The 144,179-nt window shown below is 42.1% G+C and overlaps 1 non-coding gene across 1 annotated transcript; it reads right to left on the reverse strand.

Moving 5' to 3' along the window:
• Positions 1–106,606: 106,606 nt before the first annotated feature.
• On the reverse strand, positions 106,607–106,716 carry LOC133097114 (U6 spliceosomal RNA). Its single transcript, XR_009701987.1, has one exon. It is a non-coding gene; the product is annotated as a U6 spliceosomal RNA (small nuclear RNA).
• Between the last annotated feature and the right edge of the window lie 37,463 nt (positions 106,717–144,179).

Genomic DNA, 144,179 nt, shown 5'->3' on the forward strand with positions numbered 1-144,179 from the left:
TATATGATCATGTGGTTTTTTGCTTTAGCCAGTTAATATGGTGGATTATATTGATTTATTTTTAAACGTTGAAACAGCCTAGTGTTTCTGCAATAAAACCCATTTTTTGGTGATGTATTGGTTCTTTTATTGATTGCTGGAATTGATTTGATAATGTTTTCTTAAGGACTTTGCTCTCTATTTGTAAGGGTATATGTATGGCCTTAGTTTTCTTTTCTTGTGCTATCTTTGTCTTGTTTGGTATCAGGTTAATGCTGGCTGCATGAGAGGACTTGGAAAGTGCTTTCCCCTCTTCTATCTTCTAGAAGATATTGTGTAGAATTTCTGCTATTATTTATTTAAATGTTTGTTAGAATTTACCAATGAAACCATGTGGACTGGGAGCTTTCTTTTTGGGGAGGGTTTAAACTAAATTTTCAATTTCTTCAAGAGACATAGGACTAGTAAGATTCTCTATTTCTTTGTGGATGAATTTTGGTAGTTTGTGGCTTTTAAGGAATTTGACCATTTCATCTAAGCTGTTGAACTTTTATTCATAGGGTTCTTGTAATATTTCCATATTATTCTTTTAATGTCTGTGGGGTCTGTATTGATATTCCCTCTTTCATTTCTGATGTTAGTAATTACTGTCTTCTGTATTTTTTCCTTTCTGTCAATCTGTTCATAGTTTTACCTTTATAAATATTTTTACAATGAATCAGCTTTTGGTTTTATTAATGTTCTCTATTGCTTTTCTCTTTTCCGTTTTATTAATTTCTGCTCCTGTGTTTATTGTTTCCTTTCCTCTACTTGGACATCTGTATTTTAATTTTTATACTAGCACATCTCAATACTTAATCACTTAATTTTGTCTCAATTCAAATGGTTGTAGTATGTCTTCAACCAATTATCTTCAAAGAAAATAACACATATGTCATAAAACTTTTAAAGCCCTGCCTCCCTGAAAATTTCTCTCTGTTGGTCATACATGAAAGCCAGCTTACCTAGGTATAAAATTCTTAGGTAAACATTTTCTCTTCAAAATCTATAGATGTGGCTTCACTGTCATCTAGAAGTAGAAATATAGAGGTATCTGAGGCTACCCTTGTTTGCGTTCTGTTATAAGAAACGGATTTTCCCTCCTGCTAATGACATTTTAAATTTATTTTTGTAGTTTAAATTTTTCCAAGAAGTGGGCCAATTTCCAATAATTTTTACCTGGAGTTTAGTCAGTTCATTTAATCTCCAGGTCTTTCTTCAGCTCAGAAAAGTTATTAGATGATTATTGCTTTATGTAGCTTTTTTGGTTAAGTAGTAATTCTGGTCTCTCCCTTGTAAATACTATTTGTTATTCAAATGGTGATTTGCCATTCCTTATTCTGTATTTCTGTTGACTTCCAAAAGATTTTGTTTTTTAATTATTTCTCTGCAATGTAATACCTTCTTATTTTGTTACCTCTTATTCTCTTGATTTTAGATTTTTTTGAATAGATTTACTCATATTTATTAAGGTTATTTCCTGTTGTACTCTTCTGTATATACCAATTTGTTTTCTGAAATTTTATTCTGAATCTTACAGTAGACATTTCCTACGTTTATGCTTTTGTTCTGAATCTTTATTACATTATTCTTTTTCCTCAGTTTTGTGGTACTTTAAAAAAAGTAAACTTATGTTGGTTTTCTTCTCTTACTCAGTCACTGTCTAGAACAGGGCCTGGCATACGATAGGGATTCAATGGACATTTGTTTAATGAATTAATCGTGAGGAAAGTGAAATCTTTCTAGACATTGGGTATGTGAATTAACCTTGGCCCTGCTCTTACCCTTTTTATGTGATGGTCTAAGTCCCTTTTCAGATCTACAACTGCAGGCTAATTGATGTGCGTAGTTTCCAGTCTAATTCCTAGCTTACAACTAATGTGTCTCTTTTCCATTCAGATGACATCTTTCCCTGTGTCTGACGTTCACTTGTCTGGTACTGATGGAATGCATGAACAGGCATCACTCCCATGTCTGTCAACTTTCATCCTATGTCTGTGCATATCTTTAATGGTTTCTCATGGTGGTTACCTATCCCACGTACAATGCTCAAATGAAAGCTTTCTACCTGTATTTTCCACCCAATTGACATCTGGCTTTTGCTCTTTGACTGTACGAAGATGTGAAACAGAGCAGAGAGGTTTGTAGGCAGATGTGTTCAGTCATTGAAGGAACAACTTATGCCCAATTTTCTGGGTGGTACATACTGGAGTCTCTGAATCGGTGGTAAAAAATGCAGTATCATTTTATATTTCATCACTTTTTTGGTATTCCTATTTAATTTATTGAGGAGTTGGACACTATTAAACACAGAGCTACCAGCCAATGCCATTTTGAGCTAGAACTCCATTTCTAGTATATTTTTAAAGTATTAGAATTTATTTTAAAATGCAGCCAGAATCTAGGACATTTATTTTGAATGAATACACATTGCTGTTTTTTCTTATCATATTCACCTCCTTCTACACACTCTTATACGTAAATATGTCAAAGCTAAATACTCACACTGTGCACTCACTACAGACAGTTGATAAAGGATTTTGAAACAATTTATAAATATTTATTAAAGTAAAATAATAGCAACTGTTGCCAAAAATAGCATCCCATCTAAGTATATTCACAACAGATGATCTCCAAAATCATTTTATGCTGACTCATTTTTTCATTTTATTCTAATGCTGACATGTTATTCTATCCCAGATCACTTCAGAGTTATCAACTGCTCTCCCTCATGAATTCCCAGTCCAATTAGCAAACCCTTATGTATCCTATTACACTATCTTTCACAGTGCTTGCTGAGCTCCAAGTCCAGCACAATCTATTTCTAGTCTGGTTCTTCCCGTAGGAATTTTTTGCAATTCTTAAATGGCAGAGAATTTATTTTCAAAATAAAAACTGATAAACAAGTTGTAGAAAAATGTGTATTTTCTTCCCAAGAAAGATTACTGCAAAATGTTGGAAAAACTCAGACTTTTGATTTATCATCTACAGTAATCCCGTTTTACACATTGACCTTAACCAGTCCCAAACTTTTCCCCTTCATAACTGAGAATAAATAGTTGGGGAAACTCCATAAGCTACAGAACCAAAGGCAGAGAAATGCTCAATTAAAAAAAAAATCAGGAAGCCATAGGGTAGATAGATAGATAGATACGTTTTTCATTTAAAATGTTTTAGCAGCCAGCTTACCGATCAATTCTCCTCACCCTCTTTTGACCCTTTCTTTAAAGCAGTTAACATGGTCTAAGTCATTGCATTTACTGTTTTTAAGTCTGATGTTTTTCTTTGTTTGAACAATGGCTGTAATCATGTTTTCTCAGGTCTCTTAGAAGTTACACTAATAAGAAGTAGCAGACAGTCCTCTCCCATGCATTCTAAAAGCAGATTTCTCATGTGGCAAGACAAAAAAGGAAAAAAATATCACTTAACATAAAATGAGGCCCTATATCTGAGACCCTGTGAGGTCATGTCTGTACAGCAGATTGGACTCCTGCTTAAGTTTTTCTTATGGAGGCAGGAGTGATTTGGTGATGACATAAAGGGGCACTGATAGGGGACTGTCAACTTTTTCTTAGATGACAAGACTAGTTCAGAAAAACAAAAAAATTATCCAATCAGCTCCTCCCTGGCTTGCTCAGGGCAAAATGGAGTTGAAACTTGTCTAAATCACCTCCATCTGCCTCCTTTAAAAATAGGTGTTGATGTGAAAATTAAGACTCTCTGGTTCTTAACCACCAGCACTGCCTTTACTCTCCTCACTGGCAGAAATACAAAGGTGGCCCAATGTGTCTCTTGAAAGTTTATTTCCAAGCTAAACCCCAGATACAGTTGTGCCTACAATACCATCAATTGGCTCATCAAATAAGCATCAGAAAATATACATAAGCGTGTGTGTGTTTCGGAGGGAAAAAAGGTTAATTTCAAAATTGGCAGAATTTGTCAGGGGGAAATCTGTTTTTGTTTTGTGCAATGCCTTAATGGACCATCTTGTTGTAAAAAGACCCCATAGAGCATGGCCTGAGGTTCAAGTTAGGCAGAGAGAAACAAGCTGCTCTGCCTTCTAAGTCCAGGGTTGGGCTTCCAGAGCAATCTCCAGAAGGAGGATAGCAGGTCCCAGAATAGGGAATGGGGGGTAAGATGACAAAAGACTGGAGGAAGACAGCCTAAGAAAATAGCTGGAGGTTGAAAGCTCAAGAGAAAAGACAGTCACGCAGAAGTTCCCCATGGTAGTTATGATGGAGATACTTTTAATAACTGAATTGTTTAAAAGCTACTCTTAAGTTCTCATACAGTCGATTCTGTCTTAGTCTTGCCGCAAACCTTGAATTAATGACTTCTGAACCATTCATTGTTCCTAGGGAAGGTACAAGGTTAGGTTCCTGTGAGCCTCTGGTCACAACATTTTCATCAACTGTCAGTACATAACCTTATTTCATGTGTTTCTGTTTAAAGGCACCTTTTAATATATTTTTGATTCATTAACATTGAACTCATGGCCAATAGCACTATAACTTGTGGTTGAAAGAAGCTCATCTAATACACATATTGCTTCCGTAAGGCACATCAGAGTCTCTTGCACTTAGGAACACTAGACAGCACTTCAACTATGCTTGAGGGGCATTTTAAACAGTGAAACCACCAACAAAAAGCACAAAAATGTGAAAAAGTGGCAATAAATAGTCTGCACAAAGGACTCTCGTTTACAGTATGAGTTGAAACCAGAAGACAGAGTGTTGCCTTGTTCTCACCTCAGCTGAGACTGTGCATGTCGGGTAAGTCAAATATTTTTCCACTCTGCTCATGTCCATGAATAACCATGAAAGCACTGTGAGTATTGATTTGGGGGGTTACAAAAAAATTTTATCAAGTAAGTGAATTCACGAATGTGGAAACATCAAAAGAGGACCAACTTTATTTTGATATAATCTTTCCTCATGGTGACCCCCAAAGTGTTAGTATCAGTAAATGCTTACTTTATACCACTTCCCATTGTGATCATTTAGGAGAAATCAAGGAACAAAGGCAGTGTTCCATAGCTGGGTTGATGTATGTCAGAGTTCCTGATGCCTAGTTAATAATAATTATTGTTGTTATTATTCTTAGTATTTCATAAAGTGGGATATGAGACAGCAACCCTCTTTTCCACATACACCTTATAATTCATACTTCCTTTTCATGATTACTCTTACTATTTTAAAATAGTTTCAAGAAGATGTGGTACATATATACAATGGAATATTACTCAGCCATAAAAAGAAAGGAAACTGAGTTATTTGTAGTGAGGTGGATGGACCTAGAGTCTGTCATACAGAGTGAAGTAAGTCAGAAAGAGAAAAACAAATACCATATGCTAACACATATATATGGAATCTAAAAATAAAAAAAAGAAAGCTTCTGAAGAACCTAGGGGCAGGACAGGAATAAAGACGTAGACATAGAGAATGGACTTGAGGACACAGGGAGGAGGAAGGGTAAGCTGGGACGAAGTGAGAGAGTGGCATGGACATATATACACTACCAAATGTAAAATAGATGCTAGTGGGAAGCAGCCACATAGCACAGGGAGATCAGCTTGATGCTTTGTGACCACCTAGAGGGGTGGGATAGGGAGGGTGGGAGGGAGACATAAAAGGGAGTGGATATGGAGATATATGTATACATATAGCTGACTCACTTTGTTATTCAGCAGAAACTAACACACAGTTGTAAAGCAATTAAACTCCAATAAAGATGTTAAAAAAATAAAATAGTTTCAACTATATAAGGGTAGGATGTATGTGTGCATCTGTGTGGGAGGGAAGCGTGCAAAGTGACCTGCTCAGCCTCAGCTCCACAAGGAGGGTCTTAGCACCAGAATCCTTATTTTTATTTACCCCTATTCCTTGATCCTTAATTAATTCTCTGTCACCAATTGTGCAGTTGTGATGAGGACAGCAAATCTCACTTCTCTTAAGAGGCTACTATCAAAAAAAGAACCTTACACAGGGATCCCCTGCTATTTGAAAGTTAGCTATATGCCACTTTGCTCTTATGAAAGACCTTCATCAGTACCTGTTTTTGCTACCCGGAAGAAATTTTCTCTTTTATAAAAAAGAAAAGTGCTTCTTCGCTTTATGTCATTTCTGCTTTACGAAAGTTTCTTAGGAACACTCTACTTTTGGATAGCTGGGGAAACCTGTATTTGTTATTTGCATCTTAGTAAATTCAGCTCTTCATCTACTATCCCATTTAGTAACCCACTTTTCCCTTCTTCCCCTCCCCCCTTTCCTTCCTTCCTTATCCTGGAGTCTTATTCTCCTGCAGGTAACCAATGCTAACAGAAATGCAAGGCTTAATCGAAACACTCATGCCTTCAAGAGAGGGCTGCTCTGCCCTCTCACAGTTCCCTTTGGCGACCCTTTGTTAGGACAAGGAGCTTGTGGCCAAACTTCTAGTCTCAGTCAGAGATTCTGGCAGTTGAGGTCCCAAGCAAATATAGTTGATACACATATAAAACCAAAGTTCAAAATCTTTGTCCAACAAACTTACTCTGGATTGCCACACAGATTGCCTATGTGAGAACCATCTCCAAATATGCTATTAAGTCCACTAAACAAATTCTCTGTTGCCAATTGTGCAGTTGTGATGAGGACAGCAAATTTCCAGTTCTGATATCAGCTTTCTCATCAATGCAATGGGGAAAACAAACAAAAAAACATCGCAGGCTAGAGGTCAGGCCTCTTGGACTCTTCCCAGGTTCTGCCACTACAGGATGGGTAACCTTAGCCAAGTTCTATTACCAGCCTTGGGTTGAAGTTTTGCCCTCTGTAAATTGAAGAGACGGAACTAGGTAAACTTTAAGGTAAGACTGACAAATTTAAAAGGGGAAAGAAGTGTACATGTGTTAAATTCCAGTTAAATTTGTATTTCAGAGAAAAAAACAATTTTTTGTGTAAGTACATCCCATTCAATATTTGGAACATACTTATGCTAAAAATGTTTTCTCTGAAATTCAAATGTAGCTGGGTGTCCTGTAGTCTGTCAGGCAACCCTACTACAAGATCCTTCTTAGCACTAAGATTCCAAGATTATTTTTGTGCTGTATCAGTTATGATTCAATCAGGAAAGCAGAACCACTGAGTTATAGAAGAGATTTATTACAAGAATTGCACCTTACACAATTGTGGAAGGAATTGGGGAAGTGAAAGCTCAGGAGGGAAGTTGAAGGATCAAAGAGTCAACAAACCAGTCAATCCAAGAGGCCGAGCACTTCCAGCCACCAAAGTGAAGCACAGGGAGGTCTATGGAAAGCTGTCTCTGTGTAGCTATTACCTCTTAGCACCTGCTGCTAAGTGTCTGTGGGGCTTTGGGGTTCGTGGTGATCCCATATCTGCCTGACACTCACTGTGAACGACCTTCAGAGAATAACAGCTGCTGCTTCACCTCCATGTCCAAACGTTGTCCATATTCCCCTTTTGGCTAACTCTAACTCAGAACAATGCAGAGAAGAGGCTCGTGGACAACACGGTTCCTGCTTAACCAACTTGAGGCAGTATAAATTGTCATACTGAGGAAATCCAGAGGAATCTATTGAAAAGTTATTGGAATTAATAATAGAACTTATCAGGTAACAGGGAGATAAAATAATGGCTTTCCTATATAACAGTGATAATGAGTTGGAAAATATAGTAGGAAAAGTCCCATTTGGCAACTGAAAACATAAAACACTTAGGAATAACATGAACAAGAACTGGGTGGTATCTGTGTGTAACACATTTCACTGCATTACTCAGGAACATAAAAGCAAATTTGGGTAAATGGAAATGTAAGCCAAGTTCTCTCGTGGAAACTCGGTATTGTAGTGATGTCAATTCTTTATTTAATTTGTAAATGAGGTACAATTCCAGTAGAAATTCCAATAGCATTATTTTTTGAGAACACATCAAAATTATTTTAAAATTCATGTGGAGGAATAAACAAGGGAGACTAACATAGAAAATTTAGAAAAAGAAGAATAACGAAGGAGGACTTGCCTTAAGAGATGTGAAGAAATGTTGTAAAGCTACAATAAGTAAGACAATACAATACTGGTACCTAAAGAGACAGTCACACCAATTACTGGAATTAAATACTGAGATTTGATAAAAATGACATTTCAAATCAAGAGATAAAGGATAGATTATTTAATAAATGATATTGGGGCAAATACCTAACTAGTTGGAAAAATGAAGCTGGAGCTCAAAAAAAATCTAACCAAAATAATTTTCAGATGGCTTTGAGCTGTGAAATATCAGAAGATATAGATAATTATCATGATTACAAGTATATTTAATCTTGGAGTGGCGAAGCCTGTTTTTTCTTTTTTAAAAATTTATTTATTTATTTATTTATTTTTGTCTGCATTGGGTCTTCGTTGCTGCGCGTGGGCTTTCTCTAGTTGTAGTTGCGGCGGGCGGGGGCTACTCTTCATTGCGATGCACAGGCTTATTGCGGTGGCTTCTCTTGTTGCAGAGCATGGGCTCTAGGCGCGCGGGCTTCAGTAGTTGCAGCATGTGGGCTCAGTAGTTGTGGCTTGCGGGCTCTAGAGCACAGGCTCATTAGTTGTGGTGCACGGGCTTAGTTGTTCTGCGGCATGTGGGATCTTCCCGGACCAGGGCTCAAACCCTTGTCCCCTGCATTGTCAGGCAGATTCTTAACCACTGCACCACCAGGGAAGCCCAGCAAAGGCTTTTTAAAACATGATGCTATGGGCAGAAATCATAAAGGAAAGATAATGGATTCATTTTATAAGTATTTTAAATGGTACAGCTGAAAACGCACACACACACACAAAATGACAAACTGAAAGCATTTGCAATATTTCCCACAAAGCGTTAATATTCTTAATGTCTATAATTCTTTACAAATAAAGAAGAACTTCGAAGAAGAGTTAAAAGATATGAGCAAGAAATCCCTCCCCCACCCCAAAGTATAACTAAAGGCAAAAAAAGTAAAATAAATTCATAGTCATTAAGTAATCAAAGAAATGGAAAGTTAGGATGGGATAACTTTTCCCCCATCAAATGGGCAAAGATGAAGGGAAAGATAACATCAACGGTCAGACTGCCTGGTTGGGGAAATGAATCTGCATCTACTGCAGACGGGGGCGTGAACTGACATAAGGTGTTTACAGGGTAATTCATTAGGGGATATCCAAAGCCAGCAGTGTATATCAAAAGTCTTGAAAATAAGCACACTCTTTGATCCAGCAAAACTCCTTCTGGTATTTTTTTTTCCTAAGGTATTATGATGAATGTCCATCTTTAACTGTAAGAATGTTCATTGCAGCTTTGTTTAAAATAAGTGCCCAACCATATGAGGTTTGGTGAAGTACAGCGTTATATATATATTGAAGAATATCATGTAGTCATCAACAGATTGTTTTAATACATGGGAAGGTGTTCACAATATACAATGTAATTAATGAAAAATCAGTTTATAAAACAATGTCTTAAGTCATTCATGGTCATTTATTACTTTAATAAATATTGATTAAGTCTCAATATGTGCCATTCTCTAGATAGTGCTAAATAGTACAAGCAATAGTACAGTAATTATATTAGTAATTGTAATGGTAATAGTATATAAACAGTACTATAATGGTCCTCCCCCCCCTCCACACACAGATATAGAAAGTACTGGAAGGTTATCTACCAGAGTAGATATCTCTAGATACATGTGGTTTTCATTTTTCTACTTGAATTGTTTTCTAAACTTTGTTTGTGATAATAAAAATCATAAACAGTTGTTTGTCGTTCTCCATTTTTATTCTTCTTTTCCTTGTATATACTTTGACCTATTTCCCCCCTCTGCCCAGTGTGAAGCTTTGGTGCGGAATCAGAGGCTAGGAAATCAATTTGACCTGGAACAGGAGAGAGAGACCTAACACTGCAGCTGAGCCTGAGGAAGTACACAGGCAAAAAATGCCCATTCAGTAGAGTGACCCCCTACTTATCCAGAAAGGAAGGAGAATGGCACATGTTTGGATTATCAGAGACTCAACACACAGCAAAAGCCTCTTCTGAGCGGCCCCTGCCTTCCCCACAGCTGCCACCCTCCATCTAGCGCCTGTGGTTCTTCCCACCTCCCGTCTGTCCTGTGTCTCCTGCCACAGTCCGCTTCCTCAGCATGACTCTTCTCCTCACATACCTACAGTTGCTCTCCATGCCTGCATAATACAATCGGAGCTCCTCAGCCTGGCGTTGAACACCCCTCCCTACGGCACCTGCCCACCGCCGCCCACCCCAGTATCTTCATTACCCCTCTCAGTGCAGCCCCACCAGCCCGCTTCCTGCTATCACCCTCTCCCAGTGCGTCTGTCCTGTTGTTTGGTTTTTGCTGTTGATTTCTCCTCAACTGCTGTGTCTGGTCAAAGCCATGCCATCATTTGGTTCTGCTCAGATTATACTTTGTCTGAGAGACTTTTTCTGTAATCTTCCTGCCATTACAGTATGTTCACTCTTTTATTATAGCATATGCCTGACATTACAGTTCTTTGTATGAGAGCTGTGTCTTTTCTTCTACCGTGTTATTTTCCACAGTGCAAGGAACTTAGTATGCATTTGATTAACTGAATTCACCATGCTGCATAGGAATTGGCAGTTTTCAAAGGATCCGAGTGTACAAGTGCACTCACCACTGAAAATAGTCTAAGTATTTTATATTTAATGGAGTAATCCTTTATTTATATAGTGTTGTACCATTTATTTATAAATGTCTTTCACATAATGAGAACCAGTCTGAGTAAATATTTGCATTTTCCTGGGGAACCTGATTTATCTAGTGTTACATGGATAGTTAGAGGGCAGAGCTGGGGTATAAAATCTGATTTCTTCCTTTCCAGTGCTGTGCCTTGTTGAACTCAGTGGTTCCATTTGGAAGGGACCTCAAGGTCTTACAAAATGAGAGGGCATCATTTTAATGTTCTTTGTCTTCATATACAGGGTTGCAGAAATTCTAATTATAGGAGCTCTTTGGTTGTTCAGAGTCTGAATAGATTGGAGCTTATTTTGTGATAAATTCATCAGGTATATCAGTGTTGCCAGTGCACGGATGTCCCAGCTGACCACCAAACGTTTGTCCCCTGGCCTGTGGAGTGACCTCTAGGTTTTCTCCTTTCCGAGATGGGGGTAGGGCAACACTGCTTCACGGCTGACATGGCAGGCTTGCCCAGCCTCCTTCACGGGAGGTCATTGGACCCTGTATATTTTCCTACAAACGTCTCTGGCATTTGAGAGGCGAGCGAGCCCCACAGCGCCTGCTCGTTCACAGAGAGCCTTATCAGTTGTTGATGAGACCCTGTCTAGGCTCACAGACAGGCAGTTTCCTCCAGCCCCAGAGCCTGAGCCTGCTGTGGAGCCAGAAGAAGGTGATAAGCCTCCGAGAAGATTTTTTAGGAGCCTTGCCTATCTTTCACACCAAGTCGCCAGGGTACATTTTCCATGGTCGCCATTTCCAGATAGGGTGGCTGCTCTGGATAAGGCTGGGGAGGCCGTGGGGGGAGGGACAGTGAAGGGGGCAAATGGTTTTTCCAATTAGCTACCCTCGGGACTCCCTCAGGACCCTACAGAATTTGTCTTGGACAACTTTTTTTCTTTTTAATTGTAAAAATTCCTCCCTAGCCAGCCAAGCAAACCTTTGAGGCTGGCTCCAAAGCAATCAGACAGGGTAGGCCCAGACCCTGATGGTAAAAGTTGAATCTTGTTGGGCCTTAACTATGGGGAATGTTCTTTCTGCAGCTGCCAGGCAGGAGGGCTGTGGCCATAGGGGAAGCAGGGCTGCCACAGAAAAGCCTGATGTGAAGCCCAGCATTTCAGAGCAGTCAGGTTACTGGAGATATGTTTATAGAATCTATACAAACCAACCCCTTGACAGTCTCCCTGCCAAGTGTTCGGGCAAGGCCAGAGGAAAGCACGAAGAGATTAGCCTGTGCTTGACTGAAAAGCAAGACATGTTCATTTTCCTGGGATCCAGAAAACCTGTCTTCTCTTTGGAGACTTTTTTAGGAGGTAGAAATGAGTGGGTGTACTGCTGATTCACAGCATTCACGAAAAGTTAAATGAGGGCTTCCCATCGTGTTTAGAAAATGCATCATCTTGTTTTCTTGTTTGGACAAGTAGGTATGTGTTGTAGGCTCTACAAAGAAAATGGAAGTACAATCCATTTTTAAAATGGAGTGTTTTAAGTTATTTGTTAAGTGCCTATCCATTGCATTGTCTCATTTAATTTTTCTTATCACTATTTTCCAATGAAGAACTGAGGTTCAGGGAGTTAAGCCACATGCCCAGAGTCACATAACTAGCAGAGGCAGAGAGGGATTTCAATGAGTTATCTCCTTCTTCCGTTTCATGCTGCTTTCTGTTTTTTAATGGTTAGTTTTGTTTTGGTCATTCCTCCAAAGCGCAAACCAAAACAGAATGTAGCCTTCCAGGGTCAACTGAGGAGTAAAACATGAGGTTTAGTGATGATACAGCAGTGTGTGTATTGGCTGATGTGGAGGGGAGCAGGTGGGTGGCCATAACACAAGGTTGGCTACTCTGGAGTAGAGTTATTTTATTTATTTATTTATTTATTTATTTATTTATTTAATTTTGGCTGTGTTGGGTCTTCGTTTCTGTGCGAGGGCTTTTTCTCTAGTTGCGGCGAGCGGGGGCCACTCTTCATCGCGGTGCGTGGGCCTCTCACTGTCGCGGCCTCTCTTGTTGCAGAGCACAGGCTCCAGACGCGCAGGCTCAGTAGGTGTGGCTCACGGGCCCAGTTGCTCCACTGCATGTGGGATCTTCCCGGTCCAGGGCTCGAACCCGTGTCCCCTGCATTGGCAGGCAGATTCTCAACCACTGTGCCACTAGGGAAGCCCTGGAGTAGAGTTATTTTACAGCATGCCATCCAAAGACTGCTCCCTTTTCTTGATTCAGGTTTTCCAAGTGATAACACACAGACCATTATCAGTGCTTTCAAACACACTGTTAAGTTTTTCCCACTGTCAACTCACATCATAATCTCACAAATTTTGTCTCAGATACCACAGTGCAGGGCAGGCAGTTTGGGTCTAGCCTCATGTTCTTGGGTGAGATGATGCCTGTACTGCCTGCAGTACAGTGATGGCCACACAGAAAATGGACAATAAGTGGTAGCCATAATTGTCATTATGGTCATTATTTTTTCCCACGAGCAACAATGGTGTGAGAACAGACTGGGTTCTTCACTGCAAGGAGAAATGCATAAGCACAGTACAAATGGAAAATACAAATGATGGGACTTCATTTAAGGCTCCCAAACAGTCACAGAGGAAAAAGTGCTCGTAGCCTGTGGGACCACTTTTTAAGTAGAGTTGCAGGGCAGCAGTCTTATTCCTCCATGGCTAAAGTTTGGACCCTCTTCTTTCTGGTTTCTGTTTATCCTAAGAAACCTGAGCCTTGGGGAGACAGACAAGTGGAAATGCCTTTGTGATCCCCCGGAAAGAAAGAACTAATTAGTGGTCTGCAGAGGAGATTCCCAAGCCTAATATTGACCTTCCTGCACAGCTTCCTTTTTTTTCTGGAACTTGATAACTCAAGGCAACCAGCAGTGAGACCACCAACTACTCACCCTCTAGGTAAAATTCCACACTTGGATTTGGAGTTTACTTTGAAGGAGTAAAGTAGGTGCCAGCAACCACAGCTCATGGTGTTAGCACTGTTGGCCACTGGATGCTGCCCAAACCAGGCAGCTCTCTTCTAAAGATACAGTTTGGACTCAGCCTGAAATGGTCACAATATTGCTTGGAGACCCCATGAGTCTCTCTACCTTTTGAACTCTGGGGACAGACTCTGCCACTAAAGGTGCTTCAAGAATCATTTCATAACGTCAGTGGTTTTACTTTTCAGTACAGTGCTGGGAGAATGATTAGAAACTTTAGTGTTCTGGATTCATTTGGAATAATAACAAGGCCAGGCCAGGGTGGGTGGTGAGCACATGTATGTCTATTTTATAGATGAGGAAATAGAAGAAGACAGAATGTTACACTGACTCTGAGAATCTAACTCCTGGAAGGTTCTGGATCCCAGAGAGCAAAATGCCTGGGTTTGTCTGGTTGTGCACTTAACACAGCATGACAGACTAGCAGGAGGGGCTGTATTTTCCAGCTTTGTGCTCTAATCTGGGAAGTCTGCCTCATGGGGACACTAAGGAGCTGGTTTTAGTATCCCCAGGGCCCGAAGTCTGTGACTCAATACCCTCTCTTGACCACTAACACTGGCCACGTGGATGTCACACCTCTCTTGCTTATGGTGCAACATTACCCCAGAGGTCTCTGTCTCACCAAGAAGGAATGCGTGAATCGCCCCCTGGGGAATCCCTATTACTTGAGTTACTACATGTCCCAACATTTATGAGTCTTCCTTCTCACATACTTTTACTGGTAAAATAGAAAAAAGAAATTGTCCATTGGAAAAATAAATACAATATGTAATTTTATTTTTTTAAATGAAAGGCATCAGTTGTTCCCTTTCTATATTGAAGTCTCTTTTATCTGTCACAAGAGTTCTGGAGATGGTTGGGGATTGTGGTTGCACAATAATGTGAAAGTACTTAATGCCACTGAACTGTCCCATAAAACACGGTTAAAGTTTATGTTATGTATATGTTACCACAATTTTAAAAAATCATGTCCTGTGGGTATTGCCATCCCTTGGCCATGGTTTGGTGGGAGGTTTTGAATGGAGAGTGAAGATGCAGCTCTCTCTCCACAGCACTGGGGACAGCTCTGAAGCTTTCAGTTCTGTCTAGCAGATGCCAGAGTTCAGTTGCCTGCAGTCAGGATCCCTGATGTCTAGGACACTTAACAGAGGCCTTTTCCTGGGTCCGTGTTTTTTCTTGACAAAGTGATAATGCTCCTAATTAGCGAGGAGACCTGCGGGTCCGGACAGCCTGACAGGCTGGGCCCTTGGCTGCTGGGCTGGGGAGGGAGGGGGGAGTAGGGCTGTCTGCAGGACCTGCTTGGAGGCTGGAGCCGACCCACTTGGGAGTGGATGAGCACCCAGCAGACAAGAGGCAGGGGCTGGAAGGAAGAGGAGGCCCATAGATGGAGAGGGCAAGAGGGGAATGTTTTGCTGACAGAAAAGAGATACATTTTAGACTGACATCTAATGCCAGCGATGCCTAATCTCATTGCCAGAGCACAGTGCTCTCAGGATAACCTGAATTAGTGTCTTCTGTGCTCTTCCTCAAATGAGGACCCAGGGAGACTGCAAAAGAGTGTCTCTCTTCTCTCTTTATGCTTCTCTCTGATAATTATAACCCATGAGGACCCTTGATGAATGATTTAAAACAAATCGGGGGACCCTAAGAGCTGAAGGTCACCTCCAACAATGTGGCATCCTGCCCTTTCTCTTCCCCTGGGACAGGCCCTCGCATCTTGTAGACTGCCCCCCTCACTAACCTCCATAATGCAGTAATGAGTTGAATGGTGACCCCCAAACATATGTCCACCCAGAACCTGTGAATATCATTATATTTGGAAAAAGGGTCTTCAAAGTTGTAATTAGGGATTTGGAGAAAAGACCATCCTGGATTATCCATGTGGGCCCTAAGTCCAATGACAAGTGTCATTACACAAAGGCAGAGGGAGATTTGAGACACAGAGGCGAGGCCATGTGAAGACAGAGACAGAGATTGGAGGGATGCAGCCACAAACCAAGGAATTGCTGGAAGAAGCAAGGAAGGATTCTCCCTGTAGAGCCTTTGGAGGGAGTGCAGCCCTGATGGCACCTTCATTTCAGACTTCTGGTCTCCAGAGCTATAAGAGAATAAATTCCTGTTGTTTTAAGCCGTTAAATTTGTTACAGCATCTCTAGAAAATGAATACAAATGCCAACACTTAAAACCAGCATGGCGGTCTCCTTCATTGCTGAATTGTAGCTGGTGGAATTTGCACTTTGTTTTCCTGAGAAAGAGCCATGTCAGTGGCACGTTGGCAGCACTTCTCACTTCTCGCACTATGTGCACAGGCACCACCTGGAGACCCTGTTGTGAGGCAGGCTGTGAGACAGCCGCGGGGCTGGGGCCCAAAATTCTGCATTTCTAAGATGCTTCCTGTGACACAGATGTTGCTGTCTGCGCATCACACTCTGAACCCACAAAAGTCATTCGTATTTGTCCTAACGTGTTCAGTGCTGTATATAGAATGTCATTATTCATGATCTCTGTCCGGTAAACCTAGAATCAGTCATTTTGCATAAAGGTCTCTGTGGCTCATCTTCCTCACATATTAAAGGAGGGACTTGGGCTAGTGTTGCTCAAGTTTTATCCAGCTCGAACTTTCTGTGAGTATGGGATGCTTTCCCCACACAGCCAGAAGACTCTGTGGGGTCCCAGTGTCTACCTTGACCTTCGTACACCAACCTTTACTTTCAGTGTTTGGCCTTTCTCCTCATTCTGCCCTATACCAGGGCACAAAATGTCCCAATTCTCTGCAACGTAAAGGAAAGTGATAGAACACTCCTTTGCCCATTGCTGCTGTGGTTTTCTCACTGATCAGTTGACGCCTCGCTCCCCCACTTCCATCCCCAGTGAGTTCTGAGCTATGTTCTGAAGAGCTAATTCCCATGAACGAATTGTTGCTGAGCCTCTCTAATATAGCCTCCATTTTCAGGGGAGGGTGTGTGTGTGTGTGTGTGTGTGTGTGAATAGACTTCACTGACCACGTCCCTGTGGTCAGCTCGTGCACATAACTGAGTGTGAAGTCTGACTGTCCAAAGCCTGCAACTGTGATTTATGTTCCCTTATCACAATCTGGAAAATACCCATTTTCTGTGGGTGTTGCTCTGTGGGCATAAATGTCCACTGCCTTTATCAGGATGTCACTCCCTTAATAAGTGGTTTTTACAAAAAGCACTTTACTCCTAGGATTGACACTGTAGAATTTTGCAAAAATGCTATATGTGTCCCATAATCCCAGCAGGACGGCCATTTTCAAAAGTCACATTTCAGTTCTTCTGAGTTCTTATTGCCCAAACACACTTCTAGAAGTAAGCACTTAAGAGTTGGCTTTAAAAAAGCCTGATAAGGCAGGAGCTGCTGTTCACTGGCACAAATTCTCCAGCCTGTCGAAAATGCGTTTACCTTCATCACAGGAGTAGCAGATGTCTCCTTACTGACCTGCACAGGAAAGTTGAGATGGGAGGGTGTCACTGGAAATGGAGTAAGGTAACTGTTAAACATGCCCCCCACCCAATTTATACAGGAAATATTTACACTGAAGAGTGAATGGTAACCACCTTCCTTACTTTCCTTCTATTCCTTTTGCTTGACCTCACTCCCTCACCGCTCCTCTCTTCCCCTCACTGTTTTGGCCAAACTTGTTTGGTGATGAAAGTAAAGACCCTCACAAGATACCTCATAGCTGTGGGAGTTGATGGTAGGTTGGCAGATTCCTGAACAGGAACCTGTTTGTGGAATGTGGACCAGATGCATGTCTAGGCCTGGTGTCCTTTCGTGGTACCTCTGGCTCTGTCTACATAACTGCTCCCTGTGACCTTTTTCTTGCTACATCTTGCTTCACCTTTGACTGCATATTGGAAATTTCTTCCCATGTGTTTGAGTTCAAATTCTTAAGAGAAAGAATCTGATCATAGGAGGATCTTATCTTTTCATGAGGCCACTGCAAGATTGTTGGCCAGCCTGTGATTGGTGCTCCCAGATCATATGGTCCTGGGTCATGTGACTCGAATTGACCAAATTGGCTGTGGCTCAGGTATCACAGAACACAAACCATGGTCCAGGCAGCAGAGGACTGGGTGCCGGGCAGATTTGCTGTGAAGAGGGTTTGGGCAGGGCTAGCGACGACCTGGTTTCCAGGGCACGTGCTTCCCTTATCTTCCTCTGAAAGGGCTTTAGATATAAAAGGCCAGTGTGGAGACTCAGGGGACTGGGGGGTCACAGCTGTATAGTAAGTACCAGCACCTCCTGGTTTCAGTCTTCAAAGTTGAGAAGAGGTGAAGTCAAAGTCACCGAGAATTGACCTTCTTGAAATAAGTGTGTTCAGGAACCAAAAGTGAGCTAGAGCCCTTGTAGAGGTTGAGCCCAACATATCAAAACATTGTCAGGGAGAGCAGGCTGCAGAATTGCTGGGAAGTGATGGGTGTGAGAGGGCAGGAAAGGCAAGCTCTCAGCTGTGAATGTGTGATGTGCACTTGGAGGCGAATCGGGCCGAGCCTACCATGCTGCACATCAGGGGTCGTGGCACTGTGTTAATTCCATTTGCAGGTCCCCTTTTTAAAAGACAGAGCTGACCTCCCCAGCTCTAATGGAGAGAAGCAGCCTCGAGATTACAGCCAGAGAGGAGCAGGTTTCCCTGGCACTCAGGAGACTTTGATTGTCTGGGTCGGGCATCCACTTTGTTTCTACTGGCCTCAGCTCCCTGCTCCATTGCCACCTCCTTCCCACTTTCTGCACTACTCACTGTTACTAAAGATTTCTTATGTTTGAACAGCACAATGTGGCATCAAAAGTGACTTGACTTTTAAAATAATGCAATAAAGCTTCTGGAAGAAAATTAAGAATACCTTCACACCTTCATACCTGGGGATAGGTAAAAGATTTCTTAGTATACAAAAAGCACTAACCATAAAAAAATAAGTAAATTGGGCTTGTCAAAATTAAAAATTTCTGCTCATCAAAAGACACTATCAGGAAAATGAGGGGCTTCCCTTGTAGCACAGTGGTTAAGAATCTGCCTGCCAATGCAGGGGACACGGGTTCGAGCCCTGGTCCAGGAAGATCCCACATGCTGCAGAGCAACTAAGCCCATGCACCACAACTACTGAGCCTGCGCTCTAGAGCCCGCGAGCCACAACTACTGAAGCCCGTGCCACAACTACTGAAGCCCACGCACCTAGAGCCCATGCTCTGCAACAAGAGAAGCCACTGCAATGAGAAGCCCACGCACCGCAACGAAGAGTAGCCCCCGCTCGCCACTAGAGAAAGCCCATGCCCAGCAATGAAAACCCAACGCAGCCAAAAATAAATAAATAAAATAAATAATTTTATTTAAAAAAGAAAATGAAAAGAAAGCCAAAGACTGAGAGAAATATTTACAATATGTATATCTAACTTGCATCTAGAATATATAAAGCACACCTACAAATCAGTAATAAAAAGATAACCCAATAAAAAATAAGCTAAAGACTTGAACAGACCCTTTCTAAATGTACAAATGCTCTTTAAACGCATGCAGAGTGCTCAACATTATTACTCAGCAGGAAAATGCAATTTAGAAACCACAAGGTGTTATCACTTCATAGCCACTCAAATAGTTGTAATTAAAAAGGCTGACAGCACCAACAGTGTATCAACTAGACGTGGAAAAATGGAACTCACAGATGTTACTGATTGTAGGGCAAATGGTATAACCACTTTGGGCAACTGTTTAGCACTTATTCTTTTACTGTTAAGAGTACACCTATCCCATGACCACCATTTCATTTCTAAGTATTTATGGAAAAGAAATGAAAGCAAAAAAAGAATGTTCATTAACGGTTTTATTCTTAATAGCGAGAAACTGAAAACAGCAAAAATGCCCACCAGTAGGTTAATGTATAAACAATCTGTGGTATATTCATATAATGGAATATTAGTAACAATAAAAACATTTCTGATATACACAAAAATGTGATTAAATCTAAAAACTCTTGTGGGTGCTAGACACAACAGACTACTTTCTTTGTGATTCCATTTATATGAATTTGTAAAACTCACAAAAATAATCTATAGTGTTAGAAATCAGAGCAATGGTTTTCTTTTGGGAGTGGGGTAAGGAGGTTGATTGCAAAGGGTACTAGGAGCTTTCTGGGGTGATGGAAATGTTTTAATATCTTAAGTGGGATGTTGATTACATGATGTAGAGGATACTGTGGTACTCTACCCAGGTGCCCTCTTTAGGACACACAGACCCATGCCCTAGCGCTGGGAATATCAGCCAGGATAACCCACATCTGCATTCCTTACTGGGCATTGCCCTTGGCTGCAGAGAACTGCCTTGCCCAGTTATCTTCCTTACTGGGAGTGGATGTGACTAATGACTGTCCAATGCAGGGATTCAAAGGCCTGACCCCCTGCCTCACCTTGGGACACTCTAAAGGCCCACTCCTTCTCCAAGCCTCCCCAAAGGATTAGCCAAGGCTTCAGTTGCAACAACATTGTGGGTCAGCTCCTCTCTCTTCCTAGCTCTGCCTTGCTTACTTTATCATTTGAGAGTATGTACCAGTAAACATTATGTACCAATTTTCCACTTCAGCATCTGTTTCCAGAAAATGGAACCAAAAATGGTCCTAGGAATGGATTCTAAAATAGGATTTGGGGGCTGGATAAGTGGCCAACTGGCTGGCAATGAGAACTCCATGAAGAGTCCTTAGCATGCTGTATGGTATGGTTGTTAAAACGTGGACATGGTTGGGCTATCAATGGAAGGGGAAGTGTTAGGTGGTGCACTTAGATGGAATGAAGGAAGTAGTAACCACAAGGATTGTGGGCTTGAGTGGCTGTTACTGAACACGTAGATTCATTAAACAAAGATAATGACTGTCTCATGGTGATTAGCCACCAATTCAAGGCAAACTATGAAGATCAGAGGACATCCTAGGCAACATTTAAGGAAACACTAATCTATAGTCAAAACAAAAACAGTGTGAAGGATCAGGTAACAGAACTTAATCAAAGAATAGTGGAGCTTCAAGGAAGGTTGATTTCACAGAGTCTGGAACTCTAGTTCAGAAGCAAGGGGACCCTGAGAATTGGGTCTAGGATACCTGAGTAGATGCTACTGAGAATCTTGAACTCTTAAATCACTCTAAACCTGCTGGGCTATAAATGGCCAACCCTTGCTTATTAAAAAAATAGTGCCCTCTCCCTTGCTTGAAGCTTATGCAGAAATCACAAGAGAAATAAGTACCTTACAAGACAATGTTTGTCCCCACTCAGGATCTCCCCCCACCTTACCATACCCCTTACTGTCAACAAAACCAATAATAAGAGTGAAAGCCCAGCACAGCCTGACTGCAAAGGTTCTGGGCCTGCTAAGGTCTGAGAGGGACTATTTGCCAAGTATCTACTACATCAAGGAGCTACAGGATCTAGCTAATAAGTACCACAGATCCCAGAGTACCTGCATGGGTCTGGGCCCTGAGCATGCAGGATCAAGAGAGAGGAACATAAAGTTGGATAAAGGAGCATCTATTGATATGAGAAACTCTCTAGTGATCTAGGATTTAACACCATGACAGGGTTCCTGGAGATGGGGCTAATATGCTGCAAGAATGGCTATTAGAAGCTTGAGAAAAGTGATGGCCCTCCACTAAGTGAAGCAGAAATGGCAGAACTGCCATGGCAAACAAGAAGGAAGGAATCAAAAGGCTCTGAGAAGTGGGCATGCTAGAGCAGACATTTCATAAGGCCAGAAAACCCATCAACTGGCCAAGTTTTGCAGGAGGGCCCAGAGAATGTGCTAGTGAGCGTGCACTAGAATTATTTAGCAGCTCACTGGTGGCTGTCTTCATAAACCAGGGCTGCCGGCAGGAGATGCCACTACAGAACTGGGCTTCTGATAGCAGTAGGTATGATAGAGACCCGAAATAATGGATGCCACGTGGGCACAATTACTGCAACAAGCAGCAAGGTCAGAGCAGAAACCTGACCGAGGAGGATGTACCAACAGAGAGATGGAGATGGTTGATAGAATACATTGTTCCTTAGGCTAAGAAGGTTGGGCAATCAACAGAAGCATTGCTTAATATGCACAACCAAAAGAAATTAAGGATGAATGGTCAGGAGCCTGTGGACAGCAGCCACAGAAAAATTCAGGATTCCTGACTGTTCTCAGACTTCTAACCCACTGACTGAGGTACAAGTCAGCTCCCCAGGAGGAGCAATTTTGCAAGCCCACAGCATGTATACTCAGTAGCAATTTCCCCAGTCCTTCCCTATGGCCATTTATTCAGATAACCGTGCATTGAGCAAAGGGGAATATTTACACACTTTTCAGGAATTGTTGGACACCCTAGAGTCTTGACAAAGGAGTTGACATTGATGCCCAAGGGCTCAAAAGCAACTATAGCTCACCTGTTAGAATTGGGGCATATAGTGGCCAGGTAATAATTGGAGCCCTGAACCTAGTCCAGCTAACACTGGGCTTCTTGGTCCTACAAAACCACCATTATTATTTCCCTAGTCCCTGACTGTGTAATTGGAATTATCATTCTTAGTAGTTGGCATAACTCTTTCCCCTGGGTGTAGCCACCCAAACTTCACTTCCCAACTTGGATCTTTGTTGTTCCATGAAAAGCAGCTTGGATTCAAACCCATTGACTATTCCCAGCCTTAGCTGTTTTGAGTAACTGCTCAGCCCATCTGGCTGTGGACCTGAGACCCTAACCCTGACCCTAGCCCACCCAGCTGGACTCAGCTGCCCCTAGGGGAGACTGTACACTCTTCAGCCCAATAGTCCAACCTTCCTATTCAAAGACAACCCATACCTAGCATACATATCTTTTGTCTTTGCTTAAAGAGATACTAGAATATGAGAAATGATATTGTACCCAAGGGTTTAAGGCTGAAAACATAGAGGAAATAGTTCCTGGGACCCACCAATGCGAGTGGAAACCAAACAAATACATTCTATGTAATACACCAATAAAAAGCAGGAATGCACAGTTATTCGAAGATGGACTAGATAGTAGATTTGCATGTTATTACTACTAGCAATAAATAATAATATTAGCTACAATTCATTGAGCAACTACTATGTACCAAGAATGTTCACCTTTACTCTCTCATTTAATCCTAATGACAACCCTGTGAAGTGAATGGCATGCCCATTTCATAGAGAAGGAAACCAAGGCTCAGAGATCTGAGATGAATGATCCAACGTCATGAATCTTGTGAGAGGGGGAGTCAGAATTCCAGCCTAGTCTGCTGACTGTGGAACCGGTACTGGTTCTGTCACACCAAATCGTATCCTGGTTGCAAAGATTTGTGGCCCAAGCACCTTGGAGAAATCACTTGGCTCCCAGCTAGTGGACTTAAGAAAATATGCTTTTTCTTTCATGTTTTTGAAGACAGAATCAGTCATAAAGGGCATTTTTTTAAGACCTTCTGCTTTGAAGTGATAAAAGCTAGATTGAGGGAAGACTCACAGGCCCGTGATCTGGGCTCACCCCTGCCCTTGGAGCCAGGAAATGTGATTTCTTCTGCCATTCCTTTCACTTACTGCACTTGCTCTGCTTCTTGAGTCTCCAGTGATTTTTTTTTTTTTCTTAAGAAAAGAAGATAGCTTGGGTTAATTTCAAGTTCTCCACAATTTATCTGTACTGAGCTGGAAGAGTGTTGAGTGGGAAAGGGTTTCATTGTCCACGAGGGCCTCACGGCTCTTCAACACCCACCACTTCTGCCTCATGTCAAAGGAAAGCAAATAGGTTTATTAAATAGCTGTCAAACTGAATGAGCAAGCACCGAGAACGCACAGAGGGGAGATTGGATTAGAGGTAGAGGACATGCCACACTAAACAAGGGCACAGATTTATGGCCTTGGCCATGCGGCCGAAGAGTTGATGCCCGAGGTAGATATGTATGAGGGGGCAGGCAGGGCCAAGGAAGTGAATGGTGAGGTACAGAGGGAAAGGCTGAGGCATAAGGTGCTTCCAGAAAGACCATGCTTTTCCTTCCCAGCACTCAGAACACTGGGAAATGCAGCCTTTGATTTTCCAGCCTCTCCAGTATTGGAAAGACCAAGAAGATTGGAATGAGTATTGAGTCGGTCAGTTTGCAGCATCTGCTGTATTACTTGTGCTACTTTCAAGCCAGCTTATATTGGGTTTTATGTTACTTGAAACTTATGCATCAATTAGTGAATATTGATCACTTTTTAGAAATCTTGAAGAGCCTGAATATCAGGTAAAGGAGTTCAGAGTTTAACTGTGGAGAATTAGGACTCTCTTTGAGTAGGAGGATGAATTACTAATGTCTTATATTTGTTTTCTTTATATTTATTTCAGAAAACAATCATCTAATAAAGTGACAAACTAGATGAATATCCAGCTAGGCGATTATTGCAACCATCCACATATGGAGAGGTGATATTCTGGAAGGGGATGAATTAAGATGGAAATAAACTCTCACTTGAGACATGTTCCTAGGGAAGAATTGGTGGAATCCTATGATTAGAATTCTTGTACTTAGAAATACCCAGGTGCTCACTTAAGCAAAATGGGGCTTTATTATAAGGGCACAGTGGTATCTGACAGAACCCAGGGCAAGGGAACTGGGGCTCAGAAGAGATTAGAGTCAGTGCTCTTTGTCTCTCCTCTTCCTTTCCTTCCCCTCAAATTCGTCATCCTCCTTTTGTATCTAAATATTGGCTTCCTCTGCATTCCTGTGTTCCAGGGAAGAAAACAAGGCCACTGACAGCTTCTGAGTTAATATGGCCCTCTCTCTTCCTCTCCCATTTTAAATTCCTGTCGAGAGGACTCTGCATGGCCCAGCTGGGGTGTATGCTCACCCCTGAGCCAATCAGTCATGACCCCAGGGGGAGGGAAATGAGGGGAGTCCACATGTGCCAGGTTCCCCTCTGGATCTGGGAAGGGGAATTGTGAAGTGCATTAGCCTAGTGGGTGTCTGTCCTCTCCAAACTTGGTGCCACTGGACGTGGACTGGCCAGGGGTGAGTTGGAAAGGCAGAGGGACAGTAAGTGATGACAGTGTGGCTCCTGGTCTGAGTGACTGAGAGAATGTAGCACCGTTTCTCTGGATGGGAGGTTAAGGTTCCTACAACTTACTGAACTGTGAACATTTTTAATATAGAGCAATACGAGCTGAGGAGAAGCAGCCAAAGATTGCTATCATTGACCTTGGCATTTATGACTTCACCCATGTTTGAAGTGATCTGGAGATCCTTTCAATCCCAGTGAAGTAGAAGTTTGAATACAGACAAGGACAGTTTGGGAGCAATCAGGCACCTGTGAGATTAAGGAAAACCTGAGGCTTAGGGAACCTCCTAGGATCTTCCTAGAGTAGAGTGACTCTTTGGCCCCAGAACATAGGCTTGATGCCTAGAACAGACTGGAGTGTCTGGGCAGGGCAGGGTCTATCGCTACTCTGGCTACTCACATGCTACCTGTTGGCTTTGTGCTTTGGAGAACGAGAAGGTGTTAGCCATCCCTGGGCTGCCTTCCGTTTATAAAGGCTGAGTGATTATAAGGAAAGTGGAGAGCCAGGCCCCAGGACAGGGAGGGCAAGAGTGGGCTACATGTGCTATTCCACTAACACCCATAGCAGAAATCGCTAATTGACCAAGGAGCTATTTTTCATAGAGCCAAGAGAGTCCTTATCAGTGGAGAGCTCCAGACAGCCTGTCAATTCGTTAGTTCATATGATGAGCAGTGTTGGTCGCCCTGATGTAGGCAATGGCTGGCAGGGGGAAGCAGGTGAGTCTGGGCCAAACATGACTGGTTCATGCATTTTGTGGAAAACTAAAAGGGCTGTGGCAACCATAAGTGTGACTCCAACAGAGTTCTAGCTTCAATGTGAAGGTGCCTTAACCTTCTCACCAGTAGAAGGTAGAAGTGATGGGGGTTTTACAAAGGGGTCTTTCACAAAGTTTCATTTCATCCTCATAGCAACTCTATGGGGCTAGTGCAAACTCGATGAATTTTACAGATGAGAGAATTGAGACCTGAAAATGTAAAATGTCATCTTCAAGTTCAGCCAGCTGGGACCAACTCTCTTGTTTCACTTAGAACTGGACAATTCTGACTGCTGGTCAGTGTATTTTTTACTGTTCCAAAGTATAATTTGATATGAGACCACATTCTTCTGCTGAGGTCCCTAGTAAAGAGAATTTTCCTCAAGTTATATTTCAGGTGATATTCCTTTAGAGTCTTGATTCTCCAAGTCTGTTGTACAGATTTGTGATACCAGTATCTACTGGGAGCTCATTGCAAATGCAGAATCTCTGGCCCCACCCCAGACCTCCTGAGTCAGAATCTGCTTCTTAACAAGACCCCCAGCTTATTCATGTGCACAGTAAAGTTTGAGAAGCACTGCTTTACAAGACACTAGTCCTTTCAAATGCTCTGCCGTGGCAAAAAGGATTCTACAGGCAAAAAACATTTGGGAAACACTGAATCCTATCCTATTCTTTTTATGTATTAGCCTACTAAAGGCTTAGGAAAGTCCTAAAGTAAATTTATTTAACTTTGCTTAGCCCAGTATTTTCCAAATCTGTTTGTTCATGGACTCTTTGTATGAGTAACATGTATTACTATCCCATGGATTTACCGTTTAACAAAACAGTTTGAGACATGCTGCCACAGAATAAGTCTGGATAAAGCCATAACTGCTTGTGTGTGTGTAGTAAAAAATAGTTTAAAGAAATAGCCATCAAAGATTGATCTGGTAACCAACTATTTACATTATCTTCAGGTGATGCTAGCACTACCATTGTAAGGGCACCAATATAGGAAAATGAAAAGAAAAAAAAAGTTATTCAAGGATGGGAAAACAAGAGCAATCTGTGAGGAAAAATGGGTAGCAAGTTGATGTGGGCAGGTATGTTTGACTAAGAGAAAAATGGATGAAAGCATAGATATTTGTTTCGTTAAATTATTGCAGTTGTCTACATCATAGCCTTCCACACAATGGGAAGCATTATGAAATGGGATCAGGGCCTATTTTGTATCACATACCTGATCTCATTTAATGTTTACAACAACACTGTAAGGTACGTATTGGATCCCATTTTACAAGAGAAGAAACTGAGGCTCAGAAAGATTTGAACATTTGCCAAGCGTCACACAGCTGGTGAGCAGGATTTCAACACCACATTTGGTGACTCAGAAGCTCAGGCTCTTTAACCTTTACATAGTTTGGCACAGAAAACACAGTGGGAAGCTTGGGCCTCTGGGGGACTGTGTCTGATCTCAGCCTGGAGTCCTGAGGAAAGGGTGCTGGCGCCAGGAGCCAACTGGGAGCTGTTGTTCCGGGTTGCCAATCCCTCATGATTGACGTGCTCAGCACCAGCTTCAGGTGTCTGCCTGCACTCCTGCAGGGGCTGCTCTGGGGTCTGGTACATCACACCCAACAATCCGTTTCCTATACTTCATCTTCCCCCTGGAGCTCCCCCACCCCTCAGATTAATAGAAAGAAGCTGCCACAGCCAGGCAGCCAGCCACCCCCACCGAACGTGACCAAGTAAAATAGATTATTGAGCAAAGAAATGAATAGAGAGAATTGGGGGGCTGAGGAGGGGGAGGGGCACCAGCTAAGTTGTCTGTTTTTAAACAGCAACTGCAGTTAGAATAATTGATTGCAGGAAAGGCCAGACTCAGTTTGGCCTAGTTTGGTGATCACTAACTCAATTACTTAATTTTCAAGGAAAATGTTTGTCTCCAGTAAATAAAAACAGAATAAACTATGTGACTTAAATGCCTCCTTTCAGGGAACTTCAGTCACAGGTCAGATTTGCAAAAGGGAGACAGCTGGGGAAATCTGGACTTGGGTGAGCACGAGTGACAGCAAGAGTGATAACAGTAACAACCAATATCAAGTTATTGATGCTGATATTGGTCAAGTTATTGTGCATGTTCTAACTCATTTAGTGTTCACATTAACCCTATGGAGATAAGCACCATTATTATCCCCATTTTACAGGTGATAAAACCGAGGCCCAGAAACTTCACATGATTTGTGCTTAAAGTTGCACAGCTAGCAGGTGACAGTTAAACATGTAGAAGACAGATTCTGGACCCAAACTGCCTAAGCTGAAATCCTGCCCTTCCATGGTTTTCTTACTGGGAAAATGAGAGAGTGCTATTAGATTCCTCTTTGCCAAACCTCAGTCATTTTCTTAACACCTTCAAACTTTTTGGCCAGTTCTCATACAATCAGTACTATTATTTTCTTAGAACATTTTGTGAACCAACATTTTGTTTTGGAAGTTTAAATCAGTCTGTCTAAAAAGGAAACATATCAGAAGGTAGGTCAAAAACTAATATCTCTTAACTAGAAGATAATGATAAAAATAAATATAAGGAAAAGATTATTACCTGAGTCTGAGGCATAGACCTGATTTCTCCTTGTTAAAAAGAAAGGTTAACGGGTATTACAGACCTATTAGACTCCGTCCATAATTTTCCTCCTGGACATAATCAGAAGTATTGAAAGAGAACAGAGCAGGAAATGCCTTGCTTATGATTGCACTTCAGGAACCGCTGCATTGCCCATTTCTCAGGTCTTTCTCCTACATCACACAACTGAAACAGCATGGTAGAATGCTGGAGCTCGGAAGCTACAAGAGCCCTAGGTGAGTGGTGAGGCTTCTTTGGCTCTGGTGGTCCTCAGCTTAGGTGATCTATGTGCTGATCTTGCAAAGGGAGATGGCGAGGACATCATCTTTATCCAGTCCAGAGGGATCCCCAGCAAAGTGGTCCAAGCTCCAAAGCATCCAAGTAGTCTTGTGGTAGCAGTTTGTGACCACATATCCAGCCTGCCTCTCCCTTCAGGCACATGGAGGACCATGCTCCACCCCTCACACTTTGACAAAAGCCATGGCCATTTGACTTGCTTTGGCCAATGAAGTGTGGGAGGAAATGGTGTGTGTCAGTTCCTGGTGGAAGCATTTAAGAGCTGGTGCACACTCTCTCTTCCTCTGCTGCAGTGAATCCTGGGACCTCTTGTGGAGATAGCAGAGAGATAAGGTGGTGGAGCCTCCATCAGCCTGGGTCCCTGAGTGACCACTGTAATACAGCAAAGCCCCCCACAATCCTAGTTCTCTACTGACTCACAAGAACATTTGTGTTGTTTTAAGCCACTGTGACTGCAGTCCTTTGAGATTAAAACATAGGCCAGCCTGTTCTGACTGATTAATGGACAAAGATCTTACACTGGCCACCAAGGCTACAGATCCAGGCCCTGATTGTCTGGCAAGCTGTTCCTCCATGCTGGATGTCTCCTCCTTGGCCATTATTGCTGCCTGTTCATCATCAGTGGAGCTGGAAATCTGCTGATGCTTTTGGTATCATCTGTAGCCACAGTCCTGGCAACTCTGTAGATCATGCTCTTACTGAGCCCTGGTATCCTGAGCCCCCAGTGCTATAGTCCCTGGGTACTCATTCTTGGCCTTTCACCTCAGTCAACAGTGTTTCTGTAAAGTGGGACTGATGCTCCCTGTCTCTGTGTTACCTTAGTTACTGCGTTACTTAGTTACCTTAGTTACTGTGTTACTGCGCCCCAGAAGCAAAACTTCTTGAGCACCAAAGGATGACAGCATTTAGAGATAAAACTCTTTGGATTCATGCATGCAACTCCTTCCTCCAGATGCAAACACATCAAGCTGGTGGGTCACTTCTTCCATGCTGTGTTCCATGTTCTCAGCTTCCATCAGGGCCATCGCCACTCTGCAAACATGTTATATGTGTCAAACCACAAAGATCTTTTTCCCTGAAGTCTCCTCAGCTGCCATTAAGAATCAGTAGACACAAATGGCCATGGAGGGAGCATCTGAGTGCCTGTGCTGGCCCATCCAGGGCACCCTGTATGTGGTGGCCTTGCATATAATTTCTATATATCAATACATTGGTCTAATTCTTCCTCATAGACTGTAGGCTCCCTGAAGGAAAGAAATAGGTCTTGATTACGTTTGCATCTGTCTGGTTATCTCTTGCTGCATGACGAGCCCCCTGAAACTAAGTGGTGTAAAACAAAAACCATTTTATCATGCTCATGGATTCTGGAGATCATGAATTCAAATGGCACACTAGGATATTAAGAACCCTACTTACTTGCAAGCTAGCAAGCTAGCCTGCCACAGTTTTGTGATGCAGGTAGAAAGCATGAGACTCCTGGGTCAGAGACAAATGACTTTATTGCTCACAGCAATAACAGTAGTTTGACTATCAGTATTTTCATGCGTCAGTTCCCTGAAACCTAGTTGCCATGGGGTGATGGGACAAGAGCAGGTGATACCTGCACATAGTGGGTAACATTATATGAGAGGAGCCTCAAGCTTAGGGAAGCTGAATCTTTTATAATGGGAAGTAAGCATGCCTGCATTAAACTCCAGAGGAAGACATTACCTTTATAATACAGGCCACTCTGTGTTTTCCAAGGGTGTAAGCAAATCTGCCCTTTGATTCAGAGGGAAGTACAATCTCTTCTTTGGTAAAAGATGGTCTGGAGCAAAGGCAGTCTGTGCTTTTCCTTACAAGACATGCAGAAATGTGAAAGACCCATGGAGAGTTGTCTCCCAATGTGGCAATGGCTTTTTTCTGCTCCAAAGTGTCTAGGGCCTCAGCTGGGAAAACTTGACATGGCTGGAAGGTTGGAATTATCTGGAGGCTTCTTCATGCACATGTCTGGTGGCTGGTCAGAGCTGAAAACTATGCTCAGCCGGGACTGTCAACTGGTATCACACTCCATGTGGGTTGGGATTCTCACATCATGGCAGCTGGATACAGACAGAGAACATTCCAAGAGGGCATGTGGAGAACAACTGAATGAAGAGAACCCAGGGAGAAACTGCATGGCCTTCCCTGACTAGCCTCAAGAGTAATGCAGCTTTACTCTGCCATCTTCTCCTGGTTATAAGCAAGTCACTAAGAGCAGCCCAGATGCAAGGGGAGGGTAATTAACCACTTGCTGTGGGGCACATTGGAGAAGAGACGTGAATGTGGAGAAGGATGGAATGTTGTGGTCATTTTTGGAAAGCAGGCCCATGCAGTGTAGTGCCAACCCAAATGTTGCTGTTCATGCTGCATAGTGTAGTGGAAAGAACCCAGCCTAAATGTCTGCAGGGCTCTTTTCTAGTTTCTGCTGTACCACTAAACTACCTGGCTGTGACCTTGGGCAAGTCACTTACCTAACTGAGCCCCTGAGATCCCAGTGCCCTGGGAGAGCACCCAAAGAATAAAAGGAACCTGCCCTTCTCACTTCACAAGGTTGTTGTGAAAGTTTCTTGAGAGTCCTGTGAGAGTCCTGGAAGTGCCAGGGAAATGGGCAAGGAGTTCTAAAGATTATCTCATGTGTGATTGTCCAGGAGGTAGAATGTCTACAGACCATCTGCATTCGAGGCTCTCTTGGATCCTTACTGGATGAGAGGCACACAGCTTCAAAATAAATAATGTAACCAAAGCCTTTTAATTCTTATAATCAAGTTACGCATGAAGACCAAGGGTAGCACCTGGCTTTCTTGCCCTCTAAGGGTTAGAAAACAACAAAAGGATTAAGGGTACCATGAAATTGCTTCTGGGATGTTCCTAACCAGGGGCCTCCTCTACCTAGTCAAAAGAAAATGAAGAGAGAGAGAGAGAGAGAATGAGAATGGCAGGTAAGATTGTGGAGGGAGATGCAAAGAGCAGAAAGGATAACAAGCCCTGAATAGCAGAGACCTATATCCCACTGCTGAATACAGAACTGTATTCAACTACAGGAGACGCAGGAATGGGTGCATGTTGCTTCCTGGGCACTCAAACGTCCACATCTTAGAACTGAGCGTGGGGAACAGAGAGGGAAATACTTTTAGTTTAGAACATCAGAAGGGCTTGAAGTGTTGCATAGTAAAGTTGTTGAGCATTCACTATGTGGCAGGAATTTCACAAATCTGGCAGCTGAGTAGTAGTATTATAAAGGAAGAAACCAAGGTGCAGAGAGGAGAAGAAAACTGCCCAGATTGCATGGCCTGGAAGGAATAAAAGCATGGCTTAAACTGAAGACTATTTGGCTCCAAAGCCCAGCCTTCTCCACTGTTTCCCTTATTTCTCTGCCTCTTGGCAGGGGTAGGAGTAGAGAGGAGAAGGGGGAGGGGAGTGTGTTGGGGTAGAAACTAGAGTAAGAAGAGGTCATCCTTGCTGTGCCAGCCAAGGACTTGTTGCCATGAGGCAGTCTGCCATGTCCCCAGCCTCAGCCTGATACTCACAGAGTAAGAGCCAAAGGATAGGCAGAGGGAAAGCTGCCTGGCCAAGTGGGTGAGTAGCTGCTGTATTTTCATAGCTTGAGGCTGATGCGTTCTGGGCAAAGTGCTGCCTCTGGAGCACCTCTGGTCTCAGTTTACTCTTCCTGATGTATGCCACACTGCTCTCTTTGCAGCTTGATTCAGAAAGTATTTGTTGAGTGCTTGTTATGTGCAAGGCACTTGCCTGCCTCTGGGGATGCATTGATGAATATGATTTCCTTGCCCTGGATGAGCACTCAATTTAATGGGAGAAACAGATAATTTTTACTCAGACTGATTAATGCTCTTATAGAGAAAAAAGCATAAGAAAACATCCATGCTCACCAGGGGTGGTGAGAGTCAAGGAAGGCTTCTTGGAGGATTTAACAGCTTAGTTGAGTCTTGAAGGACAATAGATGAAAAGCAAAGCGCAGCAGGAACAAAGTCATGTGGATGGAAAATAGTTTTGAGTCAACTGCTGCTGTACCAGTGTACGTTAAGTTTTCCTATTTCTTTCTTTGTGTCACTCAGAATGCCTTTAGTTTCTAGTTGTACAAAACCCAACTCAAACAGGCTTAAACAAGTAATGGACAACTAAACAGCTGTAGGAATGAAAAGGGCGCCATAACTACAGAAAAAGTAAAGACTTTAAAAATCTTTAAAAACCTTAAGAGAAACTTAAATGAAGTCCTTAACTTTCTAGAAAATGTAAATTAAGAACATGGACAAACAAATAGAAAATCTGGATACAGTATGAACTCTTAAAAAAACTAAATCAATAGACAAAAACCTCCTTGGCAAAAAGGACATAAGATGGTGTGGCTGGAAAGTTTTACAAAACTTACAAGGAACAAATAACTCTTATTTTATACAAACTGATATTCTTCCAATTCATGAAGACAAACCATATAATTTCCTCCCTAAATTCAGGAAAATGTATGATAAAATTTAACAGCCACTAATGCTATGAAACCCTTAGCAAACCATGAATTAAAGAGAACTTCTTTAACATGTCAAAAACCAAGGAGAAATATTATACTTGATGGTGAAACATTAGACTTATTCATGTAAAGTCAAGCACAAACAAGGAGGCCTTATTATTACCTCTCCTAGTCCACATTGTACTGGGTGTTCTAGCCAATGCAATAGGACAAGGGGGAAAAATTAAAGATATAAGAAATGAAAGAAAGAGACAAATTACTGTTATTTGTAGATTAAATAGAAAACAAATGGGCAGAAGATCTAAACAGACATTTCTCCAAAGAAGACATACAGATGGCCAATAGGCATATGAAAAGATGCTCATCATCGCTAATTATTAGAGAAATGCAAATCAAAATTACAATGACATACCACCTCACACCAGTCAGAATAGCCATCATTAAAAAGTCTACAAATAATAAATGTTGGAGAGGGTGTGGAGAAAAAGGAACCCTCCTACACTGTTGTTGGGAATTTAAATTGGGGCAGCCACTATGGAAAACAGTATGGAGATACTCAAAAAACTAAAAATAGAGTTGCCATATGATCTAGCAATCCCACTCCTGGGCCTATACCCAAACAAAACTATAATTCAAAAAGATACATGCACCCCTATGTTCATAGCAGCGCTATTTACAATAGCCAAGACATGGAAACAACCTAAATGTCCATCAACAGATGAATGGATAGAGAAAATGTGGTGTATATATATACAATGAGGTATTACTCAGCCATAAGGAAGAATGAACTAAGGCCGTTTGCAGCAACATGAATGGCCCTACAGATTATCATACTAAGCAAAGTAAGTCAGAAAAGGAAAGACAAATACCATATGATATCACTTGTGTGTGGAATCTGAAATGCGACACAAATGAACATATCTATGAAACAGAAACAGACTCACAGACATAGAGAACAGATTTGTGGTTTCCAAGGGGGACGGGGGTGGGGGAGGGAAGGATTGGGAGTTTGGGATTAGCAGATGCAAACTAGTATATATAGGATGGATAAACAACAAGGTCCTACTGTATAGCACAGGGAGCTATATTCAGTATCCTGTGATAAACCATAATGGAAAAGAATATGGAAAAGAATATGTATACCTATAACTGAGTCACTTTGCTGTTCAGCAGAAATTAACACAACATTGTAAATCAACTATACTTCAATAAAATTTAAAAAAAGAAGAATGGGATGAAGTGAGAGAGTGGCATGGACTAATATATACTACGAAATGTAAAATAGATAGATAGTGGGAAGCAGCCGCATAGCACAGGGAGATCAACTTGGTGCTTTGTGACCACCTAGAGGAGTGGGATAGGGAGGGTGGGAGGGAGACGCAAGAGGGAGGAGATATGGGGATATATGTATATGTATAGCTGATTCACTTTGTTATAAAGCAGAAACTAACACACCATTGTAAAGCAATTATACTCCAATAAGATGTTTAAAAAAAAAAGAAGAAGAAAACAGAAGAGGGTTACAAACAAACTATTACAACTAAGCTTTCAACAAAATCACTTGATACAAGATGAACATAAAACAATCAACAATATCCCTATATACTTGAAACAACAAATTAGAACATATACTATAAAATGTAATATTATAGCAACAAAATTATAAGGTGGCCAGAAGTAAATCTAACAAAAGATATGAAAATCTTAAAGAAAATATAAAACATTATTGGATGGCATGAAAAATAACTCAAATAAATGGAGATGTATGCAGTCTTTATGGGCAAGAAGAAACAATATCATAAAAATGTAAATTTTCCCTCAAGTTAATGTATTGATATTACTTCAGTGAAATTCCAAACAGAACACTCAGTGTATATATATTTTCCTATAACATGCCAGTAGAGCCTAAAAGTATTAAAAATAAAGGCCTAGAATATCCAGGCATTTTTGAAGAAGAAGAAAGTGTGGGAATTTTCCCAAAAGAGATATCAAGGCTTATTATAAAGCTATCATAATTAAGACAGCATGGTATTTGTATAGATTATACTAGCAAGCCATAAACAGACACCCACAAATTCCTGTAAACATTGTCTATGAAAGATGTAGCATTATGAGTCACTGGAGAAAAGATATTCCTTTCAATGAATATTGCTGGGCCAGTTAGTTATCCATACAAAAAGAAATTGGATCCTTACCTTAAATAATACACAAAAATAGATTCTAGGTGAATTAAAGAACTAAATGCAAATAGTGAAACATTTAGAAAAATGAAGAAAAAATTTTGACATAGTTATAGAAAAGAATTTCTTAAAATGCAATAAGCAGAAACTATTTTTTAAAGTTTGATAAATTTCACTGATTAAAATATTTCTGTATGGAGAAATATACCATAAATATAACTAAAAGATATTATATTTATACAGGGAAATAGGAATGAGAAATGATACTTGTATGTATGCAACCTTCAGAAGATTAGTATATAAATCATATAAAGAACTCCTAAAATTAATAACTGCAGGACATACAACTCAATAGAAAAATAGGCAAAGAATATTAATTTCCCCTAGTGTCCTTTTCCCCTATTCCATATAATAATAGGATGTCTGGAGTTTAGCTATATAATTGGCTGTGCTGCTAAGGGCTACATTTTCTAGCTTCCTTGCAGCTAGGTATGTCCAGATGACTACATCTGGGCCAATCAGATGTTAATGGAAGCAATGTGTCCATTCTAGTCATATGTTTTAGGAAAACCATTGTTTGCAGTCCACTTCTGCCCCATCTCTGTTTTTTGTAGGCTAGAATGCAAACTTAATTGAAGTCGATGAGTCAGCTGGTGGACTAAGACCATACCCTAGAGGATGGCATGGTAACAAAGCAGAAGGAATTTGGATCCCTGGATTACTTTCTGGAGCAGAGCTGCCTACCCATCCTGGTCTGCCCACCTACCTCTGTGTTATTATGCAAGAGAAGAATGAATTTCTTTGCTATTTGAGCCCCTGAATGTGGAGGTCTTTGTTATACTAGTTTTACTTATATCCCAACTACTGTAGACAGGAATAAGAGATTGAAATGAAACTTGAATGGCAATGCAGTTTTTAATAGCAACAATAACAAAAACAAAAGTCAGAAATAAACCTAAAAGTCTATTTGTATATTATTACTTAAATAAATATTATTTATTTATTAAAACATCCTAAAATAGAATACTATTGTTGGGAAAAAAGTAAAAAGAGCCAAAGTTTCATGTACTTCAGGTGGGATTATAGGTTGGTGTACCACATTGGAGGGCTATTTGGCAGCATCTTGACACATAAATCTTGTTATTAAATCACCCCCCAAATCCATATGTAGAAGTCCTAAGCCCCAGTACCTCAGAATGCAAGCTTGTTTGAAAATAAAGTCATGGCAGAAGTGACTAGTTAAGTTAAAATGAGGTCTTTAGGGTGGGCCCTAATCCAATGTGACTGGTGTCTAATTTCCCCATTAGTCACTTGGCTGGTGTCTAATGGGGAAATTTAGACACAAATATGGACATGAAAAGAGGGAGATGACGTGAAGAGACACAATGAGAAGACAGCCATCTACAAGGCAAGGAGAAGACCTGGGACAGATGCTTCCCTCACAACCCTCAGAAGGAACCAACTCTGCCAACACCTTAATTTTGGAATTCCAGCTTCCAGAACTGTGAGACAATAAATTTCTGTTGTTTAAGCCACCCAGTGTGTAGTACTCACTTATGACAGCCCTAGCAAACTAATCCACCTATGACTCAGCAATTCCCTGTATAGGTATATATCTACAGAAGCTCTCACAGGAGTGTACCAGAAGTTACAATTAAGAATGAAGCACTGTAATAATGAAATATTGGATATTCATCAATATTCATCAATAAGAAAATAAGTACATAAAGTGAATTAACACAATAGAAAACTCTACTTCAGAATAATGATGAACTAGTAACATCTCAACAGGGATTAAAATAAGTAAAATTTTTAAAGTTCACATCCAAAAATATTTTTAAATAAAATTTTAAAACAAAATAAAATACAAGTGACAAACTGAGAAAAAGTATTTGTGAAATAAGACAGCAACGAGTTTTTATTCTTTATATTATAAAGAGGCCTTATAACAATGAGAAAAAGATAAATACTGCCATACAAAAGGGACAAGACACAGCAGTGCTTTCAAGAAAAATGCAAATAACAAATAAATGTAGAAAAAAATATTCATTGTCACTAAGAACAAAGAAATGCAATCTTATGAGAAACCAAAAAGATTTAAATAACTTTGCAAAGATTAGATTTTTTATAAAACTTTATAGAAATTTAATAACTTTTTACTACAAAGGTGTGAAAAGGAAGGTGTTATAGAGCTAAATCCACATCTATCATAATAGGAAGTCCAAGTCAAGTCATTTATCATAACAAGGAGCCAAGAAATATGGTTGTAGTAAATACCAAGAGAAACAACTAATATAGTTGAAACTTCTGTGGGGAAAAAGCCACTAAATTGCAAAGAGGGAGAACAAAGAAGTGCTTCTTTTCTTAGAAGCCTCATTTGTAGTCGCATACTGTTTGACTTCTTGAACTATGTGCATTACTTTGACAAAAACCACTTAAAAAATATTTATTCACTGAATAAAGCAGAAATAGCCCAGAAATAGATCACTGAAATAGCAATGATCTATTAACTTTATTTTTTTGTATTTTTTTAAAAATTAATTTATTTTTTATTGAAGAATAGTTGTTTTACAATGTTGTGTTAGTTTCAGGTGTACAGCAAAGTGATTTAGTTATATATATATATATATATATATACATTTATACACATCAGATTCTTTTCCCATATAGGGTATTACAAAATATTAAGTATTCAAAGATTAGATATTAATCAATGCCAGTGAAATATGAGATCAACTTATTTGAAGGACAGTTTTTCAGTATTAAAAACTATTAAAATGTGGAAACATTTTTGTCTTATAATATGAATATATCTTAAAATAATAAAATAACTCAAAGATGTAATCAACCATGTTCATAATAACCGTGAAGTTGTCAATGCAAACTAATCAGAAACAACTTTAAATGGTTAGTATATTTTTATCTAAATAAATACTGGTGTATTCTAGAATGGAAAACTATTCAGTATTGATATTTATTGCTCTCAATACATTTATTTCTATTTTTTAAAAGGAAGCATACAAGACAGTAATCAGTATATTGCCAGTTTGTGTACTTGTGGTGGGTGCCTGTGTTTGTGTGTGTAGAGTAGGGTCTTCATTGGAGGATAAGAACTTTAGGGTGACAAATGTAACAGCCGGCTCAGCACAGTGAAGGGGGCACCTATGTCCTCCAGACAAGGAAGTGGCAGGGACTGCCCTTCAATCAGTTGCAGAGAGAGAACAACTCCCTTGGTTTGACAGAGGGGTCCTTTTGCCTAGGAGAGGTGCTCTTCATGGAGAAAAGACTGGAGTGAACCAATTTAGTTGGGGCTAAAATGCTGATTTTTAAAGTTTTTCAGTATATTTGAAACATTTCAAAATTGAAAAAGCTTTAAAGGAGCTATAACAGAAAAGCTCCAATTTTAAATAACAACTCAAAACTTCAAAAGCCAGTAATAATCTTTATAAGCTAAGTGTAAGATCTCTATGAGGAAAACCAGAACACCTACTGAGGAGCTTAAAAGAAGATGGGCAAAATGAAATCTCAGGCTGAAGCCTGACATATAAAATAGATGCTAATATTTGTTGCACAAACAGATAACAGACTCCATTTATCAAGCACGTATTTATGCCAGACACCCCGCAAAGCGCTTCATGCACATTGTCCCAGTTAATCCTCTAATAACCCAGCAAAGCAAGGATTACCAGAATTCCTGTTTTACATATGAGAACACCATGGAAGATTGAGGTTCTCTGTTCAGGATCAGAGAACCAGGAAGTCCTGGAGTCAGGTTTGTAGCCCAGGAATGCCTGGCTCCAGAACTAAGATCTCCACCCCACTGTAAAACCTCTCTCATTTAAGTGGGGTGGGGTCCTGGAGCCCTGCCTCTTGACACCCCCTTGCTCCCTAGGAATAAAGAACTGTGTCTGCTAAGATAGGAAAACAGTACAGCTCTGTGAAAACTTGGCTGATTCAATGTTTCTTATATTCTGTTCTGCATCATCTAGTTTTTTTAAGTTGCAGACAGTGGCTTTGGTGCTAACCAGCATAGGGGTGGCAGAAAGAAACAAGTGAAAGGATCTCAAGGGGAATATGAGACAGAGGTAAAAGGTGGGTGCTCCATCCTCCTACAGGGAATGCTTCTGGAGCTAATCCTTGAAGGCTTTGTGATTTGGTTTTGTAACTGATTCCTGCCCCAAACAAGAGGGTAAGAAAGTCTAGAATCCAACACCCTGAGATTCAAGTCTCATCTCTTCCGTTTGGTAGATGTATGAACTCAGGAAAGTCATTCAGCATCTCTGGACCTCAGTTTCTTTATCCCCAAAAAAGGGTTGTCAGGGTTAAATGAGGTAATGCATGAATAGTGCATGACTCAGAATTTGGCATATGGTAAACCCAAATTATGTTTTACCCATCCTCATCATTGTCATCATGGTCACATTACCATCATTCTCAGAACCTAGAGGCCATCCCCAGAACCTCAACTCCCAAGCCTTCTTGCTGCTCTGGCCACACAGCCTCTGCTTAGCCAAGTTCCCCTCAGCACACGGCTCACGATAGACCAGGGCCCTGGGAAATGCCCACTCCATCAGGCCTGTGCTCCCAAGCACAGGGCTGAGAATTGTTTGTGGAAGCCTGAATGAGACTGATGACTTCAGATAAGATAGGCAATCAGCTCGGACTCGCCACTGCAGACTTCTGGTCTACTTGTAAAATGAGTCTTGTCATTTATTTGACAGTCCCCAGGATTTCACACAGAGGGAGGGACAAATAAAGCCAAGCCCCCAACGGAATGTTGCCGATAGCCTCAAGTGTGGAGTTGGATGTTCTGGGGGCCCCCAAGCTTGGGTAACCCTTCAGTATCCTGGCTGTCTCCAGGCTCACCATTCATTTCAGCCAGTGTTTATAGAGTACCTACCATGAGAGGTGGGTCCAGGTGGTTTTCCTCTTTTGAGGCCAGCAAAATATTTTCACTTCAAATGAATTTAATCCAGTTTCAGAAATTCAACTCAAAACGGAAATGTCTCATTGGTATCCCTCTAGCCACCAGCTGCCCTTTAGTCATCTGTTCATTAAGTGGTTGGGAACATAGGCTTAGCCAGCAAAGGTCTGGGTTCAGAGGCTGACTCAGCAGCTCTGAGCCCATTTTTTCCTCATTCTGCTACCAATTTCACAGGCTTGTGATGATTAAATGAGATTGTGCATAAAGCATCCAGGAATGCATGCACCTCATTAAATTAATCCTAACGAAAATAACTGGTAAAGCAGAGGACCCTCCAGCCACTTTATCTGCTTTATATAGAGTGTTTTTATGTATTAGGTCTCTTTAGAATTTAGATAGCACAGTCAGGGGAGGGAGGCCCAGTTCAGTCATGGCATATGGCAGGCCTGCCGTGCCAGCATATGGCCAGGGCCTTTGCAGCCTGCTTGTCCGTGAATGTCTTCCCCACCCGCTTACGCTTCAGGTGTGGTTCACTTCACTTGGTATTCTCAACACCTAAGAACAGGACCTGGCATTACACGGGCACCTCAGTGAATGTCTGCTGAATGAGTGGTCAAAGACTGAATGATAGAAAAACAATGAGGGGAGAAAAAAGTAATCCCATTTTTCAACTATAACCGCTGCTTATTCTTTAAGATCCAGATCAACATCTTCTGTTTGTAACTTTCCTGGCTCCCTCACCTTGTCCCTTCCCTCCCACCATGCCCTTCGTGTCCCTTTCCTCTGCCTCTCTCCCATCTCTCACTTTCCCATGATAGAATGGATATCTCTTTGTCTCTTTTCTCTTAGAAAACCTACAGAGGGAATGTGAAAGGGATGGAATCCACTGGACATGGTTAACACAGCAGGGTAAATGCACTGTTCTCCTATCACTGAGCCATGGCCAATCGGATCCATTTGGCTATGGAATGGATAGCCCTTCCTCATGCCAACAAAACAGAGTAGCAGAGTGGGACAAAAGAACATGCAAGCCTAGAAACGAAGGGTAGAGCCAACTTACAGAGAGCATTTAGGAAAGTTTAAAAAGAGAGAGAAGAGGTATTACAATGGAGGGCCCGCTGTGACCACCCAGCAAGGCAGAGAGCATGAACAGCATTTCTGACAGATAAACCGGTGCTTCTCAATGCAGCGTGCACAGGAGTTAGCTGGGGATTTTGTCAAAATTCAGCTTCTGCTTTGGTAGATCTGGGGTTGGGCCTGAGATGCTGTACTTCTAACAAGCTCCCAGGTGATGCTGGTGCTGCTGGTCCAGGAATCACACTCTGCGTACCAAGAGCTTAGTGCAAAAAGCACTGAAAAGTCTTCCCAGCATGTTCTATCTCATCTTTTAAAAGATGTGAACAGGCCACCCTAACAGAAACTGAAGAGCTCTGAACATCCTAGTGTCCAAAGGGATTCTCTGGTCTCTCCCCACCTCCTCTCATCTACAGCCTTTGCCTGGACACTCCCTGGCATGGGGCAGCCTCCTCCAGGCAGCCTAGGCTGAAGGGGGATTAGAAATTCCAAGAGCTCAATTTTAAACCTCTAGCTTGATCCCCAGAACCACATCAGCTCCCGCAGCATAGATGAGGGCAGCCATAAAACGTCATGCTTGGGCTTCCTTCAAAGAGTGCTTAAGCCATATGGAATTTAATTTCACTGTCTATTCTCCCTTCTAGATAGGTGATATAAGAGCATGTCTGCAGGTATTTCTGCCTCTTTCTACCCTCCTTTACCCCAACACCCACAACCACTAGACATTGAGCACCTGAGGAAACTGCGTTATTTCTTTATTCCCAAAGCTTTTAACATAGTAGGTACTTGGTAAGTGTTGAACTAATTAACAAAAAGCTTGACTATTTTTTTTACTACTTGGACTAATCAAATTAGATTTTCTTAAGGCAGTCAAATTTCTTTTGCATGACAGCACAGGTTTTGTGAGCTCGAGTGGTTTTACTGAAGGTAAGGAGAAGAAAAGAACCAAAACTGTGGTTTCTGGAACAAACCGTAATACTAGTTGCTCACAGTGTGAGGTGAACAGGATTGGATTAGCCTATTTTAAAAATCACAAAATTCTAAAACTAGAAGATATCTTAGACCTTGCCTAATCCTAAAATGACAAATACCTGGCAGGAAAAGAGAGTCATCTCTCTCCAGTCCTGTGCCCATGGCAGACAGCACTAATCAATCATGGTACTGTCCCTGATAAATGTAGATGTGACTTCAGAAACCTAGGGTTTAAATCCAACATTGGGTTTCTTCACCTGCCCACCGGTGAACCCTTATGCTTCTGCGCATGTCCATCTGAGCATGTACTTGCCAAGTTATCACCTGCTTTGTAATTCTCTTGTAAAACTGTAACCCAGTGTCCCTTTGCCCCCTACAAATCACAGCTCAGGCTGAACTGTCTTGAGTTCAAGGTAAGAGAGGCAGCACACACATGGATGAGAGAGGCTCACACTTCATTGTGCAGAGTATCATGAGAAGAGGGATTGCATCTTGTTCATTCATTCATTTACTGACCAAATATTTATAAGACCAGGCATTGGTTTGGCCTGTGTTCACCTCTGTATCATAAGCGCCTAATATATGTGTTTATTCTTGCATGAATGATGGATGGGAGGATAAATGCTTGATTAGTCACCTCTCATAGAGTGATGCCTGGTAGTCCTTAGCAAGGGCACTCTTCTTCTGCCTCTTTCTAAGCCCCAGATAGATCATTTTCTGTTTCTCTTTCTTTCCTTGTTTATACTGAGCACACTCTGCACGCAGCCTCATCTGCAAGGGGTCCCCAAGGGCAGCACTCACTTGGTTGTAAGGCATTTCTAGGCGCGTTTTAATCTGTGCATTCTAGACTCCATTCAGTCAACTAGCTTGTTTCTGTGGATGGAACTGGTCTTTATGGAGAAACTTAACTATTGTCAGTAAAGTTCTGTCTTTTACTATTTATGTAAAATGCTATCTTAGATCTTTTACATAAACTGTCTTGTTTAATCTCAAGCACAGTTGGACAAGGCAGTTATTATGAGTCCATATTATAGTGGAGGAAATGGAGGCTCAGAAAGTTCATTTGATTTGCCCAGGATGACAGGGTTAAGTTGCAGAGTAGGCTGTGAGCTTTGTCTGCCTGACTCACAGTCTGTGCTTTTGCAAAGGGGGCTATGGCTGGTTGGCGTCACAGAAGCCGTGGTAGACCGGGCAGTTGCACCAAGAAGTCAAGGATTTCTGCATTTGTGATAATCTGCTTACAGAAAGAGTAATTTTTCCCCAGGGCTGGTGAGGATGGTGATCACCCAGCTCTTCCCTCTGATGCCAGGAAGTCATGGCTCCCTGGCCTTTGCTATCCCCATTTGCCCATCGCCCCTGGATGTCTCTAAGTCTTCCAGAGAGAAGACTAGCTAGGCCAATCAGGAGTTGTTGGGGTACCCCACCACCTGCTTAAAGGGGTGGGGGATTCCTTTCAGGTATTACCCAATTAAGGATTTCCAGAGGATAAAGAGAGAGGAAGAGCAGGTTGGGGCCCCATCCTCACCCTGGTCCCATCTGCCCCACCCCAGCCATCAGCGCCAGAGGCAGCAGCTGCAGTCTGGGAATGACCCAGGCGGTGCATGTCACCTCATGGCCCTGGAACAACCCCCAGGCCTCGTCCAGCCCGTGGCCACACCGGCTCCCCAGCTAAAGCTTAGGGCAGTGGGCAAGCCCCACTTTGTGTAATTGTTTAATTATCATGTCAATGTGGATTCATTAGCATGGCAGCTGTCATTGTAAATGGGGAAGGAGGGGGCTCCCAGAGCCCCTAGGGTCAGCCTAATTGATGTAGTGAACAGAATACTGTATTTACTCAACAATGGTTTGGGCTTCTCTTCTGACCTGGGAAGGGCATCAGTGCTTACCGGGAATCAATAGCAGCTGAATTTTGATGCACAGAGATTGGACAGCATTCACGGGCTTAACCCCTCCAGGCCCATCCAGAGACCAGGCAGGCATCCTACTGCAGTGGGAGGCTGGAGACCTCTACTTCTCCCGGGTCAGAAGAGATTTGGGGGCCAGAGTGGTGGAAACTCATTCCTCCCTTCACAGAAGTGTGGGACCAGGTTCTAGTCAATCCTGAGTTCCACAAGGGTCTGACTAGGTCATATTCACCTCTGCATCCCTTCCAGCTCATACAGGGTATAGAACAACCTGATGTTTAATAAGTGTTTGTAGAATGAGTAGTAACTTGCATTTATTGAATACTGACTGTGCCAGGCACTGCCCTAAGATTTTACAGGTATATCAACTTATAATTCTCACAATAACCCTCTGAGAAGCACTGTTCTGGTTATTTATTGCTGTGTAACTAACTTCCCTTAGTGGCTGAAAACAACAATTTATTGTTATTATATCTCATGACTCCATGGATCAGGAATTTGGATGGCTTACCTCTGCTCCCTAATGTCTAGGCCTCAGGATAACTCCAAGGGCGGGAGGTAGTACAGCTAGAGGCTGTCTGGGCCTCTCTCTCTCTCTCCCCAAATCCACAGCATCTTCAAATGGTTAGCCCGGGCTTCCTCACAGCATGGCAGCCTCTTCTGTGGCAGTTTGGGCTGCTTGAGACCAAGGCAGAACCTGACAATGCTCTTAAAGACTACGCCTGGAATTGGCATATGACACTTCACTAGACTTTATTGGTCAAAACAATCACGAGCCAGCTCAGATTTAAGGAGAGGAGAAATAGGTGGCATCTCTTGAGTAGAAAAGTATCAAAGAATTTGCGGCCATTTCCAGTCCACCATAGAGACTATGACTTTTTCCAAATACAGATGAGGAAACCAAGGCTTAGGGAGAGAGTAGCTACCTCTCCCACGTCACACAGCCAGTAAGTGGGGGCACTAGGCATTGGACCCAGGCAATCTGACTCTTGAGCCCTTAATTGCTACAGACCTGCTCTGTAAGTTTAAGTAACTCACTCCCCTCCCTGGGCCTTGGCTTCCTATAAAGTAAGAGTTGGGCCGTATTCTTTCAAAAGTCCCCTCTCACTTGAGCAGTTTCTAATTCTCAACCATAAAGAAAATAATCTCACCCTACATTTGTGCTTATATTAGTTTTGGGCACAAGCGGTTGGACTGTCCCTTTCTAAAATTTCTCAAGAATTTTAAAACATGAATTAAGTCTCCAGAGATTCCTCAGAAAAGTCAAACCAAGGGGAAGCCAATTTTTTTTTTTTAAGACTTTCTTTTCATTTATTTATTTATTTATTTATGGCTGTGTTGGGTCTTCGTTTCTGTGCAAGGGCTTTCTCTAGTTGTGGCAAGCGGGGGCCACTCTTCATTGCGGTGCGCGGGCCTCTCACTATCGCGGCCTCTCTTGTTGCGGAGCACAGGCTCCAGACGTGCAGGCTCAGTAATTGTGGCTCACGGGCCCAGTTGCTCTGCGGTATGTGGGATCTTCCCAGACCAGGGCTCGAACCCGTGTCCCCTACATTGTCAGGCAGACTCTCAACCACTGCGCCACCAGGGAAGCCCGGGAAGCCAATTTTTAAGTACTTGAGTTACAGGGAATGTGGCATCTGGGTCTTTAGAAGAAATCCAAGGGTACTGGGGGTAATATTAAACATCCCCACAGACCTTTCAGCCCTGGGAAGTAGGCTGTCCCCAACCTCTATCAGGCTGTGATTTATAACCTTGAAACCATTCCTGAGTTGTGACTCGATCCCAGAATCTGCTTAAGAGAAGGAACCATCACTAAAGGGACTAAACTCCCTTTTCTGCAGAATAGAAATTGTCCTGACAGCTTTAGGCTACTAAAAATCCCAAGCTGACCAGGCTCCTGAGGAACGAAGTTGCAAAGGCTGGTAGTTGGGGTGTCATGCAATGGGACTAGACCAGGAACTAGAACACAGTCTTGGCTCACACAGGACAGACTGACCGTGGGCAAGACATTTAACCTCTCTGTGGCCTGGTTTCTTCATCCACAAAGAAAGGAAGTAGGTTTCATCATTGGTGCCAACTTCACTGACTGGAAGTGGCTCCCAGAGGGGCTTGTGTTGGAGAGTCCTCACGCTGTGCTGAGAGTGTCCTGTGATGGGAAGCTCTTTGGAGGTGGAATGAGCCAGAGATGCCTGGGTTCAAATCCCAGATCCTCCACTTAGTACGTGTGTGATCCTCGAAAACTCTCCTAAATTTTTTGAAATCACCTTTCTGTCTGCTAAATAAGAGTCATGAGGCCTTTTTTCATAGAATTGATGGTTACTTAAATGAGACAACCTGGAAAAACCTTTCAACCCAGAGCCAGGCACACTATTTGTGTTCAATAAAGGCTCATTGAATCTGAAACTTGAGCATCACTGGGATATACAGTGACAGGCAGGGAGGCCTTTAGTTACCTAAATGTCTGGTCAAATGTAGCAAAACCCATATCTTAATAGTCTGTGACATTTCAGATCAACCTTAAGGCTGTAGTTAATGCTGTAGGCATGATGGAATATGGAAAACATAAAGAAAATGCACTCTTCTCATCTAAAAAATGGAAATGATACCTGTGCATAAAAGTGAGCATTAAATGAGATAAAATTTGTAAAATGCTAGTGCAGAGCGAGTACTTAACAATAGTGGGTATGGGAGGGCTAGAACTCGTACCTCACCCAACATTAAAGGACAGAGAATGGACAAAAAACATGGATATAATCAACATAGGAAAAGCCTTAGCTTCATCCTTTACTCCTCACCAAAAATTGCACCTAAGAGTAAGCTCCATAAATGTAAATGCGAGGTGTGCTGACTCTGGATCTGGGAATGTCAGGCCAGGAAAGCAGGGGTCTTTTGATGTTATGGTCTAATACTTGGATGACAGTCTTTCAAATTTAGTCCATTAGGTATGCAAGTGAATGGACATTCTTCATGGCACCACTTCAACAATAATTATGATTTAATATCATGTAGAGAGTGCTCACAATGTCCCAGGCACTATGCAGTGCACTCTGGATGTGCCTTGGCTCATTTAATCCCCATAGCAAACCACTGAGGCAAGTTCTTCTACTATCCCCATTTCCCAGGAGGGCACAGAGAGATCTGGAAATGCCAAAGGTCACACAGCTTGTACTCGGTGGAATTGAGCCTGTCTGGCTTGGAGCCTGTGTTCCCAGTCACCCTCCCTCTGAGTGACAGATCCAGCTGCTGTGGCTTTTTAGGAAAATGACACAGAGTAGGAAAACCCACTATCCTAAGCCAGGGAGGACTCCAGAGTGGTGGAGCCAGGCAATCCTATGTCCAGATCCCAGCCCCAGCGCTTATTATCCCCATGACCTTGGGCAAGAGACTGATTAATCTTTTCAAGACTCAGTCTCCTCATCAATAAAGTGGGGATACTAATCATCATAATGCCTGTCTTGTTCTCCTGCCTTGAAGACTCGGTTAGATGATGTACAAAATAAGATGAGCACCGTGCCTGGCACCTATATAGTAGATGGTTGATTATTGTCAGATTCTTCCTCTTAAAACAGGATTTCACTGTATTTTCATCTGCATTGAAAGCATTACAATGGATCTAGGAACTAAGGAGGTCTCAGAAATCTAAATCAGTGTCTGTTAAATGCTTACTTACATGGATGCAGTTTTGTGTGTGTGTGTGTGTACATTTCTTTTTCACAAAAGAGTATGATTTTTCAATCACAGAAAAGCCCCCCTATGCTTGGGGTTTAGTGTTGAGGTGAAAAAATAAAGCTAAGATGATCCAGGGAGTTAAAAAAAATGAAGATTTATACAAACATATGAATTATGCCCATAATTTAAAACTCTGTTTCTTTTACTCATATTCTGTTTTCATCAGTTAGTCTACCCAAACTGCCTTTTTGTTTCATTAGACAACACTCCTTGCAAATTATTTCTAACTTTGGATGATTTGCTGACCCTCACTGACTAGGGTCTCCCTTTCTCCCCCACCTATAACACCCAGTTTGCACTGTTACCAAGTGCAGCCTCCCCATCGCTCCCACACCTTCCACTGGGAATGATCTCTTTATCAATAATCCGACCCCTGGAAGCCCAGTGGGCGGCTCTTCAGTGCCCCCAACACCAGTGCAGATGGGGGCTTCGGATCCCCAGTGTAATCCCAGCCTGAAATGTTACCAGGAGCCCCACGGCTCTTCAATTACCTCCCTTGGCCTGTCAGGACCACAGCATCTCAAATTCAGTTAGCTGGTCTTTGGGTCTCAGCCAAGGCCCAGCCTCTGCTCCTAATGACAGCCAGCTGAGGGGACACTGAGAGGGGCTAAATTCAATTTGCAGCCCTTCTAATGAGATTAAGGGAGCAGGGTTTTTTATTTTCTCCAAAGTTTGCCATAGGCAGGATGAATGATAGCCCAGGGATAAGCTGTCAACGTCAACAAAGGCTCCGAGCTGGGAGGAGGGGGATGGGAGACAAGGATGGGAGAGAGAGAGGGAGAGATTTTCCAGACAGAGCCAAGGAGCCCTGAGTGAGTCGCCCAGCAGGTGACAATGTCTGGCTGGCAGAGTGTCACTCTTTGGACGGGATGCCGTCGAGAATGAATCTGGAGGGAAGGCACATGTCAATCATAAGCAATATTCCCAAGTAGAATCTCTTTTTTTTTTTTCTTCCTTCTGAATTCTTTCTCACCCTTTTTGACTTTCCAAAAGTCATTAAGCAAACTGTATTTCTTAAAATGAGTCACCTCGGAAATATCTTCTCAAATATAGAAGCAAGGCTCCCACTGGTCTACTGCCTGGAACAGCCCAGCCTTGGCTGAGTGGACCTGCGTGTCTCCTAGCCAGAGAGCTGCCCCTGAGCTGGAGTCGGCTAGGACCTCAGATGCCCACACTGTGTGGTGGCTGGCAGTGATCCGCCGGAAAGTACTTTATCTGATGCACAGTAATGTCGGGGTGAGGTGTGATGAGCTAAACCTGTCTAATGAGGGTTATAGTTAGCGCCTGCCTCTGAGTAGCTCCCGCTTGGATGTGAGGGGTACCCCAGAGAAATGGAGCAGGACGTTTTTCTGGGTCCAAGTGAGACAGATAGAGGGAAAGCTCTTCAGGAAATCTGAAGAGGAAGAGGTCTCTGTGGTGGGGAGAGACCAAGGAAACTTTGTTTTTAGAATGTAGCCTTGAGCCGTACCTTGAAGGAGGATGGGATCTAGAGAGGCCAAGAGAAGGAACTCGGCTCAGTCCCTTATGGCTGAAGGTTTCAGGCTTCTACTTGCAGGCCAAGCTGTGCCCTGTCTCAGGGTCACTCCTGGTGGGAACTGCAGTAGTCCTGCCACCCCAAGCCTGGATCTCAGGCTCTGAGCACCTTCTCAGAGCTCCTCAGAGAAGGATCGTACGTACAGCAGAGCCCCTGCCCAGCTTCCTGCCCCACACTCAGACCTTCCATGGATGAGGCATTCCTGTACCAGACCCCGGCTGTGGCCCTGACGCCTCGAGTTGCCTGGGAGTTGCGATTCTCACGCTTTGTCTCTTGTCCCCTCGCCACTGCCTGAAGTCCTGCTCCTAGCAGACTGATAACCGGGGACTAGACATAACTGCCCTTTTTCTACTTGAATATGGAAACCAACCCAGACCAAGGCCTTTACTCAGCTTCAGAACATGTCAACATGAGTTAAAACAGCTTATGGGCACACAGTAGACACTCATTACATTTCTATCAGCTGAAATGGGCACATGGGGAAGGTGAAACTTGATCAGGCTTGAGCATGGGAGCAGTTAGACAAGTGGCTATATATGTGGGAAGACATTCTCCACAAGGAGGAAAGGATCATGTTGTTTGTGTTCAGAAAACAGTAGCTCCTCTCCTCCGATGCATTGCTGGTAGCCAAGTTTTGACCTCCATTGCCCACTAGGCCCACAGCCGGCTCTTCAGGGGCTCTGGCTGCTTGAGAGCCTTGGTGATAGATTCCTAAGTCTGCCCACTCACGGGGAGGTGCTGCTGACGTCCACAGGCCAGAGGGGCTATCCTGCTGGTACCACAGCCTGACCTTGGCCATCAGCCAGATGGGCTAGAGGAATCCTACAGATTCCAGAACCCAGAACATCTCAGGGGCATGTTGTAGCCAGAACTCTCAGAGAGTATCTCCCACACAAAACAAACCACAAAACCTTTTCAAGGCCTGTGAAGGATTATGTTGGATTGTTGGGCCTGGGATAAATCAAGTTACTAATCCAACCCAGTACCTTACAAGTCCAGTGCTGCTGAGAAATATAAGTCCAAGATGCTGGGATTCTGAGCCCAAAAGAGCTCAGTTCTTTAGCTAATCATGGCTGCTTTGTTAATGTGGCTTCTTTTATGTTGTGAATTGTTTCTGCATTTTTTTTTTTCTTATTCCACTGACTTGTATTAAAATTCCTTGCGAAAAGACCATTCTGTCTTGCGGGAGTGGGTTGTGCTATGATTTGATGGAGACCTCAGAAATTCAAGGCAAAGGCCTGGGACCTCCCAGCTCCTCTCTGCTCCACCTTGGAGTGGCGGGGTGGTGGGGGCAGCTGTAAGGTCCTAGTAAGGAAGCCCTGTCCTGGAAGGTCCTGTGTGGAGGCACTTCACGTGGGCTCGTGAGCCACCCCATGTCTCTCTTTCCCAGCTCAAGCTGTCACTGAGGTGGAGAAATAATCTGGGAGAAATCGAAAAGATAAAGATGGCAAGGGTTAAGAATGGCCAGCTGTCAATGCAGATGCTTATTAATAAGGAGGAGTCGCTAAAGGCCAATTCCTCAGGAACCAGAACTCTCTGTTGTAAAGCACATTTTAAATCGCAAAGGATTTTCATGCCTATTTTCTTATGTGAGCCTTACAACAAGTCTGTGAAGAAGGTATCCTGGTCCCCATTTTAAAGGTGAGGAACCAGAGGTACCCCAGACTTTAATGAGTCAGTCAGGTTCATGCAGGGGTGAGCTTAGGATGCAAGGCCAGGTCTGTCTGATGCCAGATATGCTGCTGTGTCCCCTCCCCCATGTTTCATCTTAACGCACCAACCGTGTGCCAAAGATGGACTGTGCACCCCATCTCCTCTGACTGCACTCCCGTGCGGAGACCCAGGCTCTCCTGCCACCCTCTGATGGTGGAACTGATGGCCCATCGGGAGAGAACCGTCACAGGACAGCTCCCTCGTCCAGCTTTGTGTTGATGAGGAAAGGACCTCGCTGCCGTTTAGGAGCACACTGAATAAGTGGGCTCTGGAGCCAAGAGCCCTGGGCTGGGCTACAGTACGGCCCTGCTGTTGCCAGCTCCCCCGTGATCTTGGGCACGGGACTTCCTCTCTCTCCTCCCAATGCCCTCTTGGGAGTCGCATTCTCCAGCTGCCCGAATCTCCTGAATGGTCACTCAAATCCATTTCTTGCTGCCTACAAATTACATTTTGCTTCTGCTCTTCTTCTTCTCTTCCTGGTCTTCTCTATTTGCTGCGCAGAGATCAGTTAACACTCTGGCGTGGTCATGAGCATTTCCAATGCAAAAGCTCACCCACCCCCAGTGCCTGCTGGGTTTGCTAAAAACGCCCCTTGGGCCTGCCCCTCCCAGGGCAATGCCAGACCAGGGGATGGGGCCCTGGGTCTCTTCACTTTGCGCCACATTATCACAGAAAGGTGGATTAGAAGTTATCTCCGCTCTGCTTTCTCTCAGAGCTCCTTGGCAACACAGCCACCTCGATATAAATACACACTAGAAATGTGCACAGCCTCATACTCACAGTCGAATCCTTCAGAGGCCTGGGGGCAGATACCGCCAGGGAGCAAGGACGTCAGGAGATCCTCAGGACCCAAAGGAGTGCCAGCCTCACTGCTTCAAGGTCAAATATGGCACTCATCAAATAGAACGACTGTGATCCCTGATAATTCTCGGGCACCCCCATCCCAAATGCTGGAGATCTTTCATCTCTCTGGATAGCCAAAGATTTCACAATTGACTCTTCTTTTGCATTCTTTGCAGTTAAACAAAGGGCCAAATCACCTTTCCTGTCTTTGTTTTTCTAATACTTTTATTCTCTCTGGTGTTGCTAATGTTCCATTCCGGTTGAAATTCTGTTGCTTTTGATCATTGGTAGTATCAAGATCTAGAAAGAATCAACGTTTAAAATCAAACACAATGAAATCATGCTTCTGAGTAATAATGTGTAACATTTTAGGATTGAACTAATGAAAGTAATTATGAACCAGTCCATTCCTAGCATATTGTTAACTCTGGTGTCTAAAATAACTTCAAATATTCAGGAGACCAATGCAAACTGATTCTTGTGATTAATACAGGTTCAGTAGCATGTCATTTCCTTCCACTGGCCTTGTTCTAGGTAGGACCATAAAAAGAACCACCTACAAACTTGATTCAGGCATATGTAGGAGACACATGCTTAAAAGACTGCAAAAGAAGCTCTCTTTGCTTGGAGGCACGAGAATAAAATTCCCTGAATATCTCTCATATGTATGATAGTCCTCTTAAGATTTAGTCATTAGGCTCTGTCAGACATTTTCAAACTACAAAGGACCTGAAAAGAAAATACAATAAAGAGATCAGAGACCTAAAATGCCAGGTCAAAGAGAAGAACCAGAAGGAGCAAGAAGTGTTCACTGTAAATATTTTATAAACTGTATCCTTATCTTGGTTCAGTGCTGTGTGCTGTCTTGTCTCTGACAATTGTAAATATTTAATGTGCTATAGCTCCACCTCCTTACTGATACCGGAAAGATGAATAAATCCATACGCACAGGATGTGTGTTTTCACTTGCTGTGCAGACTGCCTGAGAGCACGCGCCCGGTGAGAGCCTGCTGTGGATGGTTGTGCAGACTGTGCCCTGTACAGGGGTGCCTGCCTGGTGGAGGGGACTGAGAAACAAGCCCCACCCACCCAGCTCTGGGGTCACTGGGTCAGCTCTGCGCTAACAAGCTAACAGCTCCTTTGTGCAATTAGCTGTGGCTGGAGGATGTTTTGTTTTCGTTTTGGTTTTTGCAGTTCACAGTTTACTAGTGCGAAGGGAAAAGCAGATCTGATGCGAAAAGTGCTCCTGTTTACTAAAAAGCAAAATCCAGGAATCTTTTAAGTCTCAGTATGATTTTCCTTAAAATAAAAGTATAGGAATTTTCAGTCCATTTAGTTTTTTACTTCTTTAGCAGCCAAGCCCTATCCTGAGACTTGATTTTCCTTGCAAACTGACCAAAGGAAACTTCTAAAAGCAACTATCTACTACAAGGGGAAGGAGGGTGAGGCAAGGAGGAGAGGAGGTGGCTGCAGAAGCCCGGTTCTGTGGAGACCTTCTGTCCTGCATGCTGTCCTACCCCTGACACCTGACTTGGTTTGCCCCAGCAGGTGACCCGGTCTCCATTGCCTTCAGTTCCTCCAGCCTTCTCATTATTCCATTCTTGCTCAATTCTGATCTTGCCTCCGTGGTTCCCTCACTCCAGGGACTGTGGATGCTTAGGCTCTACTACAGCAGTCAATATGACCTGCTTTCTAGGTGATGGCAGGAAAGCAGGCAGAGGAACCCTAGAGATTCTAACTGGAACCATTGTCAGGAATAGCCTTCCACAGTTACTCTGACCCCATAACTTGACCTTGGGAAGAAGAAACCTGGGAAATACCTGTAAGGCCCAAACACTCAAACTTGCATCTTCCAGTTGTAACCAATAAAGGAAGAAACTTTGGGTAACTCTGTAAAGCAAGCAGGTGGGCAAGGCAGGCTGCTGCTGTGCTTAGGAGAGCAGGCTCTAAGGCCAGATGGCATGAATTCCAAACCGTCTCCACAGCTTCCACACAGAGGGACACTGAGCGTGGGCTCCAGTGGCTTCAGTCTCCTCATCTCTAAAGCGGGAGTAATGGAAGTTTGAATCTCATTGGGTTGTCTTAAGAATTAAGTGTTAATGCTCTTGTAAAGTCGCCTAGAGCAGTATTTGAAAGACTAAGTGGTCAATGTGTATTGGCTATTATTATGATTATTATTTCCAAATGGCTTGGAGAGTTGGGGTGGTAGAGCCCTGAGAAGGTTTGTTGTTTTGGAGAAGGCTAGAGGTAAATTGCTTTCCAAATTTGGCCATTAAGATGTTCAGTTTCCATGCTAAGGAACTCCTAAGGCACAGTAGGCATACATAACACACACACAAAAGCACCAAGCACACACAAGTATACATACACGTGCACACACAGTTCATCATGCTGCCGTAGCACACACAAGTACACATGTGCATAACTCCAGAAATATCCTGGGGCGGGATATCCAATCAAAGTTCCACATGGTGGCAGACTTTACTTGGCTTAGCTACCATCCAACTGATGCCTGGCCTAGATGCCAATATACTGTGGTACAAACTGGGGTATGCCAGTGTCGGGTCTCAACTGGGTCTGCAGAAGGACAGTTCACAGAGGGTTATGAGACTGCAAAGTCCTCTGAGAACTCCATCCTTTCCCCTCCCTCACCCTTCCTCTTTCTCTCTAGGAATTTCAAGGGATGCTATGGGCCATTGTTTAAAGGTCTTGGGCTGGAGGGTCCCGGCTGCCAATACCTAAAGATGGAGGTAGGTGGTAACGTTGTTGCTGATGACCAGTTCTCCAGAGAGACTGTAGCAATGTCAGAGCACCCTGGCCCAGTACAAAGAGGGCCAATAAAGAGTTGCTGAATAAAAGACAAAAAAATGTTAGGGTAGATTCCAGCTGCAGCCACTTACTGGCTGATAGCCTTGGGTAAGTCACATACCCTTTCTTTACTTTAGCTTCCTCAGACATAAAAGGGAGGTAAACATGCTGATCCATAGGACTATGTGAAGATTGAATATTAAACCAACTTAGAGACTCAATATACAATGGTATCTTTCCTCTCAGAAGGGTAGGGCTCCCAAGGCAGTGCAAGCAAGGAACAGTCTCTTTGGGATGGACATCTGTGAACTTTGCACTTTAACATGGAACCAGGAACAATGGTGCTTGAGAGAGAGTTTGTGATGAGGACATTTCTAGTTAAGAAAAGCTGTTATGTGCATTCCCCTTTATGGGGAGGACACAGTGCAATTCTCCCATCTCAGGAGGCCCACTGGGGAATCTGTACTTCACAACTCAGGCCTCCTGGCTGGTGAGGCAAGTGCAATCTGCCCAGGGTGCCCTTTGAGAGGTGGAAATCTCCCTGAGCTTTTGCTGTCTTTATCAGTTTTATGGCCTCTTTGCTTTGCTCATTAAGTTAATCTTTAGGGAAAGGGGGCTAGGCCAGGGAGTAGAGAAAACAAGATGCAAATGTGTCTGGGGCCAGGTCCCAGTACCAACTTGAACATACCAGAGACTCTCACAGGCAGAGGGAGCAGCTCTGTTTGTGAGCTAAAGGATACTGAAGCCAAATAGAGGGCCTTCATGGGCTTGACTGGTTAAAATTCCAGGACAGCCTCCCACAATCTGATTTTCTAGGTACTCCAAGGCATTTCCAAATTTCTCAAAACCATAAAATATTGAGACATACTGAGATCTATCTGTCTATCATTTATCTGTCACAAATCACTGTAATAAGCACACATGAACACCATGTAGTATGGTGTGTTTGGATACAGGATACATCAGGAAATCATGAGAGTGTGCCGTAAGCCCCAGGCGGGTGGGAATCATTGCACCAAACAACTATTTTATGTCCCTCTGTGGACTTGAAGGTCATAAATATTCTTCCCACAATTTCCAGCTGTATTTCTCAAGTGGGATGTGGGGAATTACTCTACAGTCTCTAATTTGTCCTTTTTTGTGTGCACTTAAAGATCTTTTAATAGTTTTCTTGTCTCTCATGACATCTTTCTTATGTGAGATGGGGGATTCCTCTCCTCCCTACAGTTCTTTCTCCCCTCTCCTCCCCGGTCCTTCTGCCCACACACCTTAAGATGTGTCATTCATTCATTTATCACCTATTCAACTAGTGTGTACTAAGAACCAGAGATGTACACTGAACAAGACGGACAGTTTCTCTCTCATGGCTCCATGAGCTCATAGTCTCATGGAGAGACAGAATATATGCACAACTTACATGAATAAGTGATATGCTTATGAGATAGATGCCGTGAAGTGCTGTCCAAATCCCCCTTCAGGACAGAAGTCATTGTCCAGCTGCTGAGAGTTCTGCCAGAACACAGCCCTCAGCCCAACCCTTTTAGGGATTTCCTTAACTGAAGAGAGCTGCCTCCCCCAAGGTCATGCCCCGGTCGCAGGGTAATCCACACCTAGTGCCATTTGACCCATCACCTACTCTGGACAATTATGAAGGGTCATTCAGCTTCTGAGCTCCCCAGATGTGCAAACTCAGCACCTTCCTCTTCCCATAGGACTGTTGACCTTTGAAGCAGCCAAAATTGTGTTAGCAACCAATGTGTCTTCCTCTGTCAACTTTTAGAATACAGGACATCAGAGAGCAAAAACTGAGAACGGGTGATGGCCTATGACATTCTGGGGGGTTACAGTCTATAGAAATAAGAACAGCTGGGGTGATGGTGGCAAGAACCTTGGAAGCAACACATTCTTGGAGTTAGTTGTGAGTTTTTCACATTCCAGTGGTTCCGAGTATTGCAGAGCCAGAAAGAAAAGAATGCCTCCTGAGCAAGGCAATGATCCATTAGTAAAAGCCTGAGAAATACTGGAAACTAGATTGAAAGCTGTGAACATCAATCCACCTTTCAACCATAGAATGAAGAACAGAAACCAACCATCACTAGTAGATAAAGCATAGAGCCAAGGGCAATCCGCACGGGTTATCTGTTGACAACACTGAGCTTAAACTGCCCTCACCTTTTGGAAAATGAGTAATGCTTTTGAAAAACTTCATGGTAATAGCTATTGGAATTTAAAATGGAATGCAATACTTAGGGTGATAAGAGAAAATAGAATATATTCTTCATTTAAAAAAAAAAACTGAAAATGAAGGAAAGATCAAGGAAGTATGAAAACCAGAAATCAAAAAAGAATAAGGCAGATTTAAGATGAAATAAGTAAATTATAACAATAAAAGTAAGTAGGTTAAGCTTGTCTAATAATAGGTCAATAGTTTCATATGGAGTGGAAAAATCCATTTAAGTTTAGAGACAAACATATAAATACATTAAAATAAAGCTTAAATTGAAAGTATAGCATATGATTACCAACAGAAAGTGGGAGTCACAGTTTTCATTGTGAGGAGTCAAAAGGACCAGTGGACGAGGTTACAGTCTTTCCCCTCCTCTTCCGTCCACTTAGTTTCTCTCTCCCCCACCACTTTCTGGAGATGGATCACAGCTTCAGGGACAGATCTGAGGAAGAAAATCAAAGAACTATCTTCCACATGGGACAGGACATGGTAAGACCTGATGTGTCAGGAACATGTGGCAGATTATATGAGGCAAGAAGGAGAAAGGCACCGAGATAAAGACGCAGGACAGTGTGGCCAAGAGAGATTTCGTTAGAGTAGGAGAGTGAGTGTTCTCTAAAACAGGAGATTACAAAAAGTCTCCTTTAAATGCTCGAGAGAGACACAAGTAAAATTAGAATTCCAGACTTGACCTCCCCCACTCACCTTTTTTAAATGAAACGCCAGTTAGAGACCAGACTTTCTCAAAAGAAAGTCTCAAAATTTTTCAGAAGTTAACAAAAAAATAATCTACAGGCCATACTCTTGGTCACAATGTAGTAAATCAGAAATTAAAGACATTTATTTAAATTAAATCCCCAACTACTTATAAAATGTAAACTTTTTTTCCTAAAATTCTTTTGTCAGAGAGCAAATAAAATGGCAACACAATTATTTAGAAAGCAATGTATAGAATTTGGCCAAAACTATAATGAGAAGAATATTCATAGCCCCAATTTTTAAATTATTAAACAGAAAAAAATGAAGTAAAATAATAATGAATTCGAATCATGAAACTATAAAGAAAACATTTAAAAATATAAGAAAAGAGAGAAAACATTTAACAAAGATAGAAGCAGAAATATTATTAAAAATAATAAAATTGAGAAATGAGCTGATTCTTTGAAAAGACCAACAAACATGGTCAACAAATATCTAATCACTATAATTTAAGAAAAGTGACAAATATACAATATTAAAAATAGGAAACATAATATAATTACAAATTTTCAAATTTTACACATAGGCTTGATCATAGTACCGTGTAACTTGTTAATGATTTAGAAAGAACAAAGTTAAATTCTTAGTCATAGCAAACCCAAAGTCAATTCCAGATAGATTAAAGTGCAAAAATAAAATATATGTAAATATTTATATTTATTTATAGTAGAGAGGCATTTTATAAATATGATATCAGAAGCAGCAACCGTAAAGGAAATAATTGATCAATTGCATCATATTAAAAAAACCAAAACTCCTATGCAGGAAAAAAAGGTAAAAGGCAAATGACAAATTGGGAAAATATTTCTAATAAATATGACAAAATATTATTAACTCTAATACATAAAAGAATATAAAAATAAATAGAAGCAAAATTAATAGAATAGCAATCTCAAAAGTCAAATGCATATATTTGAAATACTTGGAGTTTTTAAGTTGTAACAGATATGTTCATTTAAAAATGAGATATATTTTTTGCCCATTGAATTGGAAAACATTAAAAAATAATATTATCTTTTGATATAAACTTTTTGGGGTATAGTTGGGGTATCTATCAAAAAAGTCTTAAAAATGTGTACACACTTGTACTGAAATTCCTCTTCCAGGAAGTGAGCCCAAGGAAGGAAATAATCTGAAATCTGACCAATGTGTAACTATTTAGTTACAGTGATTATTGCTATGTTTTTAAAAAATCATATTCCCGAATTGAAGACAGTGTTAATTTGTAGCAACAAGGGATTGGTAGGGTTAATTATGGACCCTCTGTTTGATAAACTACTGTATAACCAATGGAAAATAATGTGGCACACCTATATTTATTAATCATGAAAGATGCTAATAATATATTCAGCATAAAGAGCACATTACAGTATAAACAGTAATATCCCATTGTTGTTTAAAAATATGTCATGTATAGACATGTATATATTACATATGCATATTCTTCAGACATTTCCATTATTAATTGATGAGATTGTGGATGACTTTGTTGATCTTTTATATTTTACACCCTATAACATGTTGCATGATTTTTCAAAAGAGAGAGGAAAGAAAGAGAACATTAAATAGAACCAATTAACATTTTTTTTAAAAAAACAGAAGCATTGTCTATGGTAGAGCTCATACACTTCTAACATTGTATTCTTTTACACAGTTTTTACATGGATCAGTTTTCACATTCATTTTGTGCCTTTAGCCACTATTCCCTTGAGGGCAATTCTCAATTCATTATTCCTTTGTGTGCCTAGCACTTTATATATTGAGGACATTATTGAATGTTAGTATTTCAAGGAGGGAAGAAAGGAAGGCAGGGAGGGAGGGGTAGGGGCAGATAGAGTGGAAAAGGGAAGACAGGGATGAGGGAGGAAAGGAGGAAAAGAGGGAGAAAGGAGAAGACAAGGGAGAGAGGAAGGGGGAAAAGGAAGGAAGGAGGGAGGGAGGAAAGAAGACAGAGGGACGGTGGGAAGGAAAATGGGAGGAAGGAAGGGAGAAAGGAAGGAAGCAAGGCTGTGGGGACAAGGGAAAGAAAATTTGGTTATAGGCATCATTTCTGCACAAACATACTTTTACCTCCTGGAGATAGAACCAAAATCCCAACCAGGCTGCCTCCTATGCCCAGTCCACATTTTGGCCATGCTGCTCTGCTTCAGATGCCCTGTGATGCTGTTGGGCTCAGACCAGTGGGAGCCAGTCTTAGAAAATCTTTTCCCACAAGGTATGAGTGCTTTTTACAGATGTTTGCTAACATATCAACAGCTGGAACACTGCCTAACACAGTTCCTCAATCATTAGCAGACATTACCTAATTGATAAGGGTGTCCCTCTGAGCACGGCAGCCTGTTCCCAGTTCTATGTGACACACAATCAAACTCTATTCCCTTTCCCTGTGACATCAACATTCTTGGCTAAGCCATTGGAGGGGAACTCCTTTTCCACCCAAGATAAACTGAAATCTTGCGACAGAACCATCCCCTGAGGATCCCCACAGCCACATTCTCCCACCCACACCCATCTTCCCGGTCCACACAGTACTCCAATTCTAGCCGTGAGCTGCTCTTCAGGCCTCACTGACACTGACCCAGGGCAGCTGTTGCTCTTCACCAGCTCCCTGTGACAGTGGGAAACAGATTGGAGGCACCAGGCATTTGGTGTCAGTAGACGTACACACATGAACCCCTAGGGCTGGGACCATCTCTCCCTGTCCTTCCTCTGTGCCCCAGTCCCACACACAATTATGCATCAACATTGACAATGTTCATCTGGTCTTTCCTGGCAGTAGGTTCCTGATGATAATGTATGTCCTTAATAGCACTTGGGGATGGCCTGTGAACCCAAGAAGCAATGGGCCCTGGCCACTGATGGCCAGCTCAGGCCAAGGCACAGAGAGAAGCACAAAGCAGAGCCCAAATTACAGGGAAACCTTCTGAAATGTAGCCCTAGACAAGCCCACCTTCTGCCACTTCTTATGCCTATTGGATGACCCTGTGGGTGTTGAGATCCTTGGCTAACACAGCATATCCCTCAAGTACTATGATCCTTATCTGGGTTGCAAAGGAAACTTTTGCTACTAAATAGTCCTGGGCACCTGAGATTAAAGGAAAAACATAATCAGTAGGAGAAAGAATAACAGAGTTCGGTTTTGGAGTGCTTTATCTTGGTGGGGGGAAGGGAGGTTTAAATAAAAGAAAGGTTAATTTGTCTTATAGCATAACAGAGAGTTTAGAGCCAAACAGACCCAAGTTCAAACACTGGCTCTGCCACTTACTGGCATTATAACTTGGGGCAAATTTGTCTCTCTCAGCTTTCATTTTCTCACATGGTTCTTATAAGGATTCAGTGAGAAAATGTATATAAATCCCTGGTCTGGAGTAAGGAGTAAGTGCAATTTAAAAAAAAAAAATCAATGTGTATGAAGAGTTTTGAAGTCAGTGCCTTGATATATTCATCTAGATTGCCAATTCTTCCTTTTGTCAGGTTAGCATTATCTTCCCATTCCACAGTAAATTGTGATGTAATTAGCATAGTTGTCTATAATCAGAAGTAAATAATGCCCGGCACTTAAAAGAGAATGCTAGCATGGCAAAGATCTCAAAATCATCTCACTCAGCCCTGGGCCCTTTATAGATGAGGAACCTGAGGCCTCAGGAAGGAAAGTGAGGACATAATTGATGCTTGGGGGCTTGACCCCAAGCCTAGTCATGTGTCTTTTGTCCCTGGAAGCACCTCGGGGTGTAGGGGGAGTCGCGGGCACAGGCCTAAGCCCAGCTCCCTCACAAGGGGATGCAGCAGGGTGAGCTCAGGTTCTCATCCACCCTGGCCTCTAGAGCAGTCATACCGTGCCTCTTGAGGCTTCAGGAAAATTTCTTCCTATTTCCCCAGTTTCCTGTTCTCAAGATTGGGTCTCCACTAGAGTGTTCAGCCTCAGCTTTTTGCTAAAATACACTTCTGTGCAAAGCTGTTGTGGATCTAGCATACATCCCACCCACCGCCCCCACCCCGCCACCCACCATGCCCTTTGACTTGTAGCGAGATGGCTGCATCCTGGCTACTGTGGGTCGGGGGAGTGAGTGAAACTCGAGCCCTGGATCCATGAACAGGCTCAACAGTTGCACCCCCAGGCTTGGCCCATGAGGGTGCCTGGGGAGAGGCTAGTGGAGTCTGGTCACTGGTGAGGAAGTTGAGGGGTCAGGGGTCACCTCCGTGGGTGGCCAATGGAGACCAAGCTGGTCTCTAAACTCCTAATACAGTGAAGAGTGATGGTAGGGGCCCTCGGCTGGTCCACCTCGCTTTGGCCTTTTGGTCTGTCCCTGGTCCCATAACCCTGGGAGGCCTTGGGCAATCATGCCCCTCCCTCGGGGTCTCTGTCTCCCTCTCAAAGTGGAGAAGCACATTTGCGAGAACCTCTTTCAGCTCCAACACTGTGGGATGCTCACCATGCTGGCCGCCCATCCTTCCCCACTTTGTAGTCCTCCTCAGCCCCAACTAAAACTAGAGCAGAGCTCACAGGGCCCCTCCTCGCCCCCCACCACTTGAAGAATTTGCATCTCCAGAGGGAAGGGTACCATGTAGAATTTCACTTTCATTCACCTGAGCACGGACGGCCAACTTTTCCTGTCATGGGAACCCATCAAAGACTGGCCTAAGTAAACTTCTATTTCCATATCTCATTCTCTTGAAGAGAACACAGCCATAACTCCACAGAGAGTAAACATACACGGTCTAATCTTTCTCCTCACTGGGACAGTTTGTTGAAATTGGTGAAATGATGCAGACCCTGCCGAAATGGTTTGATAAGAGCTGTAAGTCTGACTTTGTGATTATTAAACAGAGGGAGTATAACTCAGCTGCTTCTGATAATTTTAAAAAGAACCTCCCTCTTACTTGAATCTTACTCCCTAACATGTATACACATGGCCTATACATATGTGGAGCTCAAACATCTAGCAAGGCATGTGCATACATGCACCCCCGACTTCTTGTTTCCTTGGGGAGGGTGTCTGTGCCTTTAGAGAGAGATAAAATCCCACCCCAATTCTGTGATTGCTCATTGAGTTATTAGTGACATCATGAAAGAGAAGCCACAGTCTGAATGATTCATACACAAGAATTATGCTGAAAAAAACATAGAAAAAAGCGTAGTTAATGGAGTTTTGGATACGTAAGTTTTTCTTCTCTTAGAACAGGCGTCAGCAAAGTACAGAGAGCAGGTCAAATCTGGCCTATGGCCAATTTTTGTATGGCTGCAAATTTACATTTTTGAATGGTTGAAAACATCAGAAGAGGAGTAACATTTCATGACACATGAAAATTATACGAAATTCAAATTTCAGTGTCCACAAATAAAGTTTTATTGGAACACAGCCTCATCCATTCATCTATGTATCATCCTGTGGGTGTTTTCGGGCAGACCTGAGCCTGAAAACCGAAAATATTTATTGTCTGGACCTTTATGGAGAATGTTTGCTGATCCCTGAGCTAGAAAATTTTTAGAAATTTTTTTTCCAAAAGTATATTTTTTCATACCATTTCACACATGAATGAGCTGGGAGAATGAGACCTTAATGAATGTTCTCAATGTGATTGAGCCCAAAGAGAAGCAGACTTCTCACCCCCACGAAGTCAGGTTCCCTTCTAATCCTCCCACCATGCATTGGCCTTCGGAAGATACCCCCCATGGAAGGACTGTTGAAATGCCCATTAAGAAAAATTGATTCTGAAGTGTGACATCATGTCCTCGAAGATACACGATATCATGACAGGACATGATATAATGTCCTGTGCAAAAGTAAATTGCATTGTCAGAGCCCCAGTGGTTTCAGAGGAAAGATATGGCTGTGAAAATAAAATCATAATTTGTGAAACTGTGATATTTGTGGAAGGAATGCTCAGTATTGAGAACTCTTCTCTTTACAGTGAACACTACATTTTGCGTTAGATGCTCCATGACTGCTGGCTTGCCTCGTTTGTTCGTTTATTGGAACACCTCATAAGAACTGAGTTTCCCATGCTTATTTTATTTTTAGGCTTTTGCCTTCACTCAATGATATTTCTCAGGAAGGTCACTTTCAAATTCAACTTCTTACATACCATTAAAGCAACACCAGGTTGAGAATTCCCAGAACTTCTTCTTTTTTTTTTCTTAAATTCATTTTTAATGAAAACACTGTAGGATTATGAAATCATCTAATTCATTTAAGTGCTGTAGGAAGTTTCAGAGAAAATAATATACAACCATATCTTACATGCCAGAGTATAGGTGGCCTAAGAAAATGCAGGGGGAGAAATTGTCCCTTCTTGGGATGAAATATATAAATTCAATTATAGTTCATAAATGGTGGTTGTCCCAGACCCAAATCATGTGTGCTGTTTCCACAGAAAATACCCTGATATGGACCCAAGAGTCTTTTTCCAGCTCAGAATCCCAGCTGAGAGCAGGGTGTCCGAGTCCCCCTTACCCTGTCTCAGCCTTTTACCCCCAAAAAATCACCTCGATTCCCCCACCATCCAATGAACCTCGTATCTCATTTAATATACATTCATGTTGAAGACTCAAAAAGGGATTCCAAGTTAACTGCTACTTTTGAGTGGCTTCTCTGTGTCACACACTGCACGAGCAACTCCCTTGAATTTTATCTTAATTCTTACGGCAGCCCTCAGTGATGCTTATTGTTATCCACATTTTACAGAGGAAACCAGGACTCATAGAGGTTAATTATTTTGTTCCAAATTGCACAGCTGTAACTTCTAGGAATTCAGGTCTACCCAGCTCCTCCACTCTGCCACCCCCACCCCCAACTGCTTCTCTAGTAAAATGAAGCCGACTGAAACCACATTTGGAGTAATCTGAGTTTGACATAAGGAAGACTCTCCCAAGAGTCAATGATGTTAAACGTTAGAACATAAGGAAGGGCCTTGTGGAATCGCTTCAGGCAGACTCTGAAATGATCTATCCTGCTTTTCCCTGGTGGACAACAACTTCTGAGTTGAACATGTTTTTTTTAATTGAAGTGTAGTTGATTTACAATATTGTGTTGGTTTCAGGTGTAGAGCAGAGCAATTCAGTTATATGTTTTTTTCAGATTATATTCCATTTTAGGTTATTACAAAATATTGAGTATAATTCCCTGTGCTATATGGTAAATCCTTGTTGCTTATAGGTTTTAGGTATAGTAGTTTGTATCTGTTAATTCCATACTCCTAATTTGTTCCTCCCATCCTCCCTCTCCCCTTTGGTGACCATAAGTTTGTTTTCTATGTCTGTGAGTCTGTTTCTGTTTTGTATATAGATTCATTTGTATTATTTTTTAGATTCCACATCTAAGCTATATCATATAGTGTTTTCGCTTCTCTGACTTACTTCACTAAGCATAATATTCTCTTGGTTCATCCTTGTTGCTGCAAATGGCAATATTTCATTCTTTATTATGGCTGAGTAGCATTCCATTATATATATAAAACATATCTTCTTTATCCATTCATCTGTTGATGGACACTTAGGTTACTTCTATATGTTGGCAATTGTAAATAATGCTGCTGTGAACATCGGGGTTCATGTATGTTTCCAAATTAGTGTTTTTGTTTTTTTCAGTTATATACCCAGGAGTGGAGTTGCTGTATCATATGGTAGTTCTGTTTTTAGTTTTTTGCATTATTATTGTGTTATTTTTAGTTTTTTCCACGGTGGCTGCACCAATTTACATTCCCATCCACAGTGTATGAGGGTTCCCTTTTCTCCACATCCTCACCAGCATTTGTTATTTGTGTTCTTTTTGATGATGGCCATTCTGACCAGTGTGAGGTGATACCTCATGGTGATTTTGATTTGCATTTCCCTGATGATTAGTGATGTTGAGCATCTTTTCATGTGCCTGTTGGCCATCTGCATTTCCTCTTTGGAAAAATTTCTATTCAGTTTTTCTGCCCATTTTTTAATTGGGATGTTTGGTTTTTTGATGTTGAGTTGTATGAGCTGTTTATATGTTTTGGATATTAACCCCTTATCAGTCATATCATTTGCAAACGTTTTCTCCCATTTAGTAGGTTGCCTTTTCGTTTTGTTGATGGTTTCTTTTGCTGTACAAAAACTTTTAAGTTTAATTAGGTCCCATTTGTTTATTTTTGCTTTTATTTCCTTTGCTTTAGGAGATGGATCCAATTTGATTGGGTTGTTTGTTTTTTTTGACATTGAGTTGTATGAACAATGCTTTCTTGAAGTTAATATTTTATTTATTTATTTTTATAAATTTATTTATTTTATTTTTGGCTGCGTTGGATCTTTGTTGCTGCGTGCAGGCTTTCTCTAGTTGCGGCGAGCGGGGACTACTCTTTGTTGCGGTGCACAGGCTTCTCATCGCGGTGGCTTCTCTTGCTGCAGAACATGGGCTCCAGGCATGCGGACTTCAGTAGTTGTGGCACACGGGCTCAGTAGTTGTGGCACGCGGGCTCAGTAGTTGCAGCTCACAGGCTCTAGAGCACAGGCTCAGTAGCTGTGGCACACGGGCTTAGTTGCTCTGCGGCATGTGGGATCTTCTCGGACCAGGGCTCGCACCTGTGTCCCCTGCATTGGCAGGCAGATTCTTAACCACTGTGCCACCAGGGAAGACCTGCAGTTAATATTTTAAAATCCTTAAAATTCTGAAGCCATTTGGCAAGTTATGACCAGAGTTAGAATTTCTGGGCTTATTTTTATCTTATTAGTCATCATATCCAAGCAAAAACACCCCAAAATGTTCAGTGGGCAGTCGTACTGGACCCAACTTGTCTGGACCCAGAGGCTACTCAGGACAACTCTGATAGAGGGCTGAACCGCTGAACCCTGCCCAGCTATAACACTTCACACTTGCCTTCTCTCCCTCTCTCTGATGTTAATGGCTGATTTCCCCAAGGTTCTTTTTTCACCTTTTGACCATGTGTCTGTCACCTCGCCTTGTTAATGGCTTTTGGGCATCCTGTGGCACAGCACATAGCTATGCAGTTCTACAGAGACTCCTGCCAGCCTTTCTCCTTGGTTAGGGGTTGCTTACAACTTGTAAATCAGCATATTAGTCACAGTTAAATGTTTACTCAAGAACTTTCCAAACAGCCTGGGAGTGTGGCTTACAATGTGGGACAGTGGTGGGATGCTTCAAGCAGAAACCAGCTGTGGGACAGAGTTGAGTCCAACCCCAAGGAAGCAGACTGGCACATTCATCCAGAGAAGGCACATTCATCCAGAAGAAAACAGCAAAAATAAAGAAATTGCTGCACCGGAATTTCCCTCAGGAGTCCTAGCTGAGTACCCACTCTTTTACCCTGAAACCTCAAATATCAGTTTGTTTGGAAACCCTTTTGTTCTAGTTTTGGACGATTTTTTTGAGACTGTGGATTGCTGTATCACCACAGAACAGGAGACCCTCACACCTTGCCCTGTGGGTACAGGAGGGACCTGGGAGAATCCTGAGCTCAGGCCATCCTGGAAAATGCAGGCTGGTTGGGCACAGGCTTTCGTTTTTGCAAGGAGACTTTCCCAGGGGTGAGTTTCTCGTCACTGGGAGGTTGTGGTGGAGACAGAAAGTGTGATTTCCTGTCAGAGTTTTGAAAGAAGGAATTTTTATATTGGGTGAGCAACTCAGTTCCACAGATGGTCACTGAGGATCCACTGCGGGGCATGGGAGGGTGACGTGGTTGCTGCAGGCCACTTGCTTGCAGTTATCTGACTGGTGTGTGCAAATGTGCATGGTTGAAAGAAAGACTGAGGATAACGCTACAGTGAGATTACTGCCTCAGTCACACACTACCTATCTAGTCATTTGGGAAAAGTCAAAATAACATAGCACTGCAGAAAGGAACCTTCAGTCAGAGAGGAAAGTCTGTCCAAAGATGGATGCAGCAATCAGATATTTATTGTACTGAGTGGCCCCTCATCTTCTCCTTGGAGATTAAAGAAACTCCTATCCAGTTGGTTTTTTATCAGAACAAATTTCCTGCTTCATAGCACCAACTTCCATTTGTAAATGGATCAAGTTATATTTTCCCTTTGGTTGGCAAAAATCAAGTCAGTCCATGAAGCCCCTGCTTCCCAGCAGCAGGGAATGCAAAACATGCATTTCTACTGATGTGGATTTCAATATAGATAAGTACTTAATAGATACTCAATAAGCACTACTGGGTAAATGACATAGTTTTCTCTTACAGTCAGAGTTGACTTCAGAACGTGGAGTAGAGGTGATCATAGGCTTTTTAATTTTTCAGGAGACCGGGCCTCTGAAACAGGCTGCTATGGAATGTACACTGGCCTAGGTGGTAGCTTCGGCAGTTTTGCTCATATTACACTAAAAGTTTGGCTCCATCTACTATATTTTGGTTTACTTACAACTATTGTCCAAACTGGAACATCTTTGAGAGTAAAAGGAGGTGCTGTTAATAATGACCCTAGGATGTTCCAGGCAAAGTGGATATTCAGTCATCCTTCTCCGAACCCACTAACTATGACTATTACACATGAATCATGGGAAAGTAAATGATCCAAGCTGAAAACAACCTTAGAGGTCATTGTCTTCAATAACCTCTTACTTTTTAGAGGAGGACAGTTGGACCAGAGAGGTTAAAAGGCTTTGCCCAAAGCCATACAGCTTGGTAGAGCCAGAGTCGGGCTAGAAGCCAGGGCTGTCCATTCCCAGTCCAGGACAACCCTTCCCCTGTGTGCAACGCAGTGTACTCGCTAAGGCAGGCATGGCAAAGAAAAGGTATCCTCACACTGCAAAATTATACCCAACATACTCATGGGTAAACTCCTTAATAATACCCTTGTGTCTTGAAAGTGATAAGGTGATTCCAACTTGTAAAACAAGTGTAATTTCTTGGAGGGAAGGATGTAAGGGGAGACTGGAGGAGGGGAACAAACACGAAATAATGGAAAGTGTTATTTCATGTATTCTTGATTTCCCTATCTGAACAAGAGAAAATTGCTGAAGAAATAGACAACATTGTTCATTTTGAAAAATTTGCCGAAAAACTGAACATAGTCTTACTATCCCCTCAAATTCCAGTGTGATTATTTCACCCAAATGGGGAAAAACTCAAGGAACTAAAATCCTTGAGATGCTATAGGTATTGATGAAGAATACTGGGCAATTGCCTCATCTTAACTCACTTGTCCTCCACATGCCAACCTGGCATTTGATCAGCTGTGGTGGCTCAGAAGTGATGGAACATTATGCAAATACAGATGGGATTTGCTTCTCAAAGTATAGCATTGCTCTGTGCTTTACAAATTGATTGCTTCCAGTGAGGACAAGTCCTCTGTAAACTTTCCAGGTATTTCTGTGTGTGAAATGTGCACAGCTCTCAGAATAAGACTTTCATCTGGAGAGTCTCCTGGCTCCTGGCGTTCCAGAGGCAGGGGGTTTAAGCAAAGTGACACACCCCAAGAAAGCCAAGTATTGGATACATGAAGAGCAGATATTTGTGTGTGTTTCAGCTGCCCAGTGTCAGCACCATTTTATGGGCATCTTATGTGAACATATGGTGGTGAGTGTGTGTGAGAAGGTTACAGGGAAGATGAGGGAGGTCACGGATGGCAGCTCATTCTATTGTCAAGGATGGAAACTGATGATGAACTATGAAATTGCAGCTTTGCACCAAATTGGAGCTGCTTGGGTTGGTATTGATGCCTGCTTTTCTTTAAGGAAGAAGGCAATCTGTTTAAAGCATGTCCTCCATATTAAAATCCAAAAATCTAAAATGCAAGGGCATCATCTCTTGGGCTCCTTGTGACTTTTAGGAATAAAATTAAATCATTTGGGAAATGATGCTCTGGATTTCCTTGAACTCAAATGTCTGACCCCTACTTATGAGAGGTTTGATGCAACCAGAAAGTGAGCAGACTTTCCATTGCTAGTTCCTTAAAAGGTAGCAAGAGTAAGGCCATTCTCAAGCCCATGGAAAGAAAAAGCTGGTATTTCTTCTAATTTGAGGCTTTTCCTGCAGGGAGCAAGAGTTTGGGCAACAAGAATATAAAAATGAAAGGGTGCTTTGGGACCAGCCTGCCCAACTGATCAGGCTAGAGTGCTCAGCAAAGACGGGAAGGTGGTCAAATCAAGTAAATGGATTTCAAGAGAGGGGATTTCAACAGACTTAAGGGATTCATTGAAAAGCCTCCACAGAAAGGAGATCAAGGGTCAGACAGGGGCCCTGAGACCGCCAGGTGTTCTTGCAGGAACAAAATTTCACAAAGCTCCTTCATTGTTACCATTCACCAAAAAAAAGACGTGGAAGATGAAAGGCAGCAAGCAAACCCTAGGCGTCACGGGAACGGAGACACACACCAAAGTGGCCGAGAAATTGTAAAATGGACTCATTAACAGGGACAAAGAAATCAGAGAGACATGTTCAAGGAAGTCAGGAAATCTGAAGCAGGATTTGAGACATAACCTTTCAGGAGGCACAAGAGGAGAGTAAAGGGAAACGCTGTCTCTTTACTAGGTGGAAAGAAAAGGAAGAAATGACCACAACCCCTTCCTAAACTGCTGGAGTCTGGGAGGCTCATTTAGCCTGTGAATGTAACCTGAAAATGAGAACAAAGAATGAGCGTTCCTTGAGAGCAGACAGTGTTTTACACTTTTCAGTGTGCTTTCATGTCATCTTATCTGAGCCACCTCACAAGTCAACGGAAAGATTTGGAAGGTAGGTAACCCAAACGGAGAAAAGGCATGAGCGGGCTGGACGCCAGCACCTACATCAGATCATGAACACAGTTTGACTTACACAGTGTGAGGACTTGTGGCCCAAGCCACCAAGAGACCCTCCCAGGTGTACAACAAACCATGTGGGATGGTTGAGTAATTTGAGGTAACTTTCTTTAAACTCAGTCCCTATGCCAGAAAACCCCTGGCAAGGCAAAAGCAATGCTAAATTACTTTGCAGGCACGTAGAAGTGAAAAGGGAATGGAGTTAACATTGCTTTCTCATGAATTCATTCATTCAACAAATATTTATTGAGGACCCTACTATGTGTGAGATGCTGTCCTAGAGTCAGTGACAACCAACATCATGTCATAAGTGTAAGCTTACTGTCAGACCAATCTAATTAACAGGCCTGATATTTGGATTAGAATTCATCCCTGCAATCTGTCTTGACTTTGCAAGTCGTTCAGTTGTGCCTCACATATCATTGCCCTCCATAAACAGAGAAAGACCATGTGTGCTGATGCCTGGAGAACATCTGTGCATAATGAATGCATCAACCCACATGGTGAAAAGGGTCAGATCTTACGTCTCCTTTGCTCCTCTAACAACTCTGTTAAGTAGGCAGGGAAGGAGTTTTACTGATGAGGAGACTGAGAGCTAGAGAGGTTAGGTACTATGCCCATGGGTCCACAGCTGGGGAGGGATGAAGCCAGACTGGGTACCAAGTTATGCCACGTTATGAAGTTCTTCCAGGATAGATTTGTATTGCTGTTGCAGAGGATGGAGCAGAAGACAACACACTAATGCACAGACCATAGGAGGCCAAATGTGAGGCTATCAGAGTCCTCTGGGATTAGGACCACTAAATCAAGCATAGGATGCCCTGTTAAATTTGAATTTCAGATATGTCCCAAATATTGCCCTGTCTTGTTTTGTTTTGTGTTTTGTAGCTAAATTTGGCAACCCTTCCTGGGAGCCCCTGGGAAGTTACAAACTGTGATCAAGGGACCCTTGCCACATACTCCTTTGGAGCCCAATATCAATCTCTCCTGAAAGGTTTTAGGAGCTGCCTCCTTGCATATAGCCTTGGGTTTGCTGCCTTCTTTAAAGGAGCATTTTGATCTGATGAAACAAGTATGATTATTTATCCAAGAAGCAGAGAAATTGGAATATCAATAAGACAGACAGCTGCCGTGTGCGGAACTCTGACTTGTGCTTCAGTCCTCGGGACAATGCTAAGGGTTAGCTATGATTTTCTCCATTTTCCAGCCCGTTACAGAGTCTGTAAACTGAGGCCCAAACCAATGAAGTGTGAGGATCAGGGATTTAAACCCATACACACAACACTTTTGTGCTTTTCCCATTATGCTCCCTGATGAAAGAATTTGTACTTTCCAGAAATTGGACCTGAGCTGCTTCTACAATATTTCCTAACAACTTGTAGTGATGAGCCTTCCTCCAGAGGAAAAGACATCTTGAAGCAGGAGGATTCATGAAGAGGCCCAAGAGGGCTGTTAAGACTTGACAAGCAATGGAAAGGTGTCAAAATGACAAATGTTGTCTTGCCCCAGCAGCAGAAACTCCCTTTGGGGAGCAATTGAATGAAATAAAGCTTCCACCTTTTTGGGCTGTCTCGGGGCTTGTACCATCTCCCCCTGGAGATCTGCTCTCCCACCCTCCCTATGGGCCTGTCCTCCCTGTGGGTACTCATCTTAGAGCCTTACTCTTTTGCCCAGCTGCCTTTTCACCAGTTCCCACCAGAGCCCCGAGCAGTCACAATGCAACAATGTGCCTGAACCATGGACATTTGGTGAGAGAGAAAACAGAAATGTTTTTCTTGAGTGTGTGTGTTGGTGGGGAGAGAAGGGAAAGGTGTAGAGGCTCCTGGTACTTTCCCATTATCAACAGCCTTTGATAACCCAAAGCAAAGGGTTATGTCCTTTTGATTCTCTGACTTTATTTAAGTCCTTGGCTATCCAACCTGCTTCTTGAAATGCCCACTACAGAGAGAATCCACTTGATTTCACCTCTAGGATTCATGGAATGGGGTGACGAGATGGGAGAGAGAGTGAGAGAATGAGAGTATATTCAAAGTCAGACTCATCACAGGCCAAACCTCCCTTTCACCCCCACCAGTCTGCCCACCACTCTCTCTAAAAGGCTTTTTGTGTGAGCGATCCATACAAATTCAATTTGGGACTCACAATAGAATGGCCACATAGAACCAATGGATAGGCTGAGTTAAAAATTAAATATATGGATCATCTTCAGGAGGGGAACTTTGGTTGACAACATTACTCTCTTAGCCAAGGGTTGACGGCCAGGACTAAAGGTTGCCCCAAGTGTTTCAAAGTTGTTCTGCTCAGACCTGAAAACAGTAGGTACATTCTGGAAGAACTAAGTAAACTCATCAGCAGCCCAGAGACAGGAATGAAGTGGTAACACTAGACCAACTATATATATTCGGAGATGTGCTATCTGAAGAGGAAAAAACAATGAGAAAACATACCTTAATGGACCCTACGCATAAATTTCCATTCAAAAACATATCATCGATCTGTGTTGGGCTAGGCTTCCAGTGTAGTCAATCTCTTGTTATAAGAGCTTGCTACATATTGAGGGGTTTTTGCACAATCTTGTTTAATCCTCACGGCACCCAGAACTTCCTTTTCCCTCTGCCTGACACTTCCCCCAGAAAATGACATGGCTGATTCCTTCACTTCATGAAAATCTCAGCCCAAGCAGCACCTCTTCAGAAAGGCCTTCTTTCCCAGGTCCCCATACATAAACCAGCACCCCTAGCACCCTCTGCCCCTTACTCAGCTTTATTTCTCTTCATAGCTCTTATTTCATGTATGTCTTTGTCTGCCCGACATTCCATGTGGGCAAGATCAGACTATTTAAGCATCAAGGATGACTTTGAGAGGAAAAAAGTTCCATCAGAATGGAAACTTTTAACTTGGTATGTGTGTATGTGTGTGTGTGTGTGTGTGTGTGTGTGTGTACGAGTATATAAGGAGAAAGATCAGCCCTTCCCCATTTGCCTTTGGTGTTGGTGCTGGTTTATGGAACGACACTCAGGAAGATGCTTTTGTTTGTTTTCTTTAACACATATGGAGTAGTTCACAATATACAAAGTAATTCCTTGCTTTTGTTTGAGCTTGACAACACTTCCCACTTGTAGGTAGGCCAGCGTTGTCTGTTTTAAAGATGAGGGAACTGAGTTTGGATAGACTGGAGGACTTGTGAAATGTTTTGAGGTTAGTAGAGGAGAGAAGGGGCCCAAGGTAACCACCCAGGTGCATCAGACACTGGGGGCAGCTGTACTATAAGGAAGTTGTATTCATAAGCTGATAGCAAATCAGTGAAGACAACAAGGCAACTGGCCCAACCCACCTCTTCTCAGTGCCCCCCAAGGGGGAAAACTGGAGACAGAGGGGGAGCTATGTGGCCCAGGGCTTGTCGCTTTGTCCCTGTGAGCCTCAGTCTACTGACCTGTAAAGAGGGTTTAATGGCTGTCTTTCAAGGGTTGTTGTGAAGATCAGAGTTGACTGGTGTCAAGTGCCTAGATGATGCCTGACTTGGTGCTCAAGAAAAAGTCACAAACCCAGAATCTGTTGCTAACCAACTTACCTAAAGCCAGATGAAATCTTGTTGAGTGAGTTCTCAGATAAGAATTTAAAATTCGTAGTTATGGTGTTATTAGATTCTAAAACTGAAGGAGAAATACACTACTTTGTGAACATCCCCTGCCTTATTTGTCTTTGCATCAGAGTGTGGCTGCACTTTTCACTGGGTCCATTGCAGTTGCCTCCCACCTCTGTGGAGGCTCCTCCCACCCAGTGCTCAGCTCACCTTCCCAAGGCACCACCCCTCCCTCCTGGGCCCCTTCGTCTCCTCACCTACCCTGACAGCTCCTGGACTTTAAGCACCCCTGCTTATATGACTTTTTACCTTAGAGACATGAAAATGTCTTTCCCCAAAAGCCTCCATTGCACCTTGCTTCTCCTCCAAGCCATTGCCTGAGCTCGTCCTTTCCTGTCAACCATCCCGAGTGTCTGGAGTTATGGCTCTGGCGTGAGTAACCCCTGTGTCCTTTCCAGCCTCTTCTCCCAGGGTTTACCTTGGTGGGCCCACACAACTGCCTCTCTGCCTTTGCATCTTTGAGTCCTTCTTCCTGGAATACCCCTCTGTCTTCCTTCATTTGGTGAACTCCTACTCACACTTTGAGGTTTGGTTTGATATTGTCTCCTCCTTTTATCACTTGAAGGAGTTAGCTGTGTTCTCCTCTGCTCTTCCACGGGTATGCCTCTTGTAGATTTCCGTATAAACATCCCTCTCCCCATCTGGGGGAAATGGACTTGAGAATGGGACCTGTGGGTGCCACAACTCCATTTCCTCCCAGGTGTAGGGTGGTCAGGCTGTCTGGTCAAGCGAGGTGTCCTGACCCCCTCCTTGCTGCCACACCCCACCTTCTGCGACATTCTATACCATGGGCCATAGGCACTCAATAAATATGTATTGAATTAAGGAGGAAAGAAAGGAAGAGAGGAAGGAAGGAAACACGTTTTTATCCCTCCTCTTCCCAGTTCTCCCTTTGGAGAGAAATGGATGGAGAAAAAAATCCTGAATATGTCCATCCTTCTCCACTAACATCTTTCCTCCCCTTTGATGCTGACTTCATGACCCTGGACCAAGTTCATGTGTTCTCTGTACTTTGGTAGCTTCTTTCTCACAAGGCTTCTCAGTTCCTCTGGCAAATAGTCCCATCAGATCTCTCCACCCATCCTGACAAGTGCCTCAATGTGTCCAAACTGCAGGGCAAGCATGGCTGGCCACTAGCTGGGACCTGCCATCATGAGCACAATACCGATGTTCCTCACTGCAAAGGCCTGCCCTTCCAGCATCCGGTTTCAGACAGTGGTCCAATCTTCCCCACAAAGGAAAGCATATCCCAAGTCACAGGCAGTGCTGGGATGGAATAGTGTTCATTTTCTACAGCTTGGGGTGGCAACTCATGTATGTATGTTTATCTAATGCTCTTGAGAACATTGAAATCATCATCATGGGACTTAACAGTTTGATGTACAATCAGATCTGCTGCAACATGACATCTGTGTTTCTAAAATTCACCACACCATGCAGAGTCACACAATAAAAACAACAGGTTGTATGGGGGAAACAAGTTTAGGGGCACAACACTCAACAACTTCACAACTGACACATGAAAAAAAACCAATAGGAACCTAGTAAAAAATGATAGCACCCTTTTATACATGATAAATGATTAAAAATATATAGAAATACCACAATAAATATGGTGCTTTACCTTGAAAGGGACTTGAAATTTGCTTGTGAGAGTGGGTGTCAGAGGGATTGCAACTTGTGAGAAGTGATGGAAGGAGGTTTATCTGAAGCTGGGTGGAAAGCTGTAATATTGGATGTGGATGTGCGTGTTCCATAACACACATAGTGAGCCCAGGTGGCTGGTAGATGTTTGAGGTGTGTGCACGTGTGTGATTATGTATTCCTACACAGCTCATTTCGGCTAGGTACAGATTTCTGCTTTGTCTAGTGTTTCTCATGGCCAAAATCACACACGTTCTGCTCAAATTGTTCCCTAGTATTTCAGTTGCATTGGAATAAATTTGCATTTTCAAAACAAGTGCTCTAGTAGAATTGACTGTACACCCAAACAGGCTGTGACCCAGGTGCTTGCTCAGATCTTTCTATACAATGACATTTCTCCCTGTAAAATCTGCAATGTCATGGTATAAAATTTGGAAAGGTCTTTTAAAAATAGGAAGCATCTAGAAATGTTTTTCTTATTTTACCAGGACTTTTGACATTGCCCCAATGTCCTTGCAAAGGGCACAAGAAAGGACAGTTTGCTCACAGCTTACCCCTTTGAAACCCACTACTTCGTTTCCCATTATACTCTTTGCTTCATCTTCTCTAGACCAACCTTGCTTTCATTTAGGTCCTTGCTTTGTATTTGCCATCTGGCCTCACCTTCTGCCAGAAAGAACTAACTATGGACTTGAAAAATATAAGACAAATTCCATATAACTTGGAAGTTGGCAGTTTCTCTTCAGTAGTTATCGTCTGCAGCCCACTTAAAAAAAGCTGCTCCCTCTGGGTGGGCACAGCCTTGTGTCAGGGTGCACTGTGGATGCATTTCAGCCTCCCTCGGTGGTCCCTGGACGAGGTGCCCTTGTGCAGAGGACACAGCCTGGCCAAGCCTACCTGACTGCCTGACTCTACCTTAGGCTGAGCTGGTCGTGAGTGTATTGGTTCCATAGTATTGAGTGCTGGACCTGGAGACTCCAGCATGATGAGAGGAGGAAGAGGAAGGAGAGCCTGGCCTGAGACCCTGGACAGATGCAAGCAGGGAAGTCCCCTGCAGAGACTGACCCAGAGTCACCAGACAGGGGCCCTGTGTCATAGGTTGAGTCATGCTCCAAGCAAGGGAGGTGGGACCTGTGCCAGGGCTGGCTGCTAGGCAGAGGGAGGAAGGGCTGGCAAGCCCAGAGGTCAGGGCCGGGCAACCACATCACCAGGCAGCATGTCACTGGGTGGCTGCAGTGTCCTCTGGCCTTTGGCTCCTGGGCCTGGGAGGGCATCCATTCTCAGCCTCTCAGAGCAGGGACCTGGGGCTGTGGTGGGCTTTCAGGCTGGGTGAGAAGTTCTTAGTGCCTGGGAAGAGGACTCCATTCTATATCCACTGACTCAGAATCTCCAGGAGAAGAACCTGAGATTCTGTATTTTTAACCAGCCTCACCCCAGAATATTTTTATGGCCAGGTGAGCTTGGCAAATCCTGACCTAGGCCAGTGATTTGCAGAATTCCTTTTAGCAGCAAAACTCTTCTGCAAAGGAAATGTTTGCAGAAGCCAGGGCTGCCCCAGGTGAAGCAGGGGAGGGGCCCACAGCCCACCCTCTCAGGTTCTTTCTTCTCTCTCTCCTTGAAGTAGAGACTCTTAGGGTCAACAGAAGAGAATTTGAAAATTGCTGATTTAGTCCAGTGACCCCGTTTTTGCAGATAAGAAAGCTGAGGCCCAGAGAGGTTAAAGTGCTTTGCCAGTGATCACATGGTAGGTAGTGACAGGGCCACTTTGTGAGCCTGGGCACTCAGGTCTGCCTCTCAATGTAAAGCCAGGAGTACTTTTACGAACTAGAGAACCAGGCAGGGGAGCAGGGAAGGGCTAGCTCTGGGCCGGGCCCCAGGAAGTGAGCTCAGGGCTTTTTTTTGTTGTTTTTTTAAAAATTTATTTTATTTTATTATTTTTATTTATTTATTTATTTTTGGTTGCGTTGGGTCTTCATTGCTGCGTGCGGGCTTTCTCTAGTTGCGGTGAGCAGGGGCTACTCTTTGTTGCGGTGCACTGGTTTCTCATTGCGCTGGCTTCTCTTGTTGCGGAGCATGGGCTCTAGGCACGTGGGCTTCAGTAGTTGTGGCACGTGGGCTCAGTAGTTGTGGCTCGCGGGCTCTAGAGCGCAGGCTCAGTAGTTGTGGCGCACGGGCTTAGTTGCTCTGCGGCATGTGGGATCTTCCCAGGCCAGGGCTCGAACCCGTGTCCCCTGCATCGGCAGGCGGGTTCTCAACCACTGCACCACCAGGGAAGCCCCAAGCTCAGAGTTTTAATAGCATTGTTTACCTCTCAAACCCCACCAGTTTTGTGGCAGAGCAGCTGCACACATGTGGAGAGCAAAGTTGATATCAGAACAAAATCTACACAGGGTTTAAAACGTCAGGGTCCTTGCCTGAGTGAGAAAAGCATCAATTCTGTGTTAAAGCAATGAGTGAAGGTGCAGGGCCGCTGCTGAAGGTGCACAACTTGGAACTGAAACTACCTGGTTTCAGCCTGTTGAGATTTGGAATACATGTTTTTAAAAGGAGGCAGAATATCATGGGGATTTGCTTCCATTCTCCCTCCCTCTTCACTCCCAAGGAGAAGTCCCTGGGAGCTCGGTGAGCTTGTGCAGACTTGAAACCCACAGGGGCCCCTATCTATGTGCCAAATCTCTTCAGGCCTCTTCACAAGTGGGGCGATTGATACAGGTAGATCAAGGTTAAGTACCTGAGGATTACTCTGTGTTTTCTCTCGGTGGCAAATTGTGCCCAAATGAATGGAGACCAGGTCAAGGAGCAGGGAGTGTGGAGTGAGAGACTCTCACAGGGACCTGGGTTACATTCTTTTGCCTTCCACCAAAGTTTTTTTTTTTCTTTAAGAGGAGAGACATCAGATAACAAAACAGAAGAGAATGAGACAGAGAGACGGGGGGTGGGCAGTGGGGAGGGCGGTGGCATGGTGGTGGAGAATATGATGGGGTAGGGGGAAGGAAGCAAGAAAGAGAGAAAGAAAAGAAGAAATTTCTTTTTCCATGCATAAAGGAGGACAAAAGAACATGAATTGGATAGTATGTATTTGTTTACCTGAAGGGCGTTTATCCCTTTAGTCTCAGGGATAACAAAGATACATTTGGAATGGAAAACCCCATTGACCCTTAGCTACCAATCCTATCCTTCACTGCCCACCCTCCCCTCCCACCTGTGGTCCATGATCACTCCTCACATAAGCAGACCAAGAGCATCTGGAGGTCTTGGATGGCCATGCACAAATTGGGATTGCCCAGAAATGGATGCAGCCTACAGGTCTGGTTCACTCCTTGGAGCAAAGCTTCGGGCTTCCCAAGGGAGGAATGGATAGGGTTCCAATCAGAAGCTGACTCTGCCAGCTCTGGCTTGAGCTCTCAGCTGTGTGGTCAACCCTCCCAAGTTGATTCCGTGGCACATCTACTCTGGAAATCACTCTCAGCAAAGGGATTCAGGAGGAGTGAAGAGGGCTAGAAAGAATCTGGGGAGTGAAACGGCATCTGGTTAGCAAAGTGTGATACAGTCTCTCCCAACTTCCCAGGAAAACACCCGCAGAAACTGGAGAAGATAGAAAATACTCTTCAACACCAACAACCAAGAGAGACAGATGGCATTCGTTTCAGAATGTTTCTGCAAAATCAAGCAAAACTCACCCAGATCTAACCTAATGAAATAGAGACTGTTTAAGCAAACAAACAAGAAAAGACACATCATGTCTTCTCCCAGTGTTTCTTCCTAAACTCAGAAAAGCCAGGTTTAGCAACAAAGTAGTTCCACCCCATCTTTTACCCTTCTTCTGTGGATCTGGCAGGCCACAGGGGTCCCATTTTCATTTTGGCCCTATCTTCCTTCCCACTGCATTTCTACAAATACAGCAGCCTGGGCTGTTCAATGAAGGTGGAAAGAACGGGAAGTGATCTTCCCATGGTGCAGACCTTGCATGATACCTCTCACATTGTCCCCAGCAGTGTTTCCTAAACTGCCCCCTTTTAAATTTGGAAAACTTCCCACTTGAAATGACTGAGTGAGCCTGCATGAATATCATGAGCAAATGCGTGATTTCTGTAATGGACTTCTGTAACGGATCCCCATTACTACTTTCAGGAATTATTAGAGGAACAGGATCTACAAATATGGGATCAGGGACAGCAGGAATAAGTCCAGAGAGAAGGCTTCCTCCATGTGACCCCTTAATTCTTGCTGTATTTATCTCCTGTCACTATTATAGGATAACAAAATCTGTCATTTTTTTCTGTATGTATTAGAGGGGCATCACAGACATTATCTCTCCTCCTCATTTTGAAACAAACCAAAAAAGCGAGTATTTTCACCACTTTACAGATATGGAGACTGAGGAGAATTTTGCCCATGCCTCCACCCCTGTCCCTTCCAAGAATCCAATCTGCCTCTACCACCTCTCAGTGGGTAGTTCCCAATTCTCTCCATCCCTTAATTCCCTGTTTCTTTGTACATTCTGTTTCTTCTGTCTGGAGCCCGCTCCCCCTTGTCAGCCAGACATCACTTTCTTCAAGATCTGGTTCTGCATGTTCTATGGAGCCTTCTTGGACCCCTTCTTCTTCCTCAGCTCCTCATTCAGCCACTTATTTCTCCACTAGCTTTTAAGACCTTGGCTGTAATGATCTGTATGTTTTATCTTCTTCTCCTCCCCGGCATGTTCATATCCGCACACAAGATTTTTTCAGTTGTGTGTCAATGACAACTCACTTGAAGTGGCCTCAAGCAAAACAAACAAAAAGTGAGGGGGCATGTTCCTTTAAGCCACTGAGTTTGTGGTAACTTGTTACACCATAGATAACCAGAACAATGCCCCCCCTAGAAGGTGGTTGTGAGGATCTCCTGAGATTTATGTGTAAAAGGCTGAACCTAGTAACAGCTCAATTAACTTATGGTTAACCAATTAGTAACTATTCATGGCTTTCCAACATAGCTGTTTTCTTGGTAATCTCTAACCTGAGAAGGGGTGATTTTCTGTGTATTCAGAGGTGCACCATTTAAATGGAGGTCACTAATCAATCAAATTAAAACAGAGGAGCTTCCTGCCATCTCCAGCCTCCCTTTGGAAACTTGACGACAAACCTCTTAATGTATGTTATTTGGAATCAGATGAAAGCGCTCACAATGCAAACTACGTGTGTAATGCCAGCAAAAACTGAGTTTTTGATGAAGAGTCATCATCACTTGGCCATTCCTGTCTTTAAAAAAAAGTATAAAGGGAAGATGCAGGGCCAAAACTTAACAAAAAGGACTATCAACACCATCACATTTAAGAAATGTGTTTGAGGTCAAATATTTTATGTTCTTCTTATTAGTTCTTTCCACACCATCAAATCTTCCAGCACAGTAAAACTCTAGTGTGTGCAAGTGACAGGATAATACAGCAGAGACAATTTGATCCAAGTCACAATTCATTGGTCAATCAAAGACAAGTTGTGATTCTCTGTTTTATTAGTCAAATTGCTTCCCCTCTCCCATACTCTTAATTGGAAATTAAATGTGGCTCTTTAAGACATATACACAAAGTTTAGAAGTGATTAATTCTTGGCTGTATTTTCAGGCTTGTGCACACAAATTTATACACACAATGAATATTGCTTAAATTGAAATAGACTCAGTTTAATTTAACACATTTATTGAATACCCAATATGTGCTAGATGTTAGTAATAGCATGGTGACACAACATTGCCCATGAAGTTATCCCAGTTTTCCAAGAAATTAAATTGAAAATCTATTTAAATTTCAAAGCAACAATTTATGCTAGGTATCAATGCTTATGTAATTTGGGAGAAAGTATTATGAGGACTTTTAAATTTTTAACTATTTTAAAATATTTCAATAAATACATGTTAAATTAATAAATGAATGTTGCAGTTCATGTTCATTAGTTGACTAAAGTTGATTACAGTATGGTTTGTGTTTCTGTTGACACATCCTTAAACAATCCCACTGAAGTTTAACTCGTGATTGTCATCTGATTTGTGGTTAGTTAGTACTTCAAGATTGTGTTTGCTGATAAAACTTTTTTCTGGGACTCACTGATGATTCTTTTTAACACCCTTTCATTTTGGTAAGAGCCCTGAATAAAGCAGCTGAGTAACTCAATCGTGAGTTTGAGAGCAGAAATATCAACACTTCTGTAAGCTATTAGCGTCTTGGTCATGACGGACACACAGTGTCTTGGTCATTTTTGCCATTCTATAAGTAGACTCCTTCATGTATATAGAAATATATACATGATGCAAAGCTGCCATGTAATATAGAGATCATCTAAACTTAACTAGTTGCTAAAACCAATGTAATAGGCTTTTTAAAATATAAGTGAGAGATTTGCCTGGAGACTCTGGCTTCAAGACTTTCTGTTCTGTGCTGACAACTGAGGGGAGCTTGAAGCCCCCTTCGCCCCAGAAGCTGCTGTGTGATCCATTTGCAGCTCACACAGGGGGATGTTTCCACACACCTTCTTCCATGTCATCACACAAGCTCATGCTTCTTAGCCAAGCAGCTCACCCCACAAGGTGTGAAGTTAGCCTGTCTCCCCATTTCTTCTTTTCACTATTTGAAAGTGAAGAGTAATGAAAACCTAGTGAAGAAGAATGCTGCCTCTCCTTTTATACAGTGAAGTTGTTTTTCATGCAACTTCTTGAGAATCTCTGACTTTAAATGAATGGGTTAGAGCAATTATACCTCTCTGACAGATGTGGGTACTGCCTGTGGCATCCTAAATCTGAATCTGTCTGTCTTCCCCTTCTACTGCCTATCAGAATCTTTCCAGATTGCCTCAGTCTTCTCAGCCCCTTGGTGGTCTATTTTGACATCTGCTTACCCTTATCTCAAATCATTTTAGCTGATAGGCCTTTCCTTGGAAAAGTTGTCTAACAGATTTTTTTAAACTCCTCTAACAACTACCAAGTACTTAGGAAATTATCTTGGTGGCCTGTGAGAGTGACAGTCCCAAGACCTCCAGAAAGAGGATCGCTATGTGTGCATGTTCCCACGCTTGCATTGAACAGTGTGCGATCTTTAAAACTTTTCTTTCAGCTGCAAGGAATACAGATTCTGTCTGAGAGACCTGTGTTTGGACCCATTTCTGGCCCTTAATAATAGTGCAATTTTTGAAAGTTCACAACTTTCTCATCTGTGAAATGGGGATAATACCACGAGCATCCCAGGGCTGACGAGGGAGAGAAAGTCCAGGAGCGCACCCTCCCCAGCCCCTGTCGTGAGGTTGGTGGAGCAGGTCCTCCAGGAGAATCGAGTCCCTTCCTCCAGCTCCCTTCTCCTGGGCATGGGAGGGGAGTGGAGCGCATCAGAAAGGGCCCGGCGCCCTCAATCACGCACCTGTCAGTGCTGCTCAGTGGCTCTGTTTCTACAGGACCCTTTCCCCAGTGGTTTCCTTCCATCTTCCTCCATTCCTCCTCCTGCCACACAGCACAGTGTCAGTCTGTCTTCACCCCCACACCCCAGCTCAGACCTTGGCCCATGGATGTCCCTACAAGGAACCCTATGGAAGGAGAAACCCAAGTCAACCAATCAAAACCTCCCTCACACTGTCCAGCAAAGAACAAAGGAAAAACAAATGCCAAACCTCTACAGCAGAGGGAAGAATTCAGCCTATGCTCAAAGATACTAATCTACATCAGGAAATAACCTAGCATAAGAAGGTCAAGAGGATCTTTCAGTTCAGATAAACCTTTAGACTCTGGGACAGTGATTTTCTTTTCAAATAAATATTAGAAGCAGGAGATACTGCTCATCCTATTACACTCATCCACAGAAAAATGAAGCAGATTAGATAAAAATAAAGAAAAATGAAGCAGATTAGCAACTTTTTTCTTCTTTTCATCTTGATACCCTTTTTGAAAATTCACCACTTAAAACTGAGGAGGCCCAATTCCAGAGAAGATGATAACCACATCGATGACCTCTCAAAGAGGTGAAAATTAAGTTTGGGTAATGATAGTAGCTAATGTTTGGTGAAGGCTCATAATGTTAGAATGTGAATGATTTTGTTCTGTGTTTTATAAGCATCATTTAATTCACTCTCACTATAACCCTGTGAGGATGATTAGTATTAACCCAATCTTACAGATGAAGAAACTAAGGCACAGAGAGGCTGAATAACTTGTTCAAGGTCATGTGAGTTGTAAATAATGGAGCTAGGATTTGAAGTGAGGAGTTGGGTTCTAGAACACATGCACTGAGCCAGGCTGCCATGCACAGTGACTCGAGGTGTAAATTGCATGACTGAGGGAGAAAGGGAGAGACTTAAGGGTGATGTCAGAAGGTCTTGTGTGCATGGTGACTAGAAAGAAGGTGGTTCCAGAAGAGTGGCTGAAACTGTCTATGGACAAGATAATGAGAGGTGAGGCTGAGGGCCAGGTCCTGCAGAAGGGAGGCTGGGAATAGGTGAGGTCTCCATCTGGAAGGAGCAAGGTTTGAGGCAGAGACCCTGGGGTAAGAGCATGCAACTGTTCTTTTTTTTTTAATAAGGAAAAATCTAATTGAAAGAATTAAATTTTTTTGACAAGTAGAGAATATTATATATGAAAATGAAAAGCAGTATTCATTATAAAAACAAAAATTGGAGACAACTTATATGTCTAGTGTTATGAGAGTTTGCAACTGTTCTTTTCCACTAGAACATCTGTTGAAAAATGAAAAATATGGAGGCCACAGTGGCAGGCAGACTTTAAGATGGCTCCAGACCTCTGCCCCCTAGTGTTCACACCTGTATAATCGCCTCCCCTTCAGTGCGGACGGGACCTGTGACTTGCTTCTAACCAGTAGAATATGGCACACATGATGGATATCACTCCAATGACTGTGCTGTTTTATAAAAGACTGTCTCGCTAGTGGAGTCCACTAGCTAGAGATTCTTCTTACCATCATGATGAAGTTAGTGGCCATGTGGATGAATTGCAGGCAGCCTCCCCCTGCCAACCAGCAAGAAGCCATGCCCTTCAGTCCTACAGCTGCAAGGAAACAAATTCTGCCAGAATGAGCTCGGAAGTAGATTCTGCCCTAGTCAAGCCTTCAAATGAGAACACAACCCAGTCAATTCATTGATTTGTAAGCTTTTGAGACCCCAAGGAGAAGACCCAACTAAGTCATGCCCAGACTCCTGACCACTGAAAACTGTGAAATAACATGTGTTTTAAGCCACTGAGTTTGTGGTAATTTGTTACAATAGCAATAGGGGAAGCCACACTATGGGAAGTACCCAGAGTAAAAGTATGACTACCCTCAGGGGTTTTGAGGACTAGGAGGAAAGCAAGTTTAAAAAGTAAGCTTGTCAAGGAGGCCACTGCTATTATGGTGGAGGAAGGCTGGCTCTGATCACTGCCCAGTTCTGGTCCTACAGGGAACCACACACACTTTCCAGCCAGTCTCTCTCTGGGGTGCTTTGGGGCTTCTCACAAAATGAAAGATCATCTCATATTCTTCCTGAAAAATCATGCAGGTGGGGAGGGGCTCCACTTGCTGACATCTGTCTTGTGGAGTGGAGTACATGATCTCAGGGGAAGTGCTACCCCACTGCAGAGAGGAAAACTAGGTGCTGGGGCAGCAAACACTGCTCTGCCCACAGCAGGCCCACAGTTGCGCCTTTTCTGCTTAGTGGACACAAGTTGTTGATCTCCTGTGTCAAAGCTGGGTAGCTCATTGTCTATTAGGAAACAAAACTCTTCTATTCCTCCCTTTTTTTCCCCTCCCTTATACTCAGAGCCAATGCTACTTTCAACTAAGGTATAATTCAGTGCTATTTTAGGTAAAATGTTAAGGGTAACCTAGCCATATTTATATCCCAGAAATACACACACACACACACACACACACACAGACACACACACACACATGCAGACAGAGAATGCTAATGTCCATTACAAAGTAATTGGGTCCTATCTGTAAGTTATATGAAAGGTAATCATTACTGTACTTAAAACCCTGCCTTGATTGCTTGTTATTATGTGAAAGCATGGTAACGAGCTCAATTTTTGCTAAGAAATGTAAAATACATAAAGTCCAAATCTTAGTTACTGACAGCTACTAACAACCCTCATGAAAGCAAGAGAGCTCTGTCCTAACTCATTAGTAGGTTGAATAAGTTTGAAAGCTCCCATTTGCCGAGGGCTTATAACATGGCAGGCCCTGTGCTAAGCACTCAGTGTGCTTTATCTCATGAAATCCTCACAGTAATGACATGGAAGAGAGAATATTATCATCTGCAATTTAGGGAAGGAGGAACTAGGTTTGAGGATGTCAGAGTGAGTGCCCAGCTGGACAGCTCCAAACCAAATGCTTCTATTCACCACACAGAAAGAGAGAAGGGTCAATAAGACTCCAGCTATGTTCATTATTCTTTTCCCCAAATTAGATATACAAATTCTGAAGACAGAGTCAAAAACTCCATGGCCACAAGAACATTTTTCTTGGTTTTTAAAAGATCAGAAACCCAACAGCAAGCAGTGCACACCCAGGCAGAGTCTAGCCTGCCTACAGAAAACCAGCTGCGCCTGCAACCCAACACCTTCAAGAGAGCCTCTGCCAACACAGCTCCCCACAAACATGGGCCCCCTCCCACTGTAGGCTTGTAGAGGCGGAGGATGGTTAGCCTTGTCCACCACGGCAAACTCAGTGATGAGCACAGAGGAGACCCTCAGGCAACGTCTGTTAAACAACTGAATGAGTAAATGGATGGATACATACATAGATGGATGGATGAACAGATAGGTGGACAGAAGGAAAGACAAATAGATTAATGGATGGATGGTTGGATGGATACGAAAAAGCCCAACTCAAGAGAGGAAGAGAAACAAGCTCAGCCCCTTTTAAATCAAACTCCTCATTTCTGGCCATGGACTCCTGGGCATCCCAGAACTATGAAATGTAAACTATCAATGAGGAATACACAGTTTGGCCATTTATTGTCTCAGTCATATGTTTTCAAGATTTATTTTAAAAGTGACAGTGGACAAAGGACATTTATTTTATTAAGCATCAGTCAAAGAGCTTTCTAGAAATCAGCAAATTGAAAGACAGACATCATTCCTGCCATGTTACTTAGCCCCTGGGTGGGCATGTAGGGAACTTGACAAAAGGCACATTTCAAGAGGTAAACACAGAATCTTGTCATGTCCCTGCCTGAATACTAACAAATTAGGAAATTAGGCCAAGCCAGGCCTGCAAAGTGCCTAGCTGACCATTCAAATAGCATGGCTTTAAGCCTCTCAACATTTTTGAAGTTCAACCACAGCCACTGGCAAGCTGATCACTCCCAAGAGCTGATCTCTTGACATTGAGATGGCAAATGGAGTAAAACCCTCAGGTCTGCTCCACAGGTAAAGGGCGTGCAGCTCCATGCATGAAGGAAAGCACAGTTTTCCTGCCCTTTTGCATGGAGCCATGACTTCATCCTGCCACATCTCATGTCTCCAGAATGCATCCCTCAGAGGCCAAAGAAGCTGGCAAACAGGGAAGCAGGAGACATCATATCAGCGAGAAAGGCTGCTTTGTTGCGAAGTCCCCTTGAGTGGGGACATCTGCCAAACTGTCCACGTGAAGCTGAAGACATGGCTATGGTGATCCAGAGGGAAGGAAACAATGATATACAAACTTTTTCCACTAGCCTTGATCCTTAGAGAAAGCTGTTTCCAGATGAGGCCTTTCATCAACTTCCTACCAAGAGACCTCAAGGCGCCTAAACCACATTCTGTACCATATGGATCATCTAACACAAACAGCATCTAATGACTCTGACCCTCAGTTATCCAGGAGCTGTTAATTTAGGGTGTGGGTTAGCCAGAACCTCAGCTTCCTCTTCCCTGCCAGGGCTGGCCTGGCTTTTATCGCCCTCCAGCTCCTCCCCAGAGGAGGCCATTGAGCAAGGCTCAGCCTGGCTGCTTTCCTGTTAGCATTTGTAGTGTTCTAAAAAGTCAGTGTCAGAACAGACCTTACCCATCAACCTATTTCAGTCTTTTCATTTTGCAGATGAGGAAAATGAGGCACAGATTGGGCAAGTTAGTGGCTGAACTGTGCCTCACATGTTAAGTCCTAGGATTTCTAGTCCCGTGTTCTTCCCATGATGCTTAACTCCACTTCAAAACATAGTTGGGTGAGGAAAGGCTGACACCAGTGGTAACTGGGAAGTTTGGGGGCTCATGTCTTCTTTATTCAACTCTTCCTCACTCAGCAGCTCCCCATTTCCTATACATCAAGTCTAAAGAAGTTGGCCTGGGATGGGAATAGAACAGAGATTTCATCTTGAAGGCCAAAGCTGATCATTTGTCCGTGGCTACCTGGGGAGCTGTACAGAGAAGGGCAGAGAGCCATGAGTGATAAGTGGTGACTTTCTTGGACAAAGGAGTGGAGAAGTGCCAACAGCCACTGTCTTGGACAGGAAGGCCTACCATAATCTGGCCTCATCTTACTCATTTAACCTCATTTTTCCTATCTCTCACACAAGAGCCCTGTGGGGGTTAGAAACTGACTCAGCCTTCCCACTGAACCACATCTGTGTCTCTCTTAATTCTGCTTCAGAACTTTCTTCTTTTGTGTTTTCCTGCCCTGGATACACTCCATGATTCTCTCACAAGGCCTATTTCTCTACAGAGCCTTCCTGATCACCGCAGCCCACACAGATATCAACGGAGTTGTAAAGGACCATGCAACTTAACATTTTAGTTGCTTGGCTCTGTGCCTGTGTTATTTCCTTCCTGCAAGTCTTTTCTCCCCAATTAGGAAAGGTTACTTATTACCCCCAAGAATAGTGGAGATGCAGTAAGTTTCAATAATTGACATTAGAATTCAATGTGAATAGCCAATTTAACTTTAATTTTTAAAATATACATGTATATTTTATGACAGAAGAGAAGTGAGACTTGGGGATCCCCTCTCCTTTACCTCCTCCATTCTTGTTCATTCAGCCATGACCTCCTTCTAAACTCAGTAATGGTGAGGTGTGACAAAAGCAGAATTTTCTAAAAACCAAATGCAAGTGTAATTTGCCTAAGCAAATTCATTTGATATAAATTCTTGGCACTTCAATAAGTCAAGGAGAGAGACTGTTAAGCCTTCCAAGTACAGTTTTAGCTCAAGCTAAGCAGATGTTAACTGTCATTTATTCTAGGATTCAGTTCTCAGAACTTAACAAGGAAGTCAGATATAGATAATACCCCTAAAGATTTTTGCTGTAGCTCTTCATCCAGAAATGTTTGTAAACTCTTCCCCTTAGCAAAAACCTGTATGTTTTTTCTTACCAAAAAAAAGAAAATACAACCATTACCACTAATATTATTTTGCATAAAAATCTTGGTAAATTAATGTATTGTTTAGACAGTGGCCATCTCTAAAAACCTCAGAAATTTATGTTAGAGGGTAGGGGCAGGAAGAATAAAACTTCAGGCTCTTTTACCATTATTAAGGCCTCATGTCTTTTGCTAATTTCTTTTTGGGTAGGACTGGTAGTGTTTGTTTGCCAATAGAACTGGTTGGTAGATAACGGAAGCCCTTTCCTCCCCATCATCCACCCCCTTCCCCAGCAACGTTCCTGCATTTCCCACTTTGAGTGACAATGTCAAGAGAACCTTTGAGCTGCTTCCGTGGACACCACCTATGCTCCCCTAGATGAGTAAGAAGGTCCTCTCAAATAAATCATGGTAAATCACCTATCCACTGTCCTGGGTTTGGGATGGTTTGCCTCATGTACACTCAGCTTTTTGGGGTTTGAAACCTTATTTTTTTTAAAGGGAAAGGTTTAAGCATTTACCTTGTCTTTTTTTTTTTTAATTAATTAATTAATTTTTTTATTTATGGCTGTGTTGGGTCTTCGCTTCTGTGCGAGGGCCTTCTCTAGTTGCGGCAAGTGGGGGCCACTCTTCATCGCGGTGCGCGGGCCTCTCACTATCGCGGCCTCTCTTGTTGCGGAGCACAGGCTCCAGACGCGCAGGCTCAGCAGTTGTGGCTCACGGGCCCAGTTGCTCTGCGGCATGTGGGATCTTCCCAGACCAGGGCTCGAACCCGTGTCCCCTGCATTGGCAGGCAGACTCTCAACCACTGCGCCACCAGGGAAGCCCTGAAACCTTATTTTAAGTGATGGGCCAGTTCAGCCTCCCCACACGGTGAACAGCCAGGGAGAGGAAAGCAGGTCCTCTCTGACTGGGCCAGAACTGAGCACACCCAACACCCACAGCCCAGAGACACACGAAGGACCCAGGCTCTGCGAAGGTGATGGGGGCAGGGCATCTAAAGAAGAGGCCTGGAAGACAAGGTTCTGAGCTCCCTCTGCCCCAGAGTCAGAGCTGCTCTGCTTTAGTCCACAGCATGGTATGTACACACTGAGGTTCTGAGTGACCTGATTACATTAAAGCCCTTCTTTTAACAATGGGAAAACTATCAGCCTAATGAATGTCTCACTGCCTTAGAATTCCATGTACTGAAAACACCTTTTACCTTGGGAGCAAGAAGTTATGGAGGGTATAAGAACTAAGAACAAAGCTTATTTGGGCCAATTTTTTTTTTCCATAAGAGTAAAAGAAACCCATGAGGATAAAATTTTTAAAACATTTGCTGAGAAGTCTGTTTAAAAAGACAGTTTCATAGATTTTCAAAGGAAATCTTTACCACCAAAAACATGAGAGGTACATAATACCAGAAGAGAGGACATTCCTTTAAATGACAGAAGTTTAATTTCCTGAAAAATGCAACACACGGCCTTGCTTTTCTCTTCTGCCATGGACAAGTGGACATTGCACCAGGGTCTGCTCCTTGGAACCTTCCGTCCTTGGGCATGGTGGGGATTCACAGAGGAGGCAGAGGATCTGGGTCAGACAGCCCCACGTGCATTTCCCAGGCCCTTCCTTCTCTCCTGTGACTGGCTGGAGGGCCTCTTGAGTGTCTGAATGTCTGGAGACTCGCTCACTAGTTCCGTCAAGTCTGGCCAGAGTCTGGGAGCCAGCGTGGCAGTGTTTGTGGAGCCAAAGTGGAGATTAAGTCATGTTTTAGAAGTGACCTCTGTCCACCCTTTCTGCAGGCATCCTCTCCCCTCCAGGCCTCGCTCCCCAGCAACTTGCCACCTAGATGCTTTTGTTCTGAGGGAGCCCCTCCCTGCCAACACAAGACTCAACACGATCCCACACACCCACCATCGCCTGGAGACCCCCTGCCCACCCCACGTTGCCTTCTCCTCAAATGGACCTGGTCTTTGTTGTTCTAATTAGATTATCTCTGCCTCAGGGACCTAAGGGACAGTCCCCAGCAGCCCTGGCTGAAAAGGCAGGTCGCATAATCCCTGTTATCAAGAGGCTTGTCATTTAGCATGTAGATCAACTAATTCTTTCGATACCAGGGGAGCAATTGTGCATCTTAATATTGATTTTTTTGGAGATACAATCGCCTGCATTCCTGAGTCAGACTCACTTACTGAAGCTAAAAGGTTCCACTTACTATATTATGAAACCACCCCACCCCCATCACATGCTTCATCCCAATTTAATGTTACAAAGCTGGACAAATCGGAAGGGCTTTGTGTTTTTCCACTTGGTCCAATTTCATAATGAGCATCTAGCTGATGAGAAAAAGAAAAAACATTTCTGGCTATTTTAAGACTGCATGTGTGTTTGTGTTTGGAGTGGGGGTGGGGGCATAGTTTGCCATTTGCCACCACCCACCCAGTCTGCCCACACTTCTCTACTCCCCAAACTTCCCCGTGCAGTGATATTGGGCTCTTAATATAATGAGGCCAGCTTATCAGATTTCTATATTTCATGATGAATTAAGAGGCCGGTCTTTCAAATTAAGCTGCGGGCATTTTCTTATCAAACACCCTTCCAGGGCAGTGGGAGGCAGAGAAAGAAAAATTTGAGCTACAGCAGTAAATAACAACAACAACAACAATAATAATAATAAGCTATGTTCTCAAAGGTTCAAAAATGCACTGGGGTTTGGAACAGGCAGAGGTGCTGATTCTGTGTTTTGAAGGGATATGAAACAAAGGCAAATAGCAGCCAAGGGCCAAATGTACAATTTGTTCTACCCAGGAAGTTCAGTGTCCCTAAACATGAGGGTGCCAGCTGCAATAAAGCACACCATCATCCACTGGAATATCAATCATGATGACTCTTTCCACCACTTACTGAGCATCAGCCATGGGTTTGGCATTATGTTGCAGAGTGTGTGCTCAGTCTTTTACAGAGTTTTCCCACTTCATTCTCACAACAAACCTGTGAGTCATGTTTTATTAATTATTCCCATCTTACAGATGAAACTACTCTACTGAGGCCAAGAAAGATTACATGATTTGCTCAAGTTCATAGAACCAATAACTAGCAGAGACAGATTCCAACCCAAGGCTGCCTGTCTAACTCCTAAACATGTAGTCCCAACTAGAAAACTTCTCTTCATGCTTTGCTGGTTGATAAGGGGATGCATTCACCTATTCCATCATCTATACATTCATTCCAAGATGATTGCTCATCTTCCAGGCCCTAGGTGCCAAGGATAGAAAAGAATGCGTAGTGCAGGGTGGGAGACAGACAAAAATAAATAAATACTATACCATCAAATAAGGTGATGCCTGCTCCCATAGAGAGATGAATGAAATTCAGGAGGAACACTGGAGAGAGGTCTTTCTTAGAGATTTCACAGAAGATTTTAGTGTTTAAGTTGTTTTCTTTTGATTAGCTGACTAAGAGAGAATGGGGAAAGGGCTGATTTTCATTAGAAGTCTGTTCTGTACATGAGCTAATGTAATCTTGATACTTGCCTTTGTATTTACTGAAATCTATCTAGTGGGCTCTGGATGTGTATTGATGTTTTACTGCTTCAAAGTGAAACTAACAAAGTCTTTAAACAGAAAAGCAGATGTAGCTGACTTCAAAACACTCTCAGTGGAGATCTCCTATGCACTGGGAATGAGACACTAATATATGATTTTTTTGTAGTTCCTTTGTGTTTAAGAAGGGAGGAGTTATATTCACGTTTTGTTGTAATTATAGTGCAGTGTGTGGTTAATCAGACTTGTAGATTTCTGTCCTAGAATCTCAAACTCTTACTGTGTTGTTTTGCTTACCTATCTGTCTCATACTATTGGACTGCAAGGTCTTTGTGGAACATAACATGAGGTCCTAGATCAGTGTCTGACACATAGTAAGTGCTCAAGAAATGTTTGTTAAAATAAAAAAATGAATGCATGACTGAATTAACTAATGCCTATAAAACTTCTCCCTGAAGCAAATGCTATACCCATTTTACCATGAGTTTGTACCATGACCGCATCATACTTTTCTGGAACAGTCCTAACTTGAAATATTCTGTTCTTTTGTTCCCACCAACCATCAAAATGTCCATTTTAATATTTGAGCAGCATCTGTGAGCTTGCTTCTTGTGCCCCAAAGCAAATACCGAAAAAGTTCATGTGTCCCAGTTTTCCTGTTGGAAAACAAAGTTACCATAGCAACAGATAAACTATGTTCTTGAATGAGAAGATCGACACCATTAGAGGGTGTGAAAATGAGGAGCTAGAGCTACAACCCAATAACTTAGATTCTAATAGTTTTTGGTGTTCTCACTAAGGCAAAAGACCACTTTGACAACATTTATTCACTTATTAACAAGCACTTATTAAATATTCTGAGAATATTCAACCTGTATTGATTGTAGGAAATGTTATTGAATGCTCTGGTGAAAATTTGATTGAAAATATTTGACTTGTTCGTCTTTCTCATCATCACACTTTTATTTATCTGACATGATTTTTTCTTATTTTAGAGGCTTAGATGTTAAAGAAAGCACAACATAGGTCATAAATAACTCAAGGGCTATATTGGACATTTGTCATATTCTTGCCTGCCCATCAACTTTTAAATGACCTCCCTTTATTAACTGAAATACCTATGTCTCCCAGAGTATAAGTTACTTGCCTCCGTTGCAGCTAGAGCACAGCATGTGACCTGGGTGTCCACTAATCAGGGGTATCAGGGCAAGACTTCCATACAAAAGATCCTGTTGCAGAAATGGCTTTAAAACAGCTGGAATAAGCTGGTGCAGTAAAGGTAAATCTCTGGTGCTTCGTGCTTGGCAGCAGCAGAGACAGTGATTTCCATATCAGGCCATTTTTTTTCTGCAGGGTTTGGGCATTGGTGCTCGGAACTGAGCTTCCAGCCCCTTTCTCCAGCCATCCCCCCAATTCTGTGAGTTCCTTCACATCCTTCAATAAGTCCTTCTCCTGCTTAAACTAGTCAGAGTGGATTCTGGTTGTTTTGCAACTAAGAACATGGACCTTTACAAAAGATGACATCCAATCATAAAAATAATCTTGACATTCACACAGAGTATGTTATCTGGGAAGTCCAGGGTGATCTCTGAGTTTGTCTACATGTGCCAGAACAATGAGCTGGAAAATCAAACTGGTAATCATACAGCAATCCTAGCAATTCTTTGTTGTAATATGGTTAGAGGATTTTTTTGTTGGACATAATACTATATTTAATCACACTGCTTGGAAGTTAATTCTGAGCTTCCTGTTATTCAAGAGAACATTGATTTGGAATAAGCAAATGATTGTTTCCCAGGACTGAACCTGTTGGTTCCCAGCTTTAACACCAGCTTAAATTCTAGTGTTTTATAAATCTGCAGTGCCTTTGTATTAGTTTTCTTGGGCTACCATACCAAAATACCACAAACTGGAGGACTTAAAGAACATAAATTTATTTCTCACTTTTCCGGAAGCCGGAAGTCCAATATCAAGTCCAAGATCAGAAGTTAGCAGGTTGGGTTTCTTTTGAGGCCTCTCTCCTTGGCATGCAGATGGCCGCCATCTCGCTGTGTCCTTACCTGTTCTTTCCTCTGTGCAGGTGCATGTGTGTGTTCTAATCTCATCTTCCTACAAGGACAGCAGTCATATTGGATTAGGACCCAGCCATACGAACTCATTTTACCTTAATGACCTCGTCAAAGGCCCTATGTCCAAATACAGTCACATTCTGAGGCAGTAAGGATCAGGATCTTAACTTATGAATTTGGTGGGGGGAGGGAGGGGAACACAATTCATCCCATAACACTTGTGTTCAACTAAATTGTTTAAGGCTGATTTAGAGAAGCTAATTCTAAAAGTTACCACTACTTCTGTTTAGTTTGAAATAAAACTTTATAATGAAATTTCCTATGGATTATTACATAAAAACTCTATTTTGGAAAGCAAGGTAAAACTTCTTTTCCCCCACACCTCCCAGCCCCCTTTTTTTTACTAAAGTTGGAGGGAGAAGCAGATAGTTTTTATTGCTAGTGTTAATTTTTTAAAAACCCACTTAACAAAACCAGGATTTTCAAATGAAAACAACCAGAGCTAAGGAAAAGTAAACAACAACTATGCCTTCCTCTCTCTCCCACCTGCAGAAGCTCCTGTGCTATGGCTCAGAACATGGTAGTGGTCACTTCAGGCCTCTTCTTGTGGGTACTGCCCTGCCCTCCTTTGTATGGGCCAGCTGGCATGGAGGAGATGGCACACAGAAGGAGAAGCACTGAAGGCTGAAGAACAGCATCTCCTCTACTCCCCTCCACACACAAAGCTTTGACTGGTCCCAGTGCCTGACAGAAAGAGTGAATGCTGGAGAGGGCCTGATGACAGCTTGTGTGTGGTGTCCATCTCTGTCCAAAGAGAGGACTATCCCTCTTTGTTTGTCTAAGTGTCTTTAATATTTTTTCAAGAGCCATCTACATCGATCCTAAGCAAGTAACCTTCATGAAATTCAAATAATTAAGGAAACATTTAAATTTGCATTCCTCAATGTTCCTGTGGTGACACAGTTGTGTGTCATAATTAATATCCCTTATTTCACTAAGGTAACTAAGGTTGCAGCACCTAAATCGGTGGTTTAGTGATTTTCTTTTCTTTTTATCTTTTTCTTTTTTTGGGGGGGGGAATATAATTTGCAGTTATCTGTATAAAACTTAATTCTTGGGTGATGTCTAAGAAAATGATGGAGTTAGAAACTCTGAAAATTCTTTCCTCCATCAAAGCAATGAGAAAACTAGCAAAAATGGTCAGAGTCAGCTTTTTCAGAACTTTGGAAATGAACCAAAAACTCACAGCAATTTAGGGAGTTTTTATTCAAGAAAAATGCCTGAGCCTCAGTAAGAACAATGAGCTTTGCAGTGTCTTAACTTGCCTTATTTCTACCCACCTCTCCCCAGATCTATGGTAGGCTTGAAAACCAGCAACTCTGTCCCTTTTATGCCCCCTGGCAGTAACCACAGAGGGCAAAAAAGGGACAGAGCTCCTGCAAAGCTTCTTTCTCAGAGTGATGTCAGTGAAAATGGCAGAGTAAGGACCTCCAAAAATTCTCCCTTCCATAAAAGCAATGAAAAACTGGTAAAAATTTGTCAGAACCCACTTTTTCAGACCTCTGGAAATTAACCAAAGGTTTGCAGTAACCAGGGGAGTATTTATTCAAGAAAAACAGCTGAATAAGCAAGTTTTGTGGCATTTTAGCTTGTTCTGTTCCCCTCTCTCCCTGCTTGGCAGGATCCTTGAAAAATAACAATCCACAATTACAGTGAAAACCAGCAGCCTGGCAGCCACCAGAAGGAGACTGGAGCTTTTTCAAAGCATCATTCCCTAAGAATTGTCATTCTTTGACCAGTCTGGTGATTTCCTGAAAGAACCACCCTACCCCTTGCAAGATTGTCTTGATTTGATCTGACTTGGAGTTCACCTAGTATAAAAAGCCCCCTTCTCTTCCCCTTGACCAGAAAATTTTTCCCCAGTGGGCATTTGTTGAAAGTAATTACTGGGGTGATTCATTGGTTACTGCCTGAGGCAGGGGAAATAGTTGGGGCAAACAATCAACTAATGAAAAGCCTCAAAAGAAAATATAGGAAATTAGATGGCTTAGGGGATCTGAAAAACTTCAACATATTCAAGGGAATCTATAAGGTCACACAAGTATGTAAGGTTGTGCACATGCCCAAGTTTGTGAGCATGCTAAGCTCTCACCTCTGGCTGACCTTGAGGCTTTGCACAAGCAGAAAGTGAAAGGTAAGGGAGAGTTGTCACATGCCTGACTGAGAGTTAAAGGTGTGCCCCAACATGCACAAATCTTTGGCAAAGATTCAGAGACATTGTTTCCAGGTAACTAAGGAAATCTTTGTCCAGTAGTTAGCTAATCACTAAGCTAAGTGAGCAGAGACTTCAGTGGCCACATGTAGCAAAGAATAAAAACTTTACTGAATTAGTTCAGAAAAATCACTAAACAAATAGCAATAACAACAAAAAACAGTGATAACTATAAACCCTGAGGAGCAAGGTGAGTCTGATTTTCAGAGTTGCCACATTATATTATTTAAATGTCCAGTTTTCAACAACAAAAAATTATGAGACATGGAAAGAAACAAGAAAGTATGGTGCACGCACATGGAAAAAAAGCAACCAATAGAAACTGCTCAGGTGTTGGATTTACTAAATAAAAAATTTAAGCTAGCTAGTTTAAATATATTCAAGAAAGTAAAGGAAAATACGTCTAAAGAATTCAAGGAAGACAGGAGGACAATGGCTCACCAATGAAGAATATAAAAAAAGAAAATTATGTATATAAAAAATAGAAATTATGGAGTTTAAAAGTATAATAACTGAATTGAAATTTTAACTAGATGGTCTTAAAAGCAGATCTGGGCAGGCAGAAGAGAGAATCAATGAATTTGGAGATAGGTCAACTTAGATTATGCAGTCTGCAGAACAGAAAGAAAAAAGAATGAAGAAAAATGAACAGAGCCTTAGAGACCTGTGAGATAGTATCAACTGAATCAACATATGCATAAAGGGAGTTCCAGAGGAAAAACGATAGAGAAAGGGGAAGAAAGAATATTTTAAGAAATAATGGCAAAAAACATTGCAAATGTGATGAAAAACATTAATCTACACATCCAAAGCTCAGTGAACTCCAAGTAGCGTAAACTCAAAGATCCACACCTAGACACATCATAATCAAATGACTGAAATTGAAAGACAAACAGAAAATCTTGAAAGCAGCGAGAGAGGTGACATCATGTACAAAGGATCCTCAATGAGATTAACAGCTGATTTCTCATCAAAAACAATGGGGGCCAAAGTCAGTGGGAAAATGTACACAAAATGCTGAAAGAAAAAAGATGTCAACCAAGAAGTCTATATTTAGCAAAACTATCCTTCAAATGAAAGGACATTAAAACATTTAAAACATTTTCATATAAACAAAGACTGAAAGAACTGGCTACTGGAAAATCTGCTCTACAAGAGATACTAAAGGGAATGTTAGGCCAAAATGAAAAGGATAGTAGAAAAACTCAAATTTCTTTATATGGAGAAATAAAGAACACCTGTAAAAGTTATTACATTGGTAAATATAAAAGACAATACAAATTTTTTTTGTTTATTATAACACTTTTTTCCTCCTATATGACTTAAAAGAAGACTGCACAAAGCAATAATTGTAGATCTATATTGATGGGCATACAATGTATAAAGATGTAATTGGGCTTCCCTGGTGGCGCAGTGGTTAAGAATCCGCCTGCCAATGCAGGGGACACAGGTTCGAGCCCTGGTCTGGGAAGATCCCACATGCCACGGAACAGCTGGGCCCGTGAGCCACAATTACTGAGCCTGCGCGTCTGGAGCCTGTGCTCCGCAACAAGAGAGGCCGCGATAGTGAGAGGCCCGTGCAGTGCGATGAAGAGTGGCCCCCACTTGCCACAACTAGAGAAAGCTGTCGCACAGAAACGAAGACCCAACACAGCCATAAAATAAAAAATAAATAAATAAAGATGTAATTGCATGACAATTACAGCATGAAGTGGGAGGAGAGAATATAACTATATAGGAGCAAAGTTTTGTATACTGTTGAAATTAAGTTGATATTAATCTGAACTAAGTTGTTATAGGAAGTTAATTGTAATCTTCAAGACAACCTCTAAGAAAATAACTAAAAAATTGTAGTTTTGCTATTAAAATGGTACACTAGAAAATACCTATTTAACACAAAAGAAAGTAATGATGAAGGAAGAGAGTGTCAAAATATTTTTTATATATATATATTTTATATTATATATATATGGCTTATGGAAAACAAATAGCAAAATAACAGATATAAATCTTACCTTATCAGTAATTATATTAAATATAAATAGATTAAACCATCCAATTAAAAAGCAGATATTGGCAGAATGGATTAAAAAAAACTACAAAAAAGACACTTTACATTTAAAGACACAAATAGCTTGAAAGTAAAACAGTGGAAAAATTGTACCATGTAAACACTAACCAGAGAAATCTGGAGTGGTTATACTAATATCAAACAAAATAGACTTTAATACAAATATTGTTTCTAGAGACAAAGATGGACATTTCACAAGGATAAAAGAATAAATCTATCAAGAAGATGTAAGAGTTGTAGACATCTATGCACCTAATAACAGAGCCCCAAGATACATGAAGTAAAAGCTGTCAAAACTGAAGAAGAGATAGTTCAACAATAATAGTTGGAGGCGTCAATATCCCACTTTCAGTAAAGGATAAAACAACTACACAGAAGATCAAGATGCATATAGAAGACTTGAACATTATAAACAAATTAGGCTTGATAGACATCTATAGAACTCTCCACCCAACAACAGAATACACATTCTTCTCAAATACAGGTGGAACATTATCCAAGATAGATCATATATCAGGCCATAAAGTAAGTATTAGTAAATTTTAAATGATTGAATTGTACATATGTTCTCTGACCACAGTGGAATGACTAGAAGGAATTGGGGAATTCACAAACATATGGAAGTTAACCAACACACTCCTAAATAACCAATGGGTCAAATAAGAAAGCACAAGGGAAATTAGAAAATATTTTGCAATGATTCAAAATGAAAGTACCACATACCAAAATTTACGTAATGCAGTGAAATCAGTGTTTAGAGGTAATTTTGTAATTGTAAACGCCTAAATTTTAAAAAGAAGAAAGATTTCAAATCAATAAAATGTTCTTTTCATTCACATTTTGGTATTTTTTTAAGAACTTTTTATTGCGGTATAGTTAATGTGCAATATTATATAGGTTCAGGTATGCAACATAGTGATTCACAATTTTTAAAGGTTATACTCCATTTATAGTTATTATAAAATATTGGCCATGTTCCCTGTGCTGTACAGTATATCCTTGTAGCTTATTTATTTTATACATAGTAGTTTGTACCTCTTACTCCCCTATCCCTATCTTGCCCCTTCCCCCTTCCCACTCCCCACTGGTAACTACTAGTTTGTTCTCGCTTTCTGTGAATCTGCTTCTTTTTTGTTACATTCACTAGTTTGTTTTATTTTTTAGATTCCACATATAAGTGATATCATACAGTATTTATCTATCTCTGTCTGACTTACTTCACGTAGCATAATAACCTCCAAGTCCATCCATGTTGTTGCAAATGGCAAAATTTTATTCTTGTTTATGGCTGAGGAGTATTCCATTGTATATGTATACCACATCTTCTTTATCCATTCATCTGTTTAGGGACACTTAGATTGCTTCCATAGCTTGCCTATTGTAAATAATGCTGCTATGAACATTGGGATACATGTATCTTTTCAAATTAATGTGTTCATTTTCTTTGGATATCTACCCAGGAGTGGAATTGCTGGATCATATGGTAGTTTTATTTTTAGTTTTTTGAGGAACCCTCATACTGTTTTCCACAGTTGCTGCACCAATTTACATTTCCACCAACAGTGTACAAGGGTTCCCTTTTCTCCACATCCTCACCAACATTTGTTATTGGTAGTCTTTTTGATGATAGCCATTCTGACTGGTGTGAGGTGACATCTCACTGTGGTTTTGATTTGCATTTCTCTGATGATTAACACTGTTAAGCATCTTTTCATGTGCCTGTGGCCATCTGTATGTCTTCTTTGGAAAAATGTCTATTCAAGTCTTCTGCCCACTTTTTAAATAAGATTGATTGTTTTTTTGATGTTGAGTTGCATGAGCTGTTTATATATTTTGGATATTAACCCTTTATCGGTCATATCATTTACAAATATTTTTTCCATTCAGTAGGTTGTCTTTTTGTTTTGTTAATGGTTCCTTTGCTGTGCAAAAGCTTTTAAGTTTAATTAGGTCCTATTTGTTTATTTTTGGTTTTGTTTCCTTTGCTTTAGGAGACAGATCCAAAAATATATTGCTATGATTTATGTCAGAGTGTTTTGTCTATGTTTTCTTCTAGGAGTTTTATGTTTCCAGTCTTACATTTAGGTCTTTAATCCATTTGGAGGTTTTTTTTTGTGTGTGTATGTGGTGTTAGAAATTGTCCTAATTTCATTCTTCAACATGTAGATGCCCAGTTTTCCCAACACCACTTATTGAAGAGACTGTCTTTCCTCCACTGTATATTCTTGCCTCCTTTGTCATAAATTAATTGACCATAAATGCATGGGTTCATTTCTAGGCTCTCTATTCTGTTCCATTGATCTATGTGTCTGGTTTTGTGCCAGTACCCTACTGTTTTGATTACTGTAGCTTTTAATATAGTCGGAAGTCATGGAGCATGAAACCTCAAACTCTGTTCTTCTTTCTCAAGATTTTTTTGGCTATTTGGGGTCTTTTGTATTTCCATACAAATTTTAAAATTATTTGTTCTAGTTCTGTGAAAAATGCCATTGGTATTTTGATGGCGATTGCATTGAATCTGTAGATTGCCTTGGATAGAATAGTTATTTTAACCATATTAATTCTTCTAATCAATGAACACAGTATATTTTTCCATCTTTGTGTGTCATCTTCAATTTCTTTCATCAGTGTCTTAAGGGAATTTTAATTAATGCTGCATCTATTTCACCTATTTGCTTTTCTTTCTTGGAATCCTATTTAGAAATTTTGTCAAAGTATGAGTTGGGCCATAGAAATTTGTCACACATGTGAACATTATCAATCATAGGTGCTCAAGAAAACAAAAAATTGAAAATCACTGACTAGACCAGTCTTTACCAAATGCTGGTGTATCTGTTAGGGTTTGATCAGAGAAAAAGAATCCCTAAGAGTGATATGAAATAAGGAATTTATGAAAAGAATTATACCAGTACTGTTCAATAGAGCTTTCGATGGTGATGGAAATGTTCTGTGTCTGCACTGTTTTATAACATAGGCACTAGGCATACATGTGAAATATGGCAGAAGCACAGCTGAGGAACTGAAGTTTTCATTGTATATAATTTAATCAGTTTTAATGTTAGTAGTCACACAATGGCTAGTGGCTACTATACTGGGCAGCACAGGATTATATCTCACCCTCTTGGGGTGGGGGGGTCGGTGAAGGAATCTCCAGATGGAGCTTGCCTTTGTATATGGAGTGGATGGGTCTGAAGTTGCTGTTGAGCCACAGGGCCAATAGTGGGAGAGAAAAGCTGATTGTGAAGTAGAGGAGAAAGAGGACAAGCTGGAACCCACAGGGAGAACTGGTGACGCATGTCTGTCTCTCACACCTGTGATCTTGGTAGACACAGGTGACCTGCAGAAGACAGTGCCCCTCCCCTCAGAACTGCACACGCTCATGGCCCAGGGCTCAGAGAAGCTGAAGAGGAAGATTCCATGGGAGCTGGAGCCTCTGTCTTGGCAGCTGAACTTCTCTGACAAGGTGAACCAGCGGATCATCAACAAGGGATACACAAGCTGCCTTTGGAATGTATGGCTGCAGTGTCATTGCCACAGATGTCTCTTGTGGCCCATCCTAACTCAGAACCACACAGGGAAAGGAATTCTGGGAAATTCTGTATAATACACAAGCTCTCCAGCTGGTCCAGGAAGAGATGATATTAACTTTCCCTCCTGCTGTCCTTGAGCCCCTCCTCAGTTACAATGGAGGTAGCTTGGCCTCACTCTCTTTGTCCTCCTCCTGTCCCTCACTCTTGGAATATACAAAAGGGAATTTAGAGTTTACCAGTTAGTAGTACATTTAGGGCAGCTCTTCCAAAACTAAGCTATTGTGCTGAAAATTGCCCATTTTATTTGTCAAAGATGAATGGATCTTTTGATTTTTTTAGTGGATCTTTACTCACTTATTGTCTGACAATAAGTGAGAAGCAGAATGAAGGAATCAGAATGTCTGTCCTAACAAATCCCTCTGGTTCTACTTTGATTCCTCATGGCTTCATTTCTTTCATCAGTTTGTGGAAGAGGAATGCCATGACACAGAAGTGGCAGCTTGTACTTGGATAACAATTATAATACACTTACAGTTTACTCCTTAGAAGCTGTCAGAAAAAGTTTGGCACTAAATACAACCCAATAGTCACAGTAAAGAAGAGCAATTATTTATAATCTTATTTTCACATCTATTTTAAAGGCTAACCATGTGTTTTATCCAAGACAATCTGCTTTTATTAATGCCATGACTGGACATGTGTAAATGATAGTATGAGTTTACTTCCCAAGAAGGTTTGGATTTCACACTTCCATTTTATGGTAGGGAAATTCTAACAAGAATTGGATAAGCTCAGGGTTTTCCTAAAATAATGATTATTATTCACAGAAGAATCACAAAATCTACAGTTGAGAATGTATATTGTCTTCCACACTAAGCAGTGTTACACTTTTAGACCTGCTGTATTAACACTACAGATGATTATTTTGATTAATGAGTACAAGAGTCTTGGAAGAAAAAATAAAGTAATTCAAGGATTCAGTCCAGACTAAATGGTGTGACCTAATAGATCAAAAGCCTGCAAGAAACCAAGCTGTGGAAAAGTAATAATGCATATAAAAATGTGATTTCAATCCCTGCTTGGCGACTGTCCTTGCTCAGGCCACAAAGGCTCAGTGCCATCAGATGCATTAATGCTGAGATACTGGTCACTAGTGGGGGAGGGGAGAGATGGTGAAAGCTTTTTGCCTGTAGATCCAGGGAACCGCTTATAAGCCTGAAATGCATTCGACTGATGCATCAGACATCAGTTATTGAAGAAGCAGAGGCGACGAACTTACTTTAGCATTGACCTGACCCAAGGGGATAAATGCATGGCAACATGCTGTGTTACTTCAACAGTGCAGAGACGCCCAGTGTCAAAATGCCACAGGGCTACACGTTGTTCCAAGGCTGGGACTGGGTTTCCATTAGACTGTCTTAAGGTGGTGGGATTTCTGAAGTGTCTGCCGAGATGCAGCCCTTCCCCATCCCCAGCCCCACCACTCACTGTAGGAAGAGCAGAGTAACGTTTGTCCTGAGAAACAACAATGGCTGATCCTTAAGGACCCGTGCAAATAAACAGTGATGGTGTCACTCAGTGGTCTGAGGACAGAGCAAGGTATGGGCAGTAGCTGAAAGACATTTACAAGGAATTCTTGTTCTCCTGCTGAGCCATTTTCAACTGCTGAAGCCCCAGAAGGGTTTAGGATTTATCTGGAGAAAAGCATAGGAATGAGCATCTAAAATCTAGGATTCTAAGCCCTTTGCTCAGATTTGGAAATCTTCCTAGAACAGGGAACTTTAATAGCATAGGATTAAGAGCTAGGGCATGGGAGTCAGACATCTTGGTTTCAGATTTTGATGTGTCACTAAATAGCTGTGCAGACTTGGAAAAGGTGCTCAACTTCTCTGAATTGTTTCCTCATCTACAAAGGGGACTTCATCAGAATATCTGTCAGAATGAATTAGGATTAGGTTGATCTGCCAGTACCGTGAAACCTAAGATAACAGTAGTTTTAATGAGATAGAAGTCTGTTTCTCTCTCATGTAACCCAGCAGTCCAGGCCTGATATGGAGATTCCACATGACCACATAGTCATTCTACCATCTTTAATGGTGGCTTTAATATCTGGGTCAAAATGGATGCTGCAGCTCCAGTCCTCACACACATATTCCATAGAGGAAGCAGGCAGAGTGAGAAGAAGGGAACGGCCTTCCCCTTTATAGACATGTCCCACAAAATTGCACAGCCCTCTTACTTTCTTTTGTCCCAAACTTAATCACATGGCCACATCTGGCTGCAAGAGAGCCTGGGAAATGTGGTCCGTATTCTGGATGGCCATGTGCCCAGCTGCAATTAGGAAAGTCTGTTACTGAGAGGAAAGAATGGTATTGGGGGATGCATAGGATTCTCCGCTACCCAACCTATCAGGCTATGTGAGGATTCAGATAATGCTAGTAAAGTGCTTTGCACAGAGGCCAGGCCAAAGGAAGTGCTCCATGAATGGCTGGGATTGCTGCCATTCCTCATTCCACCCAGAGCACCAGTGTTTGCTTCGAGGTTTCCAGGAGGGCACTGCAGCTGCTAGGCAAGAGGCAGAGCAGCACATGTAAAGATGCTGTTTGTGGAGCGTGGAGAGTGCAGAGGGCTGTCAGGGAGCAGGGCTGGGAATATAGTGAGGTGAAAGAGGCACTCACCTCAGGTGCATAATTTGGGGGGGCGGGGGTGTTGCAAAAACCCTCAGTACTCAAGAAGAGTAATACTTTAATGTAATATGTTTTAAAACCAGAATTAATGCAAAACATCCACAATTAACAAAAATAAAGATGGGATCCAGCTCTGCACTTCAACAACTCACTTCACCTGGTTTACCCTAATCCTAGACCTGTCACATCCTATTTTTCCTGGCATCGCTCAGGCCTGAGAGAATTAATGCAGTGTTAGGAGGATTAGTTTAAAACGTGGGGGATGTATCTGTAATAATTAAGTAAGATCCAACAACATATAAACTCTCTGAGGTATATGGATGTCTTTAATCTATACGTTTAAAGAGATACAATACTGCTTTTAAAGTTAAGAAATCCATACTACCTAAATCACAAGAAAGAAAATTGAAAGCATTTAAAATTGTACCACTAAGACAAAACCGTAATTAATATTTTAATGTCTATCTTTCCATCTTTTTAAAGTGTTACGTGTGTATATATATGTGTATGCATACATATATATACTTTTCGCTTAAAATTGAATCATTCAGTATATAATAACACAACCTGCGTTTTCATTTAACAGTATTTCTGTATTACTACATATTCTTCTACAATATAATTTCTTTTTTATTTTATTGAAATACGGTTGATTTACAATGTTATGTTAATTTCTGCTGTACAGCAAAGTGATTCAGTAATACATATATATATTCTTTTTCATATTCTTTTCCATTATGGTTTATCACAGGATATTGAATATAGTTCCCTGTGCTATACGGTAGAACCTTGTGGTTTATCCATTCTATACATAAGAGTTTGTATCTGCTAATCCCAAACTCCCAATCCTTCCCTTCCCCACCCCCACCCTGCCTTGGCAACCAGAAGTCCGTTCTCTATATCTGTGAGTCTGTTTCTGTTTCATAGATATGTTTCATTTGTGTTATGTTTTAGATTCCACATACAAGTGATGTCATATGGTATTTGTCTTTCTGATTTACTTCTCTTAGTATGATAATATCTAGGTCCATCCATGTTGCTGCAAATGGCATTATTTCATTCTTTTTTATGGCTGAGTAATACTCCATTGTATTTATATACCACGTCTTCTTTATCCATTCATCTGTCGATGGACATTTAGGTTGTTTCCATGTCTTGGTTGTTGTAAATAGTGCTGCTATGAACATAGGGTGCATGTGTCTTTTTGAATTAGAGTTTTGTCTGGATATGTGCCGAGGAGAGGGATTGCTGAATCATATGGCTACTCAATCTTTAGTTTATTGAGGAAATTATACTGTTTTCCATAGTGGCTGCACCAATTTACATTCCCACCAACAGTGCAAGAGGGTTCCCTTTTCTCCACACCCCCTCTGGCATTTGTTATTTGTAAATGTTTTAATGATGGCCATTCTGACCAGTGTGAATTGATACCTCATTGTAGTTTTGATTTGCATTTCCCTAATAATTAGCAATGTTGAGCATCTTTTCATGTGCCTATTGGCCATCTGTATGTCTTCTTTGGAGAAATATCTATTTAGGTCTTCTGCCCATTTATTGAAAAATATGGAACGCTTCACAGATTTGCATGTCATCCTTGTGCAAGGGGCCATGCTAATCTTCTCTGTATCATTCCAATTTTTTAGTATATGTGCTGCCGAAATGAGCACAATATAATTTCTTATGTTGTGTGTATATGCCAAATTTAGGTTGTTTCCAACTTTTTTGCTCTTACAAATAGCTCTACAATAAATATCCTTGTGGTTAAATTGTTTTTGCAATTATCTGTTTATTTACTTGGTCTAAATTCCTAAAAGAGGAATTGCTAGTCAACCTTCTTAAGATTGCCAAATAGCCTTCCAGAACGGTTCTACCAATTTATTCTCCTTCCAGAAGTGTATGAGAGTATGTGTTTCCCATACCCTTGACAACATTGAGTGTAATAATTTTTTAAATCTCTACTGACTTAAATAGTAAAAAATAAAGATAAAAGTTTTGTATTCACATTTCTTTAAATGCTAATGGAGGTAAAGGTTTTTTTCATTTTTTTATTAGTATTTGCATTTTTTTAAATAAATTGCATGAAGAGGTAAGACCTTTGATGGCAGAGACTTATGAGTTTTTGTTTATTTATGACCCAAGCACCTACAACAGTGCCTGTCAAAGAATAAGCACTCAATAAATATTTGTTGAATGAATGAAAGTGTCCAACAATTTCTAAGAGTTCTTTAGCTATCAAAGGAATTAATATTTAGGATGGGTTTCAAATATTTTTCTCAGTTTATCATGTGCCTGTCAGCTTTATTTATTGTATTCTCTGCTACGTACAAGTTTTTAAAAATCAATGTTTTCCCCCTTTGTGTCAGGATATTACATATATCAGGACTGTATGTGTGTGTGTGTGTGTGTGTGTGTGTGTGTGTGTATACATCTTTTTCCAACTATTTTTTACATTTTGAATCATGTGTACCTTATTTTACTCTATAGTGTATTTGATTTTCTTAGTTTTTTCAGATAGGCAAATGTCTTCTGCAAAAAAAACTTTTTCTCTTTTTCAATATTTATATGTCTCATTTCATTTTTCTTATTACTGTTCTTTAAATTCCAGAAAAATGCCTAATAATAGTGGTTACAGTGGGTATCTTTGTCTTGTTTTTTGATTTGAAGAGAAATACTTCTTATTTGGGAGATATTTATTTCAAGATATTAATTTCAGGATTCTTAAGTTAAAGTTTTTTCTACTTAAGAGGGTTTTTTTAAAATCTGGAATAGATTTTGGATTTTACCAAATGTTTTGACACCAGTATTTTTGATATTTTGACCTTAATATTTTCCTTGTTCTAGTAATATGGTTAATTATATTAATAAATTTCCTGAAATTATATCATTCTTATACTCCTAGAATAAACTCACTTGGACATAGTATATTTTGTAATATAACTCTAGTTTTGATTTGCTGATATTTCATATGTGATTATTATATTCATAGTTATACATTTAGTCTGTAGTTGTCCCTCTTTAAGGCTCTAATATGTCAAGTTTTGGTACCAAGGTTATACAAGTTTCGTAAAATAAATTGTAAAGCTTTTATTTTCCTCCCTTTTAATAAGTTTCATAGCATGGAAATTATGTGTTCCTTAAAGATGAACACATATGAAAAGACTTGCTAATAAATTTCTCTGGATCCAGTACTTTAACAGTAGGTCTTTTACCTTTTCCATGCTTTTTGTTCTGTGTAGACTCTCAACTTCTTTTATACAAACTCGGCCATTTGTATTTTCATTTTAAAATTTTCATTTAATCATGAGTTTTAAATTTATCAACATAGAGATGTAAATTATATTTTCTTAAAAGTTTTCACAATTTCTTTTGTATCTTTGCTTAAATCCACTTCTCATTATTAATATTTTATATTGGATTTTTTATTTGGGGGGTTAGTTCTCTTTCTCTCCTTTCTGGTTTTGATTATGCTTGAGGGGAGCTTGCCAATGTAATTAGCCCTGTTGAAAGAATGGATTTTGGATTTACCATCATTTCTCCACTTTTCTAATTAATTAAATTTGCTTTAAACTTTGTGCATCCTTCCTCCTGCTTCTCTTATATTTCTCTTTCTGGATTGAGTTAAATGCTTAATTGTTTCTGTGGGTTTTTTTTTTTTGAATTTTTGAATTTTATTTTATTTATTTTTTTATACAGCAGGTTCTTATTAGTCATCCATTTTATACACATCAGTGTATACATGTCAATCCCAATCGCCCAATTCATCACACCACCACCTTCACCCCCCACCGCTTTCCCCCGTTGGTGTCCATACGTTTGTTCTCTACATCTGTGTCTCAATTTCTGCCTTCCAAACCGGTTCATCTGTACCATTTTTCTAGGTTCCACATGTATGCGTTAATATACTGTATTTGTTTTTCTCTTTCTGACTTACTTCACTCTGTATGACAGTCTCGAGATCCATCCACGTCTCTACAAATGACCCAATATCATTTCTTTTTATGGCTGAGTAATACTCCACTGTATATATGTGCCACATCTTCTTTATCCATTTGTCTGTCGATGGGCATTTAGGTTCATTCCATGACCTGGCTATTGTAAATAGTGCTGCAATGAATATTGGGGTGCATGTGTCTTTTTGAATTACGGTTTTCTCTGGGTATATACCCAGTAGTGGGATTGCTGGGTCATATGGTAATTCTATTTTTAGTTTTTTAAGGAACCTCCATACTGTTCTCCATAGTGGCTGTATCAATTTACATTCCCACCAACAGTGCAAGAGGATTTCCTTCTCTCCACACCCTCTCCAGCATTTGTTGTTTGTAGATTTTCTGATGATGTCCATTCTAACTGGTGTGAGGTGATACCTCATTGTAGTTGTGATTTGCATTTCTGTAATAATTAGTGATGTTGAGCAGCTTTTCATGTGCTTCTTGGCCATCTGTATGTCTTCTTTGGAGAAACGTTTATTTAGGTCTTCTGCCCATTTTTTGATTGGGTTGTTTGTTTTTTTAATATTGAGCTGCATGAGCTGTTTATATATTTTGGAGATTAATCCTTTGTCCGTTGATTCGTTTGCAAATATTTTCTCCCATTCTGAGGGTTGTCTTTTCGTCTTGTTTGTAGTTTCCTTTGCTTTGCAAAAGCTTTTAAGTTTCATTAGGTCCCATTTGTTTATTTTTGTTTTTATTTCCATTACTCTAGGAGGTGGATCAAAAAAGATCTTGCTGTGATTTATGTCAAAGAGTGTTCTTCCTATGTTTTCCTCTAAGAGTTTTATAGTGTCTGGTCTTACATTTAGGTCTCTAATCCATTTTGAGTTTATTTTTGTGTGTGGTGTTAGGGAGTATTCTAATTTCATTCTTTTACATGTAGCTGTCCAGTTTTCCCAGCACCACTTATTAAAGACACTGTCTTTTCTCCATTGTATATCCTTGCCTCCTTTGTCATAGATTAGTTGACCATAGGTGCTATGGGGTTTATCTCTGGGCTTTCTATCCTGTTCCATTGATCTATATTTCTGTTTTTCTGCCAGTACCATTTTGTCTTGATTACTGTAGCTTTGTACTATAGTCTGAAGTCAGGGAGTCTGATTCCTCCAGCTCCGTTTTTTTCCCTCAAGACTGCTTTGGCTATTCAGGGTCTTTTGTGTCTCCATACAAATTTTAAGATTTTTTGTTCTAGTTCTGTAAAAAATGCCATTGGTAATTTGATAGGGATTGCATTGAATCTGTAGATTGCTTTGTGTAGTATAGACATTTTCACAATATTGATTCTTCCAATCCAAGAACATGGTATATCTCTCTATCTGTTTGTGTCATCTTTGATTTCTTTCATCAGTGTCTTATAGTTTTCTGAGTACAGGTCTTTTACCTCCTTAAGTAGGTTTATTCCTAGGTATTTTATTCTTTTTGTTACAATGGTGAATGAGATTGTTTCCTCAATCTCTCTTTCTGATCTTTCGTTGTTAGTGTATAAGAATGCAAGAGATTTCTGTGCATTAATTTTGTATCCTGCAATTTTACCACATTCATTGATTAGCTCTAGTAGTTTTCTGGTGGCATCTTTAGGATTCTCTATGTATAGTATCATGTCATCTGCAAAAGTGACAATTTTACTTTTTCTTTTCCAATTTGTATTCCTTTTATTTCTTTTTCTTCTCTGATTGCCATGGCTAGGACTTCCAAAATATGTTGAATAAAAGTGGTGAGAGTGGACATCCTTGTCTTGTTTCTGATCTTAGAGGAAATGCTTTCAGTTTTTCACCATTGAGAATGATGTTTCCTGTGGGTTTGTCGTATATGGCCTTTATTATGTTGAGATACGTTCCCTCTGTGCCCACTTTCTGGAGAGTTTTTATCATAAATGGGTGTTGAATTTTGTCAAAAGCTTTTTCTGCATCTATTGAGATGATCATATGGTTTTTCTCCTTCAGTTTGTTAATATGGTGTATCACATTGATTGATCTGCGTATACTGAAGAATCCTTGCATTCCTGGGATAAACCCCACTTGATCATGGCATATGACCCTTTTAATGTGCTGTTGGATTCTGTTTGCTAGTATTTTGTTGAGGATTTTTGCATCTATGTTCATCAGTGATATTGGTCTGCAGTTTTCTTTTTTTGTGACATCTTTGTCTGGTTTTGGTGTCAGGATGATGGTGCCCTCGTAGAATGTGTTTGGGAGTGTTCCTTCCTCTGCAATTTTTTGGAAGAGTTTGAGAAGGATGGGTGTTAGCTCGTCTCTAAATGTTTGATAGAATTCACCTGTGAAGCCATCTGGTCCTGGACTTTTGTTTGTTGGAAGATTTTTAATCACAGTTTCAATTTCATTCCTTGTGATTGGTCTGTTCATATTTTCTGTTTCTTCCTGGTTCAGTCTTGGAAGGTTATACCTTTCTAAGAATTTGTCCCTTTCTTCCAGGTTGTCCATTTTATTGGCATAGAGTTGCTTGTAGTAGTTTCTTAGGATGCTTTGTGTTTCTGTGGTGTCTGTTGTAACTTCTCCTTTTTCATTTCTAATTTTATTGATTTGAGTCCTCTCCCTCTTTTTCTTGATGAGTCTGGCTAATGGCTTATCAATTTTGTTTATCTTCTCAAAGAACCAGCTTTTAGTTTTATTGATCTTTGCTATTGTTTTCTTTGTTTCTATTTCATTTATTTCTGCTCTGATCTTTATGATTTCTTTCCTTCTGCTAACTTTGGGTTTTGTTTGTTCTTCTTTCGCTAGTTCCTTTAGGTGTAACGTTAGATTGTTTATTGGAGATTTTTCTTGTTTCTTGAGGTAGGCTTGTATAGGTATAAACTTCCCTCTTAGAACTGCTTTTGCTGCATCCCATAGCTTTTGGATCATAGTGTTTTCATTGTCATTTGTCTCTAGGTATTTTTTGATTTCCTCTTTGATTTCTTCAGTGATCTCTTGGTTATTTAGTAACGTATTGTTTAGCCTCCATGTGTTTGTGTTTTTTAGGTTTTTTCCCCCTGTAATTGATTTCTAATCTCATAGCGTTGTGTTCAGAAAAGATGCTTGATATGATTTCAATTTTCTTGAATTTACTGAGGCTTGATTTGTGACCCAAGATGTGATCTATCCTGGAGAATGTTCTGTGCGCACTTGAGAAGAAAGTGTAATCTGCTGTTTTTGGATGGAATGTCCTATAAATATCAATTAAATCTATCTGGTCTGTTGTGTCATTTAAAGCTTCTGTTTCCTTATTTATTTTCATTTTGTATGATCTGTCCATTGGTGTAAGTGAGGTGTTAAAGTCCCCCACTATTATTGTGTTACTGTCGATTTCCTCTTTTATACCTGTTAGCAGTTACCTTACGTATTGAGGTGCTCCTATGTTGGGTGCATATATATTTATAATTGTTATATCTTCTTCTTGGATTGATCCCTTTTCATTATGTAGTGTCCTTCCTTGTCTCTTGTAACATTCTTTATTTTAAGGTCTATTTTATCTTATATGAGTATTGCTACTCCAGCTTTCTTTTGTTTTCCATTTGCATGGAATATCTTTTTCCATCCCCTCACTTTCGGTCTGAATGTGTCCCTAGGTCTGAAGTGGGTCTCCTGTAGACACCATATATATGGGTCTTATTTTTGTATCCATTCAGCAAGCCTTTGTCTTTTGGTTGCAGCATTTAATCCATTCACATTTAAGGTAATTTTCAATATGGATGTTCCTATGACCATTTTCTTAATTGTTTTGGGTTTGTTTTTGTAGGTCCTTTTCCTCTCTTGTGTTTCCCACTTAGAGAAGTTCCTTTAGCATTTGTTGTAGAGCTTGTTTGTTGGTGCTGAATTCTCTTAGCTTTTGCTTCTCTGTAAAGCTTTTAATTTCTCCATCGAATCTGAATGAGATCCCTGCTGGGTAGAGTAATCTTGGTTGTAGGTTCTTCCCTTTCATCACTTAAAGCATATCATGCCACTCCCTTCTGGCTTGTAGAGTTTCTGCTGACAAATCAGCTGTTAACCTTATGGGAGTTCCCTTGTATGTTATTTTTCGTTTTTCCCTTGCTGCTTTCAATAATTTTTCTTTGTCTTTAATTTTTGTCAGTTTGATTACTATGTGTCTCGGTGTGTTTCTCCTTGGGTTTATCCTGTATGGGACTCTGCGCTTCCTGGACTGGGTGGCTATTTCCTTTCCCATGTTAGGGAGGTTTACGACTATAATCTCTTCAGATATTTTCTTGGGTCCTTTCTCTCTCTCTTCTCCTTCTGGGACCCCTGTAATGCGAATGTTGTTGCGTTTAATGTTGTCCCAGAGGTCTCTTAGGCTGTCTTCATTTCTTTTCATTCTTTATTCTGTTCCGCAGCAGTGAATTCCACCATTCTGTCTTCCAGGTCACTTATCCGTTCTTCTGCCTCAGTTATTCTGCTATTGATTCCTTCTAGTGTATTTTTCATTTCAGTTATTGTATTGTTCATCTCTGGTTGTTTGTTCTTTAATTCTTCTAGATCTTTGTTAAACATTTCTTGCATCTTCTCAATCTTTGCCTCCATTCTTTTTCCGAAGTCCTGGATCATCTTCACTATCATTATTCTGAATTCTTTTTTGTGGAAGGTTGCCTATCTCCACTTCATTTAGTTGTTCTTCTGGGGTTTTATCTTGTTCCTTCATCTGGTACATAACCCTCTGCATTTTCATCTTGTCTATCTTTCTGTGAATGTGGTTTTTGATCCACAGGCTGCAGGATTGTATTCTTTTTTGCTTCTGCTGTCTGCCCTCTGGTGGATAAGGCTATCTAAGAGGCTTGTGCAAGTTTCCTGATGGAAGGGACTGGTGGTGGGTAGCATTGGGTGTTGCTTTGGTGGGCAGAGCTCAGAAAAACTTTAATCTGCTTGTCTGCTGATGGGTGAGGCTGGGTTCCCTCCCTGTTGGTTGTTTGGCCTGAGGCGATCCAACACTGAAGCCTACCCGGGCTCTTTGTTGGGGCTAATGGCGGACTCTGGGCGGGCTCACGCCAAGGAGTACTTCCCAGAACTTCTGCTGCCCGTGTCCTTCTCTTCATGGCGAGCCACAGCCACCCCCACCTCTGCAGGAGACCCTCCAACACTAGCAGGTAGGTCTGGTTCAGTCCCTTATGGGGTCACTGCTCCTTCCCCTGGGTCCCGATGCACACACTACTTTGTGTGTGCCTTCCAAGAGTGGAGTCTCTGTTTCCCCCGGTCCTGTTGAAGTCCTGCAATCAAATCCCGCCAGCCTTCAAAGTCTGATTCTCTATGAATTCCTCCTCTCGTTGCCGGACCCACAGGTTGGGAACCCTGATGTGGGGCTCAGCACCTTCACTCCAGTGGGTGGACTTCTGTGGTATAAGTGTTCTTCAGTTTGTGAGTCACCCACCCAGCAGTTATGGGATTTGATTTTATTGTGATTGCGCCCCTCCTACCGTCTCATTGCGGCTTCTCCTTTGTCTTTGGATGTGGGGTATCTTTTTTGGTGAGTTCCAGTGTCTTCCTGTCGATGATTGTTCAGCAGTTAGTTGTGATTCCGGTGCTCTCGCGAGAGAGAGTGACAGCATGTCCTTCTACTCCGCCATCTTGAACCAATGAATTATTTCCGTTTTTGTTGTTTTATTAATAAACATACTTGAGACTCTGATTTTCTTTATTGCACAGAGCTGTGTTAGTCAATTTTTGCTAAGTTATGCTTCAGGAACAAATAATCCCTGAAATCTCATCAGTTTCCAACATCCAAGGTTTATTTCTCTTTCACATTACAACACATTATTTCAAGACACTGCAGCTCTGATCAATGTCTTCTTCATTCTGAGATGTAATCTGAAGAAACAACTTCATATCTGGGACATGCTGTTCTCATGGCAAAAGGAAAAAAGGAACAGTAGCTGAGACCTCTGCTTGGATAGAGCACACATCACTCCCATTCACATTCTGATGGCCAAATCAGTATCAAGTGGTGGTGGGGGTAGGACAGTACATCACAGAGAAGGTAGTAATAATTGGGAAGAGTAATACAGTCTACCTCAAAACTTTGCCAATGTCCTAGAGTTGGAGAGTTAATAGTCTTACAGTCAATTTTTTAAGTAGTCTGCAGCTACAGTTTTTATTCTTTTCATTCTCTTATGTTTGTAAGTGTGTATTTTAAATTTTCAAGTTTTAAAACATTTTGCTTTAAATTTTTTATATTTGCTTTTATTTCTAGTTTTATTGCATCCTAGGCAGAGAACATAGCCTGTACAACTTCCACTCTTTGCAATGTCTTGAATTCTCTTTAATGTCCTCGTAAATGATTGACTTTCATTCAGTGTCATTGGAATAATTACACAGTGATGAGAGCATCTGCCCACCAGTTGTGTCTGAAAGGCAGTGTTTTGTTGCAGATCATTTTTTAATGTCGTATAAAACAGGTATTTGCTTCACTTAATTTTTTCTCTTGAATTTTTCTTTGTCTGATATTAATATTGCCAACATTGTTCTCTTTTTGCCAACATTGTTCTCATTGTCTTAGCACATATTTTTGCCTATTCCCTTTAAAATTTTATTTTCAAACTTTCTGTGTCACTTTGTGTGTCTTTTATAAACAGAATATAAATTATTTTTAACTAAATCTAAATATCTTTGTCTTTTGTGATGAGAGTTTAAAAATCAGTAGTTATTGTGAATTTAATAATCTTGTACTTACTGTGTTCGTTTTTCTCTTACATATAAATACGTGTGCACCTGCTTTTCCAGTTCTTTTAAATAATAATAGCATATTATAAATACTGAAATTTTCGCATTTGCAGATAGGCAAGGCTCTCTAGAAATGTACAGATCCATCCTTGCTTGACTTTGGAAAAACAGTTATGCCAAGTAAATCCAACTGAAGTGTCAATACTTCTCAAGAGTGCAAACTCACGTTTTAAAAATGCGTGCAAGACATTCTCTCCCTGAGACTTGGTGTTGATAGCGAAAAAGAAGGGAAATAAGGGCCACAGAGCTAGTTGCTATATAAGAATAAGCATAATGTTTATTTGAATACTTGCAACAGTTTTGAATTGGTTTCACAAGTTCTCTCTGTTTGCCCAAGATCCTTGGCTATTTGACCACATTAACAATATTAATCTTTAAAAAATTTTTTCATATTAAATGTTTTATAGCTTTATCGATATATAAATGATTTTAAAACTGCACATATTTAATGTATACAATTTGATGAGTTTGAACATAGGCATACAGCTGTGAAACCATCACCACAATCAAAGCAATAAACTTATCCATCACCTCCAAAAGTTTCTTTGTGCCCTTTTGTTTTATTTTGTTCTGTTTTATGGTAAGAACACTTAACATGAGATTTACACTCCTAACAAACTTTTGAAGCGTACAATACAGTATTGTTAGTCTTCATGTAAAAGTTACCATCACTGGTTTCTGTGCTCCTTGGACCAGCTTTGGGCAACTGAATTTTGAGCAGTTTGACTGCAGGAGGAAATAGGCTGCCCATAAAAGTTAGAAAATGTGTAGATGGGCTCCAAGCTGGTACCCAACCCATGCTTGCCCACCTGCTCCTTGAGCTTACCTCATAACCGAGTAAGATAAACTCCCTAACACCTGGTGCTTAGCCATGGTCTAAACTGGTAGCAGAGCCTACTCTGCCCACTGCTTCTTCAGAAACTAGACATGGGGCTGTTCTGACTGTTGCCCGTCTTTGGATTTTTACCCTTTTCAGATGGATGTGCCTGTGGTGTTAGGAGAAAAGCAAGTCCAGAGAGCATGTTCTGTGAGGGCACAGGACAAAGACCTCTAGCCCAGTCTAAATGCTAGCAAGCTTCCTGATGGAGAAGACGGTGCCTGCTGGGCTGATGGAGAAGGCACAGGTGGGTTCAAAAGGGGAGGGAGAGGGGCAAGGGGCGCCTTCAGTCATCTGGCCCAATGCCAGGCTACTGGGTTTGGTAATCATGGCGGTGGCCCTGAACTGTCTTTTGCACACTACTAAAGTATAATCTTCAAAAAGTTAAAAACATGACTTCTGTGCAAATCTAAAAGGAATGTGTGTCAAAGATTTTATGTGACATTAATTAATGGGAGAACCTATAAGATGTCAAGGCTGTTTCAGTGGAGAATTTGAAGAACAGAGATACCTATAGGCAATCAGAAATGCTGAGAAGAACTGCTAATAAATGTAAAACTGGTTAATATCTGAAAGGGCAATAAAATGTAATGTTTGGGGTTATCTTTTCTGTAGCCACTGGATGAGATTCATTTGCTTTGCTGTGGACAAGAATCATTTGCATTATTATCAAGTTTTCTACAAGTTACTGCTGCCTCTATGGTTGGAAAATAGCCTAATCAATAAGAAGCCAGTCAAAAGTGCACACATTATAGGGTATGCTAGGCAATGCCCAGCAAGCCACTGAGAAGACACTCAGTGGTCTCTTTTGCCCATTTTCAAGTTTTGGACAATTTTTCCTGATAACCCCTTTTTAAGTTGTGGAAAAAAAATAATACTGGTTTCCAAAAAAGTCATTAACTCTATTGAGTGGGTCAGATATATGTGAGCCCCCTGCATGTCCACCTCCCTGCCTGGATTCAGATCTGGCCTATATTCTAATAATCTCTACTGTGTGTCCTGGGAAGGTCATTCGGGTTTACTCTTGCTATCAAGGGTAGCACATTCAGCAAATTCTTAAGCTCTTGTCATCTCCCCAGCAGCCTTTTGTGGTCCTTTTAACAGTCTGCTGGGCCGAGCAGGAAGAGACGGGTTGCTCTGGGCAGTGTTCAACAGCACAGCTCTTTGTCTCTTGTTGTCAGCCAGCCCTGTCACTACATTGTTCTTCAGGCGGCGTGCCTTTGATGGACTATCTACCCCCATGTCTCAACACTCGGGGCAGCATTTGGAGAAACAACAGCCCTACACTGCTCCTTCTGGTACAGAATAATCCTATTAGAATATGATGCGCTATCAACTCAATTCCACAGATTCGTTGAGAACACCATGAGGGAGTCCCAAAAATGTAAAGGCATTCTCCTTGTTCTCAAAGTGTTGTCCATATGCTAGGCAGACAAGCCATACACAAGAAAAAATGACAAAGGCTAGAAGAAGAGCACAAAAGGAAGATAGGGTCTAAATCCCTATTCTGCTATTTGTGTGGTCTTGGACAAGTATTTATTTTTTTAACATCATTACCTGGGTATAATTTGTATACCATAAAACCTACCCATTGTAAGTAAACATTTCAATAAAATTATTTTTAGTAGTTTTATAGAGCTGTGCAAATATCACTTCGATCCAATTTTAGAACATTTCCATCATCCCAAAAAGTCCCCTTATGACCAGTCAAACCTTATTCTCATCCCAGCTCTTAGACAACCACTGACCTGCTTTCTGTTTCTATAGATTCGTCTTTTCTAGAAGTTTCATATAAATGGAATCATACAATATGTACTCATTTGTATATGGCTGCTTTTACTTAGCATAATGTTTCTGAACTTCAACCGTGTTGTAGTGTGTATTAGCATATGTTCATTCCTTTTGATTGCTGAATTGTATTACATTTTATGGATATACCACATTTTGTTTATCCATTCACCAGCTGATGGATATTTGGACTGTCTCAGTTTTGGCCTATTATGAATAATGTTTCTATGAACATTCAGTGGTTAATCTTTGTATAAATGTATGTTCTTATTTCTCTTGGGTAGAAACATAGATGTGGATTTGTTGGGTTGTCTGATAAGTATCTGTTTAACTTTTCAAGAAACTGTCAAACTCTTTTCCAAAGTGGTTGTACCATTTTACATTCCCATCAGCAATGCATGAGGGTTCTAGTTTCTCCACATCCTCATCAATACTTGTTATTATCTGTCCTTTAAATTATAGCCATCCTAGTGGGTATGAATGGTATCTCATTGTGGTTTTGATTTTCATTTTCCTAATGGTTAATGATGTTAAACATATTTTAATGTGCTGATTAGCCATTCATCTATCTTCTTGGGCAAAATGTCTATTCAAATCTTGGCCTATTTTTAATGGGGTTGTTTATCTTATTGTTGAGTTGTAAGAGTTGTTTATATATTCTGGATACAAATTCCATACCAGATATATGATGTGCAGATATTTTCTCCCAATCTGGGGCTTGTCTTCTCATTTTCTTAATGGGCAAATTATTTAAGCTACTGGAGTCTAACTTCAATTTTTGCATATACATTGTGGGAAAATTAACAATACCTATTTTCAGGATTGTTGAAAGGGTTAAAAGAGGTAATATATGTGAAAAGTACTTAGCACAGAGTTTGGAAATATTAGGAGGCTTGCTGAATGTTTAATGAATAATCTGAATATAAGAAAGTATCTGGGAAAATGCCAAATTGCAGGTAGACAATGAGTGCTTCACTCATTCAGGGAGGAAAGAAATCAAGCAAGAGCTGCAGGTCCCACAGTTCCACAGTAGGAGTAAAATCTTGAGATATGCATTGAAGGATGAAAAACACTGGACATAGGAAGGCAGTCCAGGATAGGGAAACAGCCAACAGAGGCACAGAGGCCAGAGGAAGCAAAGTGTGTGAGGATGGCAGAAGGGAGACCAATTTACTACAGACTGTGTTCTTCATACAGAGCCAAATATTGTGAAAGCCTGATGTGATCGAGTTACTATGTAAAATAGACATTTTGTCCAGTTCTCTAACATTCAAGTTAAAAAAAAAGGGATCTTTCTGTTTTGAAATGGGAAAATCAAAGAAATAGCAAAAATACTTTAGGCAACGTAAAAATATGTCACCAATCCTGAAAAAAACTGCAAATGTATTACTTGACATGAAGACACTGTGGTGCCTGACAAGGCTGGTCAGGGGATACGACCCAGGCCAGCTGCCCCAGCTGTGCACTCGCTGGGGGCATGGGCCACCATGCAATCTTGTAACTTGGGCCAATTTAAAACTGAGACCATGTTGTCAAGGAGTCGGCAACCAAATACAGATTTAAGAGCCAGAGCCACTAAACCAGGAAACCCGGGCTGTTGTGAAAAGAGGGTAAACCCAAAAAGTCAGGAAATAATAACAGCTGATGTCTATTTCAGCTTACTACATACCTGGGACTAGGTCAAGTTTTTACATGAATGATCTCATTTAATCTTTGCTCTTCCACGTGAAATAGGTCCTGTTATTGTCCCCATTTTACAGATGAGGAAACCAGGACTCATTGAGGTTAAGATACATGGCAGAACTGGGGGTTGAACTTAGACAATCTGACCCAGGCCCTTGCTCTTAAGCATGGTCTTTCCTGACCACATCCCAGGCTGGGCTCACATCAATGGCAGAAATCACTGCCTGTTTCTCTCGGTATCCTCGTCAGCCAGCACAGGACCGGGCATAAAGGCAGGTACCTAAGAGTTGTATACGGAAGAGAGACTGGCAGAGGCCAAAGCCAAAGCAACACCTAACATCACAGTAGGAAGCTGAGCACTGCATGTCTGGGGAGTGATGGAGACATCCACAGGTAAACACCATGATCAGCTGTGAGGTAGAATACAGGAACATCTGGCTGGTAGGAGTTAAGAGTTCCAAAGTGCAAATCATCTACCTTTTAAACATCCATTTGAGCAGTTCCAGGTTTTGCCCCTGTAGTAATAACTCCACCCCACCACACTTTATTTCACAGGACTTTGTGGAGCCAGTCCCATAACTGGTCCTCTGGGGCTTGTGTATGACCCAGCATCTACTACAAGAGTGGATTCAACACAGAGAATGTCACATTTGCAGCTGCCTGGGACAGGTTGGAAACTGCTCCTCCAACCTGCATCATGCCGCACAGCATGATGGTTCAGGGTCAGACTACATCCGCCTTTTGCCAGCTGCCTAATGGCCAGGGAGTTTAATCTCTCTGGCCTCAATTTCATCTTCTCCAAAATGTAAATAATAAGAGTTTCTACCCCAGAGAAAGCCATAGGGCTGCAGGGAAGTTTAAACAAAATATTGCCTTTACAGTCATGAGCACAGGGCCTGGCATTTAGGAGAGACTCAAAAAACTGTTGGTATTATCATTCTACTTTCCCAGGTGCTAGGTCCAAAACCCCTGTCAGGTGGGAGTATCCCTTCCCCAAATGTGTCACATCCTTTCTATGCAGTCCCAGGCTGGGATACACAGGACCCATTGGGGCTGACTTGCCATTCTTATCCTCTGCAGAGAAGGAGCGGATGAACTCTTTGAAGATAAGGCATCCCTAATGCCCTTGCTTCCTCCGTAATTCTCCACCCCCTCTTTTTTCCCCCTTTCAGCCTAGTAGACAAAGAATGAGTGTCCTGGCGTCTCGCCAGGCGTAGCAGGAAGTTATGAATGAGGATTGCACAGGACAGTTGACTCTCTACAGAGATAGTCCCCAAATTAATCCTGAAGGCTGGGCAGTAACCACAGGAAACTTGGAGCCATGAGGCCACCACTTAACACTCACATATCTCTGTCTGTTCTGGAGTGGTAGGCAAGCAATAGGCTAATCCACTAAAGGCCTGGGGGAGGTATTATTAGTCATGGACTATCTGAAATCAACCTTTAGGAATATATACTCAGGGACAGAATCTGGAATCATGCCACTGGTGGGCCTAGGATCCTTACATGAGTCTAGGAGGAATGTCACAGAAAATTTCCAACAACTGGTTAATGTCCACAGTGCTTAGCAAATTAGGCCTGTGTTGAAGTGTCAATGCCCAAGGGACTGATTTACTGAACTGCTCTAATTAGGATCTTGTAACACATCAAAGGGCCATTAAAGAGAAAAAGTGCTGGCTTCAGAGACTGAGGAGTATACATAGACATGGTTTGTCTCTTTGCCAGGCTCAACAAATACCATTCTGACACTGCAATGGGCTCTAGTGGGACAGCAGCCATCAATTAAATTAAAACATTGACCCATCTACTAAGGCAAGCATGGTGTAACATCGTCCCCCATGTCCATCTTCTCCCATTCTAGCCTTTCTCCCCCTTTAGAAGTCTGAAGCTAGCTCAGAGTCAAAGCTGGGAAAGCTCCTGGATCAAAGAACCACCCAGGACAACCTGCCATTGAGGGTTCAGAAATAAGCTGAGACAGTTCATCAACTTCTGCATTATGGTCCTCTTCCCTCTCTCACCACCACATCTTCCATATGCATCTTCCATTTGAAATCTCCTTAACCACAATGAAAACAGCTTTCCCTGTAGTCACATCTTGCCAAACAATCCAGTCTTGCTGCTAAGAATATAGTGCTCTTTGGGGAGCTTTCTATCCAAGCTTCAACCCCAGCACTGCCAATTCACTCTCTGTAAACTTGAGTAAGATACACAGTCTCTCTGTCTTGGTTTCTTCATCTGTAAAGAGAGAGGATTAATAATTACCTACTTTATGGGGTTGCTGGGAGGATAAGAAATGTATGTCAAGGGCCTGATACATAGTTAGAGCTTGATTAATATAATGGTTGTTATTACACTCATACTATTATGATAAAAGGAGACCTGGATGACTGGGAGTACCTAAGAAACACTGACAAACAAGTATTTATAAAAGGCCGTCCTCAGGGCCAAGACAGAGAATGTCTCTCAGAGTATCAAGATGCCTATGTCAAGGTATCCTAGGTTGCCCCAGATGCAAAACATTCCACAACCCCAATAAGATTCTATGCTTAGCTAATTTTCTAAGCTTCCATTTTTACTGACACTGAAGAACATAATGCAGAAAGCGTCAGTCACTCACTACAAGTAACAGGGCTCCTTGGCTGATTCTAGGTCTGGTGTTGGGTAAGTCTGGAGCTCCTTGTAATACCAGACAGCAGGAAGCTGTCACAGTCCACTGGGGTCAAGGCAAAAGGATCAGGAGCTGTCTAAAAGAGGTTCCCACTGGCCAGAGACGGGGCAATCTGACTATCAATTAGGATAATAACTGCTACAATGGATTGAAGTACATCAAATGTATTATAGGGAATCAATTCATTATTTTTAAGTAAAAATAATGACAAGTAAAATAACCTCTCTAATGTGAACTGTACTTCAGAGTAACCAAATTGTTGATGAGGCGAGGTTTCTCTTTGGAGTTTCCAGCTAATAAATGCAGAAGGGATGATAGACTGTCACCATTTTGCAATACTAATGAATTTATTTAGGCAATGATAATCATAATGTCATAGAGAGACAAACATTTTGTTCCTCCCAATGAAAGTACATACCACCATCTATAAAGTGGTCTTTTCAAAAATACCACATTTTAATCTGATCAAACTCTAGATCTAAATACTGATTTGCAAGCAATTCGGAAACATGCAAACATGCTAAATGACACTGTGAGGATACAATCAGCAAACTCTAGACTGTGAGAAACTTTTATGGGACGAATGATTGGTTTCTTCAACAAACAAAGAGAAAGCTGAAGTGAGAGAGATAAAGGAGAAGCCTATAAATTAAAAAGCAATCCATGCTGAAAACGCCAAATGCTGGTGAGGATGTGGAGCAACAGGAATGCTTATTCATTGCTGGTGGGAACACAAAATGGAAAACGTTTGGCAGTTTCTTATAAAACTAAACAGTCTCTTAATATATAATCTAGCAATTACATTCCTTGGCACTTACCCAATTAAGTTGAAAATGTATGTCCACACAAAAACCTGCATGTTTATTGCAACTTTATTCATAATTGCCAGAACTTGGAAGCAATCAAGATGTCCTTCAGTAGCTGAATGAATAAACTGTGGTACATCCAGACAACGGAATATTATTCATTACTAAAAAGAAATGAGCTATCAAGACATGAAGGAAACTTAAATGCATATTACTAAGTGAAAGAAGCCAGTCTGAAAAGGCTACCTATTGTATGATTCCAACTATATGTGACATTGTGGAAAAGACAAAACTATAGCCACAGCAAAAAGATCAGTGGCTGCCAGGGATTAGTGGGGAGGGAAGGATGAATAGACAGAACACAGGATTTTTAGGGCAGTAAAACTGTACCATATGATACTATAATATACATATAATTGTATGATATTATAATGGTGGATACATGTCATTATGTGTTTCTCAAAACCCATAGAATACACAACACCAAGAGTGAACCCTAATGTAAACTGTGGGCTTTGGGTGATAATGATAACATCAGTATAGGTTCACCCACTGTTACAAAGGTACCACTCTGGTGCAGAATGCTGATAGAAGGGAGTTTGTGAGTGTGTGAGGGCAGGGGGCATATGGGAGCTCTTTGTACTTTCCACTCAGTTTTGTTGCGAACCTAAAACTTCTCTAAAAAATGAAGTGTATTTTAAAAAAAAAAAGCAGCCCGGGGCTTCCCTGGTGGCGCAGTGGTTGGGAATCCGCCTGCCAATGCAGGGGACACGGGTTCGAGCCCTAGTCCGGGAGGATCCCACGTGCCACAACTACTGAAGCCCACCGCAATGAGAGGCCTGCGTACCGCAGCAAGGAGTAGCCCTGGCTTGCTGCAACTAGGGAAGGCCCGTATGCAGCGGTGAAGACCCACTGAAGCCAAAAATAAATTAATTAATTAATTTTAAAATAATAATAAAAATTAATTAATTAATTAATTTAAAAAAGCAACCCATGTGAAAAATCAACCGATTACAATGTATGGACCTTATCAGGATCCTGATATGAACAAACTATATATAGGGGGTGGGGTGGGAGAAAGAGAGGAGAAATGACTAGACATTGAATGATATTAAAGAATTATTGTAATAATTTTAGAAGTGGCAATGTACTGTGGTTATGTTTGAAAAATAGTTCTTGTCCGAATACTGAATTCTGAAATGTGTATGTAATAATATGAAGTCTGAGATATGCTTTACAAATATTCTGGTAGGAGAGCAAGTGAGTAAGACTATGCATAAAACAAGATTGGCTGGGTGATGGGTGCATAGGGTTCATAATATTTTTTGACTACTGTTTATGCTTGAAATTCTCCATAATAAAAAGTTAAAGAAAAAGGGAAGCACCAGTTGGGGTACCACGTCCAGCCTCATGACCACACATATGCTGTGATATTACTTGACCCCATGAACAACGCTCTGGAACTTTTATCACCAAGGAGGAGGTCCAACACTTGAAATATTGGGTTGGCCAAAAAGTTCGTTTGGGCTCTTCTGCACCATCGTACCAAAAACCCGAACAAACTTTTTGGCCAATCCAATATTAAGCCAGTTAAGGCATGACAATCTGGGAACCTCTAAAAAGTTAAAGTAAACTTAACTATTTCAAACCATTGGCTCCTGTACCCATCAGGTCTTCTGTGGTTGACATGTTTAATGGGAATGAAGAAGTCGATATTGCTTTTTCCCCTGCAATGGCTCTTTAAAATTTAAGTATCATGGAGGCCATCTCTTGATACTGGTCTAACAAAGGGAAGAAAATGAACATTTGCTGAGTCTCTTCTATATGCCAGGCACTAGGCTTGCTTCATCTCATTTAATACTCAGAAGAGTCCAGTGAGGTAGGGATTAATATTTCCCATTTTGAGATGGAGAAACTGAAGCTTAAAGAGATGAAATGGTCAGCTAAGACCACAGAGGTAGTGAGTGGCTGAGCCAGGATTTGAACCTTGGCCACCTGAGTACAGAGCACATATTTTAAATCTCCACTCTGTATTCTCTTAGTCTGCAGTTGACCCAGATTGAGTTTTAGCCATCACTTAAGAATATGACTTCTTTTTTTTTTTTTTTTAACATCTTTATTGGAGTATAATTGCTTTACAATGGTGTGTTAGTTTCTGCTTTATAACAAAGTGAATCAACTATACATATACATATATTCCCATATGTCCTTCCTCTTGCGTCTCCCTCCCACCCTCCCTATCCCACCCTGCCTATCCCACCCCTCTAGGTGGTCACAAAGCACCGAGCTGATCTCCCAGTGCTATGCGGCTGCTTCCCGCTAGCTATCTGTTTTACATTTGGTAGTATTTATAAGCCCATGCCACTCTCTCACTTCGTCCCAGCTTACCCTTCCCCCTCCCCGTGTCCTCAAGTCCATTCTCTATGTCTGCATCATCATTCCTGTCCTGTCCCTAGGTTCTTCAGAACCTTTTTTTTTTAGATTCCATATATATGTGTTAGCATACGGTATTTGTTTTTCTCTTTCTGACTTACTTCACTCTGTATGACAGACTCTAGGTCCATCCACCTCACTACAAATAACTCAATTTCGTTTCTTTTTATGGCTGAGTAATATTCCATTGTATATATGTGCCACATCTTCTTTATCCATTCATCTGTCAGTGGACACTTAGGTTGCTTCCATGTCCTGGCTATTGTAAATAGAGCTGCAGTGAACATTGTGGAACATGACTCTTTTTGAATTATGGTTTTCTCAGGGTATATGCCCAGTAGTGGGATTGCTGGGTTGTATGGTAGTTCTATTTTTAGTTTTTTAAGGAACCTCCATACTGTTCTCCATAGTGGCTGTATCAAATTACATTCCCACCAACAGTGCAAGAGAGTTCCCTTTTCTCCACACCCTCTCCAGCATTTATTGTTTGTAGATTTTTTGAGGATGGCCAAGGAGTATGACTAACTTCTGATCTTAGGTGTCAAACCCAAACTCTTCCTCCCTTCTCTCTCTCTCTCTCCCTCTCCCTCCCCCCCTCTCCCTCTCCCTCTTTCTCTCCCTCTCTCTCTCCCTCTCCTCCCTCTCCCTCTCTCCTTTTCTTTCTTTAAAGTTCTGTCCATGGTTGTATGGCGGAGGTTGGGTTGCTAAATAGAGGGCTAGAGATATACGGGGTGGGGGGTAAGGAGCTGGGATTGGCATGAGAAGCAGATTGAGGAGTACACGGAAAGCTGAGACAATGACCAGGGGTCAAATGGAAGCCACACACTAGACATCCATCCACACACGAGGCTTCTCTGAAGGTCTAGGCAGGATCAGGTATGGGGCTGCAGGATGGAGCTGAGCCATCAACCAGAGAAGAGACCTACATGAAGGAGAGTTGAGGGAGGAATCTGAGATGATTCCCTAAGTCAGTGTCATGGAACCACAGGTGCCTCTAGGGTCTTGACCTGGGGGTTTTGGAAGCCTGTTCAGATAAGCCATGATTCTCATGATGTTACCCACCCACCTTTCTCCCTTTATACAAAGTTCTCTGTGTCACAGTTCTCCTGAAATACACACCTCTCTCCACCTGGCTCTTCATTCCTTTAAAACTGGATAAATTTAGTGTTGGGAGAAGCCTCAGACACTGTCAAGGTCAGAGGTTTTCAAATTGCTCTGAGGCACCGTGGCAGCCACTTCAAATCATCCCATGGGTCATGAGCCCAGAAGGTGGCCTTCTCTCATTTTGCCCCATTAATGTAAGCATTACCTAGAAACCCTCATCCTGCATGTGGCAGTACACTTTAGATCCCATCCAAGTCAACAGTTACTAAATGTCTACCTACGTTTTAAACCTCTGAGCCCAGGTGTGATTAGAATTTCAGACTGACAGCTCGAGCACATGGCTTTTCTTTCTCTCCTAAAGGGGAGACTTCTCAGAGTTTTAATACAAGTTGTCCCTAAAGAATGCCTTATGCACCCTCTCCCAATAGTTCTAAAATAATTAATGAAAACTGTCAAAGCCAATGTTATACACAGTGACTTGTCGAGCATATCATTTTCCAGGTTGGATGAACCAAACCTTCTGATTCTACTAAGGCAAATTTGAGTGAAATAGTAAAACTCTAAAGTTGCTATATGATATCTATTATTGGTGATTCATTGTGTACATTTGTTGTTTCATAAGGCCTGTTACTCAGTAGGAACCCATTAGAGCAAATACCTTCAGGTTGAATTGTTTTGTAAACGATGAAAATACCATATAGATTTGGATTTGGTTTTTTCGAAAGTAACGTACATGGCAAAGCATCTTCTTCCAGGTTCATGATTATTTTTATGCCTGAGAATCTCCGAGACCCCAGCCTGCCTGAGGCCCCATCTAAACCAGCCACTGTGAGAGAAATGGTTTGATATCTACCCTCTAGAAACTTGAGTGTATGCTTGCAGGTGGCCAGGGGTCCCCAAGGCCAGGCCAAAGGCAGAACCTCTGAATCAAGTTCATTTCTCCTTTGGCCTAAAGCCTGACTCTCTTGCATGAAAAGCATGGACTGTCAGATGCAAAACAGCCAACTGTCTAACTGTGCTGATGAAGAAAGAGACTCAGAAAGATGAGGTGACTTGTCAAAGGTCACAGAGTTTGGTAATGGCAAGACTAGAAACAAGGTCAGGATGCCAGCTGAAAGTCTAGCACACAGCCTCTCCTCCCCCATTCACTTTTACCCTGTATTTCCAGCCATTTTTCTTTCTCTGTGTGCCTTGATTGTACATTTATAGCACCTGAAGTTCCCAAGGTGGCGTTCACTGAGTAGCCTCTCAGACAAGGCCAGGTCCTCTACTCTCACTGATGCCCGGAGGTGATCGCCACCCAGCAGCTGTCAGGTTGCAGTGCTTTGGGGGCCTGTGTGTTCACTTTGGGTTCCCTGACCCATACCTGGACCCCCAGGGCCCCAGGTCAGAAAGCAGTCTGTCATTCTAGTTGAGTGATGGTCAATTCCCTTGACTGTTTATAAGACGTATATCTGTTCAAATGACCATCTCAGAAAGAGGAACAATTGGAGAGGGTGTGGCCTGGGGAGAGAGCACGGATCCTATTTTATCCACATTCCCTATAGCAGATACTGCCCTCAAGAACCTGGGTAAGAACCCTGAGCCCCACCACCTGTGAACCCAGCTCTAATGTCACTGAAGGCCATGAGGCATTCCTAGAAATCCATGCCCCTCCCCACCAAATCAGATAGATATCCTTCCCCCCTCCCTCTCTTCCTTCCTCCCTCCCTCCCTTCTTTTCTTCCTTCTTTCTCTACACACATAAGTGCTAGGTTTAGGGGGAAAAAATTTAAAACATGATACCCGACCTTAAAAAGACAGAGACATGAAAAGACAGCAACTTGTAAGGTATACGTCCTGTATTGGTCATTGAATCTTTACCATAGACCTTTAAGAGAGGTATGCCACACACACCAACATTTAGGAAACTGCTGCTTAGAGGTGACAGGAAATGCACCCAAGGTCACATAGCCAGTAACTAGCAGGACAAGGATTTGAGCCCAACTTGGAATGCAGAACCCAAGCTCTTAGCCACTAAGATTGGGAAGGCGCCAGAACCCCCCTTGCTTCTTCTCTGTTGTCTTTTGCCTCCCCACCCTATATAGACAAAAGATTCATGAGGAATTTGCTTTCAGTAGTTTCTCTCTAGCTAGTGCAACATGCAGAACATTTGGAAGATTTAGCAGAGCAGCTATTGGCTATCAATGCCCTAGTGACTCTTCACAGCCACCGGAAGTCACTCTGTGAATCAGCCCTCCTGGAGTCAGAGGCCCTTGGCGGAGGAGGGGAGCTCTTCTCAGGCACTCGACCCCGGCTCTCTCCCACGTTCAGGACTTGCTTAGGCAATGGGAGCAAACGAAGTCAGAACAGATTTTAGCAACCATACTGAAATCCTGTAATCCTACTTTACAGCTTCAGAGCGTCACCATCACCAACATGGAGCAGGTGCTCAATGTGTTAACATTTCATGGCCCTAAACTAATGTTCCAGGGACTTCCTACCACTGCCCAGACCTCACAGCCCAGAGTTGCCCCCTTCTTCCCCTCAGAGGCTGGAGCTGGGCTGCATGGGCAGCAGAGGCCCAGAGGATGAGGCCTGCCCAGCTACTGTAGGCAGGCCGAACACAACATCTCCTTTGTCCCTCATAGTTCCCTCGGAAACAAGCAGAAAGATACTGCTCTTCTCATTTTACAGACAAGGAAACTAAGGCACAGAAAGATAATATTATTTGTCCAAGGTCCTACAGCTAGTATTTAACAGAGCTGAGACCATCTCCTTGATCTTCTGACACTTAGACCTTTGTTCTTTCCTACTATCCATTAAAGCAATACAGATGCAAGTTCTTATTGTAACACGTTGTTAGTATTCTTTAGTCTTCTAAAAGGGATCCCTATTAAAACATTGCCAAGTAGTGGCAACAGCAGGGTCAGTCTCCCATAGTAAGGTCATCTGCTAATAACTTGCCCTCTCTTCCCCCAAGTTCCTCTACTCCCTAGCCCCTGTCCCTTTCCCACTTCCCATCCATTAGCACCACCTGCCTTGGGCTACTTTTCCCTGGGAGGTGTCCAGTGACCCCCACTCCAGTGAGGGTCCCCAGGAGGGGGGCATTCTTGGGGATTCTCACCTCTGATACATCTGTCAAAGTAGGAGAAATTGGGAAATAACGAAGGATGGGAACATGTGGGAACGGCAGCTATCTTATCTCTCCAGTCCCTGGAAGAGAGAAAGATTTCCGACTTCTACAAACAGCCAAGCTCTGAAAGGAGGCTTCTTTTACATACACTTTGCAGGGATGACTTAAGTAAGTCTTGACGACTCTCTTTCCCTGGAGACTAGACTAAAAGTATTGTTTAGAAATCTAATATATGGTTTATTTACTCAATTTGTGCTGAGCTCCACAGTTCCTTCAGGCCAGCCTCACTCGCCCATTACTCTATTAATGCTCCATTACTGAAATTAGTGCTGTAATTGGAGGGGGAAGGGCCGAGGAAGGGGGCACTCCTTAAAGGCACAGGTCTCATTTAATCACATCACGGGCAAGGAACTGGTGTAGGGACCACATGCATGTTTGGGCCAAAGCGATGCCTTAACAGCCAGGCGGCAGGAAAGGGACAGGGCTTGTTGCACCAACCAGTCAACACGCGGCGCCTGTGCGAGGCCCAGGTTGGGAGGAGGGAGTCAGTGTCGTGGGCCCTCGCCGGAGCTCTGCGGACAGTGATGCTTCCGCCCCCAGCTAACCCCTCACACCAGCAGTTCCAAACACACTGTCAGCCCCAGAACACCTCTGACCCCTTATTCTTAGCAGGTGAGGTCAAGGCCATTTTTCTTAAGCTTCCTATGCTTCCCTCCTCTTTTCATCAGTATGCCTGTGTATTCTGGCTCCTTTCTTGCTTCTCCTTGCCTAAACTGAGCCCCCTCAGGACCACCTCTCACTCACACACCCACTGTACCTTCAGTCTGGGCCATGGCCACTTCCTCTAAGAACCATTCCAGAATCTTCGGCTCTCACTCTTCCTCTCCGTGATTTTTTCTCTTCCACATGCTGACTTACTTGTCTTTGGCGAGGTAAAATAGCCAGCTATCCCTAAGTGTCTGGCCCGTCACTCCCTCTCACAAATAAGTTTCTTGTGAAGGGCACCCACACTTCTGGCCTCTAAGCCATCACTTCCTACTCACTTCTCAACAACTTCAGATCTGAACTGTGACCTCTCCCATCTACCGAGCTGGCTTGCTTAATGGTCACAGGTTATCCAGTCCAGAGGCTATTTCTCAATTTCCATCCTCTACAGGACATCTCTGTAGCATCTGAAACTGACAAATATCCTCTTCCTGGAGTGAATTTTCCCTTTGGCACCTGTGAATAATTAGTGAATAATACTTTCACCAAATTCTTCTTTCTGACAGAACATTCTCTTTCTACAGCTGTGATTCTTACCATTTCTTTGAGTCACAGGTTCTCTTAAGAATCTGATAAATACACACACACACACACACACACACACACACACGCCTATTCATGAACCCAATAAAAGTCTGTAAATGCCACTTCTGCTCCTTACTTTCTTTCCTGGTGATCCTGACAATTCCTTTTTTTAAAAAATTTATATATATATATATATATGTGTGTGTATATTTATTTATTTATTTATTTATTTATTTATTTATTTGGCTGCATTGGGTCTTCGTTGCTGCACCCGGGCTTTCTCTAGTTGCGGTGAGCGGGGGCTACTCTTTGTTGCGGTGCGTGGGCTTCTCATTGCGGTGGCTTCCCTTGTTTCAGAGCACGGGCTCTAGGCGCACAGGCTCTAGAGTGCAGGCTCAGTAGTTCCTATTTTAAGTCTTAAGTATTTGACAATTCCCAAATCTAATCCTTCAGCCTTGATTGCTTTACCAAATCCACACCTGCATTTTCAGCTTCCTGATGAACATCCCACAGGAACCCCAAACACATCTTTCCCTCATGTCCTGCTTTACTCTTGTCTATCTCTGTTAGTGGCTTGGTGAAATCTTTGTCGTTATGCAGACTGGAAAACTTGGGGTCATTATTAAACCTTCTGGTTTCCTAAACCTGCCCCCAAGCCCAACAGACACTAAGTCCTGGTGATTCTTCCTCTACCATGTCCCTCACAACTATTCTTTCCTCTTTTTCCACTGGCACCACCTCAGTTTGGCTCATCCTTCCTTGTAACTGGTCTCCTTGCCTGCAGGATCAGGCTGCCCAAGCCATCGTATCATGCCACCATCGTGAGACTGAGATTTAGAAAGAGCAGAGGCCAAGGGTTTTAGACATTGCAAGTGCTCCTTTAGGGATCCTTTAGTCCAGCCTACTCTCTTGTCATCTGTCCCTTTAACAATGCATCTGGATAGCAGGTCCAGCATTTGGTCCAGAGATATTCAAATATCTCTGATGAAGAGAAACTGACTTCATCATTAAATAGGTCATTTAACTTTTGGTCAGTTCTCATTATGGAAGGCTTCATCCTTACACTGAGCTAAAATGTGCCTCGGTCATGTCACTCCTCAGCTCTTCAGTGATTCTCTTTGCCTGCAGCATTTCCGAACCCTTTATCTTAGTGCATAGGGCCTTTCATAGTTAGACCCAAGTCTCCCTAGCAACAAAGATTAGCTGGATAGTGGCCTGCACAGCCAGTGACTACATTTCCCAGCCTTCCTTGCACCTGGCTGTGGCCCCTAAGTTCTTGATAATTGACCGTAAGCAAAAATGAAGTGTGTTCATGCCACTTCCAATTGTGGGCCTTCAAACACCCAGCACACATTTCTTGGGTTTCTTATCCTCTTCCCTGAAGACAGAATGTGGAGATTCCCTGGATCATACAGTGAGGGCAACACCCTAGAGGACGACAGAACAATAGAGCAAGGAACCTGGGTCCCTGAATGACCGCCCAGAGCAGTACTACCCTGACCACCCCTTAGGACTGTTACATGAGAGAGAAGTAAGATTTTACATTCTTTAAACCACTATGTTTTGTTAAAGAACCTTAGCCTTGACTCTGAATGCACCATTTCTCATCATGCCCCCCTTGAAGTCTGTATCCCAACCACACTGAACTTCTCGCCATATCCAAATATAGCATGCCTTTCTACATCTCTGTTCCATTGTTTCAGCCAATACCTCTGCCTGGAATGCTTTTCTCCACTTTCCCCAGCTGGTGAACTCCTCCTCCCCCAGGAATTTAGTAGCATATATCTTGGTAAAGCCCTTTTCTAATTTTTAACATTTAGGAATGTTTTTGGCTACTAGTATCAAAAAATTCAACTAACTATGGCTCAAACTAAAGGACATTTATTTCCACCAGGTGATATATGGTCCTAGGTTGGCTTTGGTGGTTCAGTGATGCCATCAAGGACCCAAGCACCAAGATTTGTACTTTGTCATCCACAGTTGTTGTCTGTAGCTCTCCTCTGAGTCACAACATGGCTTCTCCAATTTTAAGCATCACATAATTACACAACATCATTCCCAGAAAGAAGAATGGATGCAGAAACAAAAAGTTTTATCCCTGTAATACATTTTATCAGGGAGAAATATCCTTTTCAAATGTTGTCCTGAAGACTTCCGTTGAAGTCTTACTGGCCAGAACTGAGTCACCTATCCATCCTAGGGCTGGTCACTGAAAAAGGGCATCAGACTTGCAGTGATTGATTCAGACCCACCATAACAGATCCACCACTGCAGAGCAGGTTAAATAGGAATAAAATTGGCATTCCATTAGCAAGAAAGAAGGGAGAAAGGCTGTTCATTAAGCATGTAGGCAGCTATGTCTGTCATGGCACGGTATTGTCATGTATCAGTTTATTGGTCCAGACTGGGAGTTCCTTAAAGGAACAGGGACTGTGTCTGTTTCACCTTGGAACCATCCATGTCTCTCATGATAAAGGTGTTTAAAAGTTGTTTGTGAAGGATAAATGAAGAAGCCCACATCTCCTGATTTCCCAGGTGCTTAGCATTCTTGTCAGAGCAAAAAGTTGACTTGATGGCTTCTGTGCAGAAAAGGAAAAAGCTGAGGAGACTCATTGCCACTTCACCTTCATGTGAAACTTAAGCGGAACTAACACCTACCATTCCCAAGAAGCCTAGGTTATTTTAAGGGTGTGTGGGTGAAATACTATTAGTGTCTCACATCTCTCTATCCTTTATTGCTGCTGCTGAAGCCAGTGGCAGAAGTGCTAAAATATAGCTGAAAAGCCTGGTCTCAGGGCATTTCTGGCCAAGTTAAAGTTGGAAGGATAAGAAATCCCACAAGGTTGTTCTTGTAAAGCTTAAGGCTATGTCTTGGGAAAACTCAAGGTTTATGAACAAGTGGCTGTCCTTCAGGGTGCTCTCTGGGTCGGGGAAGAGCTGCAGAGTCACACCTTCTCTGGGCAGTGACATCTTCCACTTCCAGGGAGAAGCCCCCACTAATGATTTTCCAAACACAGCACTTCTAAGTGGTCTGTGTTGTTCTCTGGTGGGAGCACAGCTCGTAGGAAGGTGGAGGGCAGTTGTGAGGACTAAAAGAGATCAAGTGTGTTGAAAGTGCTACATAAGATGAGATTTGCAAAATGAGGCCCTAGCACAGTGCTGGCCCTGCAGTAGATGTTAATAAATGTCAATTAATTGATTGCTATCCAATCCAAACAGTCTTTCATATTCCAGCCCTGGGACTCAAGATAGGGAACAGGCAGTCCACTATAAATAGAGTCCAAATGTTTGATCTTAATTGATATATTCACCAAGGTGTAAGATGCAAGTTTAGAGCTTTCTAATACCCTGCTATGATATAAATTACTGTCCAACTGATATAACTGCAAAGAACATGAGGAAGAGCTTGAATTTTCTGACTTTTCTCTGCAATCAAGAGGTCAGTTAACCAAGAAAGTGTTAAAATAGAAAGTAGAGCATTCTGTTCCATCCCTTCATCAGTGCTTGGCTTAAACAATTGACTAGAATTTACCTGATTAAAATAATGCAGAATTTTGGGTTTAAGAGATTATTTAATCCAGTGCTCTCTTTTAATACATGAAGAAACTGAGACTCCAAGGAATTAAAAGACTGACCCAAGGATATCAGTCTTTCAATGTGAAGGACTGGGTTTCCTGACTCTCAGATCTGTGATCTTTCCTGTTCCCAGGCTGTCCCACAATCATGTCTGTTGTGGACCTAAGGACTCCCAGCTGTGCGGGTGCAATTGGCTATTAATAGACTAAGAAGCCAGGGACCTTCTAGCGGGAGTCATTTGTGGTCTGCCATCAGATGCAGATGGCCCTTTAAATCTGTGTTCCAATGGAAGAAACAGATTTGTGTGAATTTGATGGTATGGGGTACAGCCAAATTTGAAGACCTTAGGAGGCATGCAGATGGCCTGAGCTTCCACAAGCTCATGGTATCCATGATTCCAGAGGGCCCGAACATGCTCACCAGAGCCCCATCCTCAGTTTGGCCTATTCAGAGAGAAACCAAGCCCAGCCAGCCACTGGGGGCCAAGAATGTCCAAAATAGAGTCCCCTGGCTGGGCTTGAACACCTATCTGCTCCTCAAAGTGGGCCTCTCTAACCCAGAGTTGTCGCCTCCCCATTCTCTGTTTCTTTATTCATTCATCAAACTGATATTTACTGAGACTTAATATGTAGCAAGAACAGTGTAAGGCTGTGGATACAGAAATGGTTAAGCCACGGCCTCTTCTCTGGAGAAACACATTCTGTAGTTTGGAGGCAGGCCTGGGAGCAGCTCATTCTGGTTCCATGGAGTAAGTGCTGTGGTTGTCATATGTGCACAGGGGAAGGTGCCCCTCCCTCTGTCTGAGAGAGATTTGCACTGGTGTTTATCTGGTGGACCAGGGCAGGGTGGGCATTCCAAGCAGCAGGAACAGCATGTGCAAAGGCACAGAAGCATGCAAGAATTATGTTTGTTGGATTAGGCTGATCCAGTTCTTCAGCTATTCAATCCATGTCTCATAAATCTGTGGATTCACTGGAAGACGTGAGGGCTGACATGGGACTCCACAGTGAGATTCAAAACTCCCATGTTTATGTAGCCAAGAATTTCAGCACTTTGCTGTATCCATTCCTGCTATCCCACCACCACCAACCCATGAGGACAGAAGATAGTGACAGATTATGAAATGGGTAATGACTGATTCTGTTTCTTTATTCTGTCTCTTCTGCTCCCTTCCCCAGCCCCAGATGTCCTAGAACCCCCTTTTCCCTCCTACCTCCCCCTCCTCTGATATCAGTTTGATTTGAGCCCTCGTGTTCCCCACTAGGGCTTTGCTATGTGGAATGAAAGTCTGCATCTCCTTCTACAGGGGTTTCAGGGATCAAGGCACGAGTGTGAGGGACATTCCAGATGAGTGCCACCTCATGTACCCAACCTGCAACCCTGGAGGAGCTACAGACTGGCTGAGCCTAGAGAACAATGTTGATGGAAACCCTGGAGTGCAAAGGGGCTAGGAGGGGCCTGGAAGAGGGATAGTGGAGCACTTGGGAAATGCAGGGGCCACTGTGGGTGAGGACTAGGAGGGATAGGGAGTAGTTTTCATATTTACTCAGGTGGTTAACCTAAAGTCATAATACTACTTGCAAAACACCAGGAATACTGAAAAAAGTAAATCCCATGATAGGACCAAGAGTAAAATAAAATTGGGGGCGGAGAAAATATTTGCATATGCAACCTAAAAGTCTGACTGAGCTTGGAACCTGAGAGTATTAGATTTAATCAAACATTTTGAAGTATATATATTGAAATGATCATATTGGTTTTTATTTTTGATCCATTGATTACTAAACTAATCATTGATTAAGAAATTTGTAATAATATTAAACTATTTTTACATATCTGAAATTAAACCTATGTTCATTATAATAGATAACACTTTTAATAATCTGTCAAATCCAATTTGCTAGTATTTTATTTGAGATATTTATACCTCTCATCTTGGCATGGAAGCCCTAATTTGAAGGTGATCTTGAGTATTCGACTTTGGTTTTATCTTCTGTGGCATGTGTAATTCTCAGGTTTGCTATATACATCCTTAAGTCTCAAGATCTGCCATCCATCACCATTTTTATGTTTTAATCATTTTGCACTATGGTCAGGAAGATTTCTTCAAGTTTCTCCTCTTCATTTCTGGTATAATTTTCTGCAAGATCTTATCTTTTACTTACCATCTTCAATTAGATTTTAATCCTGCTACTGCATTTGGAATTACCCGCATTCTTTTCTTATTTCAGCAAACTACTTTTGCACACTACCTTCATCTCAGCCTGTTCTGACTTTGCAGCTTCCTGTTCCTGTTTCATAAGTGTAGACAGCAAGAAGGTTTATTCCACAAGTCTCTTCTTTATCTAACAGGATAACAATTTAGAGCCATGAATCATCATGTAAAGTCGCCCATAATTTGCAGTACCTTTCTATAGGCCCCTTATTAACCTTTTCTTTCCATTCATCCTTGAGAGAACAGATTGCTATCCAAGCCTGGAGTTTCCCACAGCCCCCATCACTGCACATTTTGGTGCTGTAACTACCCTTCTAAAGTACAGAGCTAAGAACCAGCCCCTAGGTCAATTTGTAAGATGCAGAGGGTTTTTTTATTTGTTTGTTTGGGATTTTTTTTTGGTTTTTGCCGGGGGGGGGGGCAATTTGGCCGCACTGCGCGGCTTGAGGGATCCTAATTCCTTGACCAGGGGTTGAACCTGCACCCTTGGCAGTGAAAGCATGGAGTCCTAACCACTGGACCACCAGGGAATTCCCAAGATGCAGGTTTAACTCCTCTTATACATAGTTTAGAACATGAAAGATGATGCCCCTTATCCAGAACTGTGTCCAGAAGCTCTACCCTGCTTCTGATGCTTCTCTTTGGGCATCTAAGTGAGCCAAGATGCAGTGTGCTTCCTCCAGTTCCCCTCTGCTTTGTGGGAAACGTGGCTTTTGAATGGATACAAGGGAAAATGATCTGAAGACAATGGTGTGAGAAGCAGAGGGATGGTGGGTGGCAACCTGGGGAAAGATAGGGCTCCAGCGTCTTGGCTAGCTCTAAAGAGAGTGGAGGGGAGACAGCTTGTTTTTCTAATCCTTGTCCCTGTGACTTGAAGATAAGGACATTAGTAGGAAGGTGTTTAGTTTATTTCATCTCCTCTCTTTGGATTTGGGATGTTTTAATCGGAGGAAGTGTGCTCCAAAACTATTTCTCAGTCCTTTCCTATTGATGAGGTCATCAATAACAGTTATCTCCAGAATTTGCTTTAACGTATAACTTTCTTATATTTTGTTAAAGGATTATTACCTGCTTGTTTGTTTGCATTTTCAGGATATTTATACTGCCATGGGGGAACCGGGAGGGCTATACTAGGCATTATACACCAAGTTAAATCAGAAATCCTTACTTCTGAATTCAAAATTTCACTGAATTTTATTCTTAACTTTTCTTCCTAACTAGATAGCCATTATAAATATTCAAATTTGTGCAGGACTTTATTAACACAGTGATCCTTTTTAGGCTATTAAAGTATATAAAATAGTGTCCCTACACTAAATGGCCCCAATCTATTGCACTTTTTAAAATTCTTTTGTTTTCTTTCTCTCTCCTCCCTAATCTTTGGTTGGGGCTATCTTTCCTTCTGGATTCCCTCTAGGACCACCTTGTCCTTCCTGACGCAAAGCCTCTAAGGTGCTGTGGCTGGAAAGGACTATGCTTATTTCTGAAAAGGGAATCATAAAATCTCAAATTTGGAAGAAAATTTTTAAAAGGTCTAATCTGGTCATCATGCTCTTCTAGATGCCCTTCCACCCGCCTCCCCACCTCTCACCTACCCCTATATACTCACCAAGGGGTCCTTGGCCCTCTGTTTGAACACCTCCAGTGGTTGAGAGCTTACCACCTCTCGGTGTAGCTCTGATTGTTATAAGGTCATTTCTTATACTGAGCTAAAATGTGTTCCTCCTTTACCTCCCTGCCACTGATGCTGGTTCTCCCACATACGGACCCAGAACCCGAGTCTGTCTTCTCTTCCACACGAAGGCCTGTCAGGTGTCTGAAGGCAGATTTCGTGTTCCTCTCCCACCCCAAGTTCTCTCTTCTCTGAGATAAACATGTTCAGTTCCTTCAATCACTCCTGCAATTCCTTGTAACTACTTAGCTCTGTCATTCAATTCATGGCAGTTCTTAGTTCATTTAATGGGAAGCAGGAACACCAAGGTCTCATAAGTGCCAGAAGGTGAAAGTGGCAGGGAGAGGATGCCCACTGACTAGCCTGGCGTGTCATCCAAGGGCAAGACAGGACTTTCCAAAGAAGATGGGTAGGAAGTGTTTATTCTGATCCAGAGCTGCTATCATCAGTGAGATGAGACGCCGTCTCATATGAGAAAACTAGACAGGCTAATAATGAAGTGAATTCCAAAGGTGTAGACAGGGAGGGAAATCAAGAGGAAGGTGCCATCCCCGGAGCTGGTCGAGGGTGGGGAGTGGGTCACAGTGAAACACAGCTGCAAAACCTGTTATTGGTAAAACTTTTCTATTACCTTTGTTAAAAAAAATATGAACAGGATAAAAATTCTATTGCTTATATTTTTGAACCCTCACTTTTGGATATTAATTGGCACCTATTAAACTGCTAAGAACTCATTGGCTTTAATTAAGCACCAAACAAGGAGTGAACTAAGTCATCAGGATAGCTGAAGTGAGAGCAGGAAGAGAAGGGCATTCTGAAACTTATTTGAAAGGGGCCTGTGAGCAAGTGCCAAGCCCTTTCCCAGGCAGGATCTCACTGCCCTTCCCTGCCCTCCTCCTGCTCCCAGAGGTGGCGATTATATGTCCCTGTTTGGCCCAGGTCTGAAGCACACCCTGGCTGGGAGGCGGCTGGCACCGGCCCAGGCACAAATGTGTGCCTGCCCCTCTGGGCCCCACTTCTAGCAGGTCACCCGGGTCTGTGTTGTCACCTTGAAACATTTGAGAGAGCCCTGAGCCTCAGAAGGTGAGACGTGTGGGGCTGGGAGCTGGGGGCGGGGCAGGCCAGTCCTGGAGGGTGGCTGGAGAGCTTTTGACAGCCCAGGCCAGAGCCCAGGGTCCTATTCCTGACGACGTGAGCCCCCAGGCAGGCGCCGAGTGGATAAGAGTGTAGACAGTGAGGCCGGCAATGATGCTTGCCAGCACCTGCAGATAGCAGGCAAATAATTGGCACATGTTTAAAAAAAATTAAAAAGCCATTGGATGTGAGTATTTTCTAACAGTGTCTGGCGGGAGTGCCTGGGAGGAATTTAATCAGCAAGAGTTGTTTAAATGGGGCTTCGCACACGGTCCCTGGCGAGGCTCGTAATGAACTTCGTATCATGTGCCACTCCTGTCTGCTGAGGACATTCAATTTGTTAATTCTGCAGCTGGTGAGAGAGGTCAGATAGGAAAGTGACGATTGTTTTCTGACGTTCCAACCCCTGCTCACATCTTTCTAATTAATCCTTTTAGGAGCCACGGGTAGATTAAGAAGGAGAAAAGGTGAGGGAAGCAAGCATGAGAGAAACTGATGGAAAGACAGCACTGCCCTTCTCTTCTCAAATGGGATGGGATGTGAGGAGCCGGGGGTGGGAGAGGAAAGGCAGATCTTGGCCTGCTGCCCATTGCTCTTCTCATTCAAAGAGAAATCAGATGCTGCAAAGAGATGGGACCCACAAAGGCCATCAGGTACTCTCCTGTGGTGACTGTCTCTTCTATACAAGGGTCACAGAAGGAAGAGCCCTTGGTCTCTATCACTTGGTCTTGGACTGACCCCAGCCATGAGGAGCTGTGGAGGTGGGTGGCCTCCCAAGTAGAGTGGAAAGCTGTGCAGGGTGGGAGTATGACCTGCAGTAAAAGGACCACGGTCACTGGTCATTGGAATTTTGTAAGAATGTCCCCTGGGTGCCAGGTGGCCTGATCAGGTGTCTCCACCCTTCATGTCCCCCTGCTCTTGCCTGCCTGTGTGAGATGCTGCTGGTATACATGTCTTCTGTTTGCCCTTCCACATCCATTTTCCCTCCTGCCCCACCCTGCTCTCTGCCGTGGAGGCGGGCCCCTATGGACCCTGCCCGTGGGCTCACTGGTTGCTGGGAGCCCGATAATGGGAGGGCAGAGAGCAGGAGGTTGCCTCAGGCCGTCTGGGTTCTGCACAGGGAGGTGTGCGCTTCACAACCACCTCTCCTTCTTGCTTTCTGCTCCCGTTCTCCCCCTGCTGACAACTGTGTTGCTCCCAGCCTAGGTTCCTGGACTGCCCCTCTGGCTCCCCTCTCCCCACTAAGTAGCTTTGTACTTAGTGTCTTTGTGAGTAAACACTCCTCAAATTATCCTAATTGAAGATCCCTTTTCCCACTGGGACATCGACACTAGTGCCTGATGGATAAGGCAAAACTGAGTTTGCATCTGACCTCGCTTCACAGTAAGGACTTGAGAAAGTTCCTTAACCTCTGTGTGAGACTAGGTTGATTTCATCAGTAAAATGAGGACAATGATACCAACCCACAGTGTTGTGAAATACCCTGAACCAAACACCTAATGGTTGCTTCATTAATGCCCGGTTCTTTGCTTATAAAAGCCTCGAGGTTAGTAGAACCACAAAAATCAGCAAATAGTATGAAATAAAAGAGTACAGGGAATACCTGAATCATCTTCAAACCTAAGATCTTCACATACTTCTGCTGTGTGACTCCAGCTTGGTGGTGCTCTCTGATATAGGATTCCTCTGCCCTGCTCAAAGCTGTCCATCCATGGCAGGCACTGGGCGTGGTACACGGATGTCCACTCTATATCCTGGTGGCTCTTTGTGTCCTTCTGTGCTTTCACTCATTCTCCGACGTATTCATCCTGTACACATTTGCCGGGTCACCTTCCACATGCCAGGTGCTGTGCTAGGTCCTGGAGAATCAGAGATGAATCAGCACCAGACCTCATAGCACCAAACCTCAAGATGCTTCCAACCAACTGGGGAGACAGGCCCTAAATCCCTAACTTTGATCAAATAATAAAATGCCGCCAAGCAGAAAGGTGGAAATGATTAATTCTTCTGTGTTGTGTGTGTGTGTGCGTTAGGGGAGGAGGGTCTGGGAAGGCACCTCCAGGGCTTTGAAAGATGAGCTTCCCAGAGAACAGAGAAAAGCTCTACAGACAGAGGGAACAACGTGCACAAAGGCTTGGAGGCAGGAGAGTATGGGGCAGGGGCAGGGGGTGCATCTGCCAACAGTTCATAGTGGCTGGAGCATGGGGTCCAAATGCTGAGGGCAGGGACATTCAGGGACTTGAAGACTGGCCTGGGAGTGGGAAAGACCTGAAAACTGCCCTGAGAAATTTGATTCAGGAGGCAAAGGAGAAGTAGCAAAAAAAATGCTTCATTCTAAGCATTTTGGAAAGAAAACTCTGGCATGTACTCCATGTGCGTTTTGGAGTTTTTTTTGGGTTTTTTTGTTTTTTTTGTTTTGTAATCAACAACATTCTGACAGTAAGGCCCTAGTCCACTGGGCTGGCAGGAGATGGATTCACAGCCATCACTGTGATTGACTCACAGCCTTCGCTGAGAATTCCCCTTTCCAGGCTGCCACCCAGAATGGTGCCCCTGTTCCCAGAGTCTTGCACTGACAAACCTCCAGGGGGTCTGACAAAGTCATCCCCTTGAGGTCTGTCCACCTCCCCAGGGACTGCCATAGAGTGGAAGTGGATCCCATATCATGTGTGCAACTCACTGACCAGAAACCACTCCCCAGGCTGGGGGTCAACTTTCTCTTGTCCTTCTTTGACCCTTAAGGGTCCTCCTGCTCTCCCGCATCATCCTCGTTCTGAACACACAGTCTAATCTGCCAGAAGCATTAACAAAATACAGGAGGAGTCACAGACTTCCAGCAGTTTTGTTTACTACTGTCCCACAAAAATTCCCCAAGGCAAGGAAATGCTAAGGGTTTGACAGCTTGTTTGAAATGTGAGAGAGGGAAAATCCAGAGAGACCAAGCACAAATGAGTTTGTCCATGAAGTCATCCACCCGTGCCCACTTGGAAGGCCTTTGGTAACTCATTACTAAGTAAGACACTCCACATTCTGATACTGTGTCTACTAGTAATTATTCAAATAATTTGGTCTCCTGAGTGCTATGGGCAAAAACATCCAGATAAGTGAGACAACAGCAGGAACTTTTAACTTAAATTTGGAATGCATTCATAACAATCACACCTAAAATAGTCTCTACTAGATCGTGAACTTCTTCAGGGCAGAACTGTTAACTGTAATGGTCTTGAACTTTAGAATTTGATTTTTATCTCTGAGTTATATAAACTTGAGCAAACTATTTTAACCCCTTGAGCCCATTTTCTCATCAGTAAAATAGGGCTCACCTTTTAGCACTTTGAAGACACGGTACATAAAGGAACCTGGCAGAGAGTAGGCATTAAATAAATGCTGACTGGATGCATGGAAGGACATATGGACAGACAGATGGATATCTCAGCCCTTTGATTTAATCTGCTTGTGTCGTACAAGAGTCAAAGGTCTCAAAGCCTTATTTAAATAATGTTGTCAATCACCACACCACTGGGAACTTTGCACCTTGGAATAAAATCTAAGCATTTTGTGAGCTCTCAGGTCAAGTGTAATTTCTAAACTAGGGTCTAAACCAGGATCTCTGTCTTGCCTATGCAGATTATTGCACAGAAAAAGAAATACTGAGGGTGGGGAGAGAGGAGGTGGGGGTCAATTACCTCTTTATCAGGTGTAAGGACAGCACATTCTTTCATTCATTAGCACCCACTTGTACCTGCCAAGAGAAGACCAATCAGCTGCCACTTGCCTGGGGCACGAATGAAGAGGTGGGGAAAATAGAAGAGGTGACCCAGGAGACAGAAGATTGGGCGCAGCAGTAGAAAAGGCCAAGGAAGAAAGTTTAGAACTGCTGACTTCCAGGAAGGGACTAGCTCTCCTGGCCTCAGAGACGCAAAGATTTGACAACCCCACTGGCCCTTGCAGGGGAGTCTGAAGAAGATCATAAAGTTGCTTTTGAGGGCAAGGAGAGGTCACTGAAGTGGCAGAAAAGCAAATCTACCCAATGTACTGGTCAGGCAAGTGGTGTAATTGTTCTGAGCAAGGAGCAG

Source organism: Eubalaena glacialis, chromosome 8 (assembly GCF_028564815.1).
Source record: "Eubalaena glacialis isolate mEubGla1 chromosome 8, mEubGla1.1.hap2.+ XY, whole genome shotgun sequence".
NCBI classification, from domain to species: domain Eukaryota; kingdom Metazoa; phylum Chordata; class Mammalia; order Artiodactyla; family Balaenidae; genus Eubalaena; species Eubalaena glacialis.